Source organism: Heteronotia binoei, chromosome 2 (assembly GCF_032191835.1).
Source record: "Heteronotia binoei isolate CCM8104 ecotype False Entrance Well chromosome 2, APGP_CSIRO_Hbin_v1, whole genome shotgun sequence".
NCBI lineage: Eukaryota > Metazoa > Chordata > Lepidosauria > Squamata > Gekkonidae > Heteronotia > Heteronotia binoei.
The window spans coordinates 103,205,895-103,350,073 of NC_083224.1; the positions used below are offsets into that span (position 1 = coordinate 103,205,895).

The 144,179-nt window shown below is 43.7% G+C and overlaps 4 protein-coding genes across 5 annotated transcripts; 2 read left to right on the forward strand and 2 right to left on the reverse strand.

Annotated features, from left to right (window-relative positions):
- Nucleotides 1-3,092: 3,092 nt before the first annotated feature.
- On the reverse strand, nucleotides 3,093-15,462 carry TAL1 (TAL bHLH transcription factor 1, erythroid differentiation factor). The gene is made up of 3 exons (XM_060231782.1): nucleotides 14,918-15,462; nucleotides 13,414-13,505; nucleotides 3,093-4,119 (listed from the first exon to the last, which is right to left on the reverse strand). Exons 1-3 carry the CDS (start codon nucleotides 15,460-15,462, stop codon nucleotides 3,701-3,703), a joined length of 1,056 nt encoding a protein of 351 aa, XP_060087765.1. The 3' UTR covers nucleotides 3,093-3,700.
- Nucleotides 15,463-27,264: 11,802 nt separating this feature from the next.
- STIL (STIL centriolar assembly protein) lies at nucleotides 27,265-60,152 on the reverse strand. Of its 2 annotated transcripts, none has more exons than XM_060231784.1 (18): nucleotides 59,981-60,152; nucleotides 59,740-59,881; nucleotides 59,061-59,150; nucleotides 58,377-58,484; nucleotides 57,552-57,667; nucleotides 52,982-53,169; nucleotides 52,228-52,475; nucleotides 50,391-50,474; nucleotides 50,169-50,255; nucleotides 48,434-48,578; nucleotides 47,482-47,591; nucleotides 46,445-46,556; nucleotides 44,668-45,696; nucleotides 43,945-44,107; nucleotides 42,921-43,143; nucleotides 37,616-37,805; nucleotides 29,695-29,948; nucleotides 27,265-28,746 (listed from the first exon to the last, which is right to left on the reverse strand). In XM_060231784.1, the coding sequence occupies exons 3-18, from the start codon at nucleotides 59,069-59,071 to the stop codon at nucleotides 27,921-27,923; spliced, it is 3,894 nt and encodes a 1,297-aa protein (XP_060087767.1). In that variant the 5' UTR covers nucleotides 59,072-59,150; nucleotides 59,740-59,881; nucleotides 59,981-60,152; the 3' UTR covers nucleotides 27,265-27,920. The 2 variants fall into 2 exon arrangements, with proteins under 2 accessions (XP_060087767.1, XP_060087766.1); XM_060231783.1 differs by having other exon boundaries at nucleotides 37,616-37,808.
- Nucleotides 60,153-66,335: 6,183 nt separating this feature from the next.
- Nucleotides 66,336-75,413, forward strand: CMPK1 (cytidine/uridine monophosphate kinase 1). Its single transcript, XM_060231785.1, has 6 exons — nucleotides 66,336-66,763; nucleotides 69,520-69,666; nucleotides 70,168-70,320; nucleotides 72,175-72,251; nucleotides 72,337-72,433; nucleotides 73,762-75,413. Exons 1-6 carry the CDS (start codon nucleotides 66,575-66,577, stop codon nucleotides 73,801-73,803), a joined length of 705 nt encoding a protein of 234 aa, XP_060087768.1. The 5' UTR covers nucleotides 66,336-66,574; the 3' UTR covers nucleotides 73,804-75,413.
- A 51,929-nt stretch (nucleotides 75,414-127,342) lies between these two features.
- On the forward strand, nucleotides 127,343-128,647 carry FOXE3 (forkhead box E3). Its single transcript, XM_060233310.1, has one exon. The coding sequence runs from the start codon at nucleotides 127,384-127,386 to the stop codon at nucleotides 128,635-128,637; it is 1,254 nt and encodes a 417-aa protein (XP_060089293.1). The 5' UTR covers nucleotides 127,343-127,383; the 3' UTR covers nucleotides 128,638-128,647.
- The last annotated feature ends 15,532 nt before the right edge of the window (nucleotides 128,648-144,179 follow it).

Genomic DNA, 144,179 nt, shown 5'->3' on the forward strand with positions numbered 1-144,179 from the left:
CTGCTTCTTTGCCCACCATACCCAATTTAGGGGGCTGTATGGCATGACGGTGACATAGATTAAATATAAGTTATTTATCTTTGTGTCATGAAGAACATTATTTCTCTTGTGATTCTTTGGGGGATATTTAAAAGAGAACTAAATAGTTTTACAGATAGGTCCTAAGCATATTTACTCAATTCCAAGATATATTCAATTCTATTGTGTTTACAACTTAAGTAAGCATGCTAAAGATTACAAAAATTTGGTATGCTGCTATACCAAATACCACTTTGTTCTGAAGCAAATCAACATCACCCAAGATGTCTTATTGGTAATTTCAAAATGTCACATTTTTTCATGATTAAAATGAAAAACCATGTTCTAGGAAAAGCAGACAAATGCACACTTAGTTTACTAAGAATTGGGCAATTTGGAAAGGTTTTTTCTTATGTAATAACTTTAGAGATAACCCTGTAGGGAAATAACATTAATGTCACACATCTTGATTGGGCATTGATGTTGTCTATAATAATTATCTCTGCCTCAGAGTGCCTTTAGCAGGGCTTTTTTTGGAGCAGGAACTCCTTTGCATATTAGGCCACACCCCTGGTATAGCCAATCCTGGAACTTACAGTAGGCCCTGTACAATCTTGGAGGATTGGCTACATCAGGGGTGTGGGGCCTAATACGCAAAGGAGTTCCTGCTACAAAAAAAGCCCTGCTTGTATGTGATCTTTACCACTATGGCAATATGTGAAATAGCACCCTTAACAGTTTACTAATATCAGTCTGGCTGGCCATGCAAAGGCCGAAGGCAGTTTATTAAAATTACAGTCATTATCGCTGCTAAGTCAAAGCATCAGAGGAAATCACATAGAGCATTGTTTCCTCTCTAGTTGTCTTGTCATCTCAGTCCCATGGGAGGTTTTCAGTTATGTTAGATTCACCCTTAAAAAAAAAAAGCAGTATTGTTATGAAAGCCTCACAGAAATACTCTGTTCTCCCTATAAAAATGCTGTAAAGGCCACCTGTATCCTTCAGTTAGGGATGGACAGCTGTGAGCAAGGGGGACTTTGATTGGTGGAAATATAAGCCAAAGCTATGGCAGAAAAGAGACTGAACTACACAATCAGGAAGTCCTTGGTTGGATTCTTGCCTTTGCCTTGAATTCACTGGATGGCCTTGCTCAGCCACACTTTCTCAGTCCACCCCCCTTTTATGACATAGGAATAGTAATACCGACCAACCATACAGAGGTAGGGGAAGATATTAATGAATATAAAGCAATCTAAACACTTGAAAGCAACATGCATACAGTAAGTTTTATTCTTATTTCATTCTCAGGTACACCACCACCACCCCAAAAAAAGAGCTGTTAACAACTGGAATAAAAGAGACCAAGGAGCACTCAGTCTAGTAAGGATATCTAAGATTTAATTGAGCTATGATGATTTTGCAGACCCACAAGGCCAGTGAAAGGGTGACAAGCTCTAAACATCAGGATTCATTCCTTTCTAATCATTTCAGCGGATTTCCAAAAGCTAATTTCTAATATATGGATTTCTATCATTGCTTCCAGTTAATATAACATTTGCAGTCCACAAGCCATTGATTCCACTACCACCCCTTCAAATGCCCTCAAAGGTTTATGGACTACAAGGAAGCTGAAATGTAGTTTCCCCAAAACCTACTTAATTATTTTAATTTTTAATATGTTCAGCCCAAGTCCTCAAAGCTCTACTGGTGTTCAAAATATTATTTTTCTTTTAAAAAGATATTTTAAAAGAGAAGCTCCATGTATGCAAGTAAAGATTCTTGACTAACAGTTAAAGAAAAGTTTCACATGTGCTTTTCAAAGCTCCATCCTCCACAAGCAGTTATGTGGATATGCACAGCATTGCAAATGGCATTACAATCCTGTAAATAAGCTGCAGCTATTCATCAGGACCTGGGGAAGGCAATGGCAAACCACCCTGTAAAAAGTCTGCCATGAAACGTCGTGATGCGATGTCACCCCAAATTCGGAAATGACTGGTGCTTGCACAGGGGAATACCTTTACCTTTTATTCATCAGAACCACTTTAAATACTACTTACAGGAAAAGCAGGATTTGTCACAAAATGTGCACTTGGCAGAGATCTTCAGCCAGTGATGTTTCCCCAAAACTGTACTATATAATACATGAGTTTGCAAACATGTTGCTTGTTGCAGTCACGTTTTTATATTTTTAGGTGTACACTTAAAACATCTTAAAAGCAAACTATTTTTTAAAGTGCAATATATAAAGTGGCCCTGAGAATGGAAATGATTTCCTGATTCTGCAGTCCTTGGATAAACAAACTTTGGTTATGATCCCCAAAATTTGTACTCTGAAGTAATGCTGAAATAGTCTCAAAATTGTCAGTGGTTCTTCTTCAAGACCATGTAAAATCAAATGATTTGTGAACTGCAGCCTTGTGAAGACAAAGAAGTTGCACTAAGTGAACAGAACAACTGGGCTAAGGGAAATGACCCCTGTAGAGTACATTGTGATCACTAGGCTATTGTACAACATAATACAAATTAGATATGAATTCATGCAACTTCTGAGAAGAGCACCTCATTAGCACTGTCCTTGGAAAATTCTCCTGAACAAGATTCAGTACTGTGGACCATTTACCAGTCTCTGGATCCCAGCAAATACCCTGTTTGCTGACTGATAGCATCATCCATGAACAGAGAGGTGCTCTTGCACAATTCCATGCTACTTGTGTGGGAGAAGTTGTAGCAGATTGTGCCTTGTGACTTTTATGCAAGTCAGTCCAAAATAATCAAAGTGCATAGCTGAAAATTGTTTGTATCAGTTTTTCACACACACACACACTCACTCACTCACACACACACACACACACACATAGGTCTTAGTAAAAATAAAATAGGGAGGCCCCAAGATAACAACTCCAAGGAAATGCCATTGCTCACCCATGTCAGAAGAAATCATCATTATGATGAGGTGTTAGAAGCTGGGAATCCAATTCCCACTGATGTACCTTTTCAGTTCAGCAGATACTGCATATTGGAATTAAACAGAGAGAATTCCACATCATAAATACAAGACCTCAAACAATCCAAAACTGGGCTAGATTTATTTTAAAAAGAAGAAGGACCAAACAAACCCACAAAACAAAGTCTCAACTGTTCCTTCATGAGAGGATTTCTTTTCTTCCTTAAAAGAAAGAAAAATTCATGGGAGAAAATACTCTGCACAGAGAAGTTGCATCAATTTCCCCAGAGTGGCTGGGAGGGGAAAAAAACCACACAACATATTGCCACATAACACATATCATGGAAAATGCCTGGGTCTGCACAGCTGAGAAAGGGGGGAAGTAATATAGTACAGAAGGGTAGATATTCTGCATAAAACCGATCACCAGTCCAGTCATTTATGACCCTTCTTTGAATACAAGATGTGCTGCCCACACATTTCACTCATTCTTTCAAAAACAACACAGATAGCAAAATGACTTCTTGGGCCTGAGCTTCATCTGCAGCACAGGCAACAAAAATACACTTGATTTGATCCAACAATTTGTTAATAATCCTGTTGTCTTATTCCAGCTGAAAGAAAGAAAAGTCAGGAGGTCCCCATCTATTGGCTGAGCTAACAATGGGGGAAGGGCATGCATAACTTCCAAATGCCAGGTTCTCAGTGGCTTGCCTGTGCCTCTTTGTCATTTCATCATCGCTGTGCATTGTTTTCAATTGGAAGAATAGAGTGGTGGATGCCTCTTGAGTGCTTAGAATCTAACATGTCATGCTCCTCTGTGAAACTGTCTGGGCTTCCTGCTCCATCTAATGAACTTCCACAGCTTGAATTTGGGGACAACATGTCCTGAAGGAGATCCTCTTGCACTATACCAGTGTCTTTGCTGACTTTACCCCTTTGGTTTCCTTCTTCTTCCTGGTCATTCAGCAGTTTAGCCAAGAAGTTGATGTATTTCATGGCCAGCCGTAAGATTTCATTCTTGCTGAGTTTTTTGTCAGGTGGGTGAGTTGGGATGAGCTTGCGAAGCTCAGCAAAGGCCCCATTGACATTCTGCTGCCTCCACCTCTCCCGGCTATTGGTAAATATTCGACGGACCACTTTTGTATGAGGACCTAAAAATGGCAAGAAATACAGGGTTAGCAGCAACAGAAAAATTTAAGTGTATACATCAAATCTGTTCATTTTAAAGACCAAGGATGGCTTTCAAGCTACTGACATCTTAATAAAGTTAGTTTCACATTCAAAGTTACTTGGCACCTCTATATCACATGGCTGCATCCATACAGAGGTTTTGCTCTGGTTTGGCATCCAAACCAAAACAGGGTTTTGGGGAGAGGATGTACATGACATCTTCTGCATAACCACCTACTTTGTGGATTTCTCCCATTTTGTCAGGATCTGTCCCAAACTTGGTGCAGACAAGAAGATGCACATTTTTGAAGGTCCTGCTTATATCAGCACAATTTTCGTTGCCTTTGCCACTACAGATGCCATTTCCTTTTCTGCCACCAGAGGGCCTTCTTAGCCTTTAAAAAAATGGTAATTACTATATCACTATATTATAATGTTGTTACAATTTATGTGTTAAGAACTACTAGTTTTTCTGAATCTCTAGCTTTATTTTTTCTCCCTCTAACCCTTTTTGTTGTGGAGAAATAAAGGGGAAGCTCCCATGGAGGTATAAAGGGAAAATTAAATTAGCTGTTAAAACATTATGACCGCTTAGCAATTGTTCCACATAGATAGATCTCTATGCATGTCCCAGAGGGAAACCAAGTTAATTGTGACCAATAATGAAACCATTGCTAAGAAATTTTTAGCTCAGGTCAAAAATGAAATGATCCTGGAAACTCTGTTGTTTTATCAGATGTTTCCCTTGACCAGCATCCTTGACCTGTAATTGACTTCACTGAATTAGGGTGCTATGGTTTATGCTCATGAGCTACATGAGCTACATGAGCTACATAGATATGTAGGCATTTATCAGGAGGCTAACAGAACAGAAACCAGCTAGGGAAACAAAGGATGGATGGAAGGAATGGGGACAAGTAATTACATTTTCTTGAAGGGAAGCATTGAGAAAAACCTAATATAAACCTAACCTAAATATAACCTATATGCTTATATTTATATTGCCACACCCAGTATATTATTTCAACCTGTGTTAATGTGAAGAAGCAACATGACAGGAAGGAAGGGAAAGACCCTCCATGATGTACCGAGGTAGTACATAGTCTGTATAGCAGTGCTGGGAGGCAGCATCAGGGGAAGGCCTCTGTGCCCAGTTTATTAGCCCTCCAGGCAACTGGTTGGCTGCTGTATGAAACAGGTTGCTGGAATAGATGGTCAACTGCTCTGATCCAGCAGGCTCTACTTATTGTGTTCTTAAGGGAACAGGGAATTTTCAGTTATATTGTTTTATTAAAATCAAATAAACTGAAACACAAGGAGGGACAATGGCCACTCAAATATACCAGAAATCATCCTTGTAAATTAATTTAAATTTAAAGTACTACCATTAATTTAAAGTACTGCCATGCAGAAGAGGCAGGTCTGGGACTGACCTTCATGCATCCTAAGTAAGATGCAAACTCCTGCCTTCTGTAGTTACTAATTAACATTACATCATAATAGAAATAATTTGTCATTTTATTTGTTTTCTGTTAGTCCTGGATTTACCTAATTACGGTAAAATATCCCAGATACAGAGCAGATACTGTGCTTCATTAAAACCCTTTAGGAGGGCAGCAATAAGAATATAGTTATTGAACTATAAGAGCACAGAGAGTATTGAAATTTGGATTGTTAAATTATGGCAACTAGCAAAATAGCTGGAATTAATGGAATTCATTCAATTGATAGATAGTTGTGTTAAGAAGCCTTACTTTGCAGACAGCTTGCAACCATTTTAGTCATTTTGGCATTAAGAATTATATTTTTATAGATTTATTTAATGGTGCCTGCATTTTTATGATTTTTTACTTTTAATGAATAAAGGTATATATGTGTTTAAATTATTGAGAACAAGTATTTGAAGTATAAATAAATCAGTTTAATTGATGTTGAGCTTCTGATGTGAAGCAAATTGGTTGCTTATGAATTAATATTATACAATAGTGGCAATTCAGAAAGATACATAGTTTTATTGAAGATTCTTTATTATTTATTTTTATAATCTTTTTATCTCACTGACTCTTAATAATACATTTGTGTATTAAGAGTGTGTGTGTTTCAGTTAATATATTACATAACGTACAATCTTGTATAATTTATGAAGTCCTGTAAATGACATGTAATAGAAAAAGATTTCAAACAGACAGACAATAGAATGGATCTTGTGAACCACAAAAGGAAGGAGTTCCCAGGACAGCTGTTTTCCTTTCTGTCTTGCCATTGTGTCCCACAATAACTGCTCCCTGATTACCAATAGGCTGGGGGGTTCTCAAAGAGAGAATACAGTATGGTGGGCTGCAGCTTGAGGGGAAATCACAGATGCTATCTGCCCTCCCCCATTTTGTAAGATCTTCTGCAGAGAGAGCAACTGTTCATGCAAGGGTGGAAGATGACTTTACAGATATCTCCTCCTTGCTGATGCCCCCTGCCCACAACCCCCTCTCCAAAAGTCACCAGCCCTGGAAGGACTTTGTAGAAAATAGAGGGGCATGCAGGGAGCTGCAAGGGAAATGAAGATAGATTTGTGTTGTGAATTTTTTTTGTTCCTGATTCATGAGGTCCAACCCAGTTTACTCAATCAATGTGTTATTGTACCCCAAAGGATCTTTTGATACCTTTTTATCAGTTCAAAATGTGACTCTGCCTTGGAACTCACCAGGCAGCATACTCAAACTACTATTCTTTCAGACTCATCTTGCATCTGTAATACAGGAATAATCATACCAGCCTACCCTGCAGGGCTCTTATAAAGATTAGTGTGATGTACATGAAATGCCTTAATCATGTAAGGAAAGTAAAATCTAAATACTGTTAGTTTTATCAACTTAAGAAAAGGTCTCCTGTGGTTAAATTAAAGCAGGGATTACAAAATTATATGGCCTATTATGTACATTATAATTTATTTGATCTTTGTTATATCATATCTAACTCCTAGATATAAAAATATTCTTGACAATTGAGACCAGGGTTTGAAAAAGGAACAGGAATGCATTTGTTTGCAGACTATGACTATACTCTACAAATGTTTTCCAGCTACTTGCACACTTTGCACATACCCAACCTTAGTAGGATGTGTGTGTGTTGATAGTTTTATGGATTGTAGTGTCCGGCTGCAATCCCCACCCTCTGTGTAACACACAAGAGCATTTAAAAACCTGAGATCCACCAATGTCCAACCAATTAACCCACCCTAAATCAAAGCAGGAAGCTGATCATGTGGGATACGCCCACCTGATCCTAACAGATGATCCCTGAGGAAAGCGAAAAAGCCTCGGTGTCTGCCAATGTGCCGTGAGGGAAATTTCCTTCCTGATGCCAACCCAGACGACCAGCTCAACCCTGTGCATAAGAGCAAGAACCACCACATGTTAAAGCAGAAGGCAATAGCAAGCTTCACGTCCTTTTTCCTTCTGCAACCAAATTGACCCATATTCTCTGTGAACTACATAGTGTGCGAGTTAAGAAATCTACACAATTGATTTAACTAGCATAATTCACAACTACTTTGATGTGAAATTGCCATCCTTTTTCAGTACCTAGGCACTGAAGGGAGAGTAGAAGTGAGAAGGCAAAGGTGTATCTCACAAAGCTGGGAATGCTAGGACAGAATGAGGAATTTGGGAGAATGTTGAACCTACTGATTCTCAAAAATGGGCATGCTCTGAACTTAGACTTGAATTTCTGTTTGCAAAATAAAAAGCTTACCCTTTGACCCTGAAGCCCTAGTCATACAAATACATGGGAACTGGCTGAAGTTTTTCTCTATAGGAGTCATCTCTGTTACCCCCATAGGAAAATCCATCACATTTCCCCTTTGCAGTTCAGAAGCAGTGGAAACAGAAGCATGAGTCCTGTTTCCTCAGGCATTAGTTCATAAACAAGATGGGAACCCAATCTCATAGATTCAAATCTAATGCTGGAATCTTTCTCAAAACAACAGAGGTAATTTCAAATCTAATGCATCAAAAAGACAATTAATTGACACAGGATCTGCTCAGCATCTGCCAGGAGTGAGCATTTATTCTGCCACTTGTACGTGTGAATTACAATGCCTCACGAAACCAGTATGGCTTTCATAGTAGTTCTTAGCATATATGTAGTATTTTTATGTAATAAAAGTGTTTTTGAATGCTTTCTTCTAATAGCTCTTACAAGGTCACTGCAGAATCCATATTGTTATCTCTGTACTTGCAGAGTTGATGCTTAAAGACTGAGATTGGCCCAAATCACCCAGTGAGTTCAAAGTTTAGAAGAGGATTAACTTTTTCATGTTCATTGCCACTATACTATACTGCACTAGCTCTTTTGCTATTGCTGACCCATGAGGTCTGCAGGCCTCCCTTCCTTGTCAAATAGGGAGTTCATTATTATATTGCTGGCTTCTGCTGTGAATAAACTTGACTTATATTTCCATTCAATTGCACCAAAGAACTTTATATGCATATTTTGTAATCCATTCCAAATGTTTGCAATTAAATTGATTCAAAGAGGAAAAACCACAATTACAAAATTCAATTCTGTTGGCTTGGGGAAGGTCCCTATTCCATAAAATGTCTGTCAAATCAATACATTTGTATGTACTAATGATCCCTATTTAATGCAAACTCTGTTTAATTTAGCAGATTTCCCAGCATTCCCCACTTTTTCCTATTGCCCAGATTCAAACATCTTAAAGATATGCTACTGCTGTCCTATAATTAGCTACCATGCTACAAAGACCCACATTTGTGTAATGAACAGTGTTGTTAGTCATATGTCTCAATGGACTAGATCCATAGAACAGGGCTTAGCCTTCAAAATATGACTGACCAATCCTTAAAAGGCTTCCATTAAGATTGTGGTCTTTATTATTTATTTATTTATGTGTTAAGCATCATGCTCAAGAATAGTCCCAGTAGAGAGTCTGATCTATAAACCACTCTAGATGGCAGGTCCCAATTTGACAAAGTGGAAATTTAGGAAGCAAATAATAGCTGGTACCTTAATACTAGTGTTATTTAGTGCTGCTTGAACAATCTCACAGAATTTCAATAGCATTTAATTTCAGATAATTGCCTGATCTCATGGTTTCATTGGAGATGTTATAATGTACTTATGGAGCTCTCCAAATCTCAAAGGCTCACCTTTCACATTGATTGAGGGGACTGCACACTCTCAATGTACAAAGGGGCATACATGCCATATTGCCCCCTTCATTGAACTGAATGGGGAAAGTTATTTGCACAGGAGTTCCATTGCACCATTAAAGTACACATGGAGCTCTGGAGTAAAGGCAATGCCATTAAGGTCAAGTTATTAGTGTGACACTATAGTCTCTTCACCCTGTTTCTTTTGAAGGCCTTTAAATTAGAATCTTATCCCTGCTTTTAAATTCTGGTTTTATATCTATCTAGGAGTAAGACCTGTTGTGAATAAAAATACAACAGTATTCAGAAGGAGGCTCTGGATGAATGTTTCCCTGCTGTCTTCTCATTCACCCAAGTGAAGGCATTCAGTCCCCCTTGCATCTCAAGGGGAGCTGATCTGTGCCATCTGGAGATCAGCTGTAATTTTGAGTGATCTCCATTTCTCATCTGGAGATTGGCAACAATGGTTCCCCAGGAGGAAATGGCATTGTATCTGTCTGAGGTCCCATCCTTCCTCAAACCCCACCCTCTCCAGGCCCGACCCCTTAAGTCTCCAGGAATTTCCCAACCAGTAGTTGGCAACCCTATCTCCTTCCCTTTACCTGCCCCTCTGACTTTAGCTTTCCATCGCCACCCCCCTCCTTGCAGCCTTTACCTAGAAAAAGGACAGCATTTCTCTACAGTGGGGGGACCAAAGCATTCTCCTCTTCCCCCTTCGATCTGCACAACAACCCTGTGAGGTAGGTTAGGCTGAAAGTCTGTGAATGGTTTGAAATCACCCAGTCAGCTTCCACAACAAGAACTCGGGTCTGGCAGACCCCACTTTGAAGCTCTAATTCCTATGCCCTCCTCAAACTCCACCACAAAATCTGCAGGAATTTCCCACCAAACTGGAACTGGCAGCCCTAATCACGACTGGCTTCAATGAGTTCTCCCTCAGAGGTCTTTAGTGATACCTTTCAGACCAACATCAAAAAACCCTCAGAGGTCTTTAGTGATACCTTTCAGACCAAAGTTACCTCTCTGATAACTTTGTTGATCTTAAGCACAGGACTTCAGTGTCTGTCTCTTGCTTTCCCTCCTTATCTCTCTGTATCTGGTCTGCTGCTACGGAACACCATTTTCCTCCCTTTCTTTGGCTTTTTCCCTTCCAGAGGAGTATAGGGAGGAGCCCTCTGCCAATCAAGGGAAGGCTGTCTCTGGCTCTTTCCTTCCTCTTTCCTCAGCCAATCAAGGAGAGGCTTTCTCTTGCTCTTTCCCTCCTCCTCCCTCCCTCAGCCAATTGAGAGAAGGGTTTCTTTCTCTCCTCTGCAAAGCAGAGCACCTCAGCCAATGGAAGAGTAGGGAGAGTCAGAAACTGCCAGAATCAAGGTTGGTTGACTTTTATTGACAGAATCAACTTGGCTGGCTAGCAACAGCCACTTGGGCAGGAGAGAAGAGTAGACTCAACCAATGGCACACAAATACTCTTGATTGATGGTTTGATGGGCCAAAGGGTTCTTTTTAATGGGCCAAAGGTTGATGCAACACACCCCCAACCAATGGGAGAGCTCTGTTTTGCCAAGACAAAAGGGCTTTTATATCTATAGGATGTCCTTAGTGTTTCATGGATTATAATTTATTATTTGTGATGTTATGTTTTATAGCAAGGTGAAATGTAACTGTACTAAACAAATGGATGCCATAGGTGCAGTAAGGTTTGGCTGCCTTCAACATATAAAATGTGAGTGAGATGTATGCATCCACAAACAAATGAATTATCATGAGCAGGCTCTATGGAACCACAGCCAATTATAGTATGCTTCTGTCAGTCCCCAAATGTCTTGAGATGGTACACATCTCTCTCTCACACTTTATGCATTTATCCAGCAGATGCTGTTTAAGAACCAAAGCCACTGCACTGCTATGTGAAGTATGGATCTGCTCTAAAATGTATTTACAATTGTTTAAAAAACTTCAGCTGGATTGGTCCATCAGGATGAGGTGATAGACCATAATATAAATATAACACTAACTGGTGTTTTAAATTTATAATACTATCTTGCTACCATAGGATAACACGCATGTTTGAAACATTGGTTTTTGCTAAGCTGTGATGTGATGATTTGCCTTACAGTGCTGCGTTGAACAACTTAGCCTCTTTTTTTTTAAAGTGGAATATACACTTTGTTTCAACTGAAATGCCCAATCTGTATATGAATGATAGGAGTTAGTGACCCAGTGAATTAGCCTTCCCACTTCTCTCCAAAATCAGAAATTTAATCAAAAGTTAACAAGCCTTATTTATTAACAGATGCTTTGGTACATATACAAGCTTAGTTAATCAGAATATGTGAATCAAGTGTTTATAAATGAATATAAAGAACAAAAGGAACACTGCCATCAAGTTTTTAAAAAGCAGATGAAGCAAATTTGAAATGTCATTGTAAAATTTTAAAACTAAGGGGGATTTTTTAAAAAAATATATTTTATTTTTAGCTTTATCCCTATTTAAACATGAATCAATATGCATGGGGGGAAAACAGCAAGATGACAAATAAATCACAAAATATTATATACAATGCAAATACTGGCTATCCTCCTTAAGTGGTGATCTCATGCTAGGAAATGGCAATGACTTCTGTATGGTACTTAGCATTTAATTATCCCTGGGTAATTAAGTTACCATGGTCACAAGAACCTGATTTCTCCATGGCAGTTACTGACTGAATTGCTCTACAGTTGAGCAAATGAGGCATAGATGGCAGCCAGTGCCATGCCATGCTTCCCAAGATCCTTAACAAAATTGCTAATTGGTATTGTTCATACCATCTACTTCTTGTCTTGGCTTTGCTTGCCCAAGGCAGTTATACTCTGCAGCTCTTATTTTGTTGCTTGTCTGAAACTGGAAAAATGGAAGTGTTCTCAAGAGCACCTGGTGCTCTGTGTGGTGAGTCACACTGTGCATGCCTGGGTTCAAATTCCAAAGGAATAATTGCCAGTGCCCTGTGTGGGACATAGGATCAGTCCATATTTGTATGATATCATTTCCACAGTCAGGTAACCCAGCACAACCACACAAACAGGAGTCTTGTGGCACCTTCAGGTTTAGCAAGTTTTTAACATAACTTAGTCAAGGCTCTTGCCTTCTATCTGGCCTCATTCAAATATACCCTTAATTGTATTAGCCCAAGACAGGTAGAGTTATTTTGTGCAAATTTCACACTCCAAGCAACCCTTCATTAATCTTCTGTGCCCATTTGTCTACATTGAATGAATGGATATGTATTTATTTATTTCAAATGTACACCCATTCCCACCCTGAAGGAACAGCAAGAAAGAAACCTACAACATTGGATGAGATCTTTTTTCCAATAAATGGGTATCCCCCTACCATTTGCTGACTGAAGCCTAACCCCTACCCATTCAGAAAGGCCATACACATTTCTGAAAGATACTGAGGCTTGGGTTCAGGCAAGTCTGCAATAGAAGGAGGGAGGGATTGTCATAACTGAGGAGCAGCCACCCAGCATTAGAGGCTGGAACTCACAGCAGATCTAGTTGCATGTGCTGCACTTGTTCAGTTTGTTTGTCTCTCCCCTGCCCCTCTGCCTTTAAGCTTGTTGCTGATTAGAGAGATGATGACACAGACACAGCTTTTCTAGCCCATCTTCTCCAGATACACACAAACACCACTTCTGTTGTGTAGCTCTTCTGGAGCTCAATACAGTGCTCATTACAACAGGCAGGAGAAAAAGGATGGATGACAGGATTAGATAAAACTGAGCTAGAGAGGAGACAGCTACCTTGCCTAGCAGTCAGCCACAGACTGAAACGGAAAACGGAGTGTCTGGGTTGGACATTTTAAGCCCAAGCTGGAGATCTGAAATCTTCCTCCCATGACCATTTCTGCAGTGGATATTGCATGCTGGCTAAACAGGCAATCAGGACCAATACCAATCAGCCACAAAGCAAAACATATGCATTGTTTTTCATCACAGCACCATGGCCATCTTTAGTCTACAGATCATAAACAAGTTTCCCATCAACCCTTCAGAATAAGCAACAGCAATAGTAATTGGGACTCCAATTGCCCCATCTAGGGAGGCTAACAAAGGGTTTCCTCACCATCAGAGAGCTCCACTTCATAAGGGGATGGTCTTCTTTTCACTCGGCTATTGTTGTACATTGAGAAGGTGTCTGGCTCCCCAAAAAATCCACTGCAAGGTAAGAGGCAGAGAACACAATGAGATAAAGAAAACCAGGCACTGTAGATCACCAGACTTTTGTTGAAGCCAAGGAGAAAGGATTTAATACAAATTCAGCTGAGAATTCTAATTCTATATGCCCGTATGCACACTATGTGATGAGCATTTATAATATGTGTACATGCTAAAAATACTCAGCAAACATCCACCCACACAGAGTGTTTCTTGGATCACAATTTCAAGTAAATTTATTTGGATGTAACTTCTATGAAATTCAATTGGCTTCTAGAAGTGCCGTTGTAAGCAGTTTGTTTTGGGAACTGAAATGCCTGCTTTAAGCACTTTTTGTGTGCTTCTAATAAAAGAAGCCAGATATAATTTGCAGCACCACCTTTTTATAGCCAACTGCAACCTGATTGAAGCATTGGCTCCAGTAAATCATTGTCCAAACAGCTACCACTACCAATCTCTAAGAAGCCAGGCTGGACATAGTTTTGGCTTGCAATTGACACGAGTCATGATTATCAGGCACTGCATCTTCACATCAAATGATAAAACAGTTCCCTGACTAACTGTGATAACACCTATGAACCCATCTGTAAAACCAGCATCCTTCCATTCTGATGGCACAGTGTCTCTGTGCATTGGAATTATGATCAAAGCACAATAATTGCTTTTGCTACTTTTTATGCTGGTTCCCACTATTACAGCAGTAAATCCTAACCACTCTGTGTTTTTCTTAGTGTACAGGGGCTTTACCATTTTTCTCTTAGATAAACGCCTCCTTGATAATAGTTACAGGTTAAAGAACTCCTCTGAAATGAATTCACAAAGGCTACATTTGAAGAAATAATTTACATCTTTCACTTAAACCAGTAATTCGGCACACAATGGTATCTACCTGCTGTTGCTTTCGGAAAGTTGTCTACACAAAGGGTAGGTACAAACAAGGGAGGAGTCTTTGCTCATTCTCCTCTCTATGGAAATCTGGCCCATTAACGAAACGTGCTCTTAGTAAACAAAGCAACATTCACATCTGTCCATTAAAATTAGACTCAGACAATATAACAAAACGAAAAATACCGAAGATATCGAAAGCAAGGCAAAGAACAGCTATTTCGAGAAAGGGAAGGGAAGGTAGCAAAGCAAAGCAAAGCAAAGCAAAGCAAAGCAAAGCAAGCAAAGCAAAGCAAAGCAAATTTTATTTTTATATCCCGCCCTCCCCCACCAGAAGGCGGGCTCAGGGCGGCTCACTGACATGACAGGGACAGGGAAGTAAACCTTTTTTTTTGGGGGGGGGGGGGAGGAATCGAGTAAGCTGCAAGGCAAAGCGGCGCGAGGGCAGGGGCCAGCGGCGGCGAGGAGAGGAGAGGAACCGAGAGCCTCGGAGCGCAGAGGCCGGCTGGCGAGCGGGAGCGACGGACCTGCTGGCGGCGCTGAGCGGGGCGCCGAGGCCGTAGAGCATGGCTCTGGCGGGCGGCTGGAGCGGGAGGGCGGGCGCTGCGGCGGGGCTGAGCTGCACCATGCGGGCGTCGTGGCTGCTGCTGCCGCCAGCGGGGGGCGTGCCGGGGCCCGTGGCGAGGGCGAGGGCGAGGGCTGCGGGCGCTCTGCTGCTGCTGCTGCTGCCGCCGCCGCCGTCTCCCGGCTGGCTCTGCATGGCTCCAGCCGGCGTCTCCCTGCCTTTTATAGGGCGGCCGCCGCGCACCAGCTCGATCACCGGCACCGGCGCGGCAGGGGGTGGCGGGCCGGGGGAGGGGGGTGGCCGGCCGGTCTCCTTGGCAACCCCATTGAGCAAGGCCGGCTCCCCCGGGAGCGCCATCCCCCCGCGCCGCCCAGCCTGGCCGCCGCGGCTGCTGCTGCTGCTGCCCGAGCCCAAGCCCAAATCCGGCTCGCCCACGCCCTCTGCTCCGGCTCCAGCGCCGCGCGCTGCATCCCGCGGCGGGTCACTGGGGGACCTCTCCGTCAGCATCGTGGCGAGAAAGCGGCCAGAGGAGACGGCTGAAAGAGGCGGCGGCGCACCCAGCCAGCCAGACACGCGCCGCCGAGGGGAGGGGAGGGGAGGGGGAGCCAAAGAGGAAGGGAAGGAGGCGCGCAGAGAGGAGGGGGCGGCAGGGAGAACCAGCGGAGAAATGCCCAATCGAGACGCGCAGCCGGCAAGGGCTGGGCGAGCCTCCTCCCGCTGCGAAACTCCTGGCCGGCTGGGCTGCCCTTCGGCCCGGGGGAAGCGGGGGAGGATCTGGCGCAAGGATTTCCCGGCCCCTCGACCTGCGGCACCCTCGCAGCCCGGGAGCTTCACCTGGGCGCCTCCTCCGCGGCCGGCTCCTGGCCGATGCCCCCCGGACGCCCCGGAGGGAGGAGGCCCTCGGGTGGGACCAGGCGGGACAGGAGGGCAGAGCCCCAGGATCCAGGTGGCTACCCTTCGGGGCCTGACAGTCTCCCACCGAGGGCTCAAGGCAGGGGAGCCGGCGGGTGAGGGGGCAGGGAGGCTGAAGCCCGCTTTAGGGCTCGAGCAGATCGTCAGCTCCCACGCCGCCCGCCCCCATAAGGGGAGCTTTCCCATGCCACTGAGAATGGGGGGGGGGAGGGGGGAGAAGAAATCGTATCACCAGTGGGGTGGGGCGTGAGGGACGGAAATTTGGTGAGATCGACTTCGCATGCTGTCTCTTGAACTGGTTCTACCGACACAGAAAAGAACGACGGCAATGCGGGGGACATTGGGTAAACCTAGGGCAGAGGACAGAACGGCACCTTGATCGTGCCGCCGGGGAAATGCCTTAGAGTGACCCGAATGGGGAGCCTTCTGCGGGATCTGCTTCCCTCTCCGCACAGCCGCGCTGACAAAAGGGCCTCCTCTGGCTGCCTGGCTAGAGAAGGTGGGGGGGGGGGGCATGGGGCGTTGATCGGTTTCCACACCCAGCTGGGTAACCGGGTTACAGGGCCACGTAGGCTGAATTGTCCTCGGAAAGCCTTTTACCTTCGTTCCCATTGAGAGCGACCGGTTAAATTCTGTTTCTTGGAGTTCAGTGGAGGCATGAATGGGGCTTGTCTCAAACCGAATGAAGCCTATCATTGAGGCGGGTTTAAATCCAAGGAGTGGGCCCGGGACTGGCGGCCCTTGCACTTCATGAGAATGTGAGGCGCTGCTGGAAACCGGATTCCGCCGCCCTACAGACAGTGTTGGGGAGCCGGGCGGATTCTGAGGCAGGGACTGCTTGAAATGGTCTATCGGTTTGTCGAAAAATGCCAAAGCCCAGAACGCGATCGGAGGCCCAATTCCTCATCCAAATTCCACCTCTGATATTTGCAAACACTTTCCCTGTCCATAATTAACCCATGGGCTGAATTATTGCAGGCGGCAATCCTATGCTCGTTTACTCGAGAGTAAACTGATCGTGTGGTTTATTTCTGAATAAATAGCCATAGGACCGGGTGTACCGCCCAATCATGAGCATGCTTGCTCAAAAGCAAATGCCTCAAAAAATAATGTGATTTATTCAGCAGCAATTCTCTTTAGGACTATAGTCTTCCCCCCCACCCCTGCCCAAATATTTCGTGTTAGTGCATTGGGGTTCTCGTTGTTTTTAAGCATGTAAGAACCACGAGCATCTGAAACAAACGAAAATTAGAGATGATTGACGATGAGCTTTAAGGAAATGGATATTAAATTCTTTTTTAACGCTTAACTGCAACATAATTATTTACAGTGAATTTTCTCTCCTGAATTGCGCGTTGTTAATTTCACGCCTCAGGCCAGTCGGCCAGTCTCGCTCTGCCGTGCTGAGAAAGAGCTGGTTGCCCGCGGTCCGAAGAGGCGATTCCCAAAGGAGCCTTTTCGACGGACTTTGAAGTAAGGAACTTGACGCCCTAAATCCGCCCCCCCCCCCGGTCTTAACACTCGCACTGAAAGTCAAAGTTTGGAACTGGGAAACCCAAGTTGGATCCCCACTTGGTTTCCGAGTTGCAATAGAAACGCCCTTAATAAACACCTTCCTTAAGCAAACCAAGTTATGTTCGAGACCTTTGCTAAAATAGATTGTTAGCCCGTATGGTTCGCAGAGTGATTTGTAAACAACACAAATAAAGCCACATCAGGTCCGGAATTCTGTATCTGATATCTTGTGGGACAGTTCGCAGCCTCGGTGATTCCGAAATAGGTAGTTTAGCAGCGAACGCCCTATGACCCAGGGATGAGATAGGATTGAAATCGATTTCGATCCCATTTAACTGACCACCTTGCCTTTCTAATACAATGGAAATGTTCCATTGTTTACTCAACCGACCAGCATGCCGCCTACATATTCTGCACTCCAACGGGATTTGCCTTTTGGGAAACTGCCTTTGAGGGTACCGGCATTTCTCTGGTAGCCTCTGCCAGTGCACAATTGAGGCATGTCTTTTTTGGGGGGAGCTGCCTCGAATATTACAGAGACTCAGCCTCAGAATACCGTTGCTCGCCCTTTAGCAGCCTCCCCACGCTCCCTCCCTTTTATTGGGCTTTCTTATTTTGTAGCGGAAATACCGCTCACATCTGTCAAATTTAGGTAGAAAGGTCAGCCCTCCTCCTCCTGCAACAAAGCCTCTGCCCTTGTTGTCCAGGCCGCCTCCCACCTCTCCTTTCCTCCCACCCCTGCGGTCTTAGAGCAGCCTCCCATCTCAGCAGCGTAGCTTCAGTTTGGTATAAAAGGGCTTCATCTGCCAAACCATGGAAAAATCCACATCCAGACCCTCGGGGAGGGGGGTGGCGGGAGGAGAGGAGTTGAGAGACCTCACACCCGTCGCACACCGATCTGTTCGAATGTACAAAGCATGTCAGTTTCTTTCTCTTGAAATGCCTCTAAACAATTTTCTCGGCCCCCCTCGCCCCAGGCTATTCTGTTCCCTTTACAGACCACCGCCCCCTTCAAGTTATTGTTTGGTTTTAGTTGGGGGGAGGGGGCGATCGATGCCCTTTCATTTTCAGTTTCAGAGAGATTCCCGTGTAACTCCGAATTCTTGCTTCTGTAGCCTGCTTTTGAGGAATGCAATCTTTCTGCCATTTCGGTGCTTCCTTCCTGTCCTAATGAAGACAAAGCAATGCGGTTCTCTAGTGAGGCAGCCGCGATCCTCAAGGCAGTTGGATTGTTGTCTTCAAATGTTCTCTCCACTGGCTCTTGAGGAAGCCTGAGTCAATCAACCAAGGAAGCAGTCTGCAAATGGCAGATAAGCTTGGGGTGCGAGCCAGTCAGGCGTCTTCTTAAGGGGGATCTGGCGGACTAAATTGCATTTGAGGTGGGTTGTATATCCAAGGGCAGCAGGGAGCCTCTCTCTCCCCACCCTCAAACTCTCACGCGCTTTCAAATAATACTCCAGCTAGACAGAGCATCCGAAAGCTGAATTAACTGTTGCGGAATTGATTTATTCAGATGTGACTATGGCTCCAACAGAGCACTAGAACAGACACATTTCATAGTCTATCAATGACTATTAGGCATCGAACCTCCATGTTTAGAGGCAGTATATCTTTGAATGGCAAGACCAGGCCGAAGTTGTAGTGAATTTCTTATTTATTTTATACTAGTTTATTTTTACATCTATAGGCTTTCCCCTGCACCTCCCGGACCTTCAAACCGGCTTGCAAAATGTGTCTATTAAAAATAATATCCATAAGGCACCCTTAATCAATTCAATTACGGCACATTCATAAATTTAAAAAGCAAAACAAAACCCAAGAGCATGAGCCTCTCTCTGTCGCCACGTCCGCCCCGTGAGCTGCCCAGAGGGCATCTGCCGGCTGCCCATTGCGGCAGGAGCGCTCGCCGGGTAGACCCAGCAAGGGGTCGCTGCTGCTGCTGAGTGCCAAAGTCGTGGGCATTTCCAAGGGATGTGGCACGAAGGTCAGGAGGAGCGGGCCGCCCGACTGGGGCGAGGGGTGCAGCCTATTCTGCCTCAAGCCTGAGACACCGCCAGGCCGCCGACCGGCCTCGCGCAGACTGGACCGCCGAGAGCAGCAGCTGCCCCGCCGTCCCCGGCCCGCGGCAGCGAGCGAAGGGCGCGGGTGGCTCAGCGACCCGGCCCGGAGACAAGCAGCGTTTTTATCAGACGAAAAACGGGCGTTGCCCCCTCGTCGTCTCCCTGTCCCCGGAGCGCCTTCCCCGGGCGGGCCGAGAGCGCGTCCTTGTCCCTCGCGCGCCTTTGGGGAGGGGGCACCCACCTTCCTCGGGCATTTCCCTCCCCCCCCCCTTCGGCGGCGGCTTCTCTCGGCGGGGCGGGCTGCCGCGTGACGTGGAGCAGAAGGGAGCCTCGGTCGTTCTGCGGGGCCGTCTCGGCCGAGGGGTCAAGGCTGGCCAAAGACTCTTCCGGCAAAAGGGACCCCGGGCGGGGGCTTCTCTGGTCGTTGTCGCGATTTTTGCTAGGCGAGTCACCTGGGTGTCGGGCAGTGGAAAATCAAGCCACTGCAAGGAAAAGACAATGCTCACCCTTCAGGAAGGTGTACTGAGTCAAAAGAGCATTTTAAACTCCCTTACGGATATAAACTCGATCAAGCGCAGAAGGGGAGATTTGAGGGCAGGAACGGAGCAGGTATGGTTATTGTTTGTAATGGCCAGCCTTTGTCATGTCACTTCACGCAGTTCACCTTCGCCTTTTGCCCCCTCCCTCTCCTCCCCACCCCCCGGTTATTTCCTCGGCAATATTTCCCTGCCGGAGGCTGCAAGAGCTCTGCGCAGCCGAGAAAGCCTCTCTTTTTACTCACCGTTCGCTTTTCTTTGCTGACAATGACTGGAGCCATTTTGGGGCTGAATATATTTATTTATATAGCTCTATTTCCCGTCTCCCTTTACTGTAAAAAGAAGAAGAAGAAAGAAAGAAGTAGCAGTGTTGGGTGGCTTCACAGCGCCCGGATCTCATTCCCACATCACGTCCAGTTTCCTATTTAGTATGGAGAGCGGAACACTGGAGCAATGTGGCCGAGAGAGATAAGGCGCCAGCAATGGCCCGCCTGCCCTGATAAGCCCCTAAACCCATTATTTATGAAATGATTCATTATTATTTGGCAATTTTATCGAAGGAAAGCGGAAAATTATTGCTGGGATCTGCAGAGAGGGGGGGGGGGACTTTGGAATGCACGCCTTACAGCTGTGTGTGTGTGTGTGTGTGTGTGTGCGCGTGCCCGCCCGCTTTACAGAGAAGACTGACTAGGGAGTTAGAAAGGAGGAATAAACTATTCGCCAGGACCGCCCACATTTGAATAACGAGCATTTCTTTTGGCTTTCTTGGAGATTATTATCCTCCCCTGTGTGCCCCCCCCCCATTAAATATGGAACACCAACTCAGCTCTTAATTAAATTTAATGAGGCAAAATAAAACGGATCGAGATATCGGAAAGGGGGAGGAAAGTCCGCGGCTGGAAAGTAGCCGGGGAAAGGAAGAGGCCTGCCCGGGCCAATGCAGTAAACAAAAGAAATGGGATTTATTATTACCTACTCCACTTCCCCAAAACACAGTTCTTCACGGGAGGCACAACGCTTGAGCACAAGATTTACTGGCTGAGTTGGAGCTGGCAAAAACAGAGCAAGTCAGAGAAGTTATTTTAGTTTACCGACGGCCATTGGCGTCAATGCAAAATTTCTCTGATGTACTTCAGATCAGCTACTGCGATGTAGGTGCCTTTCCCCTGGTTTAATGCAAATTAGGTCTATGCGTAGTGGAGAAATGGAAAATCTGGATCCCTGGGAGAATATTTCCCTCCAGTTAATATCTCCCTGCAATCAAAGGGACGCAGTTACACAGAAGGGCAGTGGAAGAAGAAGATGATTATGATATTGGATTTATATCTCGCCCTCCACTCCGAAGAGTCTCAGAGCGGCTCACAATCTCCTTTACCTTCCACCCCCATAACGGACACCCTGTGAGGTGGGTGGGGCTGGAGAGGGCTCTCACAGCAGCTGCCCTTTCAAGGACAACTCCTGCCAGAGCTATGGCTGACCCAAGGCCATTCCAGCAGCTGCAAGTGGAGGAGTGGGGAATCAAACCCGGTTCTCCCAGATAAGAGTCTGCACATTTAACCACTACAGCAAACTGGCTCTCAAACTGGAGACAGAAAGACACGTCGATTGTCTCAATAGCTCTTCGACCTGAGCTTTATCGCCTGGCGATGGAGGATGCCCCCCTGCCCCCCCCCCCCCCCGCAGCTTAGATCTGTTTTTTCCCCACCAGTAGGCAGGGCCAGATTAGGACATGTTGAGGCCCACTATATAACATAACATTTTAGGCCCCTAAACTGTAGCTTAATTTTTTGTGCCTAAATCCAGCACTGCCAATGGACCTCAAATCTTCCTAGCCCTGTATCTTCCTCCATTGCATTTCCCTTTCATTTCCTTGCGCCCTAAATATAGCTTCCTATCCAAGAAATTTAGCCCGCTAAGAAAAGGTTATAAAATGCCTTTGCGATTAATTTGGCTGTGTTTCTGCGTTTTCCAACGGGCTAATGGCACATAACCAAATAACTCCAATGTGTTCCGAATTAACATCTGGGTGTAGTTTGATGAGAATCAGAATTCTTACTCCGTTTATACTGAAAGTCTGGTAAGAACAGGCGAGAAATCCTAGTGAACCTCACTGTACATTTGAAAGGGGTACTGAAGAGGTGTTGACGAATCCGCGGTTGATATTACAGGGGCGTTTCAAACCTGTTATTTTATCTCTGCGATCCTAAAACACACTGCCAGAGTAAATGATGAATTTGAAGAAGTGTGCTTGCATACCAACATTTGCACCCAGAATTAAACTTTGGTGATGTTAAAGGTGCCACTGGACTGTTCTATTGCTTCAGACCAACACGGCTACTCACCTGGGTCTACGTTAAGAACAATTCAGAGAGTGGGAACAAACAGGGAAAAGGCACCCTGCTCGACAGGTATGCGGCCGTCCGCGATGAAAAGCAGCAGTATAGGGACCCTTGACATGACCCCTGGAGACACTTCCACGGGTCGTATTTGGAGACCGCAGGGTATGAACCATTCCAGCCCGAGTTGACCGGCTGCAGATCAAGTGCTGCATTTATTCCGCCGTCGTACTGAAAGCCGGGTTAATACCCAGATCTTCTAAACAAACAAACACACATACAAAAGGGAGGCGAAATGCCATCACCTAGAGATGTGCTACTCATTTCAAAGACAGGCACTCTGGCACGAATTCAACTAGATTTATTTACATCAGCTCTGCGGATCGAGGTGTAGCCTGTGAAAACTGAAGGAAAGAACGAAGACTGTATAAAATGCTGTTGAAGATAGGATTATCACCCTTGTTATCAGTTCTGCTGTGGATCAAGATATGCTTTTGCTTTTCTCTTGATCATCCGCCTTCTTTCTTAGTGTTCCATACTATCAATTTTCAGGCTCCCTTTTAAATTATTTGTTCTCACAACCGCCCTTAGCGACAGTTGAGCGGGTGGGGTGGGCTCTTTCACAGAAGAGGACCGGCTAATTGTGGTGGGAGTTAAAATAAATTAAGGAGCAACTGGTTGGTCCTGAATGACGCCCAGGACACAAACGGTAAGGAACTGCCCCATACATACAGAACCTGCAAATACAGGCAGATTCCCCCCACGGCAGACCTGTTGCTGCGGCTATCTCACCATTTCAGACCACTCCTAGGAAGATGTACGGCTTGCCTTTCAACACAACGATTCTCAAGGAAGGCTGCAACAACTACAAAGCAAACAAATTGGTATAACTGCAGCTCATCAGACTCAAAATCATGAATCACTGATAACCCTTCTAAACCCCCCGCCTTTTACGCCTATGCCGCCTAGTCTCCAGCGTCCTGCTCCAGGAGCCTTAATAGCTAAAATAAAATTTCTTCCTTAGACTCAGTGAGTCGTTCACTGGAGAAAGGCAGACAAGTCTTTTTAAAGAGAAAGCTCGGAAGTTTGCTGTTAGTCTTAATAAAAGTTATTTACAACATTTGGTAAATGTGACATTCGTTTTAGAATTTTTGCTTTGACCCAATGCAGCTTTGTTTGTTTTTGGATGCAGTCTTAAGAACGATTGAATAAAATGCGACTGACATCCGAGTAGATTTGCTTAGGATTGCTTACTTCGACTCCAGATTTTGACATACCTGGGCAGCATCTGACTCTACAGGGACCACCACAATGCAGGCCTCTTCTGCAGTGCCCCCCAGGCGACTACCTGATGACGAAGCGTTTCTGTGCTAGATGGAAATACCTGCCGGGCCCTCTTACTGCTGGGACTTCTTTCGGATGATTGGTGCAGTCTTGACTACTGACCTCAGCTGTACAGGCCTAGTCCTCTTCCTTCCTTCCGCGTTACCTACACCAGGGGAATAAGGGACCCCGCTTCCCGCCCTTATGTCCACAGCCTGATGTTGACGCTCTTTGTTCTAAATGAAGCGGCGGCCACAGCACTGGACGCCCAGAACAGGCCTCGGGAAGGTACCATATCACTTTCATTTGCTACCCTCAGCTCCTAAGCAGGCCCTGCGGAGTAGAACTCACCGGGGGCTCTCTGAAAGGTAGTGCTTTGTGATGCACTCATGAATATTCTCACTGTGAAACAACTGCTGGCAACGTGCTTTTCTCCCATGTATACGATCAGGATGCCAGTTGTAGATTTACTATAGTAGTAGGTTGAAATGAATGAGCTTGTTTCTAAATCTAATTAAAGAGCTTGTTGAGGTGGGTTGAATGTAACCCCAGAGCAATTTCCGAAACCACTCCAGTGATCGCTCCGAAACTCTCTTCTCAAACGATTTTAGGAGATGAGTTTAGAGCGCAAAGCACAGAAGGCTAAACAAGTACAAACCCATGCATCCGACAGCGAGGGGGAAACTCATGACTCGATGGTCTGGCATTGGGTAGATCAAGCTATAGCCCAAGCCCTTTCTTTAACCAGGCAGAGTTTAGGTCTTCCCTGGTAAGGAATCATATTTCCATCCATAGATTGCTTGATGTTTCCAAGCACATCCATCTTTCCCCAGTTATCAAGATCTGAGGAAGGGGAGGGAGGAGTGCCAGCCACCGGTAATCCTTGATCTTTCCGGAGGCGACAAGAGCCTCTCACGACGCTGAGGTAAAGCTGGAACCAGCAGTCACGACTGCTCATTAGGCCCACACATCCAGGAAGCAGGCACACGACTTCCTCTAGTCAGAGCCAGGAAATGGGAAAGACAGAACTAAGCTGTGTGTGTTTGCTGGAGCAGTGGGGGGATCAGAAGCTGGCTGAAGCGTGAGAAAAGGCATTTCCTCAACCCATATACAGCTTCCTTTGTCCAGGAAATAAAAAGAAAGCATTTTTAAGACCAATGAGTGGTAACATTTTAAGCATGTTTTTTTTTAAAAAAAAATTGTGTTCCATATAAAATTTCTATCTCCGCTACCTAATCTTAAACAGGAACATGTATGGCCCAGCCCAGCATGGTTCAGCCCAACCTGACATGGCCCGGCCTGGCCCAAGGTCTCATTTATGTCAGATCCAGCCCTCATAACAAATGAGTTCGACACAGCTGGACTAGATTGCTTTTCATCACTTTCACCATTCTGAAAAGTCTCCGATACTTTGCAGAACTGCCATAATTACATTTCTACATAACACCCTTGCAAATTCAATCCAGCACCACATAATTCTAGGATAAGAAAAGGCCTGTGGGAAATTGACACAGGGTGGTGGGGACAACTGCAAAATGGCTGCTGCAGGAAACAGAGACAACTGCAAAACGTCAAGGAGTGAGGTCATGAAGCATAACTCTCCTTGTAACTTTTCAGCACTTCACATAGAATATCTGCTTAAGAGGATACCTTTTAAAATGAATTTTAAAAAAATTCTTCCACAGTAACACAAATGAAGATCCTTATGCTGTACTGGCAACTTAAAAAAACTGCACAATCAGATCCCCAATGGTCTTCCTGGACAGAACCCCCATCTGGCCCACTTTCTGAAAACACTTGGGGGGCACCAGGAAAAGTGTCAGCAGGCACTTGTGCCCATACTGCCATCCAAGCTCTGCTCACAACCTGAGTTTGATCCCAGCAGAAGCTGGGTTCAGGTAGCTGGCTCAAGGATGTCTCAGCCTTCCATCCTTCCAAGGTTGGTAAAATGAGTACCCAGCTTTGCTGGGGGTAAAGTGTAGATGACTGGGGAAGGCAATGGCAAACCACCCTTTAAAAAGCCATAATGTGTTACGTCACCCGAGTAAAAAATGACTGGTGCTTGCACAGGGGACATGTCTAGAATATTGGGTGCCACTAGCACATTATAAATTATCATTATTTCCTGTCATAAAGTTTATTTAAAATATTTTAAGCCACTTTTCATCCATACAGCAAGATTCAGTTTGAAAGTGATGAATTTCAAGATTGGTAGCCTTTGGTGTAATGGTTAAGCCAGCATGGTGTAGTAGTTAAGAATGGCAGACTCTAATCTGGAGAACCAGATTTGATTCCCTACTTTTCCACATGAAGCCTGCTGGGTGACCTTGGGCCAGCCACAGTTCTTGCAGCCCCACCTACTTCAAAGGATGTCTGCTGTTGGGAGAGGAAGGGAAGGTGATTGTAAGCCACTCCAAGAATCCTTTAGGTAGGGAAGGTTGGGTATAAAACTAACTCTTCTTCTATGACCTCAGAAGTTTATAGTATTTAAGTACAAATTCCTGTATGCAATTTTTTTAAAAAACCCTGTCAACTTTCAGCATAGAGGTCTCAGTGTTTTTTTGGGTACAATTTGGATTTCACCATTTTTCCTTAATGTATGCTCTCTGGTATTTCTTTGAAGCACAGATGTATATCATTGGTAACATTGTTGGTACAAATCACTATTGTACTTAGTTACAATTATTTTAGTCCATAATTAATGTAAACATGCTTTAAATGCACTGACTTATGCTACAGCTAACATTTTAGAGAATTCTCATTTTCTGCACTTATATACCCTGTCCTGGATCATGCAGGCCAACCAAATCTCATCAGATCTTGGGAACTAAACCAGATGAGTTCTGGTTAGTATTTGGATGGGAGACAACAAAGGAAGCTTAAGGTTACTACACAGAGAAGGCAGTGGCAAACCATCTTGGAACATCTCTTGCTTTGAAAACCCTTAAAAAAAATCAACTACGGTACTACTTTGTCTGTTGCTCCTCTGCCATGGAGCACATGCCCCTCTGGTGGTAGGCACTTCTGCTGAAGGAACATCAGTCTTTCATGAAGCCCAAATATACCTCACACAAGAGGAATATGCATCACAGCAAAGGAGCAGCTTTGCAGCGGTTGAAGAGGAATGAGAGTGGAAAGAAGATATAGGATCTAAGCCAAGAATTAGATACAGCTTTTCAACGCACTTCTCGCACTCATGTTAGGGTTGCAAATTCTAATAAAGAATTGATACAATGGTTTGTCAAAATCCCTGATTCCAGATTTTTCTGTTAGCCTTAATTCATTACATTCACTAAAATTTTATTTAACTTCATTTTTATATACCTTGCCTTTATCATCAATGGGGTTCCAAATCAGCTTACACCATTCTCCTCTCCTATATTTTACTATTATAATGGTAAAAAGATACAAACTTGCCTGGTTTCTCAAAGCCAAACAAATGTGTAAGGGAAATCATTTTTTCTTTTCTTTCAGGCATTTAAGCTGCTTTAGACTAACTCATTTTAAGCAACTATGAGCTTAAGTACAAGATGTAAGCTATACTACAAAATCACGAACACAGTATTTAACAGTACAGTGCTCAAAGAACAGATCAGTTTTGACACAGAAATAAGGCAAAAACTTAAGTTTAAGAAAAACCTTGTATTTCACATGTTTATTAGGAGGCAAGAAGAGCCTGGCACATTTTATTAATTTATACATACAAAATGGTAAAGAGTTTAAACACACAAAACAGAAAAAAATACAATTAGCAGTTTATGGAATGTTTTCCTTTTATCATAATCAGAAACATAACAGGTAGAGTTCCTCAACTGTGCTTCATGATCAAATCTGTAACAAAGAATTTTATTTGAAATGCATATAAGAAGCAGAACTGTAAACTGAAGTGCATTGTTCTAATGCTTGATTAGATGCAAGTTTTTAAAAACATGTCTTAACCCCTCAGACAGGGGCAAGCATGGACATTTCATCTGTCTCACTTTAATAAATGCAAAAGTAAACACTAAAAAGTATGGACCAGTTTCATATTTTATGCCTATATTAAACTGATTGGCCACATAAGAACACATAAAATGTGACACAGGTGCATAATAGCTAGATTTAATGTGATAACCAAGCTGTACTAAGCAACTGAGTCACCTGAGTTGAAACTAAACTCTTCCTAAATTTATTTCACTGCCAAATCAGTTTTAAAAAATAGTTACTGGCTTCTCTTGATTTTACTGAACCATAAGAAAGTTTTAAGTTCTAGTATGAGCTGGTTCTCTATAAAATCACAGAGATCACAATAACTTTGGTAGCTGTCTGAGCTGCTGAACATCCAGAAATGTACCTACTGAATTCATGGTGTCAGCACAGCTTAAATGATCAAGAATGGGAGTTTGCAGAGTTTCAGGTACAACTGGGACATCTAGATTCTCTTTGTCAGAATGCTGTGTAAACTTTGCTTTGCCAGGTAGAAGTTTAGTTTTTGGCTTTAACTCTTTCAGAAATGGAAGTGAACTTTCATTGGATCGCTGCAGGATTCTGAGTGGAAGGACTGCATTTGTAACATGTTTTAACACAAGTCCCTCTGAATTTGACAGATGACTGCTAGGCAGCTCAGTCTCACACTGCACAGGATTAGGAGGAAAATGCCTTTCACTAGCTCTTTTGGATGGTTGCTTCCAGTGGGAACAATTCTCCAAGAAAGGATTGATACCTTGCTGTAGAACATGCTCTAAGCTGTCTCTTCTCCTATGACAGTCAGCCTGCTGTTCCTCTTCATCATCACTACTATCAGTGCTTTGGATGAGTCCATACCTCTTCATATACTTCTTGGTTGCAAAAGACATATTACTTGGTGATATTAAGTTAAAGCCAACTAAACTCTTGTCTGTATTATTATGTAGAAGGGTCTGTAGCGACAAATCCATAGAATTCTTTTGACTTGAATGACTCAGAGAAAGCTGGGACAGTTGACTTTCATTCAAGTACTTGAGGGCAATAGCATTTGCCTCCATACTCAAATCTACTCCATTGGGAGATAAGCCACTCATACTAACATTAGCAAAAGAAATGTAGTTGAGGCCAGGGACTACTGCTTCAGGGTTAATGCAGGCCAATATACTGAAAGAGAACAAAAAATTACTTAAGTTTTTGTATATACATCACAGGGGTAATTTTTCCACCTAACAAAAAGAACAAAAAAATTCTGCATACACTACATAGTACAGGCTGCTGCTGGCTGCTTTGATCTTTACACACCATCTCTTAAGTCTATCCTGGTATAGAATCACAGGAAGAAATTAAGAGTATGATGTACTACTATGGGATGCATTTTCTGCTGTGCGAAAGTAGAACAAAGCAAAGCCTGTGCTTTTTGGTGCTGCCAAAATCACAGATATAGCAACAGACTGCATGGTTAGTTTGTTGCAAGCTCAAACATTACATTTTTCTCTGTGACCCTACAAAAGAGATGGCATGCAGTATAGTAGTGCTGTCTTACATTTTCCTCCTGATGCTCAGGAAAAAAAGCAGATAAATATTTTAAATAAACTGTTCCCATCTAAAGTTGAAGCAAGCCGCTAACCCTGGTCTAAGAATGTATTATTGAGTTGAATGCGTGTACAGAACTGGTTCATAAATGTACTAGTTAGCTGAAAAGTTCTGCAAGATACCACCCATAATTTTATATGCCTTCTGTTCTTTCCTATGTCCTTAACTATTCTGTAAATTCATCTTCTTGGCCTTTCTCCACAAGGAACTCCAACTCCAGAATCCCTTTTCACTGCTCTGTTCAGAAATCTTCTCTAGTACCATGACAATTGTAAGTAAGAGAGGGAAGCAGAACCAGACCTGTATACAGTTCTGAATGAGGCTAGCAACCATACCTCAAATTTCTGGACTCTTGGGCACAAATCAAATAGTCTATCAGCCTCTAAATTTTGCTCTTTTAGTCCGATTACCTGAGCCAACGCTATTCATTATATTTTATCATATTTTACTTCGTAAGCCACTTCAAGCGGGTTTTTAGAGAGGCAGCATAGCAATTTTCTTTCAATCAATCCTCTTTACCTGGCATTCTCTACTTTGTGTACATTTTTCATCATCTTGTCAGAAGAGTCAAAATTCACTCCAAGGTTCCTTAACTGCTTCAAGGTGGCACTCAGAACACTGTCGTCTCTCAGGTCTGGGTCAAGTGCTGAGCTCCTTCTCTTTGTCTCACTTGTTTTTGAGGGTGCAGTACTTTCATTGCTAATCTGATCTTCCTTTGTAACGTAGGAAGTAAGTTCTTCAGAAGATTCCTTCAAGAAGTGTTTTACTTGACCCTAAGAAATCACAAGGAAAAATCCAGAACAAAACCTTCTAATTTACTTAATACAGAGTAAACAACTGAAGTCTTATTTATACCTAGGATAGACTGAAAGGACTCTTATGAGTTATCTACTTATGTTTGCTACAAGTTACTTCAAGATCAGACATTCTAATTTTTGTAACAAGTGGCAAAATATAATTAAGCTATGGAACTTCTAAGAATGGCAGGCAATTTTCACAATCTTGTACTGCATCTGCCATAAGTAGCAAAAGTTTGTGCAAATATCTAACAGAAGAATCAGAATCAAGTGCCTGAGATACAATGCTAGTGTAACTGTTGTAATGCAAGCCTCTACCAGCCCCACAGTAACTCTGGTGGCATCTGCTTAAAATAAGCTACCTAGTCTACAGATCAGGCAGAGGAAATGTCAAAGTATCATCTATGCCTCAACAAGTTTGTTTTTTAAAAAAATGTTCAAAGCAAACTTTATAATAGTTAAGACATTACATTTTGAGAAAAAACCCAAATGTACAAAGGATCAATATGTTTTAGAATGAATTATCTACAGCTTATAAAGAGTTTGGGGAAAGCAGAGTATAACATTGGAGGATATAACAAAGGAGAGATAGATTATGAAGAAAGTAAAATCTTGTCAACCAAATGGCGTCCCAACAGTATGCCAGTTCAAAGTGTTATATTATAAGTGGAGGTATTATAAGTGGAGCCATGTATGATAATTTGGATTGGAAAGGAGATCAGCATCCGCCATAAATTGTAAAGTGGGATCCTGGTGAGAACAAATTTAAGAGTAAATCTTGTGGGAACCAGTCTGAGCTTGGTTTAAAGACTCAGGGATCGTGGACATGACAAACTGATCCCATATTTTATCATAACAGCCTTTCAAGGTCGGAGGTGTACGGGTTTTCCATACAGCGGCAACTGTCAGTTGGGCAGCAACTAGAATAATTTAGGCAAATTCCTTTGGAGTGTCATCTCATATTGGAAAAATCCCAGAAATTAGGAGTAAGAGGTCCAGTCTGGTCAGAAGCAACAGTGATGGTTTTTTTTAATGTAAAGTTTATTTAGAATCTGTCACTGCATTATCTTATTAATATGTGCTAGAGCCTCCTGCCAGAAGGACTGAATAACCAGGCATTCCCACCAGCAGTGGATGTAATTGCCAATGGAGCTGCAATTTTTCCAGCAAGGTGGACTGTGCATGGTCTTTATCTGATGAAGGTATTTCGGACTGTAATACCAAGCAAGATGTGATTTTTAAAAATTGCATGTGGATGTTGAAGACCTTAGAAGCATGTGCAGGAGATTGCTTTGAAGGTCAGTTTGCCAAGATTTCTGATATTTTAGCTCAAACTTGCAGTCAAATGTCAGAAGAATTTTATAAATTCTGGAGAGCAGCCCCTTCAGGGAATCAGGGTATGCAGGGTATGTAATGAGAATATGTAGTGAAAATACGCTCAAGGTCAGTTCTTGGTCTCTGAAAAGTTCTGGAAGTGGCAAGAACTTCTGTTATATTTTTAAGTTGTAGACTGTAGAATCACAGAGTGTTCTATAATCTTTTGAAGTAGAGGTTATCCCTCATCTTGCCATGTTTTACCAAGTTTAGAGGATGTGAAAATCCTGTTAAAGTCCATTCCGTGAAGGCTCCAGACTCCATGGCTGGTGTAAACCATGATTGGTTTGTACAGGTGAGAAGTGAGGATATTTCAGGAGCCAGCAGATTTCTTCTGTGGCCCAGATGTTCATTTTGGCAGCTAGGAGACAACGGTCATAAAGTTTAGATTGTTATGAGGGGGCAACCAGAATGCTTCTTGCAAAGTAAATGGGGAAAGATGAGACTGTTGAATAGACATCCATTTTGATGGAGAGTCAGCATGTAGCATTCAAACCATGTTGGAAAGAGCAGAGGCATGATAATATGTAATATTGGTAAATCAAGACCATCCATTGAAAGTTCTTCATATTTTTGCTATTTGATGATATGTCAATCACTGAAAATTCTCTCCTTCACTTTGTATATCATGCCAAGATTGTTCCAATTGCAAAGATTTAGTTGAATGTTTTTTTGAAGTTGGTAGAAGTTACATCAGGGATGACAAACTTCTTTGCTACAAATGGAGATTTTTTTAAAAAATAAAACAAACTTTATTTAATCAGAAAGCATCATAACAACAAATGGGACTTTGAGAGGCCAGGCCATGCGTATCATAAAATGTAATGCCAGGTAGTGGAGATATATAGGACACTTTATAAAGGATAATAAAATATATTATTTTAAACTTAAAACACAAACATGCTCTTGTGATGTTTTGTTTAAAATGGAAAGGTGGGGGATAGTGGGATTTGGCAATACAGTTTTAAAAATAAAAACATCAAGAAAAAGCACAGCAGCAATTAAAAATATAAACCAAAAATATAAAATACTCTGGGCTTAGGAAAACAGAAAATGGTTGGGCATTACAAGCTTCTCCCCTTGCCTCCAGGTCTGCTCAAATTGGCAACAGCTCTTCAGTGCAATATTCCCCTTTGGCTGCAGGTTCCCCGGTTAGAGTACTCACTAGGCACCAGTTCTAAGGTTCATTCAGCAGATACATGATGGCTCAAAGCATCAACCTTTTATTGGCAAGGTCACACAACTCCTGCAAGGAACAGCTTCTAACTGGCCATATAAATGCTGAAAAGTGAAACTGAGCTCCACTCCATTAAAATACACTGCAGCAAAGACAAACCTGCAAAGAAAATGTAAAATGGACTTTCCATTAAGGTCTCTGTGCCCAGATATCTATCTATCTAGCCACAGAGACCTTAATGGAAAGTCCATTCTACATTTTCTTTGTAGCTTTGTGAGCCCAGAATTGCTTCCTGCTGCAGCCTGCAAAGACAAGGAAGAAGCTGGGAACTTTTGCAGTCTTGGAGTTTCAAAGGGTGAGGACAGGAGGGGGGAGGGGGGAGAAAAGAGTCCCAAAGATCTGATTAAAGCCCTGGGCAGGCCGGACAATTGACACCCCTGAGTTACATAATACCATTTTTTAAAAAATCAAGAGTAATTTGTACCCTGAGATGCCTCCAGGAATCAGCAATCCATCTGAAATGGATGTTGTAATGCAGTAACTGCATTGGAAGAGAGAAAGATCGGGTATATTTCCAATTTCCATGGACTGATTCAAGGGCCAGAAATGCTTCCAAATTTGGAGAGAATTTCTTGAAGAACTGGAAGAGACTGTAAAAGGTCAGAAATAGAGGGTCAGATAGTCCAAATAAAGGTTCACTTTATGTTCCGTGTCTCGAATGGTGATGCCAATAAATTCAGTGTTTGTATAGCTCTTCTGCCAACTGCTTGATAGCAAGTGCACAGATTGGGGGGGAGGCAACTTTGCCTGGTGACTCTTACCTTGGTAGTAGTTGATGAATAGAGTGACTGTAAAGCTCTCAGGGAGTTGTTGCTAAATCCCATTTGTCTTAGGAGCGAGAACTTGTAAGGAACTTCGAGAAAGTCAAATGCTTTTCTGAAGTCAAGCACAAATATCAGAGTGAGGAGCGTTTGCCATGTATGATGACATTAAGAGTATGTTGGATGTTGTCAGCAATTTGCCATTTTGGAATGAATCCAGTCTGGTCTGAGTCAATGTAAACTGGTATGATTGTTTTGAGTCTATGAGCAAGTATGATGGTAAAGATCTTCACATCATTGAGAAGAGTTATCAGATGATAGGATGCAGGATTGGATGGGTCTTTGTTACTTTTCAGAATGACCACAATAAAAGGTGGTAGGACTCTGGTTTGATTAACGTTATTACAAACAGAAAAAAGATTCCACGAGTGATAATGAAAAGGTTTTATAAAATTCAGCTGGCAGACAGTCAACACCTGGTGCTTTTTGATGGTGTCCTGCAGTTCTTTCAACATGATGGAGCTATCCATAAGTGCTTTATGAGATGAGGAGAGATGGTGCTGATAATGTGTTGAGGTGAGGTAAGATTCAATGGAGGATGGTTCAGGTTAAGTTAAACTGTAGAGTTACTCATAAAAAGTTGCAGAAGTGTTGGCTATTTCTTTAGAAAAAAGAATGGAGCCTCTTTGATCCTGGGTTTGTACAAAAGAAGACTTTTTCTACTCCTTTACCCTCCGTACAAGAAGTTGGATTTTTTGGAGGGGAAGGGGGGGACTTTTGCCAAAAACACAGTCACAAAAATATCATTTTTTTCTGGATCTGTGCTAAGTTCCATGGTTTTAAGGATCTTCTGTTCAGCCATCAAGTTTGGCATAAATATGTTTTCTGCCTTTAGGCTTGTGTTAGAGTTCTAAAGATATGATGCAATCCAGTTTCTGCCAAGTCCGTCCTTTTCTTTTTTCAGGTGTGATATTACAGAAATGATAGATCCCCGTAAGAGTGCCTTCATTGCATCCCAGGTAGCTGAAGGAGGTGTTTATGTCCCTTTCCAATGTCTCTGATTGCTTCAATAAAATGTTTTTGTCCATTGTTCAGTGTCTGTCAGCATATTCAGTTGCACCGAAAGTTAACTGACAATCCAGCCAGACATCTGATGGATCATGTCATCAGATCGGACTGCCATTTTGAAACGACAGCAGTTTAAAGAATGGCACCCAGAAAGGCAATTTGATCTTAGTTTGGAGCACACAGGGAGGCTAAAGTGATTTCCATCCATTTTACCTTTGAAAAAAGAATCCCAGAGGATCAGCAAGTATTATATCCTATGCAAAGTTAACATTTCTAGATATTAGGGTCACAACCACCCTGGCTTTGGAAGAGCCAGGAGCCTGGAACTGTACTGGGAAAAGGGGAATTTTAAGCAACAGGTATTTAGTGGAGCGAATATGAGGTTCCTATATAAACAAAATATCAGGTTGCTGTCATTTTATATGCTGTAACACCTTTTTTCCTGGATCAAACTACCGCGATCCCCTGATGCTGACAGAGCTTACTTTAAGAAAGCTACCATCTCTGCAATGGAAGGTTTAAGTTATCATAATTATGAATCTAATGTGACCAGTCTATGGGCTTACACCAGGAAAATACAAAAGTTAAACAGACAGTAATAATAATGCAAGGCTTCAAATATCATAAGTGTCTTAAGTGGCAACTGGAATATCTTACCACAAAGACAAATACCAAATACCTTGCAACGGTCAATTAAAAATTCTTATCAGAACTATATAAAAAGTGCAAAAGAAAATCATATTGTAAACACTATAAATTGAAAAGGAGCCCTTACCCCATGCTATGCAAAAGAGAGCTAGTTAGATGATCAACAGAAGTAATGAGCTATAAAATGAAGCTAGAAGTAAAAATGTTTTTAAAAGTAGTTAATTAACTAATCCCCCCAGGCACTTCAATAACAGCAATTAATTCAAAATTGATCAAAGCACAAAGGTTAATCAGTTACAGTGCAGGTAAAACAAGAAAGGAACAAACCATAGGGATATGTACAATATAACTAGACGAATTGATTAAACAGTAATGAGATGGACTTACAGGATGACACTGGATTGTCAGCACTCACTCTGTGCCTTTAAGCACAGGCAGGGCCGGTGCCAGGGTTTTTTGCATCCTAGGCAAAGCTAAGTACTTGGCCCCACCCCCCACACTCCTAATCAATTTTCAAAAAAATATTCTGGAAGCACCCCTCTTGCTTTGCTTGCTCCTTAGCCGTTTCTGCCTTTCATTTGTGGAACTGAGCTCCAGATGGCCATTTTTAAAAATCAGCCATAGCTCCGTAGAAAAATAACCGTATTTTCTAAATAAGTTTCGGATCAGTTCAGAGATAAACTAGCAGTGTAGTTAGCATAAACCCACTTAATCCAAGCCAAGCAAGACCAGGAGACAGCTGGGTTTAGGATGGAGCATGTTGCATGGGAGTGAAGCTAGCCAATCATGGGCCGAGCAATAGTGAAGTTATATAGTTTATCAACCTTGTTATGTTGATATACTATATTACGGGGCAAACTGTTTCAAGAACACAAACAGCCCCCCAATCTCAAAAAACTCAACCACAATAATACAACATCTAATTTGAACATGGACGCTGGTGCCAGAGCTTGCAATGAACCCTTGCTGCAATACACACCCAGACAACACAATCACTGGACCTAACAGCATCAACTACACCATCTCAAACTTATTAACATGCTCATCTTCTAACACTGCATATGCCATTAAATGTCAACAGTGCCCTTCAGTTCTCTGCACAGCACAAACAGGTCAAACCCTATTCCAAAGGATAAATGCACACAAATCTGACATCAAGAATCATAAAACTGAGAAACCTGTAGGAGAACATCTTGGACTTTTTTTCTATTTCCAGTTTATAAATTGTACAGGCATATCTCTAAGACCTTTCTATCTTGGATTTATTGGGGGGCTAGTCCATAAGCTTTCAAAATGGACAGCACCACACCATGATCTAGCTTTAGAACGGAAGAAAGCCAGTTTGAAAACAAAACATATAGTGTCTTTATATTCATCTTCTCCATCAGGAAGACCTCTAAATTATAGGTTTAATTGTTTAGCTTGAGTTTCAAGGGTGGTTATATAATCATGAGTTTGCTCTTCATAAGTCTGCAAGTCCCTCACTATGTCTTTCAAGGCCTGCCCCATATTAAGTGCTTGGATCCCACTTAGTTGGATCTCTTACTGGTTGAATGATTTGTAGCATCTGTTCTTTTAGGCCCTTCTCCATCTTTTTTGATAAGTCCTGTTTGCTAAGTACTATCTCCAGGAGTTGTGTGATGGAAGTCTTAACCACCATTATGGCTTTCTCAGCACTGAAGACCTTTGGTTCCACTTGAGTTTCTTTTGGGGTAAAGAATGCTGGTGGCATTTTGGGTGATGGTTTTGGGAGAGATGACATAGCCCTGTTATTTTTGCCGATAATTCAAAACACTGTAGGGGTGGTTATTGCTCTAAAATAGTACAGGAGAAGGGAAAGTTGAGAAGCCAAAGAATTAGATGACCACCATTTTGGATGGTATCACCACACCCTCAACAAATTTGCTTTTGAAATGACGTGTGCTCATTAGCACAGTTCTTTTTGCACAAGCTTTGTTGAAATGAATGAGGTCTATTTAAATCTGTGCTATCAGAATTTCATAACAATGTGGTCATTTTAAGATTTAGAGATCAATGAAATCCTAGATTACTGCTATGGCACATGCTACTGAAAAGGACGCATAATGTGAGATGTGAAAAACTATTATGAAATTATAGACATAAGCAGATAACAACTCAGGAACTTTAAGGTAAATATAGGACTCACGAATCTGCTGTGCAATAGGACAGAGTGGCTACTGAACAAGGTATTGTCTTTGACAGAAAAAAATCCTGAGCGCCAGTTTGGTGTAGTGGTTAAGTGCATGGACTCTTATCTGGGAGAACCGGGTTTGATCCCCACTCCTCCACTTGCTCCTGCTGGAATGGCCTTGGGTTAACCATAGCTATTGCAGAGGTTGTCCTTGAAAGGGCAGCTGCTGTGAGAGCCCTCTGAGCCCCACCCACCTCACAGGGTTTCTTGTGGGGAGAGAAGATAAAGGAGTTTGTAAGCCGTGCTAAGTCTCTGATTCAGAGAAGGGTGGGGTTATAAATCTGCAATACGTCTTCTTTTCCGTAAGAGCAGTGTGAAATAAGATTATGCTATGAAACCTTACCAGTATGTCCTGGTAAAACTTCTGATCCTCTGGAGGAACACTTGGTAGGGATGAAATGGCCTGCTCAACATTTTGTTCATTATTTGCTACCGAAAGGTCATCAGTTCCCTCCAACGACTTTGCTTGCAAATACATGGTAATGTTTTCACTAAGTACAGAGCCTGGGGTAATTCCTGTGGCAACTGCCATGCTGCTAGAAGCACAAGAGAAAATAACATGCAATGAGTAAACACAGGATTGATATTTTATCTATCTGCATCAATGACATTTTTATTATCTTTGTGGCAAAAAAGAAATGCTACATTTTTAAAATTAGGTACTTCTTGATTTTTCTGTTACTCAACACGCATCATTAGTTGAGTTCATTTTTAAAGGCAAAGGAAGATTTTTGTAAAACCATTCATCTTCTAGGAATGTGCTTTAATGTACATGTTAAGCATATTGCTTTAATAATTTCAAGTGACAGGAATTCTTTAAGTCAAACAGGACAAGGATCTCTGCACCATGTATATATTAATTTTTATACAATTAAAAAATTAGTTATAAATTGTGTTACAAAAGCCAAGACTTTGTAATATACACCTGAGATATTCAGTACATTGATCAAGTACATAGTGGTTTTTTAAAAACTTTATTAAAAATACTTCCCATCACCTAAAAATCTTGAAGACAGAGTTGTACCCATGCTCATTTTACACCAGCAAAAAGGGCTAGCAGCAGAGTTGGCAATTTTTGCCAATTTATCTTACTTGAAAGACAACCACTGAAGTGCCAAGCGCTGCCCTCGGATGCCCCTGAAGAAGCAGATAGGGTTGCCATTTGCCTGGAGAGAAAATGTCCTGTCCCTTTAACAGAAGCTTAATGGAATACTATTTATCCTGTAGTATTATTTACCTCTGTGCCAAAAGCTTCAACTCTGCCCATTTCCACAAAGTCATCATTAAAGGGGCAGGACATTTTACTATCCAGTTTGTTGGCAACTGTAGAGCTACAAATGTACATTCAACATGTGCAACTTTGCTTGCTTATTATTGGATACGACCCATAGTATTTTCCATCTACCTATACAGATGAAAGTACTGTATAGAGCTGCACACTGAATACAGTCCACCAAAACTTTAAAATTTGGTAAACTTCCTCCAGTACACATGTAAAGTTACATGAAATATCAATACAGTAGAATAATGTCCAGAAGCTCCAATTCAAAATTAATACAATATCTAGTCCAGGGGTGTAAAATTAATTTGTTAGGAAGGCCAGACCTTGTCAGGCTGGATCATGTGTGTCATAACATGTAATGCCAGGGAGTGGAGATATAAACTTTATAAAGGACACAGACAAACTAAAGATTTTTTAAGAAATTAAAAGAAAACATGCTTAAAACATTAGCACTCTTGCAATATTTAACAGTCTGATAACCGACAACTCTTTCTCTGAGAGGCCTCGGCCAATAGTAGGAAGAGAGGCTTGGCTCAGTTGCTCTGCTGTGCAATTGAAAGAGCCTAGCAAGCTATCTCTCCCCCTTCCTCCTCAAGGGAGGAAATTTAGCCAATGGAGAAAACAGAGGTGTTGCTCCATAGCTCCTGTGTGATTGAGTAAGCCTGGCAATGCAAGCTGTGATTCTGGGGGGGGGAGAGAAGGAAGATGACAGCTGGTTGCTTGCAGCCCTGATAGGACTCCTCAGGGCACCTGATCCAGCCTTTGGGCTTCATGTTTGACACCCCTGATCTAGTCTATACATAACTGAAACTGCTGTTTCTCTTCACTACTGCTGGATGACCCTTCTAGTCCATTAGGAGACATGCCAGAGAAAGATATTAATGACTAGTCTCAAGAAAAACCTGAAGTCTCTAGCTAGCTTCATTTCCATGTCTGAAGACTGGCTATCAAGGTTGAAGCTAGTTGTAAAACACCGTCTCCAGCATTTCAGAGATAGGACTCAACCTGAATCTCCAAGCAGCAGCATAGGATCCACCGAGATATGAGTATACACAGACTTGTGACAGCACTGCATAATTAGAAGAGCAAGAATCTGCCCAAGGTAAAAGGAATCCTCTTCACCACCTTGCTGTTTTGCTGCTCCTCTCAATTAATTATCATATGGCAGTGTGTTTGGTATAGCCAGGAGGTAAACAGGCTGCTTACCTGTAACTGAATCTTTGAGCAGTCATCTGTGCACTGGGTACTGCACCTGTTCTAGATGCTCATCAGGAAAATTCTTGAGCTCACTTCTTTTGGCGGGCTTTCTTTCAGCTCTGGGGACCAGGCATCAACTACACATGTCTGGAGCTGAAACCTCGCCCCAACCTCAGTTCCTTCTACATACTGCCATCAAGTCCAGCCAAGACAAGGTAAGTGAAAGGAGATGCCAGCAATGGGGAAGGCAAGTGTGACTACACAGATGACAACTCAAAGATCATCAGTTACAGGTAGACAACCTGTTTATCTTCTTCGTGGTCTCTGTGTAGACCTTACACTGAGTGATTAGCAACCTGACAGGCAATGGATGGTGGGTGCTAGCAGAAAAAGAATTATAAGACAGACAGGTGTAAGTAAACAAAAAACTGTTATGCATTGTCATTGAAACCCATTTTGGTTCCCTCCCCCCCCCCCCCCGAGAAATAAACAGGGGGTCTCAACACTGGGAGATGGATTATAAGACTGCCTGCTGCAAGGCAGTGTTCTTTTGAGCTTTAATGTCAAGTGCATCGTGAGCCACAAAAGTCAATGGAGATGATCATGTAGCAGCAGCGCAGATGTCATCCAGTGAGGCTCCAAGCCAAGACTGCAGACGATGTGGACATCACCCTTGTAGAATGGGCTCTAGGTAAGGATGGTAAAGGCTTGCTTGCCAGTTCAAAGCAGAGTCCAATTGCAGAAAAAATTTATTTCAACAGCCTCTGAGATGCTATAGGTTTGCCATTGGATAGAAAATGAAAAGGCAACAGTCTTGTCAGAACAGTTGAGATCTCAGTAAGTAGACAGGTAAGGCCATCATCTATTAGGTAAGGAAAGAAACATGGTAAAACTACAGGTTGAGATAAATGGAACAAGGAAACAACCTTTAGCAAAAAAGAGGGGTCAGGTCTCAGGCCCACCTTGTCAACATGAAACATCATGTATGGCGGATCAAAAAGCAAAAAGTTCACTGGCTCTTTGAGCAGATGTTAAGGCAACTAACAGCAGTCTTCCAAGTAAGAAGCAGGGAAGTCATAGCCATGGGTTCAAATGGTTTACCCATGAGCTGGAACAAAACAAGGAAAGGATCCAAGTAGGTGTCAGCCATTTTAAAGGAAGTTGAAGGTTCAGGAAGCTCTTCAAACATGCCATCATTGTGGGGCAAGAAAAAATAGTGGTATTTACAATGTTAATATGGAAAGCTGAAACGGCAGACAAATGAACTCTGATGAAAAACAAAGACTGTATTGCTGAAGTGTAGTAATGTACTTCAGGGCAAGGGTGGGGTGTCAGACCAAAAACCCTTAGATGTGGTGTAGACAATCTGGAATCCATTTGGAATACATGAGATCTCCTAGTCAATGGTGTGCTTGCGTTTAACAAGAAGTCAACATCTTGAGGAAAAAGGATCATTGTAGAATTTGCAACACTGTTAATTTGAAGAAGCCTGGGTGAAGGACCCTGCCGGATTATTGAGAGAGAAGGTTGTGGGCATGAGGTAGTCAGAGATATCAGCCCTTGGACAAATGTAGCAGAGTTTGAAACCAGGGTTGCCTGGGCCACCATCGTGTCACTAGAATACAAGAAGTCCAATTATTCTGGACTTTCTGTAGAACTCAGAAGATTAGAGGAAAGGGAGGAAACATGTAAAATAGATGGTAAATCCACTGATGAAGAAGATGATATTGGATCCTGTCGTTCTCCATGTCAGGAAGATCCAGAAAAATAGTAAAGTTTTCTGTCTTTTAACCAAAGAGCAGAGCTTGGCTCTAATGTCCTGGTAGACCTGCAGGGCTACCAAAACAGGAAGGGCAGCCTTGCTCTGTGCCAGGAGGCATGACCTAAAGGCCAGCTGTGGTATAGAAGAAGAAGAGACTGGATTTATACCCTACACTTCTCTACCCAAAGGAGTCTCAGAAAGGTTAACAATCTCCTTTCCCTTCTCATCCCCACAACAGAAACCTTGTGAACTGGGTGGGGCTGAGAGCTTTCCCATAACTGCTCTTGAGCAGAACAGCTCTGAGAGAACTTGTGGATGACTTTAATCTTGAGAACCAGGTTTGATTCCCTACTCCTCCACATGCAGTGCTGTTCCTATTGGGCTGCAGCAGGGGGAAGGGGCTTTGTTCCATGAATGGTCCTCAACTCGTTGACATTTTCAGTCCTATACAAATCACTTAACCAGTTACCATAGTGCAACGGGGGTGGAGGGACTTAAGATGTTCCTGTAAACTATTCTTTCCTTCAGAATGAATGAAACTTTTTTCAAGACAAAGTTATACATTTTAAATAAGTAAAAAGATATATATGTAAGACAAAATGCAGCAATAAATAATACTAATTCTTTTGTACACATCGTAAAGGTTTTTAAACATAACTAATTTGGGCCACAATTACTCTATTAATATGTATAGTTATTTAAAACATTTTATGCTGTCTTTCCACCCAATCAGGGACTACTAGGTAGTATACATAATACACTACTGAACACTTCAGAGTTTTAAATATAAAATTTAACTTGATAATCAAATATGATAGTCCTACTGTAATTGAATGAGTATCATTCCGTCCATGTAATATACTTTGTGTTTTCTATTTTCTGCTTTTCCCCTTCCATTTTTCAGAAGACAAGAACTAAGGTTCTCATGTTATAGTTGCATAAGGTCTATCAGTTTATTGCTTTGGTATTGAGCATCTTTACGATTTTACTTCTAGAAAACTAAAGTACTTATACTTCCAAAGTTCAATAAAATACACCAAATACAATTTTGTAGAACAGTTAAATTATTAATTATGCATTGTATGTTGTCCCAACAGTAAAGTAAGTTTAGGTTAGATGAGAAAAAGTACAGCATATATTTCAATTTTCCATTCCTCCCCCACACCTAGTTAGCACTGATATATCTGGAGCAACTTGCTTCAGGCTGCCAATGGCAGTTACCTTTCACAACACACATACACTGTTGAAAATATTGGGGGAGGGGTTTAAGCAAACAAAGATGGAGTTATAAACGATCAGTTAAATCATATATAAGTCTAAATGTTGCAAAATTCAGTTTTGACATGATGGAACAAGAGATTACTTTTTTCAAAGAAATGAAGAACATGCTCCAATCTAAAGACTTACCTGACTCCACCAGTGGATTCATCAGATCCTTCTTCAACAACATGAATACTGTCTATAAAGCTTGGTATGTCAACAGCTTTTAATGATGAGGCAATACTTGTTTGACTCCTATCTTTCCCAGTGTTCATAGAGATATTGATGTCTTCATTAGAAATTTCACCATCATCCTGTTTTGTAGACTGTTTGTTTCCATCCAAGGGGGCATTCAAGAACAAGCTAGCACCTAAACAAGGAAGTTAAACAGAAGGTAATTTTATTTTGACTTCCAGCAGGTACTTAACCACCATGTGTGTTTATGCGCCCTTCCTTTGAAGCTGCCCACCATCTTCAAATACTGCAGCTAACCAATGGTACAGACTTCTGTAATCTGAAGCAAATCATTATTGTTATTTTTACAAATGAAAGTGTAATGAAAGCGACAATACTAAGGTGGCATTCTCTTGGACAGTTACAAAGCTTGATTTCACAATGCATTATGCACAGCTTTTCCCTTGCAACACCAACTTTAAGCCTTAGCTAGAGATACTGGAATGTAGAATAAACAAATGCAGAATAAATAACTTAAATAATGGTTTTCGACTACTGTGATTGTTATAGGTAAGAGCAGGTAAGAGCTGTTGCACAGGTGGGATATGTACAGACAATTCAGCTTTAAGAAGAAAGCCATTTTGTTTTTGAAAATCTATTCTTTGTTTTCCAATGAACAAAGCAACTCAGCACGCTAATTTCTCTACAGACTTGCAGCATTCAAATAATTAATATTCTGTCCTCTTCTGCAGAATTTCCAAAACAAAAATTTATCTTGAGACAGAGAACTACCAAAGAGTTTGAGGATGTTACTGGTGAATATAGACCAGGCACAGGAACTAAGACTGATAGCAAAGCTTTTAGCGGGCCATAGCCCAAATTGGAAACAGTATAGCAGACTGCATAAATAGCTAAACCAAAATGCCTGGCTCTATTGTCTGGTGTTTTTCCACTGCCAAGCTCTGTCAATCACAGAAGATGTACAATAAACCATTACCTGTGCTCACTGCAATACTGACACTTTTTTTCATGTGTAATCCTGGGGAAGACCGAGTTTCCATGGTAACAAATTCTAACTGCTTCTCAGACTGTATACTGTTGTTGGCTATAGTCTTAATGGAACAGGGCTGAAGAGTTTGTGCTTCTAAAAGCCGCTGGATCTGTAACCATGTAAGATCACTGTTAATTATACTGCAGAGATAATAAAAGTGAAAGAAGCAATTAGTGCAATAAATATCACCTGTCAACAATTTGTCTTATGTATGCAGGACTATTCTTTCCTTGAAATGTGCAAAAAAGGGGCTTCTTTTAAGTCCCCTTTAAGAATGTAATAAGGAAACTGCAGAACACTGAAACAGCACACAGATATTGCTATTACAGCTGTAAGTCTAATTAATTAAAATTTAGCAGGCTTTCATTCAGCACTGATGCTCATTTAAAGCAAGTTAAAGGCTCATTAAATTGACCAATAAACATACAAACTTTAGCAATTCAGAAAGCATAGCTATTTGCCACGTAAACATATTTGGAAAGATAGCATTAATTACTACATATTTCTACACTTTCTACTTGCTTTCAGACTAAACATTAGCAAAAATACATAGAATCACCAAACTCTGGTTCAAAAGCATCATACATTCAATAAAAAGGTTATATTTATTCTATTTAACCACACTATAAACTCTAAAATTATTTGTAAGAGATCAAATAGAAAACAAACCTGAGCTTGCAGGAGTTTGAGCTGCTGATCTTGTTCAGTAAGAATTCTGTAAACATCGGGAGATAATCCCATCATTCCATTATCTGAGCCTATGGATGGAGTTTGCATACAAGTGGAATACACTGCATGGTCTCCAGGAGGTGAAATCCTTCCTGTATCTCCATCAAGAGAACGATTTCCAGTTATTCCATAATGGCCAAGGTTTATAGGACTACTTGTGGCACATGTTGGATTGCAACTCCCATTTACACATTCTGCATTTTGATGGAACATCAGTTGTGTACTTTCCTGGGCAACACTTGTCTGGATTTCAGATGTCTGATTGCGGCCCAGTTTAGATATCCCTTGCAATATATTTGTTGGACTGTACTGCACATGGCTGCATAACTGACAGTTGCAAACGCAGGAAGAGCAGAAAGGTGGACCCTGAACTGGGATCTGAAAATCTACTGGCCTTAGGTTTGGGGGTGACCAAGCACAATTGCACCATAGCGGCTGGGTATGTATAGGAGACTGCTTAGAATTAAGTACCAAAGGTCCACTTAAAGAAAGTTCCTCCTTCCTTTGAAGAGCATCACATTTTGCATACAGTTTTTCAGAACCTATTCCAAGTTCATGTTCAGATGCAATGGGAGGTGATCCACTACAAGGTGTTGAAGGAGAAGAGGAAGGTGAAGAACCAACACTCTTCCTTGCTTGATATCCAGTTATACTACAGCTGGATTGCTGTTGTAATGGAGCTTGCACTCTATTGCAAGGTTTGAGCACTGGAATTCTCTGTTTTAATTGGCCTGGTAACTGCTTTGGAGAAGACTCTCTGGCATATGAGCTGATGATCTGCTTCCTGAAATCAGAGCTCTGAATTTGGTGGCATGAATGATGTAAAGGACATACTTTCTTAGCTGGTTGATATACATGTAGATTTGTTTTATCCACAGTTGAGTCATGTTTGGATGTTGGTACAGCTTTTGTGAAGTTGCCATCAAATACAATAGACAGTTCAGGAACTGAAGGCTGGATCTCTGTAACCTATAAACAAGGACACTTTACATCAAAAGCATTTTGATGTATTCACTTTTATCCCTCCCATTCTCCAAGAAGCTCAGTATACTACACATTATTTCCCTCGTTGTATCTTAACAACCACTTCAGGACGCAGGTCAGACAGAGTACTGGTCCAAGGTCATCCAGTGAGCTGGACGGCAAAGTGGGGATGTAAACCTCAAAATACTGCAGGAAACATTGCACTATGGTCTTTCTAAAGAAACCTCAACCAACATAGCTATTAACTACAACTAGAAATAGTTATTGATTTTATATTTAGTTTAGGTTTATGAGGAATGGGGTAAACCAGAATCAATCTCAGCATGGTTTCACTGAGCACTAGCTATTTAAAAAAGCTTTAAAAGAGGCATGACAGTACACAGCTCATCTGCTATTTCTGCTACCTCCTGTATTTAGCTATACATTTTAATAACAATCTGCTAAAATTAATAGTTGAGCTTTGGTCCAGCTGACTGAACTGTTCTACTTGTGTTTCCATGGCAGACTTTGCAGCCTTCTAAAACACTTGTTTTAAAAAGCTGAGCTTCAAAAATATGTTTGTAGTGAAAAAGGGTTAATATGACTGTGGTACAACCTAGTGGTAAAACTGTGAAATAACACTAGCCTTGTATCGGTGCTGAACATGGGCTTTTAAGATTTCTACTGGCCAAAAATATGGCAGCGCAAGACACATTTTATCTGAAAAACTGAAATAGGAGGCATAGAAGATAACCTGTTGACATGTTGGGTGAGGACGGGGAAATGGTCTTGGAGATGCATCATCTTCCACACCAGAGTCATGATCACTGACAGACAACTTGCTCGGTGAGGAACCCTGAGAAAGGCTAAAATACAATTTTTATTGCATGTAAATCTACAATTCATTAGGATGCACTTTCACAACTGCATTTAACAGGAAACTTGTGGATTTATTCAATTTGCTATATCTGTTCTGGTATTTCCTGCCACATTCAGAGGTAGACATTATTGGTTCTTACCTCATTATATGTTTTTTACTACAAACATGCACTTCTGCTATTCATGAGGGGCCTTTGACTTCCAGAAATATAATTTCAGGGGAAAGCTCCATAGGATACAAACCACGGCAACCATGCAAAATATTCAATTTAATAAACATTGTATTTTATAATGTATTTCCAACTTAATGAAACAAAGCTTCAATTGATGCTTTATAGTATGCACTATTTCTAAATAAGTTTTCCAGTGCATTTAGTTAAGGTACCTTAACTTCTCACCTTAAAAAAAGGTAAAGGTTGTCCCCTGTGCAAGCACCAGTTGTAGATTTAACTTTCCGAGAGCATATTACATATTGTTTCATTCTGCATATCAGAAGAAAAACTTGTTCTCCTATGTTATCTTTGTGAACTGATATGGTAAACATTATGATTCTGTTTATTTCTTTGGAAATGAATACATAAACGTAATTGTCCATACATTTAATGACATGGCCAGAGAGTTCCTGCCTTGATATTCTGAAGAAACTAAAAAGTTTTCATTTGCTTGCCTCCTATTATGTTTTACACCTACATTTAACACACTAGTAATATCACCCTCAGCAGAGTTACACCTGCTGAAGGGTGTGGCTGTACTTAGGATTGTACTGCAAGAACACTTTTTCCAGTATAGTAGCTACTAGCAATTCCTGCTGAAAGCATGTACTTATTGCAGAAGGTATAATATTTTCTGGAAGATACATGACAGGAGACAAAAGGGGTACACTGCATGCCCAAATGCATGAAAAATACTTACCACTTAATGGAAACATCCTTGGAAATTTTGCTAAAGAATTCCATTTCTGCATTTTTATTTTCAGAACTCAAATCAAATTGAACAGGACGCTTATCAGAAGGATCAGCATTCTGAAATGAAATGCAAGCATTCACTGAAGGTCAGTAATTAGCACACAGACCTAACCCTGATTCCTACCTCTAAATGCTAGTACGTGCTGCTCATGTATCAAACTGGAGATGCCCCCTCTTTAGATGGATTTCGAGGCTATTACAAAGACTGCTACCAAACAAGTAACTACTCAGAATACAAGAGCTTTAAAGTCTAGTAGATGCTGCAAACTGCCAGCACCGGTACTGTATATGATGCAGAAATATGCAATATAATCTCTGAATCTCTCAGATCTGGAAATCACTGAAATCTGCTTTTCCCCTTTTCAGCAGAGCCCTGAAAGAGGCTTTGAAATATAACCCTTTTCTAAAAGTCAACTTAGGTAGAATATGAATAACCTGTATGCTTACATAGTGTTAGTTTCTACAGGGTATGCCAGTGTTCTCTGTATTTATTTAATATTTTGTTTAACCAGATATGGAGTGATCAGATTTTTAAATAAAAGTTTTAATTAGTATATTGATGGTTTATTGGATGGGAAATACAGGGTTTCACTCTGAACCTGGAACAAACCTCAATGTCTTCCTTCCTTGCAAAGATTGAACATTGTAAGAGAGCATTCAGTCATTAATCACCACAATAATTTAGCAGTTAATGGACTAGTTTAATTCAGTTTTAATCTCCATGTGACTGTTTAAAGTAACACCCTCTTACGTATGGGTCCCATTGATTGCCACAATCTTAGATCTGTGTGTTTCAACTATATTAATGTTTTCTTCTGAAAGAATGCCATTAATCAACATGACTGCAACATTACAATCATATCCAACATAAGCTAGGGCAAAATAATCAAGCCACTTACTTTGAATAGATGCAATGTTTCCTTGCTTGTAAGTAACTGGAAACCTAATTCAGTAAGTCCACAAGGAAGACATTCATAAAATTCTGGATCTCTATGTATCACAGAATAAAGAACTATAAGAAAACTTCCTGATTCTGAAAGCACCCTAAATAGGAAAGACAACTCATTAAACAAATTATTTCTGAAAACAAAAGAAGTAAACAGACTAAAGCATACATTCAAAAGCAGCATAGTTCTATTTCATGATAAATAAAATAAATGAATTTTGGTCTATTCATAACATTCAAAAGCCCATCTTTCTCCCAGATAACTGGAACACCTGGGTGGGCAACAATAATAAAATTAGAACAAAATAGCATAATTCTAAAAACAGCCACAGTGTCATTTAACAAAATCAAATTAAAAAATCACTACCTTTCAAAAGTCTTCCAGAGCAATCATCTTGTAAAATAAAAGTCTTTTTAGAAGAGCCTTTGGCTCCTCAAGTTACTTGAAACTTCAAGAGTTTTTTTAACTTCCTTCAAAGGATTATTTCATAACATGAGAACTAGAGAAAAAGCCCATGAATGGGAAGCTGCAGAATATACTTGTAGGGGTTGAAACAATAGAAAAACACTGGTGTGCAGAGCAAAGCTGCCACACAGGCTCACACTAGGAGAGAAAGCCCTTCAAAGAAGTGGGCCACAGGTTGTAAAGGACTTTAAGGTAACCACCAGCATCTTGAGTCTGACTGAGAAACCAATAGGCAACCAGTGCAAGCATTCTAAAATGGGGGGTAATATAATCTATGCAGCCTTCTCCTGTTAACAGAGGCAGCCACACTGTGCAGCAATCACACTTATTTGTGAGTCTTCAAAAGGCAGCATCATGTATAACATGTTACAGCAGTCAAGCACTGAAGCTAATGTACCATGGAACAGCATGGCTAGATCAGCAGCCTCCAAAAGGCAGGACAGCTTACATACACGTGACATGGTAAAAGGCATTTTTGGCCACATTTCTTAAATAGAGCTGGGTCCAGCAGGACTTCATCATGTCCGCCAAAAGAAGGTGAAACTCATGTGGGATGTCGAACCCTTCAAAACAGAAGCCACACCTACTGACCAGCATTACACCAGTTTTGTCAGATTTAAATTTCAGTTTATTCTTAGCCACTTGCCCTCAGCAAGTAAAAAACAACTCCTTGAAACAATGCTTTGTTGCTGCTGGCACTGCTGGTAACAGCTTTCATATAAGTCACTAGTGCTCCAAAATTAATAAAATGGCCTTCAGATCAGGCACCAGGGGTTGCATAAAAGCTATCACATTTGTGCCTCTCCAGAACTGTACAAGTATACTCTTTAGCATACAGCATCAGCAGCAAGTGTACTCATGCAGATAGGAGTACTATAACTCCTTATAACTTATGGGTTTTTCTGTTTAGTTCACTTTATTATATTTTTGTATTTCTGTACTCTTGAAGGACTACTGCTATTGTTATGGCAAGGTATAATGCTGGTTAAAATAAATAAAAATGTTTTGAAAAACACACACCTGAGCTCATATTAAATTAATACATACACAAAATGGCTGCTAATTGAGTGTACTCTGTTCAATAGCAAGGATAGTTTCATATACACAACCCCACAGCATTTCATATTTAATTGTATATACAGGCTCTAGAGTGACCACTGATTACTAAGACACTTTTTAAAATAAATATTTACTCAAGATACTTTTAAAAATAAATATTTACCTTTCATGAATTGAGGGACTGTATAAATAGCGCAGGCTGTAGGCCCAGACTTGTGGACTGTAGATATGAGTGATCCCACTCAACCAACTAAAGACAGGAAAATAAGATTGAGGGAATTTAGAAGATATTTTCTCAAATAGAACTGATAGATGAAACACGAACATTTGCATCTTAATTCCTTGTGATGCTAACTTAAACCAAGAATATAAGAAAAATACTTACATGCCAATCAATGGCAATGTGTAAGCTTTGGGGTCAGATTCCAGAACAAGAAGTAATTTCCTGGTCTGGTCCATTGTAAGGTATCTGTAAGCAAGAATGTACATATTGTATGCTGACCTACAACAGTTGATTCTTAACCTACTAAGTGCTATAACAAGTTAAATACTTAAGGCAGTATTACAACTATCCCAAAGCCATTAATTAATAAAAAAAAATAAAAAAATGCCTCCAATTTCTCCTTTTATTAGCATCATGAAAAATACAGAAACAATTTCAAACCATGCGAGGATTAAACATCATTGCAGGATGAGTTACTGGAATGATAGTTAAATGGCTGGGGGAGGGGGGAAGTGCAATGATACCTTGGAAATACAGAAATAATGTTGGTTGGGAAGGCAGAGGTCATGAAAGACATTATGCTCCCCACTATTGATGGGGTCCAGTTAATCCTTGACTCAGTTAAGAGCCTTGGGTTTATACTGGATCCAACAATACTGTTAGGGAAAAAAATTAATTTAAGTTGCAAAAAAACACCTTCCTAGCCCAGAAGACAGCCCCCTACCTTGATAGGATCACTGGCAGCCTGGATCCACATCATGGTAACATTGTTTAGATTACTGTAGTGCACCTTAGATATATTTCCCCTCACAGTCATTCTGGAGACTTCAGTTGGTATAGAATATCACAGCTTGGTTATTATCAGGAGACGGACTATGCACGTTACTCTTATTCTAGTCACTCCATGGGCTGCCCACCAGTTACTGGGTTCGATTTAAAGTACTGGCAATCATATACAAAGCCCTCAATGGCTATGGTCTCCCATATCCCCAGAACTGCCTCTCCATCTTCATCCCTCATCTGAACAGATCTTTCTATGGGTTCCACCTTACAAATGGGCAAAATCAACTGCTGCCTAAGCATGTGCATTCTCCGTTGTGCCCCTGAGGTCAGGAAGGCTTCCATCCTCCTAACTTTCTGCAAGCTATGCAAAGCTGAATTATGCTAGAGAATAACAGGGCTACACTGTACAGGTAACAAGACTACACTGTAACAATATAGCCTGGAAACTGTGGACTATACCACTCCATGTAGTTTGTACTGCCTGTTGCTGTAATTTGTTTTTGTTTAACAGGTCATGTTAATACTTATTGTGTGCATTACCTCTGGTTGGCTTTCCAGAAGTCTATGTCAAATGCCTATAGCAGTCTTTTGGATGTTCCACTCTGCTAATTGTACTGATTTATTCTACGTAATCCACCTTGAGTCCCAGTGAGAAAAGTGGATTACAGATAACATGAATAAAATAAATATATAGTACTTCTAAGGTTAAAAACATTTTAACTGTGAACAGAAGTACATGAACTTTTAACATTTGACATCTCTCAGGAACACCTAAAGATTTTAGATAGCACTCCTCCTCACATGCACATAATTGAAAAAAATATTTCTGGTAATTAATTGAGAATGTTGCAATTCATTCATATAAAAATTGATGGAGATACCTACAAAGGCATTGGTTTTCGTATAAGTAATTCCATTAAAAGTTAAGAACTTCCAGTCTTTAATCATTTATGCAGAAAAATCAGGAAAGATTAACTTTTCATATAGTTATGACTTTAAAAAAAAACACAGAGCGAGAGAGACAAAGAATTTACTCAGTGTAATGGGGTTTCTTCCATTCTGGAAGTGTCCTTAGAATGCATACACTGATATATTGGACTAGATGACCCCAGAGGTCCCTTCCAACTCTATGATTCTATGATAGTCTCCTGCAGTGCAAATAAGCAGAAGCTAAGTAAAAGCAGCTGAATTTTCTAAATACAGTCCCTTAACTTACCCACATTTGCAGGTACCCTGAACTTGTGCAATGCTCATATGGCTGTTCAGATTTCTGGCAAGTGCGGTAGGAATTATTGGAACAGAATTTACAGGAGTATATTTTAAAGTATTAGCCAACGTAACAGCTGCCCAGTGAAAGTCAAAATTTAGATTGTCCATATGCTCTGCAGAAGATACATAAACTCTTAACATCAGCAATCTGGAAGGATCCAGAGAGTCATGGCCATTCAAATTCTGTTGAAGTATCTACAAATAAACATATAATTAAGATCAGTCACATCCACAACATTACTAGTATTTAGATTCGGGTGGTAGCTATGTTGGTCTGATGCAATACAACAAAGTATGAGTCAATTTTGGAAAGCTTCCATGTGCATGTACACTCATCAGATACCTACACTTCTGATAAAGTGTGCATGCACACAAAAGCTTATAACGAGAATTAAACTTTATTGATCTTAAAGGTGCCACTGGACTCAATGTTCAAGGCTTAGGTTAAACTGTTTCTAGGCAAGGCTTCTATACCTGGAAAATAAAGGAGCCTCAACTAAAAATAAAAGAAAGAACATTCAATAATCCAGAGACTGCAGTATCTGAAAGAAAAACCGAAAAAGACAGAGCTAATTTTTCTTTCTATATTTGTATGGAATATAAATGCTAGCATTACATACTGTTTCACAGTACTGCTTCGAGTTGACTGAAAATTGCAGCTGAATATTAACAATGCAAAAAATGTGATCATCAACTTTTACCTTAAAAGCCAAGCTGAAACTTTCAGAATTATGTACTATAATGTCACTTGGTGAAGATCCCCAAGTGTTTACAGTACATGGAATTAAAAAATCTCCAGGAAGAGGTGTAGTGGGTATTTTCTCCAAGCCACCAGTCACTTCACGACCTGGATCAAAACGGTCTATTGTTATAGAAACACCTTTGCAATCTGTACCAGGAAAAAAGCCAAAGACAATCCAAGTCAATATGGACTACATCCTACGATCATTCTGATTTTATAGAGACAAGTAAAAACAATAATTCAACAATTTGTCAGGCTTATGGTCCTAGGGTATGCTTTTTTCTTAAAGTCTGAAAGGTCATGTATTCATTCAAGCCATGCCCAGAATTATCAGATAGTTGTATCTTTGGGGATGCGCACAGCTCAATGGATGATGTGCTTGCTTCCATGAAACAGGTGCCTGGGGGCAATCTGTGAGCTCTTTCATTTCATCATAGAATCTCTGGTTGTAGGACAGAGAAAGACCAAAGGAGTTGTTTACTTAAATGGTTACTTAGAAGCCATCTGAACCTCATCTCAGATGCAGCTACTTACATGTGCAGTGGTTCTTTGCCAGCACTCAAGGAACTGAAGGCCTATGCTGCACTGATATGAAAGGGGAACAGCATAAACACAGCACCCAATCAGGATGGATAAAAATGATGCTCTTAAAATATTGCATGTTATACACAAAAGCACCATCACGTGATTTAAAAATGCAAAATAAATCAGAAAAGAATTCAAATGATTGTATCTATGCTTATCTCAAAATCATAACCAATCAAAATAAGTTAAAACAGTGATATTCACTCAGTGGTTCAGGAACCATTTGTGGCTCTTCTGAGCACTGTTCCTCAATGCGGTACTGGTCTCATATTTCAGAAACAAGGGCCATGGCCCTTGCCCAATGAGGAGGGTTGTGGGCAAGTGAAACAGCTGCTGCTAAAGAACAGGAAAGCTGCAAGGTGCCTTGAGGTACAGGCTTCATGCCAGGGATGGGAAGTAGATGAGATTCTTTTGGTTGAGGATATTTCTGAATGTGGCTTTCTGTGAACCTAGGATGAACACCACCGAGTTAAAGGCTGTTTTTCCAATATAAAAGAACCATAGGGAAAGACTTCAATGTAGAAATGTTATGACCCAATAAGTCAAGTACTGTATTCACTGCCATGCATATCTCATTGGGCCCTGAAGCCAGAAAGTCCCTCAAAATCATTACCATAAACCTGAATTTATCCAACAGGTTTACTGGTAGTTAAATGTACATAGAAAAACTGCCTTAGCCTTCAGTTTGATTAATCTCTCTGCATATGTATCAAATCAAAAACAAAAGTCTCTAAGGACCATCAGATCTGTATTATCAAGTCATTAAGACCACCCTGATTTAATGTCAATTAAAATGAACCAAATTATAATAGAAAAAGAAATCATGTTTTTCTTTTTAAAAAAAAGGCTAGAAAGAAGGAATCAGAGACCCTATCCGTCCCACGGCAAAAGGCCTGGGCTTGGCAAACAAAATATTAAGAATTAAAGTAAGCAAATGCAAGCAGCAAGAAGCAAGAAGCACAGTTACTGCCTAGATGCATGACTGAATTATATCTCAGCACCTACAAAGCAGGGACATAATTCAGTGCAGTACTATGGTTAGAGTGACAGAATCAGACCACCAAGAAGCTTGGTAGGTAACCTCTGGCCAGTTACCCTCTTGGTGTAGCCTACTTTACAAGGATGTTGTGATATAAAATGAAAGAAGCAAGAATCACATATAATAACTTGAACCAAGTCCAGTATACTCTAAAGGCCAATAAGATTTCCAGGACATGAGCTTCTAAATGTCAGCTCTCTTCCATCATATTCCAGGATCTGACAAAGGGAGCTTTAACTCTCAAAACCTTATACCCTGAAAATGTTGTGGTCTTTACGGTGCTACTGGACTCAAATCTTGCTCTTCTACTGCAGACTAACACAGCTATCTACCTGAAACTAAACATAATACTTGAGCTTCTTAACGATGTGGTAGATACAACATACAATATTTGAAATAGGGGGAAACTTTAAAAGGGTTGGCACTAAATTTTTAATTTCCCTGACCAACATTCAAATATAATCACAAGTTAAATAAATAAATAGGTTGTGTTGCATTAATGCAAGGCTTAATGAAATGTTCCACTCTACAACTACACAAGTTGACATATTTGTCAAAGTAAGAGATTTCATGTCAGCTTCTTTCAAAATTAACTGCAGCAACATGTTTTACAATTGCACCAAAAATTATACCAAGATACAAACTTCAATTCAAGTAAACTACGAATGCTTACACAAGTAGGAACTTTCCAAAGCTGGAAAATGAGATCAGCAGCAAGAAAGGAGGTAAAGTTTCTGCAATCTAGAGAAGCAGACAACTCTCATTTGCAATCTTTATGCATGGAATAAGTCAGGAAAGAGGGTGTGAAAGCTGGTACTCTGTAAACTCCAGAAGGACCAAGCAATCATATTCGCAAAATTTACTTTGCATGGTGCAGAGTAGAAAGTGCTATTTGTCTGTGAAATCCAACAGCGGCAACTTATTTGCAACTCTGAGCTGGATTTAGCAGGAGACAAAATGTCCATTCCATACACAGGAAAGGAAAGGTCCCCTGTGCAACCACCAGTCGTTTCTGACTCTGGGGTGACATTGCTTTCACAACCTTTTCATAGCAGACTTTTTACGGGATGGTTTGCCATTGATTTCCCCAGTCTTTTTACACTTTCCCCCCAGCATTTTACCGACCTCAGAAAGATGGAAGGCTGAGTCAACCTTGGGCCACCTACCTGAATCCAACTTCTGCCGGAATCGAACTCTGGCCTGAACTCTCTGCTCATGACCTCAGTACTGCAGTGTTGCTGCTTTACCACTCTGCGCCATGGGGCCTCTATTCCAGGGGTGGCTAACGGTAGCTCTCCAGATGTTTTTTACCTACAACTCCCATCAGCCCCAGCCACTGGCCATGCTGACTGGGGCTGATGGAAGTTGTAGGCAAAAAACATCTGGAGAGCTACCCTTGGCCACCCCTGCTCTATTCCATACACAAGCATGACCCAAAAGCATGCTTATCTTTATATGTAAGTTAAATGCAGTACTAGCAGGTAGGGATGAAAACAGTTAATGTTTAAAGTTTGTATATTGCTTAATGTTTAAACTAGCCTTGCAACTGCTACAGGCAGACCTTGGAAATCATGCAGGGACAGAGCTCAACAGGCTGGTTGCTGGGGGTGGAGCTGAGAAAAAGGTGGAGCTGGGAAAGGGCATCATTATGTTTTACTTTTATTCTGCTACTTCTCTATTTCAGTTGCCACAAGAACAGATCATGCTCTTGCAACAGCAGGTCAAAAATCCACTGCTTGAATATATTTTAATCATAATTTCCCTGACCAACTTCCATTTCCCTGACTTTCCAGAAAGTGGCAACCCTGTTTAATCTCTGTAGGCGGCTCATAATTCTAGAAACTTAATAGTAATAGCAAGTAGGAGACACTGTATGCTTCTGACAAGCAGAGGTGGGTAGACAAGGGATCCTGGGAAACTATAGCTAAGGTGACAGGAGGCCAAAGAGGCTTCTGCTGAATTTCATTCAATTCAACAACCAATTAAATCTTTTGCTACAGGCCTCTAGTTGCTCTAAACCTTGGAGAAATGGTTCGTTTCAGAGAATGCTCACATAAAGAACAGTTAAAGTCTAGTTCTCAGTGCTTATGCTGAAATGCTGTACTCTAAAGGCACCAGGTTTTATGGAAGCCCTGGAGTATGTCCCACTGTACCATCAGCATATGCTATAGGAGAGCTTCTAGATGCATAAGGACTAACAATAGAAAATATAGTTCAGTACTACTGAAGCACGTACATTAGATTCCAGATTCAACTACTTTCTCTGCCTGAGAGGATTTCAAATGGCAGGGCTAGAAAGACCCAACTAAGATTTTGAAAAGCTACTGCCAGACCAATACTGGACTATATCAGAACTACTGCCAGACCAATACTGGACCAGAGCAGAACTCTGCAACAGACAGCTTGTGCACTTTTTAAAAGAAAGCAGAAAAAGACTGCAAAAAGATCTGCTCTATACTTTTAAAAAAGAATTTTGAAAGATTTTCTGTTCTCTTTAGCCAATAAATTTATTTCTGGTACTGTTGCTAGCCCATATTGTGTTTCAAGGACAGAACAAAATTTCATAACATGCTGGGAGAAGTAGTTTATGAGATCTTTCATTACAAAAAGTAGCTTTGATGAAAGAAAAGGCAGTCATCTATGGGCTGTATCAGTCAGTGCTCTGCCAATATACAACGCATCTGTATGTTCACTTTCTTTTTGTACTACTAACAAGGCAATAATGTTATAAATACAAGACTGGGAGACTATTTTGCTTTATTTATTTAATTACTTTATAAACCAATCTCTAAGGGCTCAGGGCAGTGTACATAATTGTTAGAAGCATATAATAAGTTAGATACACAAGATACACAATCAGTTACAAATAAAATTGTTAAAACCACTTGAAAACAAAATGAAATACCTTCATCTACGGCAAGTGTTCCGACTAGAAAACAGGTGAAGAGTTTTTTTCTACTTTGCTTAGCATGACGATGAGCAAGTCGCACAGTTTTTTCAGTCACAAGTAACTTAGGGTTCCTGAAAAGAGCAAGAGGAAAAGAAGGGAAACTTTAAGAAAAAACAAGAAACAATTATCCTTTGATCACCTTCATGTACATATTTCTTAGCTCATAGCCTAATCATCACTGAAAATAAACTTGCCTGACTTCACTACACAGAAAGTGTCTGCATGAACAGTGAATGGCTGATGCCAGAAGGGTGGTTTAAGCTGCCCCAGGGACGGCAGGCAAGCAGATTAAAAAAGCGCATCCAAACATGCACATCTGCCTGCCGTCCCGCTCCAACCCTCAACCCATCCCTACCTGACCCGCAGACGGCTCAAAAAGGTACCACGTCCAAAGTGGTACCTAATCACTGCGGTACCTCTGCGGTGCCTCCCCATCTGTCTGGATGGCCAGGAAGCGCCCTGGGAGCCAGAGACAGGTGCATGAATAATCTGGAAGCTCCTCTAGGGCGCCCGCAGCCTACCCTTGTTCCACAGGTGGGCCCTGTGCCATCTGGATGCTCCAAGGCACTCCTTTTTCCTCTGGCTCACTTCTGGGTCGGAACAGTGCCACCCTGAGCCGGCAGTGTGGAACCAGCCAATGTTTTCCACATTACATTCACCTCAGCAGCCCTTCTTGAGCCTGGTTTATTCCTGTGATGACAGAAGCCATGCAGAGTGCATGGGAAGAATGCCAGAGAAAAACTTTAACCAACAGCATTGTCCTAAATTTTAGTCTCATACCTATGACAACTTAGGTGGGCAATAGTGCTTTCTCCAATAGGTGCTGGATTCCAGAGCGCACATTTTGATGGAGGAAAGCTGAAGGGTACCATTTTTCCTGAAACAATTCTGAAAGAAAAAAACAATCATATGTTTATTCATTTTATTTGTGAGATGAAGGTTACCAGTTTCCAAGATAAATCATACCATGTTTTCTCAAAGACGACCAGAATTTCCCCCCTGTAGGATAGAAAAGGCAGATTGTTATTTATTTCTGTATTATAGTTATATGTGCCCTTCACACTATTTTAAAAATCAACAAAACATACATTTTTCACTCTTTTAGGAACAGTCACCTCCAAAAAAAAAATCACAACTTTGAAACTAACAAATTTTTCTAAATTTGTACTGACAACAGCATTCATTATTTCTATTAATTTTATGAAACACTGAACATTTAAAAATGACAAGTTTTCCACGGAAGAATAAAGTCCTAGAAAATTCTTTCTCTACCTTTCTAGTAACCCTGAAAATAAACATTACAGAGCAACAAGATTTTTTCCCCAACAGTTATCTGTTGAAACTTTTCTTCTTATCTAATATGTTCTTAGGGCAATAATAATACTATTAAAGATGGTATTTCCAAGGATTCAGTAATGTGATGCAAAATTTAGCTGATGTGAAAAAACCAAGAAACAATAGTACCTTTTAAGCATGTCAGATCCACCAGTTGTTGATTTAAAAGGGCATCATAACAATGTCTACCACTAGCTCCAGGATCTTCTTTCAAAGTATCTTAATAAAAACAAAAGATATACATAAAATCCAACAAAAATTATACTGCAAATGATATATATAGTTTAAAATAAATGTATAAGCACTAACAAATATGTATAACCCTACTTCTTCAGGTGAACACAAGTTACCTTTCTCCAAATTCATGATTTCCACAATTCCAATTTCCTTATACTTGTAACTGAATAGATTTGTATTTCAAATATATGCATATTTTTGATAGAGGATTCACCACATTCTAATTTTATTATCAGGACAAAAGTGGTCTATTTTTCTAAGCACATCCAAAAACTTATCAACACATAATTCAAATCTGCAAATCCTCATTAAGTAAACTCGTACCACAGAGAAACAGAGCAAAGAAACTGATGTCATTGACTATACAATGTGAAAAATCTTAACTTAATTTACAGCAGAATGCAGCTCTGGCCCTGGCTTTCCTATACCCAAAATCAACACAGTAACGACTACTACATTTTGCATTAGAGAAAACTATAGGGATGTAAAATTACTTACTACCTGCTGAATATCTGCCTTAAATGCAGTTGTCATAGGAGATAAACCCTGATAGAAAGAAGGGAATACTTACATAGTTTAGCGAATGCGTATCTCTTTGAACTTTTTTAGTTGGGGTAAGGGAGAAATCTTCCTTCTTCTCTGCAATAAGAAGTCGCTAATATCGATTAAGAACCTATTAATGAGCGACAGAAGAGGACACCCGCGATAGTGTCCTGTCAGAGTGATACAAAGGAGCAAAGTTTAACCATATGGACAGAAACTCACGAGAGAAAAAACGCGGGTGGGGGGAAGCAGAAGCTCCCAAAATTTACCTCACTACTTCCCTTCAGAAGCCTATTTCCTTTAACCGGTCGAGACCGCGCAGGCTGTGCGCACTCATAACTGAATTCCTACCACTCCTTATATTGGCGGCTGCAATGGCGGTACCATCGACCAATAAAGACTCTACCCGACCACTGGCCTGCCGGCCAGCCAACCACAAGCACAATACTGTCTTCCGCCTATCGTCATCTCTCAATGCCTTACATCAAGCCAATCACTACGGCCCTACACGACCAGAGGTCTTCCCTTAACCAATCATCTTTCCTGTGAAATAATAGGCCCTGAGCGCGAAGCTGTTGTGGGAGGGATATTTGAAAACATGGATTATTTTAAACGGTCATAGGACAAAATTTATTGCGCAAACGCCAAGGGGATGGAGCGAGAACTCTGTGTTGCCACAGTAACGATTATGTTGCGGCTGTAACTATGAATACCCAAGCTAGTACAGACATGGTTAGTATCGTGCTGCTAAAGGTCGATTCAAATTTGTATTACAGTCCCATCCATACTCTAGAGTTCCCCCAAATTTTATGGGACGCTCCCAATAAGAGTGTCCTATGGACCTAATTCTGCAAAAGGTCACACTAATCTAACTAGCCATACACCACATTCCAATGCAGAATCACAAGGGTTACATTTCAAATTAACAATCCATGTGCATTCTTCATTTATGGCAGGGGTGGGGAACCTTTTTTCTGCCAAGGGCCATTTGGATATTTATAACATCATTCAGGGGTCATACAAAACTAGCAACTTAAAAAACAGTGCTTTGCTGAGGGAGAACGATTCAGGCCAGCAAAATAAATGCAAGTAATTGTTTTTCTATTTGAAGTCATGTGGGAAGAGCCTGATCTGGCACACACACACTGCTGCCCTAGGCAAATGCATAGGTCCAGGGGGTTTTTTTGTAGAAAAAGCCCAGCAGGAACTCAGAAGCATATTAGACCACATCCCCTAATATTAGCATATTAGGCCACACCATCTGGGATAATCAAGTGCAAACTGAACTGGTAGTAGTTGGCTCCCACCCCCCATTCCTGCCACCTAGGGTTGCCAATCCCCAGGTGGGGGCAGGCGATCCCCCGGTTTGGAGGCCCTCCCCCTGCTTCAGGGTCATCAGAAAGCAGGGGGAGGGGAGGGAAATATCTGCTGGGAACTCTATTATTCCCTATGGAGATTTATTCCCATAGAAAATAATGGAGAATTGATCCGCGGGTATCTGGGGCTCTGGGAAGGCTGTTTTTTGAGGTAGAGGTGCCAAAGTTTCAGTATAGCATCTAGTGCCTCTCCCCAAAATACCCCCCAAGTTTCAAAAGATTGGACCAGGGGGTCCAATTCTATGAGCCCCAAAAGAAGGTGCCCGTATCCTTCATTATTTCCTATGGAAGGAAGGCATTGAAAAGGTGTGCCGTCCCTTGAAATGTGATGGCCAGAACTCCCTTTGATCTTGGCTCCACCCCCAAAGTCCCCAGATATTTCTTAAATTGAACTTGGCAACCCTACTGCCACCCCTCCCTCCATGTGGAAACTGCAGCTGCTCCCAGCAGACCTTTAAAGGCACCCACATACCCCAGCAGCAGTCCTTCATAATGCCCACCACACAGGCTCCACAGAGAGAGAGAGAGAGAGAGACAGAGAGGAAGGAAGGGGGGGGGGAAAGGGAAATAAAGAAATGGGGGAAGAAAGAGTAATAAAGGTAAACAAAGGGGGGGGAAGAAATGGAAAGAAAGAAAAATAAAGAAATGAGGGAAGAAATGGAAAGAAAAGAGAAATAAAGGGGAGAAGAAAGGCAAATAAAGAAATGGAAATAAAGAAAGAGGAATAAAGGGAAATAAAGAAATGGAAAGAAAGGGAAATAAAGAAATTAGGGGGAAACTTACCTGAACTGTAACTGTAACTTTTCCAGGCCCAGCAACAATTCTGGCCGGCCAGCCAGGCCCCAGGGAGGCTGCCACATAGTACATCTGGGCCCTGTAATCCCTGCCGGGCCCCAGGGAGGCTGCTGCACAGTGTGGCTGGGCCCCATGATCCTTGCTGGCTGGCCAGACCCCAGGGAGGCTGCCACGTGGCTCAGTTAGGCCCAGCAATCCCTGAGGGCCACATTAAGTGATCTCGAGGGCCGTAAACAGCCCTCGGAATGGAGGTTCCCTACCCCTGATTTATGGTGTAGCTCTGATGCTTGTTGGAGATGGTAAAATACAAATGCCTTTAGAAAACATCATGTACAAATATGACAAAAAGGACGGAGCTGCTGTAGCTCAACAGTAGAGCCTCATTTTTGTATGCAGATGATTCCAGGTATGTAGATGCTCCAGCATCTCCAGCTAACAACATCAAATACTAGGAGCTCATTTTGGGAAGGGCAGGATATAAATTTAAATAATACATAACAACAATAATAGGTTATGTGAAACAACTTGAGAGTCTGGATGGAATACTACTGCCAGTCTGAGTAGACAACACTGATCTTGTTGATTGGAATGACGCAGTATAAGGCAGCTTTGTGTGTTTCTGGAAAGATAGCAAAGCCCAGAGTGAGAGGCTGACAGTCTGATGCTCACTCCAGTAGGCTTCTGGCTGTTCTAGGCCATGGAATGCAAGCAACATTGCTTGATATTCCTATGTGAAGTTTAAATGTACTGTTTGCCATCGCTAATTATATAAAGAGAGAATATGAGATCTGCCACCTGGGAATACACTCATGCATCCGATTAAGTCCACAAAGCGCCCCAGAAGACACATTTTCATTTTTGTTTCTATGTGGATAGATCACTAGCCAACATTTAGGAATCCATATAAGAGAGATTATAGTGGCTGTCCCTTTCACTCTTTAATTTATTTATGCTATTTATCATCCACTTTTCTCACTGGGACACAGAGTAAAGCAATACTATAAACAAGATGGGACATTATATAAATAATTAAGTAGGATTTGGGTTGTAGAAGAAACCTTAAGTTTAACAATGCCAAACAGTTACTCCAGTATAAACTCATTGAAATTAATGCATTTAGACTGGCGTAATTTCTTTAGGATTGCACTGTAAAAACCAGAACTGAAGCAAAGCGTAACGGTTAACATGATGCATCAAATGATGCAAAAGTTTTCAATAGGATCCAATTCACAGTAAAGATTACAGTCCCCAATAATTCATCCAAGTAACTTTGTGAAACTTTTTGTACAGTGCTACCCTATTGCCTATGTAGAAAGGCTCTCTTGAATAGTTCAGTTTTGCATAGTTTGTGGAAAGTCAGGATAGTGGGAACCTTCCTGACCTTTGCAGGCAAACAATTCCAAAAGGTAGAGAAGGCACTTGTAGAAAATCAAAATTGTTGATTTTGCCTGTTTGCAGGCTGGCATCTGAAGAAGGCCGTTCGGATAAGCAAAGCTGTTATGGCAAAGCATGGGGGAGAGATGGTCTTGCAGTAGGCTTCCCAAATCCCCTGCCTGGGCGGGGGATCCCCGATTTGGCACCTCCTTCCCCCGCTCGGCAAAAATCCAGAAAGCGGGGGGAATGGCGGCCCTTCCCACGCAGCCTAGATCCCAGCAGCTTCTCCTCTCCCCTTCCCACTGATCCCTGATGCTTCTCCTCCTCCCTTCCCTTCTCACCTCGGATCGCAACAGCTTCTCCTTGCCCCTCCCCTTCCCACCCAGCTCCATTGCAGCAGCCAGAGCTTTCCCAGGCTGCTTCCTGCCCCGCCCCAAAGGACCATGTGCCTTTGCACCTCCAGAGGTGGTGAAAGGCTTCAACTTTCTGTGTCTGTGTTGCTGTGAAGAAGCTGGCTGATGAGTAGAGAGGCCAATCCCCTACATCAGATTTGCGAGAAGGGGGTGTGTGTGGAGGAGAGGGAAACGTCTTCATTATTCCCTATGTGGAATATTTCTCATAGGGTATAATGGGGAATTGATCTGGAGGTTTCGGGAGCTCTGGGGGAGCTATTTTTTGAGGTAGAGGCACCAAATTTTCAGTATAGTATCTAGTGCATCTCCCCAAAATACCCTCCAAGTTTCAAAACGATTGGACCAGGGGGTCCAGTTCTATGAGCCCCAAAAGAAGGTGCTCCTATCCTTCATTATTTCCTATGGAAGAAAGACATTTTAAAAGGTGTGCTGTCCCTTTAAATGTGATGACCAAAACTCCCTTGGAGTTCAATTATGCTTGTCACACCCTTGTTCCTGGCTCCGCCCCCAATGTCTCCTGGCTCCACCCCCAAAATCCCCAGATATTTCTTGAATTGGACTTGGCAACCCTATCTTGCAGACATGAGGTTCAAAGCCATGAAGGGCTTTGTATGTAATAGCCGGTAGTTTAAATCAAGCTTGGTAACTAATGGATAGCCAGGAGTAATATGCATGCTCCATCTAGCTCCTGATAATAGCCAAGCTGTGCACATTCTGCACCAACTAGTTTCTGAAAAGATTTTGAGGGGAGACCAATATACAGTGCATTATTTATTTAATTAATTAATTTATACCCAACCTAGCTATCTACCTACCCAGTGGGAACCCAATATGGCTTACATGATTCTCCTCTTCTATTTTATCCTCACAACAACCCTGAGGTAGGTTACACTTAGAGTTTGTGACTGGCCCCAGGGTCACCCAGCAAGCTACCATGACAGGAGTGGGGCTTTGAACCCAGTCTCCCAGATACTAGTCTGACGTTCTTAGCCCCCACACTTGAGTAGTCTAGTCCCCATGTCAACATGGCATGGATCCAGGTGGCCAGAACAGACTTCTCAAGGTAAGGAGCCATTTTTTGAGCTAGGCTGAATTGGAAGAAAGCTTTTTTTTTTTTTTGCAACAACATTAACTTGTTTCTTCAGCAATAATGCTGGGTCTGGTCTAAGGAGGCTCTTAACTGAGTCACAAGGGTCAGCTGAACCCCACTGAACGTGGGGAGTATGTCATTCAAGACCTTTGCCTTCCCAACCACCATTACTTCCGCCTTTCCAGAGTTTAGATATGGTTTCTGAATTTAAATGAGAATAGTCATCACTAGTATACAGAGGTTGCAGATAGCTGCGTTAGTCAAAAACATCTCAAAACAAAAGTAATGCAATGCCTTGGGTGTTGTTGTTGTTCAGTCGCACAGTCGAGTTCGACTCTTTGCGACCCCATGGACAAAGTCACACCAGACCCTCCTGTCTTTCACCATCCTCCGAAGTCTGCTCAAATTTGTGTTTGATACATCAGTAACACTGTCCAGCCATCTCATCTTTTGCTGCCCCCTTCTTTTGCCTTCTGTCTTTCCTAGCATCAGGATCTTCTCCAGGGAGTGCTCCCTTCTCATTTGGTGGCCAAAGTATTTGAGCTTCAATTTCAGCATCTGACCTTCCAGTGAACAGGCTGGGTTGATTTCCCTTAGGACTGACTGATTGGATCTTCTTGTAGTCCAAGGGACTCTTAAGAGTCTTCTCCAGCACCACATCTCAAAAGCATCTATTCTTCTGCGCTCAGCCTTCCTTATGATTCAGCATTCACAGCCATACATTACTACAGCCAGTCATTACTACATCGCTTTGACTATACGGACTTTTGTTGGCAGGGTGATGTCTCTACTTTTTATTATACTGCCTAGGTTCGCCATAGCTGTCCTCCCAAGGAGCAAACGTCTTTTAATTTCATGTCTACAGTCACCATCTGCAGTGATCTTGGATCCCAGAAATGTGAAGTCTGTCACTACTTCCATGTCTTCCCCTTCTTTTTGCCAAGGTGTGATGGGGCCAGATGCCATGACCTTAGTTTTTTTGATGTTGAGTTTCAAGCCTACTTTTGTGCTCTCCTTTCATCCTCAACAAGAGGTTCTTTAGGTCCTCCTCACTTTCTGCCATTAGAGTAGTGTCATCTGCATATCTGAGGTTGTTGATGTTTTCCCCAGGCAATCTTAATTCCGGCTTGTGTTTCATCCAGGCCAGCATTCTGCATGATGTACTCCGCATATAAATTAAATAAGCAGGGTGTTAGGATCAACCAAAATGACACAGAGCAATCTGTGGACTTTCGAATTTTCCACAACTTAGGTAATCAGAACGCATGAATTAAAAGTAAATCACTAGTTTAGTCGCAGAAAGTTGTGGAGTTATACCTAACCGCAGGGGTCGTTTTGTAGAAAAATAGGTGGTGGAGCTCATTCAGGGATTGTTATGCTGCACATACTACTCAATTGACAAGGAGATGGAACTCTCAGAAAGGTTCAGGAGCTGTGCTCCTGTGAGCTCCCACTGAATCTGAGGCCTGCCTAACCGATCTCTTAATTCTGTAGACGCAGCTCTTATCGCAAGAGAACCTCCCTCCTACTACTTCATGTATCTGTATATTTTCCCCTCCGCAATTCCTGGCGCGACCCAGATGACTGTAGGGCTTAGCTCCGCCCACTCCTCTTTGGGCCTGGTTCCCCTCCCTCTCGCTCATCTTCTCCCCGCCCGCCATCTCTCTGTTCCTTTCCTAGTCACTAAGAGTGACTGCGTGGCAGGCGGGAACCCGGAAACGCTTTCTCTTCCTGGTGACGCTTCAGTCGCTACCTCAGCCGGAGAAGTGAAGTGGCGGCGGACTGTGGTTGAGCTCTGTTCTTTCGTCTCGGCGCATGTTCTGTCGCTGTTTCTCCTTGGCTACCGCGATTCGGCTTCAACCACCGTTTGTTCGTCTTGGACCTCTTATCAGCGCTTCTCTCCCTTCTCTTCGCTACCAGCTGTTCCTCATGAAGCCGGTGGTTGTGTTCGTTCTTGGCGGGCCCGGTGCCGGCAAGGGGACCCAGTGTGCTCGCATTGTGGCGGTAAGAACTAGACGAGGCACCTCCGCTGGGTTCCCCCAACACCACTCGGGCCAGCGGGACTACAACTTCTAGCAAGCTGTGCACCTATAAAAATATTTCGAAGTTCCTCAGTTGGCGCTCAAAAATTCAAGGGGGGGGGGTGTCGATCTCATTTGTTATGAGGACCGAATCTGACATAAATGAGACTTTGTCGGGCCTAGCATGTCGGGTTGGGCCGGGCCATGTGTGTACCTATTTAAGATTAGGTAGTAGAGATATAAACTTTATAAAAGACACAGACAAATACAACGGGTTTTTTTTTAAAAAAAAACAAACCCTTAAAACATTAACACTTAGTTTTAAAGGTGCTTTCTTTGTATTTCTCCCATGGGTTTGAGGGAACTGGGCAAACGAAGTTCTGGCGCTTTCCTTCCTTCCCCCGGGACTAGGAGGTGGAAGAGCCTCAGCCAATAGAAGGAAGGGAGTTGATTCGGTAGCTCTGTTGCGCTATTGAGAGAGCCTTGGCAAAGCAAGCTGTTATGCAGAAGGATGCAAGAAAGAAGGAGAAGGAAACAGATGACAGTCAGTTACTTGGGGGCCTGATAAGAGTCCTCTGGGGGCCTGATTCGGGCCTCGGGCTGCATGTTTGACACCCCTCATATAGACCATCGTTAAACCACTTAAATTGGCTTGCGGTTGGTAGAGTTAGTGGGACAATAATGCTTCTTTATGTATGGTTCGAAATCCAAATATTCATTTAGGTAGCCCTTTGCAAGATTTCAAATCAGAATAAAACATTTAGGGAGCAAGCAAAACTGCATTGGAATTGGGTAGGCATGGTGTTTGGATAGATTTTTCTATTGAAGCACAGCTGTAAAATTCATTTTATGTTACTAGCTCTTTAAAATTTCTCAAAATATGAGCTGTTAGCCAGTTATTACTAGAGTTCCAAATCATTTAGAAAGCAAGTTACGTATATATAAAATCTTATTTCTATTATCCCTTTCAGTATTACTAAGGTAGCTGAAAAATGATGCTCATTAGCTTTGTGCCAGCAAAACACACACTTTTGAGTAAAGCACAGAGAATGAAGATGAAATCTGTAGATTTTGTTTGAGTTAGATTTCACACATTGTCTGAAACCTGCAACAGTGGTGATATTCTTGGTGGTATTTTCTCCATAGATTAAATTTGTTTTTGTGTAAAAAAGGACTTCTAAAATAAGAATAACTTATTTATGTGATCTGATCTAGACTCAGTTTTTAAAAATGTTACACCTTTCCTGTAAATCTGTATGCAGGCATATCTACTGCTATAATACCTGCCTAACACATGTTTTCCTATACAATGTTGCAGCATCCCAGCAAATGATCTTTACAAAGAGCTTTGTTTGTGTGTTTATTCCAGAATATGCATGTTGCAATGGCTTTTTGTAATTACAGATTAGATGTGGCTTTCATCAGTAAAACTGTCATGTTGCTGTGATGTATATTTGCACTGGCACATTGTCTTCCATAGTAGTGTGTGTTTTGTAGTCATAGGACATCTATACTGTAGGGAGAGGAACAGGCACAGTATACATCCTCTTTCTCACCCATTGCACCTTGTAGGATTCCTGTCAGTGAGGAATGGTACTTCCCTATGGCAGGATTCAGACATAATGGCAAACCATGGTTAGGTCTTTGTTCCTTAAGGAGCCTTGGATCAGTGCATGTCTGTTCTCCTAACATCAGATAGATATTTCCTGGTTCAGAGAAAACCATGGTTTGTCATTATGTTTAAATGGACAAATTATGTTTTGGGGCAGGGGTTGTTTGTTTTTTCTTTTGCTTGTCTTGCAAGTCAGGATTCCATACCATGGTTTATTCTCAGTGCTATTTTGATAAGTAAGGTATTTGGTTGCAATGACTGGTGCTTGCATAGGGGGACTACCTTTACCTTTTTATTTGGCTGCTTAGTAGTTTTTGGGCTTTTTAAATGTCATCCATCATCTTGTTTTACTAGAGTGTTTTTAAAAATGTGTCTGCAAAAGTTTGTAAAAGCAGACATCAGATATTTTAAATATATAGTTAATTAAAAATGATTTCTTTCCTGGGATTCTAGCAGAACAGAAATAGGGAATGGACCTTGGAGATGAGCAAAGAGACAAAATTAACAAATGATCCTGAATGCGTCCTGCTTTTACTTTAATATGGGATAGCTTGGACTCTATTCCAATTGTTTGAACCTATTGTTGTTGACTTAATGCAGTAATATACAGTGGCTTGGGAACCATCTGTGGCTCATATAAGCACTGCTGCATAATTCAGGTTCTCCATTTTTCAGAAAAGTGAGCAAGATCCTTGTCCCCAGTGGGACTTGTGATTGGCAAGTGATTCTTAGTTTAATACTGCCACTGCCAGAGGAACAGATGAGCTACCGTCCTCCTTGAATTATAAGCCTCATGCCATAGATGAACATAAATGTGGCTCTTTTGGATGATGATAATTGTGAATTGGCTGTCCATGAGCCACAGAGTAAGTCCAATGGATTTCATGTTTTAATTATTATTGTTTAATCTATATATCTGGAGGCCGCTTTGAGTGTTTGTCACAAAAGTTGAATGTAACATTTTAAAATAAAAAATAAAAACACCTGAATGGCCTGATGGAGTAGATTAATTTCTTGGTAGAGAGAATTTTATAATACTGAAGTGACAACTAAAGAAACTCTAATTTTAATCTTTCCAGTCTCGCATCCATAATTAAATAATTGTGTTATTGTTTTTTCCCCATCAGAAATATGGTTACACCCACCTTTCTGCAGGTGACCTCCTTCGGGATGAGAGGAAGAGGCCAGGCTCTCAGTATGGAGAACTCATTGAAAGTTATATTAAAGAGGGGAAAATTGTTCCTGTTGAAATAACTATCAGTTTGCTAAAAAGGGTAAGGTAAAAGTTAAGATGTTGAGTGTCCAGTTTTCCATGATAAACTGAAACAAGCTTGATGAAATGTTGTATTCCTTTTGTTAGTAATAAGGTAATACTCTTTCCCTTTAGGATGGTCGCAGTTCAGGGCACCAGACTGTGTAAGGGCCTTTCTATATTGAAACGTAATGTATTTAGTTCTACAAAATATTTAGCCCAAGTAAACTCTATCAAATATTTCTTTTAAGTCTTTTGGTACTGGGCTGTTCAGTGAGTTTACTGCCCCAGTTAAAATATTATTCTAATTTGGACACGCACACCCTATGGTCATTAAGTATACTGTTGCTAAGATTTCATTAAACTGTCTTGAAGACAGTGAAAAAAATCTATGTGTTGCATACAAACATGATAGATCACATGAAGAGATTTTAGTTCTTGAAACATTTCAGGGATTGGTACAATGATTCTCCGTATGATCAGTATGCAGTAATATTTTCATCTGAACTTTGTAATCCATCAGGCTATGGAAGAAACCATGGCAGGAAATGTACATAAGAATAAATTTTTAATTGACGGATTTCCCAGGAATGAAGATAACCTTCAGGGCTGGAACAAAACAATGGATGGAAAAGCAGATGTATCTTTTGTTCTTTTTTTTGACTGCAATAATGAGGTAAATTAAGTGTTAGTGCACTTTCAGCTTTCCAATGTACTATGTGAATGAACACATTGATTTCAGTTTCACTGTGTGCTGTGATTATGTAATAATCAGATTTACTCTGTTAGCTAAAATTGTAGAAAAATTATTTGTAATTCACAGCTCTTTGCAGGCCAAAGTACTTGTGGTCAGGATGTTCTGCTGTTTTTCAAAAGGTAAAGCCATGGAGAGGGGAACTGAGGCCACAGGAGGAAGAACAGCTTAAACCAGAGATGTCAAACTCATTTGTTATGAGGGCCAGATCTAACATAAATGTCACTTTGTCAGGCTGTGAGCTACCAGAGATATAAACTTTATAAAGGTGATTTCAGATTCCAAATGGCAATAACAGGCTTGATTGGGTTAGGTACGAAGGTGTGGAGATATCAGCATTGGTAATGAGACAGGAAATCTAAGTCTCAGTTCAGTCCAGGAGGATGCAAAGAATAAATGGACATAAATCTGACATTAGAAACCACAACATTCAGTTGCTGACCTAAGAGTAGCAGTGTTATTTCAAAGGAAGATTAGAGAGACTGCTGGATTGTAATCAGTAATGAAGCTGAAGGAAATACAACCTCTGGGACTGAATTGAGAACTAGTTTTCTTGATCTCATTACAGATGCCTAGTATTATCGTTGGCATCTGAAATCACTCCATTCTCCACGATATAATGACCAATCCAAATGTTCTAATTCCTAATCACGGTCTTTTTGAAAGAAATTATGCTAGCTACAGTGCCGCTGCAGCAGCAGCTCTGGAAAAGGAAGCAAAAGAAGGAAGTTGCTCGTGGGCCAGATTTGAGCCCTGTGGGGGCCAGATTCAGCCCACGAGCTGTATGTTTGACACTCCTGGCTTAACCCTTTCCCCTCTCATGTTATACTTGTTCTTTCCCAGTGCTTGAATAGCAGCACGTGGGGAAATCTATTTAAATTGTAGAAGGAAAAGCATGGGGAAGGAAGCGGTAAAAACTTCCTCCTTCCATGCTCTGGCCCCAGTTTGAGTCATGTATCTCCTCTGCACTGTGCTAGCTTTAGAAAAAGTGAGACCTTGATAGCAGCTCTACTGCATCATGTACAATTAGGCTCTGGAATCAAGAAATATGTGCTGACACCAAATTAATGAATAATTGTTATGTAAGGAGAGGCATTGGTAGCCAGAACAGAAATAGACGTGTGGCATCTTGGTGTCTATCACTGAATGAGCTAGTTCTTTAAGGAAATTACTGCAAATTTAAGCACTACAAAGCAGTTCAGGCAAAATGAATGCTCATAGCATAAAAGGGCAAGCAATTTTTATGTAACTTTTTTTCTCATCTAGCCAGTTCTGTCACCTAAGAATCATTAATCTTTTCATTAAAAATAAATACGGTGTTTGGGGAATTGATTCTATCTTTTTAAATATGCAGTTAAGACTTAATGTAGAAAATAGATTAAATGCTCATGCAGCGATCACTTAGTATGCCATGAAATAAAAAAATATTTTTGATTGAGTTACTAGAATGTGAGGACATTTCACCGTAACATTTCACCGCAGTACCCATTTTAGAAATGTTTCCTGGTTCAGCTCTGTTTTTCATAATGTTTTGATTTTGTAATTTAAGAGTTTAAACAGCCTTTTAGTTCAGTAAAAGCTTTAAAAAAAAATTCCTTGACAATTGGCTACCAGAGTTCATGTGCTGTGTACTTGAGTAGCCAATTAACTAAGATAGGGTAACTTTTTTATGTAACATGATCAGCATGATTTTTTTCTCTGGCAAGTAAGAAGACAAAAAAGATGTTTTGTCTGTTGTATTTATGCTTTGGTAAGCCTTTTGTCTTTTGTTTGAAGATCTGTATTAATCGCTGCCTTGAAAGAGGGAAGAGTAGTGGCAGAAGTGATGACAACAGAGAGAGTTTGGAAAAGAGGTACCATGTGCAAACAAAATGTCTTCATTGTGCTTTCTGATACTTTTAAATTATGTGACTTTCTTTTTTGTTGTTGTTCCATTAGAATTCATACATATCTAGAGTCTACAAAACCCATAATAGACTTATACGAAAAAATGGGCAAAGTCAGGAAAGTGGATGCCTCCAAATCTGTTGATCAAGTAAGTTCCCAAGGCAGAAGGTTTACTTCTGAATTTTCTTAAAAGTCACACATACAATTTTTTTGGGGGGGGGGTGTGTTCCAATTTCACATTTTATTTAGGCATTTCTGTCCTGCTTTTTTCTTCAAAGGGGCTTGCAGAAATTTCCAAATCAAACAATATAATATAGTCAAGTAAGATAACCAGCAATCACACACTTTCTGGGCAGGTCCTCATTTGCTAGGCTAGACTCCTAGGCAAAGCCTTGGGCAAAGACTTAAGAGCTCTTTTGCTTCCATCTCTGGCCACCCCCGGACTTGTATTACCTGAAGACAGGGAGGAGACAGTCATATGGGTAGGGGTGTGTGTGTACACACACACACACACACACACACATATATATATATGGAAATAGTGGGTGGGGGACATCTAGTTAATGATATGTTCAGCATTTAAGCAGAACAGAGAACTTGACACTCTGTAGACTTTCTTTTTAAAATGGCTTGACCTCCTAAGTCATAATGTCTGCTACATGCTTGAGACACATAATGCAGTTACAGGGCTGGCGGGTTGGGAGCCAGTCCTGCTTTCTGCACTACAGTAGCGTTGAATACTGATGTAAGAAAATGGGGACAAATTTTCAGAGGCCTTTTCAGGCCAGGGGTATGTAGGAAGAGGGCTGGAGGGGGAACCCTTATGACACTGTCTAACTAAAGATACCTTGGCAGCTGATGTGACAAAAGTTTCTGTTTATACCCGAGGCAGTAACTTCAACTCAAGGTAGGAATTTGGCTATGAATCTGATTGTAAGATGTGAGGAATCTCTTGGGTCCTTGGATTCCAATTCTCACTTTGTATTGCAGGTGGCAGTCATATTCCCATATCACTTCAATCAGCAAAGTAATACTGAAGAGACAATATATAGAATGAATATTGTTATATAAAAAGAGAATTCTCAGCAGGTTCCTTAGCAGTGTAGTGTATATATCATATCTGTCTATAGATAGGGAATATATTAATCTTACTAATAAACAAGGAACATAAACATTTTTGAAAGTGAAAAATTGCTCTACAAATTAGGGGTGGAGGGTCTTGCTGACATAAATACCAGCAAGTGTGAGTACTATCCACAAATAACTTATGTTTCCAATTAAATGGAATGGGGCATCTTCCAGATCAGTTCTGTTGCTATACATGTTAGAAAACTTGTACCCTGAATAGACCTAATGAGAGTAGCAATTGCATCTCTGAATTTAAAATTTTAATCTCTGAATATAGTCTACAATTTACATTGTATATACTTATTGGTGTAATGTACAATGCTTTCCATAATGTCCTTTCTCTTACAGGTTTTTGATAAAGTTGTGAATATCTTTGATAAAGAAGGCTAGTTCTCTACTTGAATCTTTTTCAACATGCTTGAATCTTGCTTTAAGAGCTGCTACTATGTTAATTTTGTAATGACTGTAAAATATTCCTTTTAAAATCATTTCTGTTAATGTTAATTATTCAGAAACATGGTTTAAACTTTATTTTGCAAGTGGCCTGTTATTAAAGATATGTAGATTCAAACTGAACTGAGCAAAAGAACCCATATTCCAAGACAAGGCTAATATTTTCAAAAAGCAACTGGTTATCTTTTCATAAGCAACAGTACACTAGTTTTTTTCTTATTATTATTATTGCTAAAAGCCATGTTGTTTTTAGAATCCCAAAAACACAGATATTGTAAATATAAGGGAAAGGGCCCATTAATTTGTTTTGTTTTTTAATTTTGGACCAAATGTAGAAAAATTGTTTTTGTGGGTTTTTTTACTTATTAAGATTCTTTTGAATGACTAGCAGTTTTTTGTAAGCAAAGCTTTAAGCATGCCATTTTATTGAGTATGTTTTGCATCTCTGGTTACTAGAATTTAAATTGGAAACAAGAGACATACAAAGTTACTTAAATTAAGCAACAAATCTTATGATATACTCCAACATTAAGCACTGTAGTTGTCCAACTGGTTTCTCATGTTGCCTTCTTCCCTCATACACATGAGGTCTCTGAAAATGGAGCCATTCACATGTTTGGTTTCCATGTAAATGTAGTATGACTCCTTTCCCAAAAAGGATGGGAAGCCTTTGGACATGAGGATTGTGGGCTGTGACCATTTTGTTCAGGACTGAGATTACATAGGCACCATATTTGCTAGAAATATAAACCTTTGTAATATTTGCAGTACCCAAATGGCTATCAGATTTCAAAATATTGCTATGCTTTTCTGAGAGCAACTAATACATCCCTTTTAGCTGCCATGGTTCTCTAGTAATGGTTTTTAAGTGAATTGTTTATTTATTTAGTGATTTAATGTGTTGAGGCAGGAAGGAGGGGAATATTTTCATGATTAAATCCCCCCTGAATTGTGTAACTTGAATTACAGTGATTTAATTATACTTCTGAGATGGTTTGACCAGTGTAAAAATGCTTCTTTTGTTAAAATGAATTAACCATATTAGATCTATATTGTGATGGTTTAAATATATTGTGGTGCTTGTGCAAGCAATAAATTCTAAATAAATGATGATTAGATGGAAAATGTGCTAACATGTGTTTGCACAGCCATCCTGATTGCACTTTTGAAGCAGAAAAACAGAGAAAAAAATCCGTGCAGAGAAAGGGGTTGATACACAGATGCATTTGAAGATTATTATTGCTTGTGCTTATAAATCCATTGGACAGGACCTGGAAAGTTGATGTATATTATCCATTAATGTTTTCAGTAGTGGCATTGTGTCATCTTCTGTTTGAACTGACGATGTTTACAAATATGAGTGGTTCTTATTTATGTCTACATTACATAAGATAGTAGCATCCTTGGCAAGTTATTTTATCTTTAAAATTAATCAAGAGTCTGCAGTTGTCTTTGCATGGGTGAATAATTGGCTTTAGTGATGCTTGCAAGCTCGCAAATGTATACATGAAAATGTAATTCCATAAATAAAATCTTTGTGCATAAAAGTAGTAAATATTGCAAAATTAGTACAAAACATACCAGGAGAAATTGTTGAAAGGTTCTGCAGCTTCATTTTTTAACTGTTGGGGTGGTGGGGGGGGAACATGTTAACTTTTTAGTGTGAATAAATCATCACACAATTTGGTTCTAGAGCAGTAGATTTCAGATTTTCTATCTGTCTGCCATGGAATTTCTATGCATTGTGCAGGATTCTAGGGCACGTTTCATGTCACACTTTCAACAGGGGAGGTCTGTTTGGGCCTAATTCCATGTAACCTTTGTTTAACTTTGTCCATGCTTCGTAAAACAGATTGCTGATGGCAGGTAAGTTGTCTTTCAGCTGTTGTCTTATTGAAGAACCCCTTTTAAATTTCCATAGAATTCCAAGTTTCCTAGAAATGCAGTTTGAAAGTCACTATTCTAGAAGAGGAGTTAGCATTCACCTATGGTTCTGTATTAACAATCAGCAAATACTAGTCCCAATTAGTACAGCCAGTTTATATGTGACTGTTTGAAAAACCCTTCACCCTTCCTTTTGTATGATGAGCAGGCTGTATAATCTGGTTATGCCTTAGGTTTCTTCTTACAGCCTGAAGAGATGCATTTAGAAGTAGGGCTTTTCAGGCTAACTGAGGGTTATCATGGCTAGTGAGTATTTCTGGAGATGCTGTGAGCTCAGTGCCTGTAGACATACCTCTAATAGGATTTCTCAGTAATCACCTTGATATCCTCTAATTTTTTTACTTGGCTGCTAGGGTGTTGTAGAATTTATTAATGTTTGGTGATCTCATAGCTATCTATTAATACAGAAAGCACCCCTTGTTTTGGTTTACTGTTTCCTTTATGGGAAATAGCATTTAACATATATGATCTGGATAATGCACTCCCAACTAAGTTCAGCAGCTGCATATTCTTCAAGGGGAGTCAGATCCTAGCTATCTGTCTGCCCCACATCCTGGTTGCATATCTGTGAAAATCAAATTTAGGCCCTAGTCTTTTTTATTTATTGTTGTGAACTATAGCTTTTTTCTTCCTTCAAGGTTGTGGTGAATCAGAACAAGGACTTTCCTACCATTTTACTGGGTTTCAGAAGGCTAGATATTCTCTCTTCCTCCAGATAGGCTACTGTCAACCTCAGTCATGTGAGGAACTGAACTAGTTTCTCCAGCATTGCTGACAGTGAAACCTGTTGATGAAAGAGAAGAACTGGCATTAATCAGTGGTCACGTTAGGCATAAGAGAAATAAAGGTATTAGGAGATCATGGAAGAAGAAAGGCAAGAAAATCAGTATTTACTTTCATTAATGAAAAGCCTTTTTGCCTTGTATAAAAAGTCACTGGCGAGTTCAAATTATTAATAATCTGCCCCCATGCACAGATACTGATGGTCTATTCTAATGTTACATGCAAATCTGTATAATGAACCCTGGTGGCTTGTTTTCCATTTTAACAATTATCATTCCACACGGGGATTGTCAGAGCTGGAGTACAATGGAAGTTTTTAAAACTCTTCTGCCACCTGATATTATACATCTACATTTAGATAGCTCCACCCACCCCACCAGGATTCTATATGCATTATTTGTAAGAGTAAACTCATTTGGAAGTAATGTTTCTGGAGTGGTGATGGTTTGGAGTGGGGAAGCAGAAGCAACAAAAAAGCTTAAGCACCTTGATAGTTCTTTGGTCTGACTCATCCCTTTTTGAAGCATCTCTGTCTCTCTCTCTCTGCCTGTCAGAGTTTTGTTGCACATTTCTGCATGAAGTGATTAATCAGGTCTTGAGGGTCACAAGTAAAATTATGTTTCTTCTCCCAAGCAGAGGACACAATCCAGCTGTAAAATCTAAAACCCAAAGCCATGTGATGCTTCTTATTATATTGCACATTGTGGTTTTTTGAATTGGCCTACACACACACACACACACCCCTCTCTTCTGTAAAAAGTATTACATTGTTTTGTGTTGTTTTGAATTGGCCTACACACACCCCTTCTGTAAAAAGTATTACATGGGTTTGGGATTTTTCAGTAAACCAACTTTTAAAAATCTAATTGTAGTGCGTATCTGTCATGGCAGCAAATGGCAAAAGAAATCCCTGGTACCATGTTCAGGCTTGGATCTATAGAGGCTCGTGTACATGCCTCATGGGGTTTTAAAACATTTAAGTACATGTCTTTGTACACACCTCTTTGGATCCTGGCCTTAGTCTTTCACAATTCTTCAGCTACCTTCTTAACATTGGACAATGATCCCATTTGTATGCTTCTAAATATGCTAACCTTGTAGCAAATGGAATGAAAGTATTATCATTTTTAAAATATCTTTTCATAAAGATAGCCATTAGACAAAAGTCTTCTTTGTAGTGATATTTGTATAATATTATTTGGCTTTAAAGCTATTAGAAGGAATAAATGTATACTATTTTTTTACCATGTACTGTTTACAGACTAAAACAAAGCAAGCAACTCATATAAAAATATGTTGCTGGTATTGAAACAGGGTTAATCATGCTCTGAATAATTTGAATAGATTAATATTTTTATCAGTGTCTTATTGATGCCACAAATGCTATGTCTTTCTCCTGACTTTCTTGTCCCCTCCACATTTTAAATAATCAAACCAATGTATAATTTTGTGTGTTCAAAATGTTCACTAATAAATGTTTGTTTTAAAACAACATACTAGTGAATTATTACCAATCAAACTGTGCCATATATAATTGTATGATGAAAATTCCTGAAGTTAAACAGTAGGCATATATGTCATTCTGTGCTTCTGTGGGGAAGGGTGAGATAAAAACAAAATAAGTGTAAAAGTTGTCATTGGTTACAATACTACATAGAGATGTTTAGTTTGTTTCTTCTACATTTGCAGTTGGCTGGACCTAAGCCTCAGGTCTTTTTCAGGTACTAGCAACACCCCTACCTCTTCTGTGTAGCGGTATGTATTGGGAAGCATATGCTGCTTCCTCCATGGCAGAGGAGAGAGTAGTTTCTCCCATGGACTACAGAAGGAGTGAAAAAGGACACAAACAATTTATATAAAAATTAAGTTGCTCTTAAACCTAGGGTTAATTGGCTTTTCTGCAGAAGTGAAGTGTTGGTGTTCTAAGCTCCTAGCAGATTTTCTTATTTACAGATGTGTAATCAGTGTTTGATTTTTAACTGAACGTTTTGGAAGAAACCCATGTGACAAATTTCTGAAGGCGATTGCACTCCTCTCCCGTGTTCCCATTTGCCACTAGGAGGAGTGCTTGCTTTGTAGCGCGCCTCCATAGTGGCAGTTGAGGAGCTTATATAATGCACCTGACTGTAATAAAAACTTTTCTTGACTTAATCACTGTCACCTCAAAATGACATGATTTAAAAGTCAAAAGGATAAGAAACGTCTTTATACCTCTGATATCTTATCAAGCCTTCTTAGGGAAGTTGCACTCAATAAACACATCAGAGATGAGATTCATGTTGGTCAGTTGTGCTTAAACAGTAGATTTGGTGTTTTAGAGGGCTGGGTGGCTCTGAGATTCCTTATGGTCCCTTCACACTGCTGCTTGAGAAGTTCTTCATAGTTGGTTGGATCATATGAAGTCTTATGCTAAGTGAGGAGCATTTCAGGAGGAAAATGCCTTGCTCTGTGAAGGAGAAGGCTTGCTGCATTGCATGAAGCCATCAGCAGGACTTAACGGATTCAACTTACTGTTTAAAATTGTGCTTATGATTATCATAACTTGAAGAATGTGCTAGCTGATAAAAATGATGGGGTAGTAAGAATTGAAATGTGGGTCTCAAAACTAGTATGCTACCCACTGCTCCACAGCATAAGCTCTTACTAGCCCTAGAGAGCTGTCTTTAACTACCAACATGCGAGATAAATATTGCCTTAAAACAATAGTATGCTAAATAGTATGCTGTTATTCTCTCAAGGTCATCTCTTTGGGGTCACTTGCAGAAAAGTGATGTTTGTTTATAGAGGGAAGAATGCAATCAGGTCTCACAAGGATCAGTATTTGGTCCAATGCTATTTAATTTATTCATAAATGATCTGAAATGAGGGATGAATAGTGTAGTGACCAAGTTTGTAGATAACACCAAATTATTCAGGATGGTGAAAACCAAGGATGACTGAAGAGCTCCAAGAGGACCTCTACAAGCTGAGTGAGTGGGTGACATTGTGGCAAATGAAGTGTTATGTTGGTAAGTCTGAGCTGAGAAACTCTAGCGAGAATTTTCCAGCATAAATAATTGTACTGGAGTCCCCATTGATTAAAATAGGATGCTTTAGGAGGAGCCGTCAAGCAGTAAAGTGCTAAGAAACGTGTGATTGACAAAGGTGTGCAGCCAAAACCGGTCTCCGTTCCGTCTGAGGCTTTTTCTCCGGTGACTGACGCACTGTGAGGACTACCTTGCAAGACTGTTTTTGGAAACTGCAATTAATGTCCGAGTATTTATAGAAGGACTATAGTGTGAGATTGTATTTTGATTACTTGTATAGTGGTTTCTGTTATCAGTTAATTTTGTGTCATTAATTAATGTTTACTGTACCTTTAATGAACACTGATAAAATATGTTTTCCTGAATGTAAATGAGTAGTTTCCATGTTTCACAGGCATTTTGACTTTTGTACCACTCTCCAGGTGAGGGCAGGAGATCACTCAGAATTACAGATGTTCTACAGAATGTTGTTACTGCTGCTGGGAAGGAGACAGGCTTGCCAACTCCAGTTTGGGAAATTCCTGAAGATTTGAGGGGTGAGGTTGAGGAGGTGTGGGACTTCAGACAGATACAATGCCATAGACTCTGCTTCCAAACCAGCCAATTCTTCCTGTGGAATTATTGTTGCCAACTCTCCAGGTGAGGGCTGAAAGTCACTAGAATTATAACTGATCTCCAGATGGCATAGATCAGCTCCCCTGGAGAAAATGGCTGCTTTGCAGGCTGGACTCTGTGTCATTATACCTGCTGGGATTGCTTCCCTCCTGCTTTGGTCCACACTGTGATTTCAGACCACTCAAAGACTTTCAGCCTAACCTACCTCACAGGGTTGTTGTGCAGACTAAAAGAGGAAGTCAGCTCTAAACCAGAATAGGCATTTTTCATAACAGTTGGTATGGCGATTTAGTTTATAAATCTTCCAAAAAGAAAACACCCTTCCTACCTAAAACAAACAATTTTTTTTAAAGATAGTTAAATGCCTTAGCAAAGCACAGGTTTCAGCAGGGCTTTCTTTCTAGAAAAAGCCCAGTAGGAACTCATTTGCATATTAGGCCATATCCCCAATGACACCATTGTTTCACGCAGGGATTTTTGGTAGAAAAGGCCTACCAGGAACTCATCTGCATATTAGGCTACATCCCTTGACACCAAGCCATGAGGAACTGCATTCCTGCTGAAAAAAAGCCCTGGGTTTCAGACTGGTTTTAAATAAATATGCATGTTCTTATGTGGATGTTTTTGTAGAAGAATAGTAAGGTGTGAAGGATCTGTGAAGAGCATCACTTATCGCTGAGTATCACATATCTCTCTGCCTTGTGTGATTTCTTAAAAGCACCCATTTAAATTTTCAGTGTGTTTCACTGACCAATACAGAATATGCCACCCCCCCCCCCCCCCGCAACCTACAAACATAGCCACATGTTGGTGCAAGTTAAATTCCATCAAGCAAGCAATAAAATCTCTCTAGGTCTGTCTCTGGACAGAAAGATGTCATAAAAGCCTAATAAAGTCAAAAGCTTTTTATCATTTTAAAATGAGCTTCTGTGTGTTCCTGACCTTTCAATACATAATGAAGATTTACCAGCTGTAAAGACTTTAGTCTGGGCCCAAATCCCATCACATCACTTCTTTCTTCTCTAGAATAGGAGCTGTCATCACATTACTGAATCTTTTAAGTCAGCCTCAATACTTTTCATCTCTCTTACTTAATAAAAAAGGACTATCAGGCATTTTACATGAGTTCATCCTCTTCTCTTCTGGTGGGCTCCTTCATTCACCGTTTCCCCACACCTCTTTCTTGTCCAGATTCTGTCAAACAGACTTTCTGAAGAAAACTTGGTAGAACAAACAAAAAAATCATTTTTATGTTTACAGCAATTGGAAAGTGTGTTAGATGCCTTCCTTTCTAATAGCATAGATGTGTCAGACTTCTGTGATTGTAGTTTAAATTTCTTATTTGCTTGGTTTTATTGTTGGTTAGTTTGAATTTTTAATAGTTTTATAATAGTTCACAAGGATGGGCACAGACTGGGAGAAACTGTTTCGGTTTGTGAACTGGTTTGTAAACCAAACCTGAACTGGTTTAAATAAAAATGCCCCCAGGGGTCTAGAGGCCCCATAATCACAGGTGATTTCCAGCTGCTTCTCCTTTATGTGCCCACCAGGTTTGGAGAAGATTGGACTTTGGGGGTCCAAATTATGGACCCCCCCAACAAGGTGCCCTAGACAATGCTTTTCCATGAGAAGGTCACATGACAGTCTAGGAGTGCACAAAATGGACCCTGAGTGAGCTAGAGGCATCCACCTTGTTGAGTGCCTTCTGGGGATGTCCCTCCATAAGCCCAATAAGTTAAGTGTGGGTTGGATTTGAGGGGATCTGAGCTAAGGACCCCCAAGGAAAGTGCTTTTTGGAGCCATGTTGGGTGTGGGTTCATGAATGCATAGACCAGACCAACCTCCATCTGACTGAAAATGTATTCACTGGTCAGGCAGGGCTGACGTGTGGGAGTCAGCGAAGTAGACAGCCGCCTGGAGCGCCATTTTGCCGCTAGGGTGAGTACCCCCTCCCCGCTCATGCTGTCCCTTGCCTGGCCCTCTCCAGCTTCAGAGGGAGCCAGGAAGAGTCAAGAAAGAAGGAGGTGGCCTATTCTCAGCTTCCTTTGAAGTGGGGGAGGGCCAGGCAAGGAGCAGGCATGGACCGCACGTTCTTTCTTTGAGAACGTGTGGCTTGGTGCACTCCTGCCCCTTACCTACCCCTCTCCCACTTCAAAGGAAGCCGGGAAGAGGCCACACCCTTTCCTGTGAAGAAAGAAGGATGCGGACTCTTCCCACCTCTCTGAAGCAGGAGAGGGGCAGGCTGAGCAGTCACATTAAGAGTGCGCAGCCCAATGACGTCATTTCCAGTGATGTCATCAGGCCATGCGTACGAAAGTAACACTGAAGAGGGGCCGGGGTGGGGAGTTTGGCCTGGGGGGCTAGAACCCCTAGCACCAGGCCTGTGGTCAAGACCACACAAGCCACCCATTCCACCCACACACCAACTATCCATCAACCAGAGGCCAGATCTTGAAGCTGCTTGTGGTGCAATTCAGCACCAGGTGATGAGCTTTCCTGGTCTCAAGAAAATGTCTGCCAGTGGTTATCTGACGGATAATGTTTTGGAGAGTTGGAAATGGTCTCCAGTGGCCCAGGGGCATCTGTCACTACCTTGTGCATCCTCACTGCCAAAATATGGCAGGAGGATTTTTCTACTGACCAGTATTCACTTTGCCATGGTAGCAGTTGCTCCAAAGGTCTGACATCAGGTGGATGGTTCACCCTCATGCCTTGGTAAGCTCAGTCCTGACCTAATGCATTGCAGAATGGTACATGGGGAGCAACACTCACTGGCCCATAGTCCTCCAGGAGGGGATGGTATAATAGAGCCAAGTGGCACATCAGCCTACAAAAGCCCATGTCCTCCACAAGGAAGAACAGCTTGCCATCCATGGCAATCATCCACCTGATATGCTGAGTGACCACCTCATGAGCCATGCTCCTCCCCAGCACTGCACCAGCCTTCACAAACAAGATCTCTTTTAAGGTGGCTTGCCTGGAGTAGCCAGCAGCTGGAGAACCCATTGGAGTGGCATGCTCCTCCTGCCCACTTCCTCTGCCAAGTGGGAGTGTGCCTCCTGCACCTGGTGACAAACCCAGGTTCTCCTTCCTACAGTGGTGGCTAACTGGGGATGTGACTGCAGCAAATGCCTCCATAGAATGGTGGAGGTCAACTGCTACGGGTCCTGCCCCCTCTGAACACAAACCTGGCACACTTGGCACTCCAACATACACAGATCACTGGAGAAGATGCAGAAGTACTTCCATGCAGCAGAGTGAAGCTGTGTCCCCATAACCATGATTTGGGTACCTTGTGAGCCGAACTGCCTGCCAGAGTCTGGCCTTGCAGTGATCGAGCGGTGTGTGCCAATGGAAGGGGTGCCAGAGGGGCATCATAAGTGAGAATCTTCAAATGTGGTTATGCATCACGACCAACACCTTCAGAATCCCCAGCATCAGTGGCTTCCTCCCCAAACAGATTTCAGCACCGCAGCTTGGAAAGCATGGGAGAGAGCTCTCAAGTGGCAGTCAAGACCAGCCCTGTGGACATCAATGTGGAAACCACTGATGATATACTAGGGAAGGAGGCCACTGGTGTGGAAGACTGCAATTGTGGCCCACAACCAGTGTTCATGGTGAGAACCATTGTGATCTATCTGTGGCCATGAACATGATTCATCCTGTCAATGGCTTCCCATGGCAAACCCAGTTAGTAATAGCAGAATGGTGGGTGTTAGTGTTGCAAAGAAAGGAAGTAGCCTCAATGCAATGACTGTGGAATTATTCAGGAGAAAGTGGGATGTATGGGACCAGAGCAGAGAGGAAACTCCAGTCAGCCAAAGGCCAGAAAATGGTGGAGTGGGTATTAGAGATTCACAGGAAGCGGGGGGGGGGGGGAGTACCCCAAAGGCAATGACTGTGGAACAATTCAGGAAGGAGCCTCAGAAAACAGGTGTATTGGAAGAGACCAGCAAGGAAGACCCAGGCAGCAACTATGGAACAGTGCATGCAGCAGGACCCCAAAAAGTGGGTGGGTGTTAGAGAATGAATAAGGAGGCAAAGCCAAGGCAATGACTGTGCAACAATTCTGGCTGAAAACTCAGGACAAAAAGGATTTGAGATGCAGAAGAGTGAGAGAACTCAAAGTAGTCACTCTGAAGCAATCCAGGCACAGACAACCCAAGGAGAAGGGGGTGGGGAGAACTGCAGAATGGAAACCCATGGAAGGCAATTTCCCTGGGCCCCTGATGGACTAATCTCATGTGTATCATAACCAGGAGATCAGCAATCCTCCCTCCTCCAGCCCACCAGCAATGCTATTTCATGAGTGAAAGGACACCCAGAACTCCCAAAGACCTGATGCGAACAAAGACAATATGTGCAGCTCCATTGCTTATATATACACACACGCCTGCCCACCACAAAGAGTGGAGATGGACTTTTCTGATTAGCAAGCAGTGCTGCCTATCAAGCTTGGGAAGGTCCAAATTTCTGGGTGAGATTTCTTCTCTGAGTGCTTCTGATAGGGCAAACAATGTCAGTGGAAATTGTGTTCTGTTTTGACTGGGAAGGAAAATAGGAAAGTTATTGCAATGGGCAGACTAGAGAGGGGGCCAGCTTATCAGAGGCCAGGAGATGCTTCTTGTGAGGAAAGCCCTGAAGCATGGCTGGGGTTAAAAGTGTACACCAGCAATTCTGAGAAGCCTGCTCAGAAAAGACAAGACACCTCAGCTGAAGGCTAACAGTTCTGGGGACAGACTGAGCTAGAAGCCATTATCAGCAGCTGGGAGTAGGTGGCACAGCAGATCAGCCAAGCCAGGGTGCTTCTTAAGGCAAGGCTTAAAAAGCAGCAGGGAGTGGCTTGGGGGATGGCAGATGGTGTAGCAAGGAGAACTTCTGAGCCATGAGAGAGAGTGTGCTGTCAAATACTTCCTTGCACTGTATGTCTGAAGGACTGAATAAATGAGTAGCTGAACGGGCTAAAGAGGCCTGCATTTGGGAAAACTAGACCAATGGACTCTAGACCCTTACCCAGCTGGCTGCATGCGGCTGGGAGACACCCAGTCCTGCCCCAGATAAGAAAAGGAGGAGGTTGAATTTTATATATAGTAAATATAACTAGATAATAAACAAAAGAAGATAAATCTCATTCTGTAATTTTATTTTATTTATTTATTTAGTAGGCTTATATTCCACCTTTTCCCATAAACGGTCTCAAGGCGAATCGCAACATATAAAAATAACAATAAAAACCTACATATCAAAGTTAAAACACCAAATTAAAATTAACAGTAAAAACAAATAAACCGCACTACCAGCAGACAGGGCACAGCATATCAATAACCAGTTATAGGCCCACCATAAACAATGGTAATAACAATAGAATAGCACTGTAATAAAGCATGATGTCTCCACAAGCCCCGTGGCACAGAGTGTTAAAGCTGCAGTACCGCAGTCCTAAGCTCTGCTCATGACCTAAGTTCGATCCCTGGCGGAAGCTGGGTTTTCAGGTAGCCGGCTCGAGGTTGACTCAGCCTTCCATCCTTCCGAGGTCAGTAAAATGAGTACCCAGCTTGCTGGGGGGAAAGTGTAGATGACTGGGGAAGGCAATGGCAAACCACCCCGTAAAAAGTCTGCCGTGAAAACATGGTGAAAGCAATGTCATCCCAGGGTCGGAAATGACTGGTGCTTGCACAGGGGACCTTTCCTTTCCACCACAAGGGAGGTCAAATGATGGAATAATAGGACGCCCGCTGCCTCAACCATAGGCCCAGGGGAACAGCTCCTCTGTCTTGCAGGCCCTACAAAATGGTGGTAATTAAGGTAGGGCCCGGATCTCCACAGGGAGCTGATTCCACCAGGAAGGGGCCAGGGCTGAAATTGGGATAGCAGAATTATTAGGACATTTCTATTTGATGTAGAAAGATGAACTTTTAGTACATACCTAGTCCAAGGGACTCTGAACTAAAAAAAAAAATCTAAAAATTGGATTTGGGGAAATCAACACACAGATCTAAAATGTAAAAATGCATTGACTGATTAGGGTTTTATTACCAACAAAACTGGATTTGGTATACTTTTGTTTTTAGTAATGTCTGGGAGTGGAACCTAAAAATACATATAATGCTCAAAATTTGGAACACTTAGAATTACTTCATAACTGAGGCTAGCACTCAAGCAGTGAGCATTTATATAAGACAAGCTTTACTTGGGCTGAATGGATTCTTCATTTATATAGGAGAAGGGTGTGTGTTGACGCATGACTTTGAATGAGAGAGATCTGAGTTACATCCTTCTAAGCCCAGTGATTTGAATTGTAGTTAGTCTTTTGAGCTCTGTGATACTTCCTCAGGTAAAAACCTCTTCTGGGCTTCTTTTAATTCTGATGGAAGTGAGGAAAATACTGGCATCTGGTATAGTGACTGTCTTCTATAAAAACAACACGGGGAAGCCATTTTTGTTCATGGCACATGTAAAACGAAGAACTAAAAATTCCCTTCCACAGTAACACAGCCATAATCCATGTCTTCTTCCCCCTGTTCTCTGCCTAGGTTTTTTTTTTGGTGGGGGAGGGAACATGCGAGGTGTTCCAGTTGTTGAATTTTAGTGTTACATGTAATTTTCTCCATGAAGCTGACTAGGGAGCAGAGATCATTGCTTTGTGATAGGATGAATTATACATCTAACTAATGTATTTCTATATATATTTTATATTTATAAATATCCATTTCAGGTAAGGTTGCCAGGTCCAACTCAAGAAATATCTGAGGACTTTAAGGGTGGAGCCAGGAACAAGATTACAACAAGCACAATTGAACTCTGAAGGGAGTTCTTGCAATCACATTTAAAGGGACTGCACACTTTTTAAATGCCTTCCCTCCATTTGGAAGTAATGAAGGCTAGGGGCACCTTCTTTTGGGCTCATAGAATTGGACTCCCTGGCCCAATCTTTTTGAAACTTGGGGGTGTTTTGAGGTAGAGGCACTAGGAACCAGTCTCCATAGGGTGTAATGGAGTGCCCAGCAGACATTTCCCCCCCACCAGCTTTCTGATAGCCCTGAAGCAGGGGGAGGGCCTCCAAACCAGGGGATCCCCTGCTCCCACCTGAAGATTGGCAACCCTAAGTCCCAGGAAATATAAAAAATGCACACTTTTCCATCCTGTTTTGTCTTCCTGAGCTAAGACCCTACATTCAAAACATGTTATTGGGTTCTTTTTTTGTTTTGCTGTGGAAACAATGTGCATTATAAGTACTCCCAAGTGGAGAGATGACATTAGCTGCAGCTTTGCTGTCTAGTCACATCATACTATTTGAAGTATTACATTATTTGGTGTGGATGCACTGTAATGCTTGTTGTGTGTTGTGTATGCACATTTCTGTTTAAAATGATGATAAGAATAATAATAATGTCTAAAAGTGACTTGTCTCAAGGAAAGTTGCACTGGATAGAAAAATGAAGGAATGCAAAATTTTGATATCCTGTTTTTGATACACAAATCTCTGTAAAATAAAACATTGCTAAAATGGGAAGAAAAACGGGTTCGCTTCCATGGAAGATTTTCTTGCATAATTCTTATGCATGCCAAAGTGTTCAGACAATCGCAGTGATTGGGGGAACAAAGTGCTTTTTAATACATTAGGGTTTTAAAGTGTTGTATGGGTGGTATCTTGTTCCTAGAAAATATAAAAAAGAGAATAAAGCTAACAGATTTCTGCTGAGGATATAATGACAATAATGCATGTACCGGTAATTTATACATGTAGTGTGATTGTCCAATAATTAAACAATACCAGTGGAAAAGAAATTAGGTGACGGGTTGTGTTAGCTCCTGAAGAAGACTACTAAACTTTTTTTCTTTGCCTATCTGATAGTTCTCAACATGAGCACATTTGTGCATACTTAGATCGAGAGAGCAGAGCCATGAACTGACAAGATAGATCTTTCTACAGACATGAGAAAAGTCTCAGGTTTGCAGAAAAATCTGAGTCTGTCTGTCTATCCATCTATTTACCCACCCACCCATCCAACACATAGACATTGGGAGTATTAAAATGTACCCAAATATGAGCAGCAGTTTCTGTATCTTTAAAACATTAATGTCTTCTGAGATCTCAGTGGCTGTTGTTTGGGGGGTGTTAGTCAACCACATCAATATTGCCAGCTTTCAAAACTTGCTTCCTGTCAGTCAAAATACAAGGGAAGGACTCTTTCCAGGGCTGTTTTTGCTTCCTAGTCCATCCCTACTTCCTGCCCTGGAGGGGAGCACTTATTGATGCCAGGCCCAGCAGCTACCACCTGGAACTTCCTACCATGTAATTTGCATGACTCACCTAGACACAGCACTGGCTACCAGATGACATAATTCCCCACTACTCACCTGCACATCGTTCTGCAGCACTGGCTATGGGATGATTTAATGCCACACAAGTTGCTTGAGCCTAGCAGCAGCCTCTACACAACTGGGCTAGGCTTGGCAGTGGCCACCACACAACTCACCCGATAGACTTGTTACCACATAACTTTTGCAACTTGGTGAGACTTTCCCATTCACTTCCAGAGTATGTAGTGATGGCCATAGGAATAAAAAAGCTTTAAAGGGGATTAGATTAATGGAGGATAAGTCTATCAATGGCTACTAAGCATAGTGACTAAGGAGAACTTCCACGTCCACAGGCACTAAGCCTCTAGATCCCAGAACCAGGAAACAATGGCCCTTTCTGCTTTTGTGTTTACTACGGCTCTCGCCTCCCACCTCTGTCGTTTCAAAAACCTGCTTCCATATTCACTCACACTCTCCCCACTCTCCCATTGAATTTTGAAATTCCTTCCACATCCTTTCCCCAGAATTCTGCTGTCACTCCACTGTATCTCCATAGTTTCCAAGAGCGGTTTTTCAGAGCAGTATTTCCCTATCCTCCTCTTAATTTGCTTCTAAGCCTTTAAAAGTAGAAACATTTCCTTGGGTTCCCCCCCCCCCTTCCTTGGCAGACTAATTGGTCTGTTCTTCTTGGTCAGTTTCACACTAGGCATGTTTTTTTAAAAAAACAGAAGATTAGTAAACGTGAAAATAATGCTGCAGAATCTACTTTGTGGCAGCAGCAGCAGCCTCTTCCCCTTTTATCTTATTTGTAAATAACAATGGGGGGAACTCAGTCTCCACCTCCCCCCTTTCTCACTAAATTCTTAAAGCAGTGTCTGCCAGTGTGTGTTTTTCTCCAGCAAACTCCTTTGCTGATGGGGGGAGGGGGGGAAACAGTAATGGTGATTCGACAGTAAATTCAGCTGGAAGAATCTCCTATTTCAAAAGGCACGCCCAGTGTGAAACTAACCAATCAGGAGATACCAATCCCAGAACATTACCCAGGTTTTCTCATTGGTATGTAGAATATATACACAGCAATTCTCAATAGAAATTGGAGAGAGAGAAAAAGATGTAGAATGCAGGCACAGCATTCAAAGTAAACCCCAACTGACTCGACTTCAGTGAAAATCAGAAGTAAGCTGTGTTTGCAGAATGGACCAACATCAGGAAAAGACCTTGACCTCTATACTTTGTTGTTGGTCATCCAGAGGAACTGGTTGGCCACCGTGTGAGATAGGATGCTAGACTAGATGGACCATTGGTCTGATCCAGAAGGGCTCCTCTGATTGTCTCCAAGACCTTATTTATAGATATGACAACTGGGGAGGACCTAAGACTGGTGACTGATGAAACAAGTATGAAACACAACTGCTAATAGGGAGGGCCAGCCCTAGACTGTCTGGTGCCCTAGGCAAGGCTAACTTCTGATGCCCCCTCCCACTGACAACATCACCGAGTCACATGGGAGTGCCCAATTCAGCACCCCCAGAAGGCTAGGCAATTGCCTAGTTTGTCTAATGGCAGGGCTGACCGTGCTAACAGGTCAGTCCTAAACTGAGTTATACCATTCTGAGTCCATTCAAGTTAATAAGCTTAGAAAGGTGTAACTGTTAGGGCTATTAAGGGCTGAACTGGGAATTTGCTTTCATAGTTTGTTTAATAACTATCACGCTCAGAGGCATCTTAGATATAATGTGCCCCACACAGCATAATAAAACAATTCTAAATAATTTCATTAAAAAAATTAAATGTAAGCAGTGCCACTAAAGAAAATCACTCTGTTACCGTATACATTTTAAAGGCCAGTTAAAAGCAAAACTAAAGTGTTTTTAACAGCATCATAATCAAAGTAGTATTGATACAAAATCCTTTTCTGTTTCTGGAATGAAGGAAATAAGTTCTTAATCCTCTGTTTCTATTCATAAATACTGAAATTGATGTCATCGAAACATATCACCTGCAGTTCCTCATTTGTAATAATCCCCTTGCTTACTGTGTAATGAACATTACTTAAAACAAATAATATGACCTTGTTTATGTTCCTACTTTATTGTCAAATGAAAAATATGTTAATGAAAATATTATGGTGTAGGCAACTAATCCCTCAATGCTAGCTGACACTGACAGGAGAAAACAATGTTTGGCTACATGTCAAGAAACTGGCATGTCAAACCCTGCCTTGAAAGCTTTTAGAACACAGTTAACCCTGTAATGAGACCTCCTGGGTTGACTGACAGACTTTACCTTCAGCATTAGAGATTAGCTGACCTTGTTTATCCAAGATCCACCTAGGAGACAGCAGACATGCCCACATCTATTAAGTCTCATGCTGTAGATGTTTGTTCAGGTAATAGGGACTGAGTTGAGTTGGCAGGATAATAATATCCATTTGGTCTCACTTATGGTCCTTAAGAACAAAGCTCAGATGAACTAGCATGGTAACATGCCAATGTAACAATGAGAAGATTGATTGAAACGATAAAGATATTCCCAATTACACTTTTGCTCTCAAATGTTAATGAAGATTCAGGAGCATATTCAAATTTGTGTCAAGATTATTGATATAGCGAGACCACATGTGAGTCTCGAAGTCTGTGACAAGATCTCAAGATTTGTTATTTGGTTGTATAAGCAGTTGTGAAAAGGGGAGGGGGAATCACCTCTATACAATCTCCTTGTTAAAATACCTTCCTCTCTGACTGCATTATGCCCTGGTGCGTGTGTGGGGGTGGGGGTGGTCAGGGTGGGAATAAGTACTTACATTTAATTTCTATCATGCTCAGAGGCATCTTAGATATAATGTGCCCCACACAGCCTTCTTTTTATATAGAAATAGTTAATACAAAGGTGGCTTAAATCAAGCTCCAATATTATATAAAAGACTGTTAACAAAGTTTGTGTATATTTATTGATATTGGTGACAGTGCAAACCTGCTGGCATGTTTTTTCCCTTCCATTGGATTGTTTGCAGATTTGTTGTCTGCCTGGCAGACCTAACAAAGGATAAGTGGTATCACTAGAATAATTATAAAAAATCCTGTGTAATAAATAAAGAACATTATCTTTTTTGCAAAATGTGTAAAAGTATTATTTTTTAATAACCTTCCTATTGACACACTACAAGAGACACCAAGTTGTACAGTAAAATTCATTCAGCAAGGAACCAGAAATCCACATCAATGGTTAGCACAGTTCTTCATAATGAATTCATATGAAAATTAATGTTCCATTGTCTCCTGTGGAATCCAGTTCTCTCAGTGTTGTCTGGCTCAAAGGATAGAAGTTCCTTCTCCTTACTTAAGTGAACATATGAACATATGAAGCTGCCTTCTACTGAATCAGACCCTTGGTCCATCAAAGTCAGTATTGTCTTCTCAGACTGGCAGCGGCTCTCCAGGGTCTCAAGCTGAGGATTTTCACACCTATTTGCCTGGACCCTTTTTTGGAGATGCCAGGGATTGAACCTGGGACCTTCTGCTTCCCAAGCAGATGCTCTACCACTGAGCCACCATCCCTCCCCAAGTGCAGGGGTCATTTTGTAGAAAAATAGGTGGTGGAGCTCATCCAGGGATTGTTATGCAGCTGCACATACTATTCAATGGACAAGGAGGTGGAACTCTCAGAAAGGTTCAGGAGCTGCACTCCTGCGAGCTCCCACTGAATCCGAGGCCTGTTTACGTGTTTGCTGACTGAAGCTTTTTCTGAAGCCAGTATTTCTATACATGAATCAATTTGACATCAACAAATACTGCAACTTCAGTGCAGCATACAGGCAGCTGGGATAGTTTGATGTCCATATCCATAATTAAATTTGTCTCAAAGCTGAGGCACTTTGGAATCTTTGAGAATATGCACCCAATTCTGTATGCTTCCAGCCCTGAAGATGAAGCTGAACTGGAAATAATGCTATTTCCAAGAAACTAACTACAGCATAATATGAGGTTTGAATAGCCATTGAGCCTCAAGCCTGCTATTGGTGTCCATGACTGATTGTTAACTACCGAACAGAAGACAGCAGAAGGGAGGCACTTACTATAATGTGAATGATCATCCAGGCTAATATAGTTTTTATAGTCATATTACGAAGTAATTTAAGTCTCATTTGAAAATGTATTACAGAAATTAGTACCTTGCTGTATAGCAGATCTTCAAGATGGCAAAGGGTTAGGTACAGGCATTCTGCCATGCTGGCAGAGTGGCATAAGGCAAAGAAGACCCTGTACCTGCAAATCTGTAATCTGAAGTGTTTGAGACATTTCAGAATGTGGCATGAACCTGAGGCCAGGAGTTCAATCGATGTGTGACTAAATCCCACATTGTATTACACCAGTAAATAATGGAATGAGCCTCAATAAGAGGAAAGAATAGCACAAGATAAATGATCAGTGAACAATTTATAAATCTGGAGAGAGTGTGCATTGTGCCTGTGAGACAATAAAGGCAGGCTAACCAAGTGACTTTCACATGCCGCAAACCAAACCAAGTGAGCTAACCATAAATATATCTGCTTATACTTTGATTGCTTTTAAAAGCAGTTCGGGAAGGGGAGATTTAGAAAACCCTTTTCCCTCCCATCATTTCCTTGATAAAAATTCCCATGTCCTAAACTTTTAAAAAAGCGGTTTCCAAGCTCTGTTTCCAGCAGAGCCTGCTGCTAGATTGCTATAGCGAGTAGGAAGGTACTGCAATACTTTCAATTACTAAAGTTTCAGGTAGTCAGCATTGTAGGACCCTTATACTAGGAAAAAGTATAAAGAGACTTTTAAATGAGAGACCTGAGTTCCAATTCTGCACTGGCAGATTCATGGCAACACTCTTTCTGCTTCTCACTTATAGAAATACTGTTGATCTGTCTCAAAGCAGAGAATGATATATGCTGAAAAGCAGTTAGTAACTTCATATGGTCAATCAAATTAGTAGTACTTGTGTTGTTCATTATACAGTGGAGTGCAGCAGTGTTAGACTGGGATCTGAGAGACCTAAGTTTGAATCTCTATTCGACCAAAGAAACTCACTGATTTACCTTGGAACAGTCACTTTCTCTCACCTTGACCTACTACCCAAATTTGGTGTTTGAAGATAAAATAAAGGAGGGAAGAACAATGTTGTAAGCTGCTTTTGGTCCCCATTGGGGAGAAAAGCAGTGTATAAATACCTCAATGAATAACTAAATGGGTATTCACCACAAAGGCTAGCTGTTTGAACAATGCTTCCCAAATGTTTGCTTGGACAATTTTAGATGGCTTCATGTCAGAAAACAAAAAATCCTGACTGGGGAAGGGTCATCTATGAAATCTCAGGCACAATTGCTACATTCCCCAAATGTCTCTCCCTGCCCCTTTTTTATTTTTTTGTAATTGCGTGTCAGACCAAGAGCACTCTAAATGCAAGCACTGTTGGCTCCAAGGAGAGTGCACTGAGATAATCCATGTTTTCATCATTCACAGGCTGCTCTTTTCACAGGCCATGGGCCGTACTTTATTAGGTTGAGCAGCTCTGGGTCTGCAAGAAAGGCCCATGTCTTTCTCATCAGTATGAGAATGGCCCAATGAATGGTTTCCAAGTGTTTACTCAGCATTTGTCTCGTGGCTCATCAGAGGAATGGGGAGGGGGGTGCCGACAGCTCTTTTGTCCGACTGAACTGCCTGATGTGTTATGACAATGTTCCATGAATATGCAGAATGGCAGAAGGGATTAGGACCAGCACAATTCCCCCAGGCCCGTTTCTCTCTCCCTCTCCCTCTCCCTCTTCCTCTCTCTTTTGCCTGGGATGTTCAGAGGTTTAAGGATGACCTGTTCACGATTAGGGCACCAAACATCAGATTTTCCTGCAGATAGGGGTGTAAAAATCCCACACTTGTCCAAAGCTGTTAACATCTGACTTGAAGGTCAGTCAGTCTTATGCTGTGCCCTCTCTTTATAAATTTCCAGCTGGCAGTGGCAGCCTCATAGACAGCATTGTTTTGCCAGAGACATGGAAATGCCCATGTATAATGAATGGCTGAGTCAGTCAGTGACACATGAAATCCAAGGCAAAGATGGTGAGATTGACTTGCTCTGTGTGGATAAAATTCTTCTGGTCTTGCCAGTCTGTTAGTTTTTTCCAGCTGCTGCCTGGTCTTTCTCCCCTCTTGGTTTCTGCATTCAAGGACCTAGGAATTGAAATGTCCACGATAAACTATATAATTGGGAGCCTACATGTTTAAACAAGCAGTGAACGGTATCATGAGAATGTAATTTTTCATTCACAGTAAGATTGTGTTTCTAGTCCTAAAGATCAACCTTCCTTTCCTTTTATTTGTTAGCTTCTTTGACAGATGGTCTTAAGCTCAAGGTAAAACTAGACATACAGACAACCTTGAAAATGTGGATGGTGCCCCTAGGTTAGCCATATGTATTTGATACTCTAACCAAAATATTTAAAGCCTCCTTCCTTCTCCTTCCCCAGATTCTTCCAAATTCATGTCTCAAGTATCTTCTGCTGAAGTATGTCATTGTGCCACCTTTCTGAACAAGCTGCCTGGATTCCATTGGGTTTCTATTGCTCGCTAATCTTTGTCTAACTCCCATCACTGTCCTTCTGTAAATCAAAGTAGCTAGTACTGATAGAAAGGAAGGTAGATATCAGTCTGATGGCTTGCTTCTATGGGCCACATACTGAGGGAGTGGAGTAGGGTTGCCAGGTCCCCCAGCCACCAGCAGGGGGTGGGAAGGGTTGTGTTGCCAGCTGCAAACTGGGAAACTCCTAGAGATTTGGGAATGGAGCCTGGGGAGGACAGGGACTTCAGTGGGTGTACAATGCCATAGACCATAGCTATTGTGTCTTGCTTTACTTCTTAGCAGTGTGCTTTATGTCAGAATGTTTCATGCTAGCACTACTGAATAAGTTGTTTTACAGAGGTTTTGTAATACTGTGAATTAGTCCTAGTATGTATGACACATTAAGCAATACTGCAGTTCTCAGGCAGAGTTGAATGTGGCTTTCATATAAAGGACAACAGAGGAGTTAGACTCAAAGACAGGATAGAGTAAGATCAAGAAAAAGCTGAGGCACAGAAACACTCCTACCTACAGGGCAATTTGTCCAGTGCCCCACATCAGATCCCAGAAAGATTCCTATGACCTGAAGGTGTTTCAACCAGCTCTCAGCAAAATTTCCAGATTAAGGACAACCTCAAGAGGCAAGATGAGAATGCTGAGGAACTACTCCTGAGGAAGCGCCACTCAGTGAAACACTATTCTTAGCCGGTGGAAGTGTTGAGCGACAGTTTCTCTTGGAGCAGTTTATAAAATTTAATTTTTTGAGATTCCACTTGATTTACACATATAAGGCCTCTTGAAGTTATCTTGTTTTAAAACATGGTGGTATCTCTGGAAAAAGCTAGCAGATTGAGAATACAGTGTCTTCAACATTATTCTGTGACTCCTGTATTTATGAGTTGTATGTAGCACTTTATGATGTGAAGTGTTTGTCACTTATATTTATAATACAGAGCTTATTCAATTTATAATAGAGAGTTTATATTGCTACATTGTGTTTGCACAGTTGATTTGTTTAGGTTCCATTGCAGCCAGTTTGGTGTAGTGGTTAAGTGCACGGACTCTTATCTGGGAGAACCAGGTTTGATTCCCCACTCCTCCACTTGCAGCTGCTGGAATGGCCTTGGGTCAGCCATAGCTCTTGTAGATGTAGCCCTTCAAAGGGTAGCTGCTGTAAGAGCTCTCTCAGCCTCGCCTATCTCACAGGGTGTCTGTTGTGGAGGGGAGGGGGGAAGGTAAAAGAGATTATGATCTCTCTGAGACTCTGAGATTCAGAGTATAGGGCGGGATATAAATCCAATATCATCATCATCATCATCATCATCATCATCATCATCATCATCAATCATCGTCCTCCTGTGTGTTCCTTTGTTTGTAGTGTACTTTCAGGGATTGCAGCTGTGCTAATATACAGCAATTAAATTTATATCAGACCCCTTAATCTGTTCATTAGCCTTGTTCTATTCTTACAAGCAGTCTTAGCACCTTTTCCTTGGACAACAGAGCAGGTCCACATTACTTTGACAACAGTAGGACCAACTATTAGAAATGTGTGTAATTGGTTTATTTGGGGGTTTTAAAATAATTATTTTTGTTCACTATACACTTTATTAAAACTACTAGCTTTTCAATGCAATCCTAAGGAGAATTACTCCACTCTAAATCCACAAGGGAAGAGCCCCATAGCACAGAGTGGTAAAGCTGCAGTACTGCAGTCAGAGCCCTCTGCTCATGACCTGAGTTCGATCCCAGTGGAAGATGGTTCAGGTAGCTGGCTCCAGGTTGATTCAGCCTTCCATCCTTCCGAGGTCGGTAAAATGAGTACCCAGCTTGCTGGGGGAAAATTGTAGATGACTGGCGAAGACAATGGCAAACTACCCCGTAAAAAGTCTGCCGTGAAAATATTGTGAAAGCAAAGTCACCCCAGAGTCAAAAACAACTGGGACTACCCTTATCTTTTACCTTTTTAAATCCACAGAAATCAGTGTGCTTAGACTGGAGTAATTTTGCATTAGATCACACCATTACAGCATAGTTCTAAGCAGAACTACAACCTTCTGAGTCCATTGAAGCCAATGGGGTTAGAAGGGTATAACCTTCATTATGATTGTTCTGTTAGTCAGGGCTTTTTTCTTAGGAAAAAGCCCAGCAGGAACTTGTTTGCATATTAGGTCACACCCCCTGATGTCACCATTATTTCACACAAGGCGTTTTTGTAACCCCCCCAGCAGAAACTCATTTGCATATTAGGCCACACCCCCTGGTGCCAAGCCAGCCAGAACTGAATTCCTGTGTGTTATTGCTTTAAAAAAGTCCTGCTGTTAGTTATGCAAAATATTTTACTTGCCATCAGTTTCTAAGGCAAGCAGCTTTCTGCATGCAGCTTCTTTCCCTTCCCCGACTGTTATGAAATATTCAGAAACGCTGCCTATCACTCAAGAGATCTTTTCTGTCAAATGGTAAGGTGAATGGAAGGTATCCCATTAAACAAGCAAAGAGGAAGATGTCTGGAGATGTCCCTAGACTCAAGACCAGACTCTCCACCAATGGTGTAGGGAGGGGGGGGTGGGTCGCCCCAGGTCTGGGGGGTCTGGGGCGCCCCTTGGCAATGCCAAGGGGCCCCTCAGAAGCCGGCTGCCTGGCGTCCCCACCGCCGCCACTCACGTTGCTACCGAGATCCTGGAGCGCCACGTTCATGCTGGCGATCATAGGCGAGGAGAGGAGCTGGGCACCGCCGCCGCCTAGCGCCGGAGGCAGCCGGGGCCGAGGCGGGCGGCTGCCGGGGCCATGCTGCGCCGCTCCAACAGGGGGGCTCTCTCTGCCCACCTGCAAGCCCAAGGGCCTCCCTGCCCTGCCCTGCGCGCCATGAGGAGGCATCGCCAGTTGCTAGGGCGAGCTGGTCCTTGCCTCTGGCGAGGCAGCCCGGGGAGCGCGCTGCTGCGCTCCACGCGGCGCGCAAGGGGCCTGCGCTGCTGCTGGCCGCGGAGGTCATAGAGCGGGAGCCGGGGCGGGGGTGGCCATGGCGCCGGTGCCTCCCGACTGCGGAGCTGGTCTCTCTAGCCCCGCTGGCGAACTTGATGTAGAACCATATTCACTGCAGCAAGTCAGGGTTTGCTTTATGGAATTTACAGGATCAGTCAGCATACAGACTATCTTAAATTCTTTATCTGGCACTCCTTTTATTTCTTGGTTTTCTGTAATCATGTAAGCTAAAATTGCTAATAATTTTTATCCTTGTTCTTTAAAGATGATATAAAAGATTGAGGTAATTGACCATTACTTTGAAGTATTGCTCTTAGTTGAGTGTAAATTTTTGCAACAATTTCTAAAAAGTTACGTAAGATAGTATGCGTCTTTAATATTTGGAAAATAAATTCCAGGGAATCAAAACTCTTTTCAGCATCAAGGCAGATTAATTAAGGGCCAAACTACATGTCTGGGTTTTTAACAGGGTTCCCCAGAATCAGCTTGAGTTCTCCACAGCTACAAAACAGCTGTAGAGAAAGGCCTTTTAAAAATAATGGACTCAGAATGCGCTCAAGCAAAATGAAGAAATTTTGGGTTGAAACACTGTACAAAGATGCTCTGAATGCCACCATGGGAGTGGAGTGGGGGGGAGGAAGGGCTCCCCAAGCAGTGTGGGATTTCCCTGTTTTTGCTGCTCAATTTGGAGACACAAAAATAGGGAAATAAACCCCTCCAATCCTGTTTGGGTGCTGGAAATGGATTTTGGGGAAGGCAGTGTTCTGAGCTTATCTGCATGGCATTCCAGCCCAGAATTTCCTTTTTTTGTGTGCTTTGAGAAATAATAGCTATTTGGCTAATTTTAGGATAATGAGTCCACTGGTGAAGAGGAACACATGAAGTATTCCCTCCAGTTAAATGTCCTCTGGCACCACACCCCCTGATTAAATCCCCTGCTAGGCAGGCTTGCTATCACCTGTCCGGTAGATCTGAGCCAGCCGCTAGATCTGCCATTGCGCAAGTCTGCCGGGATTTTGGACTGGAACCTTCATCGTTGCAGGTGTTTAAAACATATATATGATATGTTGGCTCTTTCGCACACATTGCGTGGCTCTTAAAGCCCCCCCCCCCTCGGCCAGCTCGGAGAACACATTTAAAGTTGAAGTTGCTTTCTTTCCACCTCCACCTCCATCACTTCCTGTTTCCAGCAGGGCTCCCTCGCAAGTGGTGGCCATCCTGCAGAAGTGACATCACCGGAAGTGACATCATATCCTGTTTCTGGCGGCGTGCACACACATAGGGGGGCCCACATAAATCTTGGGCCCCAGGCCCCCAAAGCCCTAGCTACGCCCCTGCTCTCCACTGCCACTATAGGAGACACAGCACCCAGCAGCCCCAATGCCCCTGACAAAGAACCTGGAAGCTTTCAGGGCAATAACACAGGGACCTTACTTGGCACCCCAACAGCAAGTGGAGGAACCAGCTGGGGCCCAACACTGAAGTGGCCCAGAGAAGGTGGTAGCCTCAGCAGAAGCCAGTGCACTAAGGCAAGCTGGGATAGAGGCCAGGGTGGGACTAGAGAAGTCTGCTCTGGGAAACGTATACTCAACAGTAGCCCAGGTCCAGAGGCCTAAGCTTGAAAGGGCCAGGAAAAAGCAGGAGAATTGAGGGCTGGCAGCCTATCTCACCCAAGCCCTGACATAACCAATAGAGCAGAAGGAGGGCAGCTGGGCAGAGGAGCCATCCAGCAGCCCAGTAGGAAGGTCGGGAAGGAGAGAATCACTACATTCCCTCAAAGAGAGGCCTGGCATGCCCAGGGAAGGGAGTAGAACTATTTGGATCTTTAAAGGCAAGTTCCTGGAAAAGGCCAAGGAGAAAAAGAGAACATCGCTCTAATATAGCAAGAGCTGTGGTCTTGGGGAAAGGAGAAGGAATAAGGTGGTGCAATCCCCTTCCCTTCCCCATTTTGAGACCTGGGAAGACCTTGTAAAAAGTACCGGATTCAATGCATGAGGAGACTTGGGTAGAGTTGATCACAGCTCCTTATTTGTGATTACAGCATGGCAATGGTTAAACTAAGACTAGAGACTGGGCCAACGGAGCCAACTTTATACACTCAAAGTTCCCATGCTTGAACGTCATTGGATCATTTGAACCAGCAGGGGGCTATCAATTGGTCCGGGGAAGCAAAGATTTGGATCCTGCTTCCCATTGTTTCAGTGCCGCTCAAACTCACTACTGAAAGGCTCCAATGAGCCAGGCAGGAACTAGCAACCCATATTAGCCACAGTATCACATACACAGCACCTTGCAAGATGGTTGAGGCTCCTCTCACTCCAATTTCACCTTGCAAGCCAGAGAAATTGGAGTGAGAGGAGCCTCACAGAAGATCTGAAGCATCCCAAGAAAGCAGGTAATGTGTGTTAAATAGTGAGTTCAGCCAGCATAGTGATTCAGCATCTTTATTAAGTGATTATAAACTATAACCAAGCACTCAGAACATGCAGCAATATGCCCCCATGAAGCAGAAAACATCCTGTGATTGTACTCTTCATTAGAATATGCATACTCATTGGCAGATCCTAGGATCCTCTGATACTACCTCCCAATTGGCCAGTTTGAATTATGCAGCCAATCGGGATGCAGATCTTTGGATCCTCTCAGTCTAATGTGTTGTACCTCAAGCTCAGGACACAGCACCCAACATGTCAAGGCATTCCTTCACATACATACAGGGCCGGTGCATGGGAGTAGGTGGGGTAGGTGGTGGCCTTGGGAGCTACCCCGCCTGGGGGTGCCACAAGACACCCATGCAGAGTGCTCCTCCAACCTTGTCTTGAAGGCAGCGCTTTCCCACTGCAGTAAGCTTAGCATGCTGTTTTAGCGGCATCCGTTGCTTTCAGGTTGAAAGTGGCTGAGTGGCACCTTTCAAAGGCGCTGTTAGGCCACTTTCAACCCAAAAGTGACCGGTGCCACTAAACCAGCATACTGAGCAAACAAAGTAATGGAAGCTGTAAAAGGTAAGAAGGACTCCTTTAAGCGGTGGAAAACCAGTCCAAGTGAGATTAATAAAAGGGAACACAGGCAGTGGCAAATCAAATGCAAGACTGTGATCAGGCAGGCAAAAAGGGACTATGAGGAGCATATTGCAAAAAACATAAAGACCAACAATAAAAATTTCTTCAAATATATTAGAAGTAGGAAACCAGCCAGGGAAGCAGTGGGGCCCTTGGATGACCATGGGGTAAAAGGATTACTGAAGGAGGATGGGGAAATGGCTGAGAAGCTGAATGCATTTTTTGCCTCCGTCTTCACCGTGGAAGATGAGAAGTGTTTGCCCGCCCCAGAACCACTAATATTGGAAGGGGTGTTGAAAGACCTGAGTCAGATTGAGGTGACAAAAGAGGAGGTCCTACAACTGATAGACAAATTAAAAACTAATAAGTCACCGGGTCCGGATGGCATACATCCGAGAGTTCTGAAAGAACTCAAAGTTGAACTTGTGGATCTTCTAACAAAAATCTGTAATCTTTCATTGAAATCTGCCTCCGTTCCTGAGGACTGGAAGGTAGCAAATGTCACCCCCATCTTTAAAAAGGGTTCCAGAGGAGATCCGGGAAATTACAGGCCAGTCAGTCTGACTTCAATACCGGGAAAGTTGGTAGAAACCATTATCAAGGACAGAATGAGTAGGCACATTGATGAACACGGGTTATTGAGGAAGACTCAGCATGGGTTCTGCAAGGGAAGATCTTGCCTCACTAACCTGTTACATTTCTTTGAGGGGGTGAACAAACATGTGGACAAAGGAGACCCGATAGATGTTGTTTACCTTGACTTCCAGAAAGCTTTTGATAAAGTTCCTCATCAAAGGCTCCTTAGAAAGCTTGAGAGTCATGGAGTAAAAGGACAGGTCCTCTTGTGGATCAAAAACTGGCTGAGTAATAGGAAGCAGAGAGTGAGTATAAATGGGCAGTCTTCGCAGTGGAGGACGGTAAGCAGTGGGGTGCCGCAGGGCTCGGTACTGGGTCCCATCCTCTTTAACTTGTTCATAAATGATTTAGAGTTGGGAGTGAGCAGTGAAGTGGCCAAATTTGCGGCTGACACTAAATTGTTCAGGGTGGTGAGAACCAGAGAGGATTGTGAGGAACTCCAAAGGGATCTGTTGAGGCTGGGTGAGTGGGCGTCAACGTGGCAGATGCGGTTCAATGTGGCCAAGTGCAAAGTAATGCACATTGGGGCCAAGAATCCCAGCTACAAATACAAGTTGATGGGGTGTGAACTGGCAGAGACAGACCAAGAGAGAGATCTTGGGGTCATGGTAGATAATTCACTGAAAATGTCAAGACAGTGTGCGTTTGCAATAAAAAAGGCCAACGCCATGCTGGGAATTATTAGGAAGGGAATTGAAAACAAATCAGCCAGTATCATAATGCCTCTGTATAAATCGATGGTGCGGTCTCATTTGGAGTACTGTGTGCAGTTCTGGTCGCCGCACCTCAAAAAGGATATTATAGCATTGGAGAAAGTTCAGAAAAGGGCAACTAAAATGATTAAAGGGCTGGAACACCTTCCCTATGAAGAAAGGTTGAAACGCTTAGGGCTCTTTAGCTTGGAGAAACGTCGACTGAGGGGTGACATGATAGAAGTTTACAAGATAATGCATGGGATGGAGAAAGTAGAGAAAGAAGTACTTTTCTCCCTTTCTCACAATACAAGAACTCGTGGGCATTCGATGAAATTGCTGAGCAGACAGGTTAAAACGGATAAAAGGAAGTACTTCTTCACCCAAAGGGTGATTAACATGTGGAATTCACTGCCACAGGAGGTGGTGGCGTCCACAAGCATAGCCACCTTCAAGAAGGGGTTAGATAAAAATATGGAGCAGAGGTCCATCAGTGGCTATTAGCCACAGTGTGTGTGTGTGTGTATATATATATATATATATTTGGCCGCTGTGTGACACAGAATGTTGGACTGGATGGGCCATTGGCCTGATCTAACATGGCTTCTCTTATGTTCTTATGTTCTTATGAGCTTACTGCAGGGGGAAAGCGGTGGCATGACAGCACTGTTGTAGGCTGCCCATCGCTCTCTCCTCCCTGCCGCCCTGCACGATGATGTCACTTTTGGTGACATCATCGTGCTGTGCACACACTTTGTGCGCAATATCAGCTCCATAGAGGGAGCTTGGGGGGGAGGGTGTGGCGCAGGGGGCTGCCTCTAGCTGCAGAACCGCCAGCACTGCCCCTGAATACATTATACCATGGAAAAGCAGACACCGAAAATAGAGTACAACTTTTGTCAGTACAAGGGTTTTTTTTCATTGTTGGTCATGACCTTATGTAGTACTTATGCACTATTTTTTAAAAAAAATCATGTTAGTTCTGATTAATGATTGTGGCCAGAAGAAGATTTTCCAACAGAAACATGCTTTAGTACCTGGGGCACATGTTGCTGTGCATTGTGAGTGAAAGAAACTGACTGCTGCTGCACATTGTGAATGAAGGAAATTAACTACTTTTGTTTTCATCACCTGCAACCTGGGATTGTCAGCGGTAGCTACAATCAACGTTAAATATTGAGTGGGTTGGTGACTAGATTGACACACAACATATTGAGAGTATATGGACTGTGAATTTAGATACATATATGGATTCACGTGGCAGCTCAAGGTTGACTCAGCCTTCCATCCTTCTGAGGTTGGTAAAATGAGTACTGAGCTTGCTGGGGGTAAAGTATAGATGACTGGGGAAGGCAACAGCAAACCACCTCATAAAAAGTCTGTCAAGAAAACGTCATGATGTGACATCAACCCCTGGGTTGGTAACGACTCAATGCTTGCACAGGAGGACTACCTTTGCCTTTTTTTATATGTATATGACTGGAAGTGATTCTGTAAAGTTTAATTTGTGACTTTAAGAAGATAATACATTATAAGGGACAAGAGACTGGAATTGATTTTGTAAAGTTTAATTTGTTAGAGTTTGTTGTAACACAGTGTTCCTTCATTTTGCCAAACTTTCACACTGTGGTTTCCTTTGTTTGTATGTTTGCCCAACTGGGGATTGGCAACCCTACCAGTATATGAAGGGAACGGCATACTGAGATGTGTATGACAGCAAAGAAATCCTTTACAGAAGGGAAAGTGATAGAAGTGAACAGTAGCCAGTAATCCATTTGCAGATTTATACTGCTGCAGCAAAACAGTTGTGCAGGATGTTCTGTTGTAGTCTCTCTCTGCACTGATTGGCAGTGCAAACACATTATAGCTCCCCTGGAGAAAATGGCTGCTTTGAAGGGTGGACTCTATGGCATTGAAACATGCTGAGGCCCCTCCCCTCCCCAAACCCCACCCTCTCCTGGCTCCACCCCCAAAGTCTCAAGGTATTTTTCAACTTAGACCTGGCAACCAGGGCTGGCCCTAGACTGTCTGGCACCCTAGGCAAGGTTAACTTCTGGCAGCCCTTCCACACACTGATAACATCACTGAGTCACATGGGGGCAGACACCCTAGACAACCACCTAGTTTGCCTAGTGGCAGGGCCAGCCCTGCTGGCAACCCTACTGAAAGAATATAGCAGATGCTTCCAACAGGAGGGGCATTTCCCCTTCATCTTCCTCTCCCAGTCTGCAGTATTGCCTCTAGTCCCAATTGTACAATCAAAATGTTTGCATCTGATTGTCTATCTCGATGGCAAATTTGCAAGGAGGAGGAGATTGGATTTATACCCTGCCCTTCACTCAGAGTGGCTTACAATCTCCTTCTCTTCCTCTCCCGACAATAGACACTCTGTGAGGTAGGTGGAGCTGAGAGAGCTCTCAGAGAGCTGCTCTTGAGAGAACAGCTCTGAGAAAACTGTGACTTACCCAAGGTCACCTAGCTTGCTTCATGTGGAGGAGTGGGGAATAAAACCTGGTTCTCTCAGATTAGAGTCTGCACACTCAGGACTGGCTCACCCACTAGGCAAACTAGGAAGGAGGGGTTGCCGAATTCGGCTCTTACCCCCTCCCGGTACCCAAGACAAATGCCTAATTTCCTTCCTCCCTGCTGCCACTGCAGTTGCCATTTGCCGGCCTATTTTATTTTATTTTATTTTAATTTATTTATTTATTTATTTATTTATTTATTTATATTTCGATTTATATCCCGCCCTTCCCACCGAGGTGGCTCAGGGCGGCTTACAACATATAAAACTTACATAGGTTTGGCTTAAAAACAGTTAAATAACAACAGTTTAAACAATAATTTAGTAAAACGTAAAACATAAAAAAGCAGCGGTCTTTCAAAATGCATTCTAACTCCATCCAAAGATTCTCAGTGTCAGTTAGTTGTTGTAGGCCAGCCGGAAGAGGACTGTCTTGCAGGCCCTGTGGAACTGCCCTAGGTCCCGCAGGGCCCTTACCTCTTCCGGCAGCTGGTTCCACCAGTAAGGCGCCATTACCGAGAAGGCCCGATCCCTGGTGGATTTCAGACGGGCCTCCTTTGGCCCGGGGATTACTAGCAGATTTTGCGAGCCCGATCTTAGTACTCTCTGGGGAACGTGTGGGGAGAGACGGTCCCTAAGGTAGGCAGGTCCTAGGCCATATAGGGCTTTAAAGGTAATGACCAGCACCTTGTTCCGGACTCGGAATATTATTGACAGCCAGTGCAGATCCCGAAGCCCCGGCCGAACGTGCTCCCATCTAGGGAGCCCTAATAGCAGCCGGGCGGCGGCATTCTGCACTAACTGCAGTTTCCGAGTTCAGCACAAGGGCAGTCCCATGTAGAGGGCATTACAGTAGTCTAACCTCGAGGTGACCGTAGCATGAATCACCGTTGCTAGGTCATCGTGCTCCAGGAAAGGAGCCAGCTGCCTCGCCCGCCTAAGATGAAAAAATGCAGACTTGGCAGTGGCTGCTATCTGAGCCTCCATTGACAATGAAGGTTCCAATAGTACCCCCAGACTTTTGACCCTGTGCGTCGCTGTCAACGACGCCCCGTCAAAGACTGGTAGGGGGATTTCCCTTCCCGGGCCACAACGACCCAAGCAAAGGACCTCTGTCTTCGCCGGATTCAGTTTCAGCCCACTCAGCCTAAGCCACCTAGCCACCGCCTGTAGCGCCCGGTCCAAATTTTCTGGGGCGCAGGCAGGCCGTCCGTCCATAAGTAGATAGAGCTGGGTGTCATCAGCATACTGATGACAACCCAACCCATACCTTCGGGCAATCTGGGCAAGGGGGCGCATATAGATGTTAAACAACATCGGGGAAAATACCGTCCCTTGAGGCACTCCGCAATCAAGTGTGTGTCTCCGGGACAGTTCGTCCCCAATCACCACCCTTTGTCCCCGACCATCAAGGAAGGAGGAAAGCCATTGTAAGGCCAGCCCCTGAATCCCCGCGTCGGCAAGGCGGCAAGCCAGCAACCGATGGTCGACCGTATCGAACGCTGCTGATAGGTCTAACAACATCAGCACCGCTGAGCTGCCTTGATCCAGATGCCATTGAAGGTCATTCACCAGGGTGACCAGCACTGTCTCCGTCCCATGGCCCGGGCGAAAACCAGACTGGCAGGAGTCAAGGACAGAAGCATCCTCCAGGAAACTCTGTAGCTGCAACGCCACTGCCCTCTCAATAAGTTTGCCCAAAAAGGGCAAATTCGAGACCGGCCGATAATGTGCCAATTCGGCCGGGTCTAACGTTGTTTTTTTCAAGAGGGGATGGACCACCTCCTCTTTAAGCGCTGATGGAAAATGCCCCTCCAATAGGGATCTATTTATGATATCCCGCACAGGATATCTCAGCTCCCTCTGGCAGGTCTTAATAAGCCAGGAGGGGCACGGGTCCACTTTGCAAGTTGTTGGGCGTGCAGATAGGAGGATCCTGTCAACTTCTTCCAGGCTGAGGGCACTGAAGCCATCCAGAACATGATCCGAAGACAGGCACAGGGCCTCAGGTTCGCTAACTGTATCTAATATGGCAGGGAAGTCGGAGCGGAGCGACGCGATTTTATCCGCAAAGAAATTCGCAAAAACCTCACAGCCAATTTCCAATTCATTAGAATTTGGTCTGCCCTGTGGCAGTGTTGTAAGAGTCCGAATTATATTGAACAGTTGTACCGGGCGCGAAGTTGCAGACACAATCTCGGCCGCAAAGTATGTTTTCTTTGCAGCCTTGACTGCCATCTCATAGGACTTCATAAACTCTCGAGTACACCGCCATTGCCTCTCTAGTCATCTGAGTCCCCATTTTAAACGCTGCAACTCCTGGTTACTCCTGGTTATACCAAGGTGTCGGCTTTAAATAAGGGCGCAGAGGACGCCTAGGTGCGATCTCATCGATGGCCCTGGAGAGCCTGTCGTTCCAAGACTCCACCAGGTCATCTAGGGAATTGCCAGGGGGCCAGGGTTCCCGCAGAGCCATCAGGAACCGTTCTGGGTCCATCAGGCTCCGCGGGCGAGCTAAAATGTGCTTGCCTCCTAAACGGGCTTGGGGTGGGACGTCCACACGAGCCTTGAGGGCATAGTGATCCGACCATGGCACTGCTATAGAAGCAAGATCGTTCACTAAAACTCCTGCCGCGAAGACCAAGTCTAACATGTGCCCCGCCTGGTGGGTGGACGTTGTAACTAATTGGGAGAGTCCTAGTGTCGCCATGGAAGACACCAGGTCCATCGCCTGATTGGAGGTTGCGTCATCGGCATGAACATTGAAGTCACCCAGGATCAGAAGCCTCGGGTGCTCCAATGCCCATCCTGCTGCGGCCTCCATCAGGGATAGTAAGGCGCTGGCCGGTGCGTTAGGCGGTCGGTACACCAGCCAGATCGCCAAACCCTCCCCAACATCCCACGCCAGACTGGCACATTCAATGCCCTTGATCTCCGGGGCTGGGAGGGCCCGGAAGGAGTAAGCCTCTCGTATGAACAATGCCACCCCTCCCCCCCGCCCGCTAGTCCGCGACTGGTGAAAGACCAAGTATTCTGGGGGGGCCGTCTGGGAGAGAGCTACGGTCTCCCCATCACGCACCCAGGTCTCGGTCACGCATGCCAGGTCCATGTCCTGCTCAAGCAGGAATTCTCGAAGGATGGAGGTCTTATTATTAGTGGACCTGGCATTACATAACACCAGTGACGGAGGCGAGTAATTTCGCCTTGCCCCACTACTTGTCACCATCGGGATGGGACGCAGGCTGGAAGGTGGTCGAGCACTATCTTGTCTCAATCCCCTTCCCTTACATTTCCGCCTGTTCCCACCGTCATACTTTCCCCTCCCCAGGAGTACCGAAATCCCCAGACCAGTCATCTCTTACTGGTAACCACCAGCCCTTCAACTGACAGGATGTTTAAGCTTGTCCCTTCTCAACCCTCCCAGCTCCGATCGACCTATCAATAAGTTACCCACTAATATTCTAATAGTTATTTAATATAAAACCCTTCCCAACACAATCCTAATTCATTAGCTAACAATGATAAATTATTAAGTCTATTGGCTCCTTAAATAAAACCTTCAATCAATGTCCCTCTTCCAATTAATTTGCCATAAATAAATCCTTTAAATTAGCTAATCAATGAGCAATCAATTTAAATAACCAATACATTTGTCCAATCCTAGTAATTTAGGAGATAAGGTCCGGTGGATAGGAGGGTTAAAAATTTATACTAACTAAAGTGCTGTTGTTTTTAAATAACAATTATTTCAAAGTGCGGATGACAGTAAGTGCAATTAGTCTTAATATTTAAGGTGCGCCAGTGTCCGTAAAGTGCAAGTGTCTTAGTCTTGAGCGCTGATCTTACTTAGGGATGCTGCGTGCCACCACGTCGTCCAGGAGACCCGGAGCCTTCAGTCACAACAGTGGCAGCAGTGGAGGGGGGAGGGGAGGAGGAGAAGACAGGGCCGTCGTCCCGCCGGCAGCCAAGCTGCCTCGGTGCCTCGCCCCATCCTGCAGTTCATCAGCGCCGCCGCCGCTACCTCCAACCTCTCGCCAGCGTCCTCCAACTCCCCAACTTCCTAGTCCACGGCCTCTGGTCACCGTAGTGGAAGGAGGGAGGGGGGAGGAGGAGGAAATAGGGCCGTCGTCCCGCCGGCAGCTAAGCCGCCTCGGTACCTCGCCTCGTCCCGCAGCTCACCAAGCGCCACTGCCGCTGCCTCCAGCCTCTCAGCGTCCTCCAGCTCCCCAACTTTCACCTCACACACTTCACCCCCTCATTCGACTCCACTCCTCCAGTTCCGCTCTCTGCCTTCTGCTCTCGACCCAGCACTCCACACTCCACGCCCAACTCCGCTCACACCCGGCGCTTCCCAGCCACAGCTGCGGCCCTCGCCGTCCTCGGCGTCGTCCTGGCTGGCGGGCACTTTTACTTTGTTTCTCAAGGGAAGGACGTTCTAAAATCGCCTTTGCCTTCCCCAACAGCTATTTAGTCAGCACAATGTCCAGCATAATATCTGAAGAGGATATTTTAGACGGTATGAGCATTAGAATGCTGTTGTGCCGGGAGCCTCAGCGTCTCGCACATGGTGGAAGCAGGCCACCTTCCATGCCTCCCTGCCCAAGGACACGCTCAAAGGAATGCCATTATCCTTGGCCCTACTTGCTTTGATGTGGGCATCTCAGCATTCTTTTAAGAGAGCACCCAACAAGGCTTTGCTACCCTCCTTTCAGGAACCGGAAGTGAGAGGAAGCGAAGTCTCAATGGACGCTGTCTTAAGAGAGAATACTGAGATGCTCACATCAAAGTGGATGTCCAGGGTCCGAGGCCCCATCCTCCCTTCCGGACCTTCTGGATGGGAGGCCTGGACCACCAGCAGTTGCAAAGCAGGAGCCCCCCACCACTGCCCCTTGGAAAAATGCAAGTTCCAGCAACACGGCCCCGCCCCCCCCCCCCCGTGGGTGCCTCAGGCATAGCCCGCCACCGGGCCACCAAACGGCCACACCTGGGATCCACGGAGATTGGCCGGGGTGAGGGAGGTGGGGATGGGGATATAGGAATCCTGCTGAGGACCTGCTAGGGAGGAAGAGCCCGTGGCTTACTCCGAGAAAGGTACACAGTGAAAGCGACAGGATACGAGGGGAGTATGACGTGGAAGGAGCCGGGTGGAGTATAAGGGTGACGTTAACCCTTTCCCTGGTCTCCATTCTGAGGCAGTGTTCTGGTAGAAGCCAGACCCTAGACCTGGATCCACCTGACACGCCCCCAGCCAATGCTTCTGCCCTGTGACTGGACAACTTGGTAGCCTGTACGGGGAGCGTGCAAATCTGTACCCACTTGCCTACACCCAGCGGCTGGGTCGCCCTCCGCCCTCCGGTAGCCCCAGCTCATTTCCAACCACAAAAGCCAACGTCAGCTACAACAATGTTGGATCCAGCAGCAGGGCCACCTGCCTTTGATGTGGCCCAGTTTACCCAATGGTTGGCTGAGCTGCAAGATATGATGATGCAGGACTGGATGATGCAGCAGCAGGAGGCCCAGGCGTGCCTCATCCGTGACATGGCTAAAGCCTGGGCTGACAGCCATACAAAGCCGGAACCTGTGCTCGCGGTGCGGCCGCCAGCCCCCTCTGGCTAAGCTGGTGCCGGAGGACGATATAGAAATATAACTCGAAACCTTCGAGCGTACGGCCAAGATGGCACAGTAGCCAAAAGACCAGTGGTATTCTGGGCCCCTACCTTACTGGAGGGACCCAGGCTGCCATCCTGGGTGTGGTCAGCCAAAAACACGACCCCAAGGCCCTCCGGCAGAAGGACATGGTGGCCAGTGGCTCTCCTCTCCAAAGAAAGTAGCGGAAGGGACAGAGGTAACAACTCTACACCACCTCACATGCTGGGCCCTTCCCCCTCGATGGTAGGCCTTTGTTACACATGCTGCCAAATGAGCCACCTCCAACAGGACTGCCCCACTATGGAATGCGACCTCGACTATGAGGTAGCCCTACCCGTCGTGGATGCCCAAGAGGCACCCCTGCTCCTCCTTACGCTGGTTACAATCGCCAGACAGGCCGTCATGGTGCTTCTTATTCCCAGAGTACCATGTCCATGGTGCAGGGAGACCTCTTGCCTAACCCAATGATGGTGAGAAGGTGGATGCGGGTAGCCTGTGCTTCGCAGCATCCCCACATCTGGCCCATTGTGGTCCTACCGATGGAGGTCGGCGGCGACACCTTGTTGCTTGAAGTTGCCCGCGTCCCTTCCCTGCCATGCCCTGTGCTGATAGGGTGAGAGGTCCCCAGCTTTAGGCAGCCGTTACAAGAGGCCCTTGACGCCCTGGTATATGTGTGGGTTCAGAGTGAGGATGAGGGAGCTGGGCCCTAGCACGAACCCTCAACTGGGGAGTCCATGGATGAAGCTGGAACGGAGGAAGAGAATTCAGAGGCCACAGACCCTGGCGATCCAGTGGCGGAAGATGAGGCGATTCATCAGGAGCTGCAACGCTGGTGGGTGGCTGCACCCATGTATCAGAGGGCCCAATAGATTGGCCCCTCACTACAGGCCACCTGGGATGCCACTGTGGTGAGTGATGGGGCCCTGCAGGGTAGGAGACAAGTCGGCTACGGGTTGAGCAAAGGGAGAGGGTTTGGTATCAGGTCACCCGGGCCCCCCTGGCGGGCGGAAGACATGTGGCAAGTACTGGTACCAGAGCCGTATCAAAGGGAGGTATTGGTTTGGGCCCATGAACACCCCTGGGCGGTGCACCAAGGCCCGACCTGCACCTTGGCCCGGATCCTGCAGCGCTTTTACTGGCCGTCCATATATCCAGATACGAAGGCCTACTTCTCTTCATGCAATGTGTGCCAACGGGCCCCTCTCCAACCCCTGTCAATCCAGTACCACCCCTTCCAACGTATAGCTATGGACTTTGTGGGACTGCTAGAGCCGAGCGGACGCTGGGGGCACCGGTTTATCCTCGTTATCATTGATTATGCCACCAGGTACCCCGAGGCAGTTCCTTTACGCACCCTGTGTGCTTCAGGAGTAGCTCATACCTTACTCCAAGTGTTTGTCCCATTTGGGTTGCCCAAGGAGATCCTGACAGACCAGGGGTCCTCCTTCCACTCTGGCTTGATGCGGCAACTATGTAACACCCTGGGAATAAAACAGTTCTTCACCTTCCTTTACCATTCCCAAATGGACAGTCTCGTGGAACGCTTTAATCAGATCCTCAAGGAGGGGCTTTTCAAGCTAACCCGAGAGCACTCCTATAAGTGGGACCTTTATCTGGACCCCCTTTTATTCACCCTGCGCAAAACCCCGCAGGCTTCCCTGAGTTACAGCCCCTTTGAACTACTCTTTAGGTGACAGCCTCGCGGCATCATGGGCCTGGTAGAAGGAGAGTGGGTACCAGGAGGGCCTCTGCCAGAGCGGGCCCCTCAAGAGTATGTCCAACAGTTGCAGGACCACTTATGGTGGACCCACGAGGAGGCCCGTCAGAACTTGACGCATGCCCAACAAGGCCAGAGCCGCTATTATGAGCAACACGCCCATATGCGAGATTTCCAAATAGGGGACCAGGTCCTGGTGCATCGGCAAGCAATGCCAGGTCAGGGATGAGACGCCTGGGAGGGTCCCTTCAGGGTCATATGGGTGAGCGGCCCCATGACCTATGAAGTGCAGTACGGGGCGCAGGCCTGAGACACCCAGGTATACCACATTAATCAACTGAAAAAGTGGCACCCCCGGGATGAAGAGGAAGCAGCTTTGGTTGAAGTGCCAGGCAAATTGACAACTCCGGTCCTGCCGTGGCAGGCCAAGGATCCCAACCCAGATGAGCCCAACATTGATACGGTTCTAAGCGAAGCACAGCGACAGGTTATGAAGTCCTTAATAACCGCCCTGCCAAAGACATTCTCCTGGGTCCCTGGAACCATGGCCCACATCTCACAGGTCATTGAAACGAGGCCTGGGCAAGTGGCCCAGGTGTCGTGGAGGCTGCTGCCCTGCAAGTGGTGGCAAGATGTACAGTGGGAAATAGAAGAGATACCTCATTTAAAGGTGATCGAACCCTCTCACAGCGAGAGGCAGAGCCCAATCGTGCTTGTTCTGAAGCCAGAAGGGTCCACCCGCTTCTGTATATATTTGCATGAGCTTAACGAAGTGTCATGCTTCGACGTGTACCCAACCCACCACCAAGCGGCAACTTAAACGATTCTTAGGCCTGGTGGGCTACTACAGTCAGTTCATCCCCCAAACTGGCTCTGGGGAGTGGGGAGCAGAACATTTCTACCCACATTTTCACAGGGCTACATTGTTAACAGATGCCTTATGAAAACAAAGCCCCAACCAGATCAATTGGATGCCCACCCATCTTGAGGCCTTCCACCGGCTACAGCGAGCGCTCTCCAACACCACCAAACTCCACACCCCCGACTTCGAGCAGCCCTTCTGGGTCCATACGGATGTCTCCGATATGGGCCTCGGAGCCATCCTAGCCCAGGTGGTAAACGAGCAAGAAGTCCTCATTATGTTCCTTAGACAGAAGCTCGACCCCACCGAGAGAAACTATTCCATCTTGGAGAAGCAAGCCCTGGCTGTAAATGGGCCATGGGGGCCTTGCAGTATTACCTAAGCAACAACCTCTTCTACCTAATCACTGACCATGCCCCCTTGCTCTGGATGCATCGGATGAAGGACCACAACACTCGAGTACTTTGCTGGTATTCCTACCTCATGCCTTTTAGGTTCACGATCCAACACCAAGCCGGCAAGTAGCACCTCCATGCCGACTGTCTCTCCAGGTTCTTCGAAGATAAGGAAAACCCCAAGGGGACACCAAGGGGGAGGGGATGTCCGGGGTCCAAGGCCCTGCCTCCCTCCCGGACCTTCTGGATGGGAGACCCAAACCACCAGCAGTTGCAGAGCAGGAGACCCCCGCCGCTGCCCCTTGGGAAGATGCAAGTTCCAGCAACATGCCCACCCCCCATGGGTGCCTCGGGGGTAGCCTGCCAACGGGCCTCCAAAACAGCCGCACCTGGGATTCACGGAGATTGGCTGAGGACGAGGGAGGCAGGGGCGGGAATGGGGATATAGGAATCCTGCTGAGGACCTGCCAGGGAGGAAGAGCCCGTGGCTTACTCTGAGAAAGGTACACAGCGAGAACGACAGGAGATGAGGGGAGTAAGACGCGGGAGGAGCCGGGTGGAGTATAAGGGTGACGCTAACCCTTTCCCCGGTCTCCATTCTGAGGCAGAGTTCTGGTGGAAGCCAGACCCTAGACTTGGGTCCACCTGATGCTCCCCCAGCCAATGCTTCCGCCCCGCGACTAGACGGTGAGTAGGGCTGAAAACAGCGGCGCTCCTCTGAACGCACCAGGGGACAGCAGAGTGCTGCAGAAGGGAAGGGAGGGGGAGGAGAGACGGCAGGGGCAGTAGGGGGTGGGCAGCAGCCCGGCCTGGGGGGGTGTGTGCACGTGCACCTAGAGCCCCCAGGGGCTTGGGCCAGCGGGGTGGTGGGCAATGAGACTGCCTAGGATGACATGCACCCTAGGGCCGGCCTGTGCACACTTAACTACTACACCAAACTGGCTCTGGGGAGTGGGAAGCAGAACATTTCTACCCACGTTTTCACAGTCTGCAGTGCTTTCTTTCTGCTAGAATGTCCACAAAAATTTGCCCCTCTACGTAGCAGGTACAGCAGTAGAAAACAGAATCACACCTAAAAGGGAGCACAGAGGAGAAGGAGGAGGAGATTGGGTTTATACCCCATCCTTCACTTGTAGTCTCAGAGGAGCTTACAATCTCCTTCCTTTCCTCTCTTCCTTATATGGAATCAGAGGCCTTCCTAAACCAGTGGGTTAGCAATGTGATTAAAGACATGCAATCCTTTTTCCTGATAAGGTCAGTATAATTTGCTGTCTCTCATTCTCTTTCTTGAACTCCAAGTCAGACAACCAGATACCATAACAACACACATATCCAAAGATTTCCAAGTTATAGTTTTAAAATTCTCAGTTCAGATGGGTAATAATATTAATTAATATTGTCAACTTGCAGATGTTAAGTAGGTCTGGGCCTGATCAGTGCCTAGATGGGAGATCTCCTGGGAATTCTACATACTCCACCTAGAATTTCCCAATGGGAAAAAAGCACATGAATACAGTAAATAAATTAATATTTATTTGATTTAATCAGTCAAAAGAAGCTGATTGAAATCTTGGTGTCAGTTTTCAATTCTGAAATTTGACTACCCATTTGTGAGCTTTCAGTTTTGAAGGAAGTAGCCTGTTATTCCATGTAGTTACATACACAATCACTAGTTGCCAATCACAATTTTAAGGTTTAGTGACTAAAACTGAAGGTATTCCCTCTCCCCTTTCATGTTGCATCCTTTCATTATTTTAACAGATCCAACCATCTCTCAAGATGGGAAGCAAGCCTAAGCCTTTCCTATGGGACTTTGTGTGGCTGAACTTTCCCATGCAGTTCTTGCTTGTGCACAATTTGAAAGACAGTCAAAGAGACACCTAGCCACATAGGTGGGCTTTGGAATCTTGGTTTTCAAACCATTGAGCAATCTTAGTGAGAGCCTCTGAATACTTGCTGCAGGCTTACTACATTTAAGTTTTGAGACAGGGAAGGAAATGTGCTGTGACAAATGGATTTTCACAGCCTTGGGGGCAGGAAGAGCTTGTCTTGTTACAAATAAACTATATTGCTACTGTCAAGAACATTAGATGGGAAGATGATAAGTGGGAGCACAGGTACAATGCATTTGGTTGACATGTTTTGGGCTTGTGGGTGGATTGCGGGGGGGGGCTGGTAACCCTTCCTGGTCTCTACTCTGTTGGTAACCTGGTTTGGTGGTCCCTTGGCAAAGGCCACTTATCTGTGGCCTGAGGATTTTTTTTGGGGGTGGGGGTGGGGTGGGCTTGGTTTGCCTGCTGTTTTTTGGTCTTCTGGTACTCTTGGAGTTTTGGAGGGTTTTGGCAGGGCATTTAAATAGGATCGACATCTGTTAGACTAGTGTTAGGAGGGAATGGCTGATATGTTTTTTTTCCTTTGACATAACTTAGTGTAGGGCTGCAGTTTGGCATTTTAATAGGAAGTGTCAGGAATCTGAAAAGAGCAAAGGTTTTACCTTAAAGGCCTAGGCAAGGGGGAGGGGTTGCACTAACCCCCCCCCTCCCACCCACATAGAAAAACTGTGCACTTTGCCTTCAGTGACTGAAGGTCGGTGCCAGCCTACTGGATTTAGTCAGGGTTACACCAGATTTTCCTTCATTTAAGGGACACTTGTATTTCTTATTTTAGCGGAAATCAGGTTTGTCCCAGTAGATTCCAATTAGGGGAAGCTTTAAAGTCCCACAAAAAGGTTTACTTGCCCGCTGGTACAAAGTTTCTTGCCGCACCATGATGAGCGGGAGCATTGTGCCAAAATATTTCAGGGCAATGAAGTCTGTGGTGAGGAAGCATTTGTCCCATGCTGCTGGGGCAACTGTTCAGTTCACCTCAGATCTGTGGATTCCCCACAGTTTGCATGAAGGGTATCTGTCCCTGACTGCACACTGGTGGCAAGCCAGGGAGGTGGGTGGGGGTGGTGGAAGCGACAGGCAGGGTCAGGGCCCCCAGGCCAGCTATTGCAAGGCCTTGCTGCATGCCGAACCAATTGACAGGCAGCAGACAGGGAACAACATCAGTGCCATCATCAATGGGTCGATAGAAGATTGGGTAGGCAGTGGGATCACCATGGGCTACATGGTGACGCAAACATGATCGCGATGACCAAGCATGTGGGCATTACACGCATCCCCTGTGTAGCCCACCTAATCCACAGCGTGGTGACGGATGCCTTGGGTCAGTCATCCTGAAAGTGTTTTCTGTTCCAGAAATTCCATGAGTGTCGGCTTTTGCTCCAGAAATGCCAACACATCGTGAGTCACTTCTCCCACAGCAATACTGACACTCGTTTGCTGGAGGAGAAACAGGTGCTGATCGGCTTGCCAGATCACCACCTGATGGGGGATGTTAGCACTCACTGGAACTCCACCTGTGCCATGCTGGAGTGCTTGGTGGAGCTGAGAGCAGCCCTGGATGCCCTGATCTATGAGAGCGGGGTCATTTTAGAGGAGAGCCGGCTCAACCAGGAGGACTGGTTGACTACCTCTCAGACTGTGGAGGTTCTTGAGCCCTTCAAGACCTTCACGGAGATGCTCTCATCTGACACAGTGAGCATCGCACTGGTTGTTCCCATGGTCCACATGGCCCATGAGATACTGGCCCAGTTTATGGTGCGATGCGAAGATCGTTCAGACTACCTTCCAGTGGTGTGCGCACTCGTGAGATGTCTGCAAAGCAGGCTTGAGCAACTTTTGGGGGCAATCATGAAGCAGAAGGTCTACATGCTGGTGGCCATGTGTGACCCACGTGGTAAGGGCAAGGTCGCTGAGCAGGTCAGCAAGCTCAATCGATGGCGAGACGAGCTCTCCCAGGAGGTCAAGCAGAGGCGGTCCAAGAGGGCAAGGTCGGCAGGAGCTGAGGAAGCGAGGGGAGAAAGCAGCTCCTCTGCTTTGGCAGCTGCTGCTCATCCCTCATATCCCCCACTAGGTGGCATTTCCCACAAGGCTCCCACCCTGATAACTGCGGAGATGGCACTCTACGGGTGGTTCGTTGGCCCCTCTAGGAGCATTGGGCGCGTGAGAGAGGACATGGGTGCAGCGCAGGTCAGGGTGTACCTCAAGGAGCCCTGCGAGCCACAGGACACTTGTCCATTGGACTACTGGGTCTCGAAGGAGAAGGTCTGGCCGGACCTCTCCACTATTGCCCAGGCGTTCCTCTTGTGCCCACTGACGAGCATTGAGAGCGAGCGCGTTTTTTCCCATGCGAGCGACATTGTCAGCCCACATCGTGCAAGCCTCAGTCTCACCACAGTGGCGATGCTGGTCTTCTTGAAGGTCAACATGCCACTGTTCGACTGCCCAGACACAGACTCTGAGGGTGTATGAAGTGAGCACCTTGTTGTCTGAGAAGTCAGTCTGGTCTGAGAAGTCAGGGAAAAGCTCCTCCCTAAATTAAAATTAGAGAGAGCTCAGAAAGAGCCCCAGACCAGAGTCCAGTAATTGGTCAATTGATTGGCAGCCCAACCCCAATATTTCTGCCATCATGCTGCCTGCCTGACCCAGAAGGAATCCTGCATGAAGTCAGCAGAGCAGTAAAAGAAAATTTTCCCAATCCCCAACTCATCATAGCCAATAGAGTTTTTGAAAGGGCTAAGAAAAAACAGCAGCTCCAGCCAGAGTGTCATATTGTATTTGTGGGTTTCCTAGCTGTAATGGTTTAGTATATGGACTGTTATCTTTTTTTAACCTGGTGTGATTCCCCACTCCTCTGCTTGCTGAGCAGCTGCTGGAGTGGCCTTGGGTCAGGCATGGCTCTCAGAGTCTTCTTTGAAAGGGTGGCTTCTGTGAGAGCTCTCTCAGGCCGCACCCAGGGTGTCTGATGTGGGGGAGGGAGGGAAAGGTAAGAGAGACTGTGTGACTTGTTGTAAGGTGATCTGAGACTCAGAGTGAAGGGCAGGAGGGAAATTCAATGTGCTGTTTTTCTCTCTTCAATTTCTTCTTCTCATTCTGATTCTTCTTCATTGGAAGTGAAAGATGGGGGGGGGCTGTGATGAGGAGGGCAGCCACACCTTGGCTAAAGTTCCCCTAATGGGACAGTGATGGCTGGTGCGTGTTGCTGCTGAGAGAGAGGGAATGGTTCCCTCCCTCTCACTCTCTGAGGCCCTCTCAGGCATCTCCCTCATTTGGGGTGCAACTCTGGCTCGTCTCCTCATGGTGCACCCTGAGTAACGCCAAAGAGCCTAGGCCAGCCAACCGTCCATCACTCACGGTAAGTCTAAATGCTTCTTGCCTTGTGTCAGATACAGATATGGAGCTAGGTGTGGTCCAGTGCTTCTGTTGTGTGAGAGTTGTGTTGTTTGGGGCAGGGCTGGAAAGCTGGCATCTGTAGATTGCATGTTCTGTGGCAGGGAAGCTGGCATCTGGGTAAGAGACCCAGAACCAGCATGGTTGGTGTGCTTGGCCAGCTCTCCCTGTGTTGTTTGGGGCAGGGCTGGAGAGCTGGCATCTGTAGATTGTGTGTTGCATGGCAGGGAAGCTGGCATCTGGGTGAGAGACCCGGAACCAGCATGGTTGGTGTGCTTGGCCAGCTCTCCCCGTGTTGTTTGGGGCAAGGCTGGAGAGCTGGCATCTGGGCTTGCTACAGCCCGGTCTGCAGAGCAGATCTTGACCAGATTGTGTTTTGTGTGGCACTGAAGTTGGCAGCTGGGTTTATATTGGTGCCAGGGTGCATATAGAGAAGATAGATGAATGTAGTCCATTGGGGTCCTATAGAAATTCTCTGATTTGAAGTTAGGTTTGGCTTTGGGTACCCCAGGAATTGGACCCCCTGGTCCAATTTTTTTTGGCCCTGTGGGTTTTGTGTGGGACAGTGCTCTGAAGCTGTACAGCAGTTTTGGGGGCTCTCTCCAAAACCCCCTGCTCCTAGAGCCATTTTCCCCCACGATAATTACAGTGGGGGAAGTGGCTAATTGTTTTTTTCTCACCATTGGGAGCAGTGTACCTTTTGGGGTGTCACAGACAGGTGCAGTCTTTTTGGGCCATGGGGGTTGCATGTGGGAGAGTCCCCTGCAGGTTTCCTGCAGTTTTGGGGGCTCTCCCTCAAACCCTCTTCTGGCCAGAGCCACTTTTCCCACAGCAATTATAGTGGAGGAAGTGGCAATTATAGTGGAGGAAGTGGCTAATAGGACTTTCCCCAGCAAAATGGGCCTTTTGGGGAGTCCACAGACAGGGACCCCCTGGCCCAATCTTTTTGGGACTTGGGGGTTTTGTAGGAGTGAGTTCCCTGCAGGTTTGAGGGCTCTCCCTCAACACCCTGCCCCTCAGCAGCCTTTGATTATACCCTGTGTTGCCATTGAGTTCAATGGCCCATAGGGTATAATGGTGAGATAGGGGCACCCTCTTTGTGTGCCCCTGGAATGGGACCCCCTAGCCCAATCTTTTTGGGACATGGAGATTTTGTAGGGGAGAGTTCCCTGCATGTTCCCTCCAAATTTTGGGGCTCTCCCTCAAACTCCCTTCCCTCCAGGTGGCTTCCAATATACCCTATTTTGCTATTTACTTCAATGGCCCATAGGGTATAATGGGAGCTGAATACCGTATATATCCAAATACCACTATTCGGTAATATCAAAATATTTCCGAATCTGGATATTACCAAAATTTTTTTTCTGTTGACAGCCATAGACTCAATCATTGTTCTACAGCTTTCATACAGTAAAAAAATGTTGTACTGTGTATCTCTGAGCATACATGGGCCCAGCCCCTGTGAAGAAATGGATTTCCACACATTGCTATCCCCTCCCTCCTGAAACCCCATATATTCTAGGGGAGAGTTCTTTGTGTTCTGCACCTAAGGCACCGTACACATAGAGCTTGCAAGGGGAAAGAATTTGTGCACTTTTGAACTTATCTGCTATCTGTACACACCTGGGCTACAGATCTCAGGTATACTAGCTAAGCAGAGCATAACCAGCTAATTTGTACCTCATCCTGTATCCTTTCCTAATTTCAGGCACCACAAACCTATTCCAAATAAAGTGTTTGTAAGACTTCCTGGCCATCCTAAGCATATCTACTCAGATGTGTTCTATTTATTTTAGTGGGATTTTGAAAACAGCCTGATATGGACTGAAAATGTTTTAGAAGGTCAGAATGTTGAGAGTAGCTAAGCGTCAGCTGAGGGGTTGGGAATGGGAAGGGAAGAGAAATTGGCTTGCTCAAGGGTGTAAGAGTTCAGAGGATCTGGAGCAGGAGATCTGGGGTATGTGGCAGGATTTCCAAATTATTTATCTCTCCTGCAGCTCCTTGTAGAATCTAATCTTGAATTTGTACAAATCAGACTGTAAGGCAAAAGCTCTGTTGAAAGAAAGAACACTGACATGTCTCAACACTGAACTTATTTAGATATCTAATGGGACTCAAACTAGCTTCTAACATCTTTCTTCCTTTCCCCATTTTTGTTCTCTCCACAATTGCAATCATAGGTGGTAGGTTACACCAACAGAGACTGGCCCAAGGTCACTTGGGGAATTTCCATGGCACAATGGGGATTCAGACTTGAGTCTCTCAGATCTCAGTCCAACACTCTAAGCCAGGGGTGTTTTTCTGTTGACAGCCCTAGGGTGAGGTCAGACGTTCAGAAAATCTCACTACGGGCATGAGTGGAGTCTGGAAGCATGTCGGATTTTAAGCGGTTGTCCAAATGTCAGCATCTGCGAATGGTGGTTAGCTCAAGTCCCGCGTTGAGACGACTGGGTCTCAACGCAGGACTTGAGTCATCTGTGGTCTTCTTCATCTAAGCTGTTCACATTGTGGTCTTCTTCATCTAAGCTGTTCACATTGCTTTCCTACTGAGAAAAACTGCATCATGAGGGCATGAACAGAGTGAAAAGGATGTGGGAACTCAGTTGCACTCAGGGAACCCCTGGCAAAACCAGTTTAATAACAGAGAGAGACAGAGAAGCAAGCAGCCCCATAACCAGTGTTTTAAAAGTTGGGGGGGCATGTAAAAAAGTCAGGGGACACTTAATGGCTTCCTTCTCCTGGCCACTGCGGCGGGCACGGGGGGAGGCGGGCGGCAGCAGGTGCTGGAAGGCAGCAACGAGCTCAGGGAGGAGGGCGGGGGTGGGGAGGCGGCCGTCTACTTGGCCTACTTCCACATGCCAGCCCTGATTGTGAGGTCCCAGTAGCCTATTACTTCAGGACTCTGCAACCCCCAGAGTGCAACTTTGCACAAATTGCCAAGGGGGGCCTGGCTATTGTTGTTGGGTTCAAGAAATTCCATGATTTTCTGTACAGGCGGCCCTTTACCATCCTGACCAACCACAAGTCGATGCTGGGCCTTTTCGCCCTGGGCCGCCAAACCCCACAGTTGCTATCGCCCCAAGTCTTGCACTGGTCTATCTTCCTGGCCAGGTATCAATACGCACTGACGTACCAGCCTGGAAAGGCGATGGGTCATGCGGATGCTCTGAGTTGTTTGCCACTTCTATCCACCGATCCGGATCCTGCCCCGGCGCATCAGATTCTACTGATTGAGGACCTCCTGGACAGGCCCATTCACACAAAGGACATCCCTGTCTCTCTGCAAAAGACCCATCCTCTACCGCATTCTGGACTGGGTGTGGAGGGGATGGCCCACCAGTTGTGCGGGCCTGGAGTTTACAGTTTTCGTATCTCACCAAGATGCTCTCTTGGCCCACGAAAGATATCTGTTGTGGGGGAGCCAAGTGGTGGTGCTGCCGCCTCTGCACCAGTGAGCCCTGACAGCCCTGCACAAGACCCACTCAGGAATCACCCAGCTGAAGGCGCTGGTTCAGAGTATGATGGCCCAGGATAGATGGGGATATCAAGGCCTGGGTAAAGAGATGCCAACCCTGTCAGGAGTCTCGACTGGCATCTGCACGTGCTTCGGTGCAAACCTGAGAGTCCACCAACAACCCATAGTCCCGCCTCCACTTGGATTTTGAGAGGCCCTTCCAGGGACAGCTTTTTTTCATAGCTGTGGACTCCCACTCTAAGCGGCTAGAGGTGGTCCCATTGCCTCGATCTCCTCCTGAGCAACTTAAGGGCACTCTGCAGAATGTTTGCCACACATGGCCTGCTGGACACATTAGTAACAGACAATGGAACTGCCTTCACCTCTGTGGAGCTCCAGGAGTAAGTCTCCCAGAACCTGATCCAGCACATTAGGTCTGCACCTTTCCATCCCGCCACCAATGGCCAGGTGGAGCAGATGGTTCGGACTACCAAGGACTCACTTCGCCACATTGTCCAAGGGTACTGGGAAGCCCTTTTTTTGGAGTTACTTTTGGGCTAGAGGGCCATCCCTTGTGCCTCTACAGGCTGCAGCCCAGCTGAACTCCTAATGGGCTCTCCACTCTCCTTGACTGACTCCATCCAGATAGAGCCTTGGACTTCCTGTCTGCTACAGAGGTCCACTGGGATCTCAGAGGTTTCACTCCTGGGGACCTGGTCTATGCGAGAAACTTCACAAGTGGCCCAGCCGGGGTTCCCGCCTGGATTACAAGGGTGACAGGCCCCATGTCCTACAAGGTTGCGACAGAGGGCAGCCTCTACCTCAAATGCCATCTCAGCCAATTGCATTCCCACACAGACCTGGATGTAGTCAATGCTGGTCGGGCCCCTGACAGCACGTTGGAAGCAATCCCACTACTGCCAGCAGAGCCGATCCCATCGAAGGAACCAGGTTGCACACCACCAGTTGAACTGACAGCCCCAGAGGCTCTCCCTCTGTCAACGGAACCTCCAGCATCCCCCACCTGCTTGCATCTACAGGAGCTGCTGTTGCTAGCCAGGCACCGGCTCCCACTTCACCACAGCATGTACCCCAGCGCTTGACATGGGAGCGACGCTGGCCAGCTCATCTGGAAGGCTATGTATGTTAGGCTTGCAGACTGGGGAGAGAGGGATGTCATGGCTGGACATGTTGGGTATAGCGTCCTGAGCTTGAGGCACAACACAATAGACTGAGAGGATTCAAAGATCTGCATCCTGATTGGCTGCATAATTCAAACTGGCCAATCGGGAGGCAGTATCAGAGGATCCTAGGATCTACCAATGAGGATGCATATTCTAATGAAGAATCCAAAAAGGGCACAATCACAGAAGAGTTTCTGCTTCTTGGGGGCTGGGTTTCTGCTTCTTGGAGGCCCCAACTGTATATATCGCTGTCAGTGGTTCATGTGCAGAGTGCAAAACAGAACTGCCACCAGGTCGACGCGAGGAAAGAAATTGAGCCTCACACCAGCACCTAGTATAAAAGTAGTGTATTTACAACTATATACAAATAACTCGGTGCGGTGAATAACATATATTAAACTGAGTGACAAAGTGCTACGCCAGGAACTCACTCTCACCAGAGAGAAATACTGTCTGGCACTGTAGTCCATATATACAATGGTCAGCCAATCACGGCAGTCCACACAAATGCTGACTCCAGCAGGTGCTTTCCCCAGATACAGTCCAGCTTCAACCGGCCTTCTTCCAAGGTTTATCTGACCTGAACTGTCAGATGCTGTCACTGTAGATCCACCTGCTGCTCCATGCTGTGGACGGAGGACTCATACACTAACAATCGCCACATGTTCTGGTGCTTAGCAGTAGTTTGTAGTCAGTAGACATGCTGAATCACTAATAAAGAGCTTTAATCAATTTGCAAGAGCCTCCTCATGCATTGAACTCAGTATTTAACAGCTCTACAGATGAAAAAACAATAGATAATAATAATAATAATAATAATAATAATAATAATAATAATAATAATAATAATAATAATAGATTTTATTTGTATCCCGCCCTCCCCGCCTAGGCGGCTCAGGGCGGCTAACAACATTCTATACATTTACAATTAATAGATAAAAACTTTGAATTTAACAATTAAAATTAAACATATAAAAACCAGTTAATAGATTTAAAATACATCATTTAAGTTAATTTAAATTTATCTGGCGGTAGTAATGGTTAGTTCTGTGACGCTGATTCTGCCAGTTTAAATAGTTCGATAGTAATGTAGATGGCGGATCCTTTATTCACAGCAGTTCAGCAGTCGATGTCGATATACGCTTGTTTGAAAAGGACGGTCTTGCAGGCCCTGCGGAACTGGTCAAGGTTCCGCAGGGCCCGCACTTCCTCCGGAAGCTGATTCCACAGAGCAGGGGCCGCAGCTGAAAAGGCCCGAGCTCTGGTCTCTGTGTGTATATGGGCGTGCCTGTGCGCGTGCTGTGGGTGGGGGAAGAATAGCCTCATCATCAAAAGCTCCCGAGAAACAAGGTGCCAGAGGACGTCATATCCTCGAGATCACCACACTTGGTGACACACTTGTTTCCTGAGACTTGGGCTTTCAAGCCATCTGAGGCGGAGGCTGCGCTCCGGTCCAAGACCGGACTGAACAGCATCCACAGTGGGTCCCTCGATAGCTCCAAGGGGAGGTGGAGAGATGAGCGAGACGTTTCAAGACACAATCCGGCAGGGCTGGATCTGGGGGGGGGGGGCAGAGGGGGGTGCTTGCCCTGGGCGCCAATGGAGGGGGGGCGCTAAATTGAGTATGGAGTTCATTGTAGTCTATGGGATCATAAGATAGAATGGCCCATAACGGGGCATCATTTTTTAATTTTTTGCCCCCCCTCAAAAAACATGTAGACCCGGTCCTGCAGTCGGGAATAATGTGAGGGAGGCGGACCCATCCAGTAGGAGGAAGTGCTTCCCAGGAGCTGAGCTGCTTTTGGCCTTTTGGACAGAAACATTCCTCGGCTTCCACGCCCAGAGGAAGAGACAGACACTCTCACCACATGCTGAGCCTGCTTTATCTGCACGCTGAAATTCGTTCCCCTTGTGATACAGAACGACAGACTTGTGGCAAATGACACTGTTCGCTCGGTAAAGCCAGCCCAACGCAGAATGATGGTCAGAGAGTCAGGCTAAGATCTGGGAGACCCGGCTGGACTCCCCCCTCCCCACAGAAGGCTGCTGGGTGACCCCACAGGGCTGCTGGCAGGATAAAATGGAGAGGAGGCCCTTGTAACCCCACCCACTGAGAAAAAAAGGGGATGGATAAACAAACAAAAGCCAAAGCTGCGCCCGGGATGGTAAAAAACTCGGATTGTCCCCAGCTTTTCAGTTTCAGGGAAAGAGAAGGTTTGTAGCCCTCATAAAATTGCCCTGCTTTTTCTACTAAAGCCCTAGAAATTAGGAAATATTAGGTCGGGAATTTCGAGCGTGAAACTGTCATCTCCGTCTTGAGCAGGTCTGGAGAGGAGGGGTACACATTTCTTGAAGAAATAGACTATCCCTTCAAGCCTCGTCCCGCTCGTTTTCATTCCAGTCCTCGGTTCTCTCTGATCCAGGGGCCGGAGGTAAAGAGATTTCCAAATTCTGCAAACACCTTCAACATGTTTTGTAAAGAAACGAACATACACATTAGGATTTATAATCCAATCCACTATAGATTTCCCCGATTTAGGATTGCCAGAGCAGAATTCTAGCCCGCTGACTACATCTGTTGAGGCACAGGGACTCTACTGGCCGCCAACCTCTCGCCTCTCCTGGGTTCACTCCAAGCAGGCGACTCCTCCGCGCCGGCTCTCTTAGAGTTGCTCGACCCCGGCGGCTCGGGAAAGACAGTAGGGCTGACGGGACTGCAGCCACTCGGACCAATGGGAGTCCGTCGAGCCAAGTCCCGTCACGTGCATATATAGATATTGGACAGCTGGACAATATTGCTAATAAACAATCTTGCCCGGTCGTTCATTATCAAAATCACCTTCTTGCCACCCACCATTCAACCCGACGTTTCTGATGTTTTTTTATTTATGTAGTCATTTTTTTTTTGTAAAAAAGAGGGGCGACTAGCTAAAGGATTGCTATGATGCCTCTATTACCAAAGCTGATAGACCTTTGGAGTCCAACCCAATTGCTCCATGATAACCTCTTCATAAACAGCAGTAGGTACAGTTCACTTTTTGACGCATAACGGGCCTTCTTCACTGAGATGTTCTCTTGCGCAAGCGCCACTGAAATGAAATGAATCTGCGCCAAAATATTGTTCCTGCACAGCACCATTCATTTCTGCGTACTGCACAGAAGGCTTTCCAGACAGAAGTAGCATATCCTAAACATCCGGGGCAACTGAGTTCGGATCGTACCCGCAGTGCCGAGTAGTGTGCGGTTTTCCTGACCCAGGTAACCCCTCCCCCCCAAGTAACCCCTCCCCCCCCAATGCTATTCGACCCTTGGCGTGGCTGGAAATCTACAGGCACCCGGGAGGCAGAAGAGTGCACTCTACTGTCCCTACAAGTCACCTGTTGCACCACGTCCCTTTTCCAAGCTCTGAGGTGTCGGGACTAGCGAGGCTTGCACCCCCCCCCCCCTCCAAGTGAGTGGGACTCTTCAGTAAACATACTTCGGATCAGGCTGCACTTCTGAAAGGCTGCTTCTTCGTGACTTTGTTTGGAAAACGAAAAACAGCCCTACCTCCCGTCTCCCTGGTTTTGGCTTCTTCTTTGGACGGGTACACAGTGTCAACCTAAGGGCTGCGTTTCTTGGGACAGTGGTGTGTTTGTGTGCATGTCGCCAGCGCATGAGATTGGTGGGGAGGGGGAGATTTTAGGTGGGTGGGCGGGCGGGCAAGCGCTGCACCAATTAGGAGGGTGGCGCCAGGCCTTGATCTATATAAGGCAAGTCGCCAGCTCAAGACCTGGTCCCCCGGGGAGCTGTCTTGTTTCATCCGCAGTTCCCTCCCGGGGCTTGCCTTGTATATGAATCTGACCGATTTCTCTTTTTTCTCGGGTATGTGCACCATGACAGCCGATTCTCTCCACTCGCCTAGCCAAGAGGCCAGCCCGGGCTCCCCCAACCTCCATGGGGCTTCCCCGACGGGCTGCAAGGTGGAGCCGCCGTTGATCAAAGCCGAGCCCAGGGGCAGTCCGGCAGAAGCAGGAGGAGAGCCGCTGGCTGAGGAGCAACTGCCTTGCTCCGGTGTAGGCGGCGGAGGAGGAGGAGGCGGCGGCCGTCGGAGGAAGCGGCCGGTGCAGCGGGGCAAGCCCCCGTACTCGTACATCGCGCTGATTGCCATGGCCATCGCCAACGCGCCGGAGCGCAGGCTGACGCTGGGGGGCATCTACAAGTTCATCACGGAGCGCTTCCCCTTCTACCGCGAAAACCCCAAGAAGTGGCAGAACTCCATCCGCCACAACCTGACCCTCAACGACTGCTTCGTCAAAATCCCCCGTGAGCCAGGCCACCCGGGCAAGGGCAACTACTGGACCCTGGACCCCGCCGCCGAGGACATGTTCGACAACGGCTCCTTCCTGCGCCGCAGAAAGCGCTTCAAGCGCACCGACCTCACCACCTATCCTGGCTACGTGCACAGCGCCAGCGCCTTCACCCCCAACCCGAGCCAGGTAGCCCGGGCGGGCCCTTGCAACGGCTCCGGAGGGGTAGCTTATCCGAGCGGCAGCGGTCCCCTATACTCGCCCAGCGGCACCTACGGAGCGCAACTGCACGGCCTGCCCCAGTACCCGGGGGCGCCCCCTGCGCTACAGCCACGCATGTTCAGTATCGACAGCCTGATCAGCTCGCAGCAGCAGCAGCAGCAAGCGGTTGCTCTTCAGGCCTCCCCGGTGGGGCCAGAGTTGGCCCATCATGCCTTGGGCCTCAATAGTGGCAGCTGTCCCGTGGGCAATCCCGAGGCCTGCTTCCAGACCCAGCAAATCAGTCCCAGCCTGTCGGGCCGTCAACCCCCTGCCTTGGCCTACCCGTACTCGGCTTCCCCACCAGGCCATCTGGAGGTGCCTCAAGGCCCCTATTCCTCTCCGAACCCGCAGCTCTATGGAGCTCCCAACAGGTTGGCCCTGCAGCCTGGCCGACCTCCCTCTTCCTGCGCCGACCACGCGGAGCAACTGCTGGGCCTCACAGCCTCCCAGCTCAACGGGCTCGGGCAGTTTGGAGCCGCCAATAATTCTTACATGAGGCAGCCCAACTTTCCCTCTGGCCTGGAAAGATACTTGTGAAGGAGTGGAGGCAACTTAGCTTTGTGCTGGCAGCGACAGGCAAAGCCAAATATGACTGAAGCTCTTTAAACTGTTTTTTTTTAAATAGGAAGTTCACCCCTAGTACTTGAATGGCGATCGTTTGGTAGTCCTGTACACATGTAGCGTTCTTTTTCAAAGGGATGCCTTGACCCTCGAGAATTGTCTGTGGAGTTTAGGGATGCCACCTTTTATGAACTGAGGCTTGGTGCCTTTAACAACGGTATGAGCATCTGGGCAAAAATTCATATTAATGACACACTTGCAGAGTACATTGGATGGAGGGTGTGCTACCCTATAAACACACACAGTGCCTTTGATTAAAGTGTTGTTTGGTTTCTTTCACAGAATGGGAGATGCAGAGCAGGTTTAAAAAATAATGCATTGAATTAACCCAGTTGTTTAAGAAGCATAAGCATTTCCTTTTTGAGGGTACACAATAGTGTGCAAAAGTGGGTCAGTTGGAAGCAAATTGTAGGCAGGAGATTTGGGGTGCAATTTAGAAACGGCAAGTGCTGTCTCTAAGGCCTCTTGCAGCCTGGGTGGGAGAGAGCCAATATAGCCTTAAAAAGCCTGGTACAGAGGCTGATCCTACATTTTTGTTATGTTTGTGCCTAAAGGGATTCTCCTTTAAGTAGCATGATCTTTACTGGGCTCCAACTGCCTTGAAGACACCAGGAAGGTGAGTGATGATACCTGGGTATGTGATACCTCTAGACTTTTAAAATTACATTCGTTGCTTGACTCTTGAAAGTGTTCTAAGTTTAATAAGTGGGCATGTTTTAACCAACTGGTAGGGCCAATAAGTGACACACATTTCTACTGACAACACATCTCTTGTTCTGCACATGCTTCATTGAATAGCCAAATGTAGAAAACACTTCAAATGTGCCACAGTATTCCTTTTTGGTATCATGCCTTATGTAAGATAGTGATTTGCATTATACAGAACAAAATGTCCATGTGTGAAGTAATGCACAATACACGTACTATGCAGTGTTGTTCACTGGGTTATTCTTACCATGTAACATAATATGTTGTTATAATTGTACAGTGTATATAGTGCAGATTGCATATATAGTACTTATACTGTTTGTAGTGCATAATGCACAATAGTGCTTTTTCAATAATTCACACTAGTGCATTGTCTAGATTAAGAGATATTCAGGATTTGGGATTCCTCGTTGGGTTGATAAATTGTAACAAAATCTGCCCACAATTTAGTTAAACCAAAGTACTTGGATTTAGGATGCAGTTTTAAATCTGCTTGAAAGTTAAGCATTGGAATTTAACTGATTCCATTGCTTTCCTGGTAATTGTTCCTCCACAGTTTGGGGATTATGTCTCACACTATCTTAATCCAAGTACTAAATTCTAACCAGTTTGGTGTAGTAGTTTAGTGTGTGGACTCTTATCTGGGAGAACCAGGTTTGATTCCCCACTCTTCCAGGTGTACCTGCTGATGTGACCTTGAGTCAGTCACAAGTTGTTCCTCTCAAGAGCAGTTTCTGTCAGAGCTCTCTCAGCTCCACCTACCTCACAGGCAATACTCCTGTTAAACTGTGGAGTCTTGTGAGCAAAAAATTCTACTTTGTGAGCTACTGGCATTAAAGTTGTGAGTTGCATAAATTATTGTGCTCCAGGGCCATCTTCCCGGAGCTAATACAAAAATTTGTGAGCTGGAGGCTAAAAAACGTGAGCTAGTTTACACTAACTCAGCTTAAGAGAGAACACTGCTCATAGGGTGTCTGTTATGGGGAGGGGAAGGGAAAGGAGATTGTAAACTGCTCTGAGACTCTTTCGAGTAGTGAAGGGTGGGGTATAAATCCAATCTCCTCCTCCTCCTTTTCCTTCTTTTCCTTATTATTCTTCAAATTAGGCTGTGATGTTTACAACCTATATTGTGAGAGAAATTTTGATGTTAACACACTAAGGGAACAATCTTTAAATGGTCTGTTTGGAAGACTGTCCTATTTTATTCAATGGCAACACATCTCCTGAGGAAAGCGTTTTTAGGATTGTCGCTTTATAGACTTGCTCTCACAGAGGTGGTAAACCTGTGTTTAGATTGTATCATTTCAGGCTGCAGGAAGGGATTTCACATGACTGAATGCTTCTTGGTGTACACACGTGCACATGCACACACACACTTTCTCTTGAAAGAAAAAATAGCATGTTGGGAGGCTAGATAGAGCCTTTCTGACTGTCTGACTGTCACAGCCTGAGCATATTTACTCAGGAGTAAGCCCCATTCAGTTCAGGCATTTTCAGTATTGGAACAGTGGTCAGTCATGTGATCCTCCAACTGCAGTCTAAAGTGGTACAAGGCGCAAGTTTCACACTTCTGTGAAAGTCCAAACTTTGCTCTATGTATTAAATGAACCAGTGTATTCTGTGTTTATTGGACAAATTATTTTTACTGTTTTTTCATTTAGAAAGAAAATTAATATTCCCATAAGACATTCTTAACTCTTCTAGTTTTGTTATGAAATACTGAATATACAATGTTTACTATTTGCTTTAGTATTAAAAAAGGAGGGAAATCAAGTAAAAGAAGACTCCTTAATTCATTCTATTGTTATTTGTAACAATGAGCAACACATTATCAAACATATCTCATAAATGGAAGCACATTATCAGACACATCTCATAAATGAAAGGTTAAGCATGTACTTTGCTTTCTTCATAGGAAATCAGTAGCCTTTAAAAGTGCCTTTTATGCCTTAGGTACTGTTCAGTATTTTCTGATGCCAAAAGCAAGGGAAATTTAAGTAACTGGGGAGGGGGGCGGGATTGTAATTTGCTGTTCCTTCTAAATCAAGATAAAATAAAAGGCAGCTCTGTCCAGCAACATATCACTGTATTCACAGTTCAGGAATCTGAGTGGTTTCTGAGTGCTAGGAAGACCTACTAGAAGACTGGCAACCAAATGAAATCTGATAAACTATCCTGCATTCCGTCTTGTTCTCTGATTTTTGATGGCGCTGTCAAGTTGCTGAAGTGACTAGCATCTTGATCCAGTGCATGTTTACATGGAAGGAAAAGCCACTGAGTTCAGGGGGACTTAAGCCACAGTACATGAGTCTTTATGCCCCTGTGGCACACTTATTTGAGATAGCGGCTCATTTTATATATACTCTGAATCATTCCAAATTTAGTATATGTGCTGCTGAAGTGAGGATGACATGCACATTCGTGAAGTGTTTAAAGATTATTTATGTATACAGCAAAGTGTGGTGGAAATTAATTGGTAGAGATCTGAGGTGATAGCTAGACTATATCAATATGGGCTGCAGGCTTCCTCTGTATGCATATCTCCCTATAAAAGTAGAAAATTATCACAGCAAGGAGTAGACTGGGTTGTTACTCTTCTCCCCAATATGCTAGTCTTGTTTGAGAGGATTGTTTAATGCATTCAAAAGAATCTGTAGCCCAAAGTTGAGTCTGCCATTCTACCAACTGAAACTTCTCCTACACAAGTTCCATTGAACTCAATGATAATGAACACTGAGGACAGGACTTAAAAGTTTTTTTCTTTAGTAGCTGAATTTAGAAAACACATGGGGAAAACAGAGTGTAGCCTTTGTCCTGAGGTGCCCAAAGTTTTGGAATGTGACACTCATTTGAAAACAAGAAACAATTGTGCAAGCTTTGTGTGACTGTTCCTCTAGACTGGATGTAAATCTTGATAGAAGAGCCCTCACTTCTCATTCTTTTTCAGATGTTGTTTTCATCAAGGTCTAAGAAGTAAACAGTAATCCTTTCCTTTTAAAATATCATTAGATCCAGCCCATGCATCCTTAAACTTTGTTGGTTTAAGGATATGAAAGGGGGAATGGCAGAATTAGTAAACTTTGGGGAGGGGAGCAGTAATTGATGGTAGATAAGATGGACATTTTTCTGAAGACAAAATACCTGAAAGATTCAGCAGCAAATGTTGCTTAGATTAAGGATTTTAGTCATGGTATTTTATGTCTCCTTTAGCCCCAACGCTATAGATGAATTGAGTACTGTTTTCAGAGAAAGAAATATCTGTCTGGGAGTTATCTATAGTGAAACCAGTGTGGCATATGCCTGTTTGGAAAATGGCGATTAGGTTATTCAATCCCTTCCCACTTTATTCATTGGAAAAAACCTTGGAACAGGGCCTGTCTGGGAACCTCTCACATGGCTCTTGAAGATCTTTCCAGTTTTTAGTTTCAGTTGAAGTGTGCCTGGAGCCAGATGGGCTCAGGTTGTCTGAAGAGCTGCCTTATCACTTTCTGGTGTCTTCTAGTTGGCTCTTCATTTGTGCACTTGAAGTTGTCTTTGAAAGCTCTTAGCTTTTAGTGGCTGAATTTTTCAGTGTTCTATAGATATCTATGTATACATGTAATTGTCATTTTCATTGCAGGGTGCTTGTTAAACATATTTAGCCAGCAAATTTCTTGATTCTCATGTAGGTCCTTCCATGGAGATAGCTTTGATTAAACAGTTAAATCATTATGGTTATGTTTATTTAATTTAGTCATGCAACTTCAGTAGGGTTAAGTTGATTTAAGGGCAAATACACTTGTGGATTGCAACCTTTGGCATTTTGCTCAATAAAAATGAGTTCTGGAAGCTGCTTTAGATGATTCAAGGTTTGGGGACTTAGGACTACTTAATCAGTGTGGTTTAGTCCTAGGAAAATGTTCTTAATATTACAGGCTCAGTGAAGCAGTAAATATACATAATATTTACTTGGTTCTACTCAGAATCTGACAATGTCAAAGTGTACACCCTGGGATTTGAGGTGATCCAAATTCATTTGAATGAATGGAGGAATGCATTGCTGATTTCAGATGAACTCTAGATAAGACCCCACAGTAGAAACTGAAGTGCGTAAAGCTGCAGGTTTTTTTCCTCTGAACCAGAAGACAAGAAAGGTCATAATACATTTTTAAATGGCTTTTCGCTGATGTAGGGGGCATCTTCATGATTAACTTAATGTATCACAGGTAGTCTTTTAAGCTTTCATTTCTAAAGCTTGTTTATAGCTGGGGTGAATCAAGCAAATGAGATGGATTAAAGTGTCATGAAGGGCATAAGCCTAGCAGGACCAAGGTGGATTTGGATTGCAAGGAAGTTTACATGTGCCTGGCAAATGCCATGTCACCCTAAGGCTGTGCTGCTTTGGGTAGATGAAACTCCAAGGAGCAAAAGTCATTATTGCCAACAAGCAAGAGCAAATTCTTAACTGTTACTTCTTCCTTTGTTTAGCTATCACTGGGCAGTGCTGCTCGTTTTAAGTGATTGCATATTGACTGAGCTTTATTTATTTTATTTTATCAAATTTGCATTCATTTCAGGCAATGACAGATTTCCCAAAGGTGTTTTGTACCTGTTCTATGATAGATATTAAAAGTGGTTTGGAGGAGTTCAGGGCCAGAGGCCATCACTGAGGACTGATTTAAATGCGATGCTGGTGATCTTGTTTAATGTGTGCTGCAACCCATGCAAAGTACTTGCATGTACTTAGTTAGAATGCCAGTGCAGTATCTGCAAGGGCTATGGGCCTCTGACATGCAGGCCAGACATGCATAATTGCTTTGGTGTAGTGGTTAAGTGTGAGGACTCTTATCTGGGAGAACCAGGTTTGATTCCCCACTCCTCCACTTGCACCTGCTAGCATGGCCTTGGGTCAGCCATAGCTCTGGCAGAGGTTGTCCTTGAAAGGGCAGCTGCTGTGAGAGCCCTCTCAGCCCCACCCACCTCACAGGGTGTCTGTTGTGGGGGAGGAAGGTAAAGGAGATTGTGAGCCGCTCTGAGACTCTTCGGAGTGGAGGGCGGGATATAAATCCAATATCATCATCATCATCATCATCATCATCTTCTTCTTCTTCTTCTTCTTCTTCTTCTTCTTCTTCTTCTTCTTCTTCTTCTTCTTCTTCTTCTTCTTCTTCTTCTTCTTCTTCTTCTTCTTCTTCTTCTTCTTCTTCGTGCTGGTTGGAATATATCTTAAATGAAAGATCATGCAGTTACACAGTAAAGTGCTTTGCTTCACATTGAAACTGGGTCTGGTATTTTGCAGTTATTTCTACACTGTAAATGCTGCAAGGAGATCTTCCCTACCAAAAGCAATGAGGGGTTTTAGAGAGATCCTATGTGGAACCCCTTAATGCAAATACATAATGGTGAGAACTGTGGATTGAGTACATGGGAAATGTGCTTTGAAAACCTTGAGAGTTAGTCTGTTTACCAAGACTTTGTGAAGATACACCCTTCAACTCTTTTCTTTGTGTTGGGAATTTTTGCCCCCTTCCCAGGGTTAAGAGCAGAATAACTCGGATTTGCTGGTTTAAGTGGGAATGCATGTTTTGATCTGTGTCACTCAAAGATTTGATTGTATCTGTTTTCCAAGCAATTTTCTTTTCAATAAAATAACAAAAATTCTTATGCTGCCTTAAAGCTTGACACATTTATTATTGCACAAGCTTTCCTGAGCCAGAACCCACTTCATCGGTTGAATGAAGTTTTGTTATTTTGGCTGCAGCAGACTAATACGGTTGCCCCTCCAGAATTCTTTGCTATTACTTTGCCTGTTTCAGTGCTGTATGTCTGTGATACTTGGGTTTCAATGGGAGTTTGTTATTCTGCTAATCAGACTCTTCAAAGAAGATGTGTGCAACAGCAAATTGCAAGGAGAAGTTGGTAGGAGAGGCAATTGATTGCTGATGAAAAGCTTAACTAAGATCGCTGTTATTGTTAAGGGATCTGGTTCAGTACTGGCAGACTGGGAAATCAGTTGTGAGGAGAGGTTGTAAGTATTGTGGGGGAGATTGATAAATGCAAACTAAGTATCATTTGCAGTTATATCAATGGTAAAGTAGAGAGAAATAATTTCCTAGTGTGAGTTTGTTCATGCGCTCCTAGTGGACATATGTTAACTGTCAACTATTAACTTGTTATATTTGCTTTAAGTGCCATCAAGTCATTCCCAACCTATGGTGACCTTATGAATTAGTGTCCTCCAAAACGTCCTATTATTAGCAGCCTGAGGGCCATGGTTTCTTAACTTAGTCAATCCAGTTGCTGCCTTCAGCATTTCTAGTATTGCCAGTGACTCTTGTCTTTTCATAATATGATCAAAGTACGATAACCTCAGTTTTGTAATTTTAGCTTCTAGGAAGAATTCAGGCTTGATTTGATCTAGAACCCACTTATGTCTTTTTAGTAGTCCACAGTATCTGTAAAATTCTCCTTCATCACCGCTTTCAAATTAATCAACTTTCTTTTGCTGTCTTTCTTCATTGTCCAACTTTTACTCCCATACATAATATACAGAACATTATAGCATCAGCTATCTTGATCTTGGCTGCCAGTGACACATCCTTACACTTAAGGATCTTCTGTAGCTCCTTGATGGCTGCTCTTCCCAATCTCAATTTTCTTTCTTTGTTACAATCTCTCTTTTGATTGATGATGGAGCCAAGGAATAAAAAATCTTGAACAATTTAAATTCCTTCACAAAGTAGTGTGATTTCCCAGTAGTTATTACTTTTGTCTTCTTGATGTTGATGTTATCCTACTTTGGCACTTTCCACTTTAATCTTCATTAGGATTCATTTCAAGTCTCCACTGTTTTCTGGCAGTAATGTGGTATTTGCCCATCTCAAACTGTTAAGGTTCCTTCTACCAATTTCCACTCCACATTCATCTAAATCTAATTGTTGTGTCTGGCGTTCATCCCGGAAAGTACAGCACAGCGCACCTGTGGGCGGTGCCTGGAAGGGACGAATGCAGCCCGCCTATGATAATCAACAACGGAAAGTTTAACTGGCCAGGATTGGACCTGACTAGGAAGAAGGTTGTTCTGGGAAATGTATATAACAGGGGACCCGGCCCCACCATGTTGTCTTTGTGATGTACTCGCTAATAAAACATGTTCCCATCTGAACATCTCCAGCTTCAGTACATTACACTGGCAACGAGGATGGGATTCTGGTAAGCAGAGAGCAGCCTACAGTGCTCCGAGCTCTAGTGCATCCGCGGCCGAGGCCATGGCTACTGCTCCCCGACAAACCCTACCAGCATTCGACATCATCCGGCCCGACTTATGGAAATTGTGGGTGGACCAAATCAACTACTATATAGAAGTGCACAAAATGGAGGCAGCGGCCGAGAAGAAGGCGCTTCTCCTGAGCTCGTGCGGGGTGGAGATCATCCAGTTGATGAAGCGACTCATTGTGCCGACCACCCTCGCAAGGGCCACCTACGACCAACTGGTCAAGGCAATGACGAACCATATGGCACCATAGCCGTCCCGTCTCACACACAGGCACGCGTTCTACATGAGACAGCAGAGACAAGCTTAGTCCACCACTGAGTATCTTGCAGAGCTCCGTGGATTAGCCCTAAGATGCGATTTCACGGGGGACCTGGAAGAGATCCTGCTGGATTGATTTGCGGTTGGTGTCTGGGAGGAGAAAATGCGCCGAAAGTTGCTAGCATACGAGGACAAAGGCAACAACCTCCCGAAAGCGCTCCGACAGGCAACTGCCTTCGAACAGACGCACACCAGCCCTTCTGTGCACCAGGCCACCACTGCCTCGATGTCGGACAGTTCCAATGAGGAAGGGGCACACCAGCTTTGCCGCTAGCCACACAGTGGGTTGAAAACACCAAACCAACCATGGGCAGCGGAGAAGCAAGCACCAAGTGCGCCAGCTGTGGGGACCCACACAAGCACCAAGACTGCCCCTACCGTAATGTGGACTGCAGAAGCTCCGGAAAAGTGGGACACATTGCCTGAGCTTGCAGGGTCAGAACCAACGGAGACCTCAGTCCGCACATCACAACATGACAGACGCACACACGACGGCCACAAACAGCATCCAGGTAATGAACTTGCCCCGAACACCCCCGACAAGGTCAAAGTGCAGGTCTTGATCGAGGGGGATCCCTGCCTGATGGAATTGGACATGGGATCCTCCATCTCTATTATTTTGGAGGAGACCCTCAGTAAACTCTGCCCCCACAAATAGCCGACCCTGCAGCCCATGTTCATATTGCAGGACTTTCAAAAGAATCCAGTGCAGATCATGGGGTGGGCCAGAGTTAGGGTGGAGTTCAAAAATTTTAAAGCGGCCCTGGACATACTTGTGGTGAAGCACTGACTCACCACCCTATTGGAATTGGCTTGGTTTAAGCCCCTGGGCATCAAAATTGTAGGGGCGGACCACATACAGGCCCACAATTTCGACCAAGTGTGTCGTGAGTTCCCGGAAGTATTCAATGGGGCTTTGGAAAGGTACAAGGGGCCACCTATCGCATTGCAGCTGGACCCCATGGTTAGATCCTTAAGACTGAAGGCTTGGTGGGTTCCATTTGCACTTAAGCCAAAAATTGAAGCCGAACTGGACCATCTTGTGGCCCAGTATGTGCTAGAGCCCTTCTCCCACTCCACTTGGGAAACCCCCATAGTCACCCCAGTCAAGCCGAATGGAGATGTCTGCATCTGTGCAGACTACAAATGCACAATTAACTCTTTTTCAAGAGCACCTGATGCTGATGAGTTTTGCCGCTGCTTTTGAGAGGTGCTCTGCTGTTTCCAGAATGCGGGTCTCAAGGTGAAGCGGGAGAAGTGCTCGCTTGGGGTGCCAAGGGTGGAATTCCTGGGGTTTGCGGTGGACGCCGCAGGAATTCACCCAATGGCCGACAAGACCAGGGCGATAGTACAGGCCCTGGCTCCCACGTGCAAGGCGGAGCTACAAAGTTTTTTGGGGCTCTTGAACTTTTACCACTCATTCTTTTACATTTATAATTTTTTATTGATTTAAACTACAAAAGAGAAAAGCAATGCAGAGAATACATAAAAAAGGGGGAAAGGGGCATTGACAGAATGGGGAAAACAGAAACAGAAAGCAGTACAAATATATCAATTATTCTACCTCCCAATATAATACTCAAATCATTCTACCTGCAAGTATAAAGATATCCATATATTTTACCTTCCTTTCTTTCATTACCAAATTTTTTTAAATAAAGTAGTAGTAGCAATATGAATCTAAACAATTCTTCTTAAACACAAATAAGTTAAATTTTTTTTTTTCAAAACTATCTCAACGCCAATTTTGTCTAATTTAACTTAACCCTAGGCACAAATTAGATTGTTGGTTTAACAAAATCCTTATTAAAAGAAGCACATAAAAATCATATCTTTATCCTTAACAAATTACATAAGATACAACTTAATAGTTTGTCTATCTCAGTCTAAACAGTTTCTCCAAAGGAGCGTGTTAGAAACAAATCTACCAAGTTACAAAACAATTATGCTATCTGCCTTTTCAACCGTTAATCCAGCTCTTACATCAGTATGAGCAATTTCACTAAATAAGCATACTGTAGATACATCTACTATATAAAGAAATATGTTATCTGCACTCTTTAGCATTAATCCAAATTGACTATATATTTAATTACAATTTTACCAACTCTCTTACTTCTTCAGAATCTCCCTTATTCTTTTAAAATCGGATATCTGTTCATTATTAATAGTTGCATGTTTGTTTACCCACAAAAAAAACAACCAAAATTCAGGAATCCTTCTTCCCAAAGATTAAAAGTTTTTAAGTTACTTTAATTTCTGCATCCATATTACATCAGAGACAGCACATTTAATCACAGTTTGCCTTTTAAAATCACATACCACTTCTTAATCAGAGTTCCATATCCAACCATTCACAAAAATGAAAAAAAAAAAATCAAGATCCTTCTTCCAGAAAGCTTTCCACATCTTAATTTGTTGATTGGAGTGTACCCTTTCTCTTCTCAATGTGGCCTGCCACCTCAACAGTGGGAGGAAGAATTCAACACCATTTTTCCCTCTCAGCATGACTTCACTGGATCTTAATTTCCGGTCTTGTTTTAATACTGCGACATAGGAGACCATTTTGATTTTCCTTTGTTTGTTTCGGAGCATATCACTTTCCCATTCCGATTCCACAGACGTCAGCAGACACTCTTTAGCACTCAACTTCTGTAGGTTTGCAATTTCGTTAGCTTTCAGCATAAAACAACTCATTTGGTTTTAATAAGCTGCATAAATGAGCCAAGATCCTGTTTCAGAGATATGATATTTAAAAAGATATCTTTTTTATAAGACATTTTGCAAGGCAGTGCCATTTTTCTCTGACAGCAAACTCAGTCTCTTAGTTCAAATTGTAAAGTAGCTTCAAGCTCCTGCTAATCCACATTCCACGACAGCTCCAGCTGAGATTTTAAATGTCATTCTTTCAAATACAGTCAGGCGATAGAGACAGCTTACTCTAGAATATATCTCCTTTATGTTCAGATCATATTGCAACCTAATAATAATCTCATTAGGGTTTGTAGAATCTTTCGGGCTCAAGTGCCGTGTTCTACTGGAGAAACGGCAGTAGAACACGGCACTTGAGCCGGAAAGATTCTACAAACCCTAATGATGTTACCAGCCGTGAAAACCTGAAATCTTTGATAATAATAATCTCTTTAGTATATGTCCAATTATAATCCGGGTCGATTTTAGTAGTTGTATTCAATCCAATTTAAATAGTTAAAACTGCTCGTAACTTTCTGAGGCCTCATTTCTCTTTTTTTGAGCTAGTCTCTTGTTGTTATGTAAAGTGACCCATTAGGTAGCAAAATTAGAAAAACACCTTCTTATCAAGTAGAATCGTCACATTAGGAGTAGAAAGACGCTACATCAAAGGCGTACTGGAGAAAATGAAAGCAAGAAAGCGGTCGGGCATTCTTCTTTTTCTGCTGGTGCGCCAGCTTTTCATGACTGCGTAGCCTCAGGACATACAGGAAGCACAGGGGCAGCCGCCACTGAACCCCGCTCTCCCCATAAAAGTCCCATGCCAAAGGAAAAGCCCCTTCAGGGCTTTTCTATGGGGGCATCATTTCTGTGACACCCCTCCAACAGCCAGACTCAGAGGTGCTGCAGGAGGACAATCTGTGGACACCTTGAGAGCCAGTTTGGTGTAGTGGTTAAGTGTGTGGACTCTTATCTGGGAGAACCGGGTTTGATTCCCCACTCCTCCACTTGTACCTGCTGGAATGGCCTTGGGTCAGCCATAGCTCTGGCAGAGGTTGTCCTTAAAAGGGCAGCTGCTGTGAGAGTCCTCTCAGCCCCACCCACCTCACAGGGTGTCTGTTGTGGGGGAGAAAGGTAAAGGAGATTGTGAGCCGCTCTGAGACTCTTCGGAGTGGAGGGCAGGATATAAATCCAATATCTTCTTCTTCAAGACGATGGAGCCCCGAAGTCCTTTACCACTCGTTTTGTCCCACAAAGCAGCCCTGGCTGAACCCCTACACAGACGCCTAGATAAGGGCGCCCCATGGGTCTACGGGAAAAAGCAGGCCGCAGCCTTCCAGGTGGTCAAGGACATCTTGGTTTCAAATTAGGTACGCCACCATTTTGACAAGTCCCTCCCTGTGATTTTAGCATGTGATGCTTTCCCTTACATAGTGGGTGCCACCCTGGGCCACCAACTCCCGGACGGGAGAGAGGTCCCCATGGCTTATTACTCTCGCACTTTGACCCATTCTGAGTGCAACTACGCCCAAATAGATAAGGAGGCATTGGCAATCGTGGCTGGCATATACAAATTCAACAACTACCTGTATGGTAGGCGCTTCACGATTGCCACAGACCACAAGCCATTGCTTGGCCTATTCGCCCCAGACCGCCAGACACTGCAGATCCTGTCACAGAGGGTCCTGCAATGGAATGCGTTCCTCAACTCATACACCTACAAGCTCGTCTACTGCCCTGGCAAGGCAATGGGCCATGCAGACACCCTCAGCCGCCTTCCTCTACTGGAGATGGACCCAGATCCGGCCCTGGCCCACCACGTGATGCTCCTGGAGTCTCTACCAGAGCAGCCCCTCCATGCAGCAGAGGTAGCAAGGTTCACGGGCAGAGACCACATCCTTGCACACATTTTGGACTGGGTGGGAAGGGGTTGGCCCACAGGCAAATTGGACACTGAATTCAGACCGTTTGTTTCCCACCAGGAAGAACTCTTCTTACACAAAGGGTGTATTCTTTGGGGCAGCAGGGTGGTGGTCCCTCCCCCACTCCAGAAGCAAGTGCTCGAAGCCTTGCACGAGACGCACCCAGGGATAGTGCTTATGAAAGCTCTGGTACGGAGCTATGTATGGTGGCTGGGAATGGATGAAGAGATAGAGGGGTGGGTTAGGAGGTGCCTGCCCTGCCAAGAGTCCTGGCCAAATCTGCCCGGTGCCCCCGTTCACTGCTGAGAATCCAATCGGGTGCTGTGGTCCTGGCTACACTTAGACTTTGCGGGGCCATACCAGGGGCAAATATTCTTTATCTTGGTGGATGCTTACATGAAGTGACTCGAGGTCATCCCAGTTGCTTCCACCTTCACCGCAACCACAGTCAGAGCCTTACAGAATCCTGGACACTGTAGTGACGGACAACGGCACCGCATTTACCTTCCAGAAGTTCCAAGAATTCCTGAATAGGTACCTCATCCACCACATACGGTCTGCTTCCTTTCACCCAGCTACTAATGGCCAAGCGGAGCGCATGGTTCGCACAACCAAGGAGGCTCTGGGTCGCATAGTCCAAGGGGATTGGGACCACTGACTGTCCACCTTCCTTTTTGGGAACGGGATAAACTCCAACCTGGCTACGGGCGTAAGCCCTGATGAGTTACTCATGGGCAGGCGGTTAACCACCCGGCTCAATAGGGCCCCGGACCGCTGCATCTCTCCCGAGACCAGGGAGGCCACTAGGGGGTTCTTTCCAGGGTATCCAGTCTATGCCAAGAACTTTGCGAGCAGGCTGGATACCAGCTTGGGTGCTGCGGCTCACTGGGTCCCGCTCATACGAGGTCTTGTTGGAAGGAGGGCAGCTCCTCCGCAGACACAGACCAATTCTGCTGCCACACCCTGCTGAAGGAACCGGCAGGGCTAGAGGGAGTGGGGAACAGGGAGAGCACGGGGCCGCTGCAAGAAGCAACCCTGTCGAGCTTGCTGGGTTTGCTGGCAGAGGAGCAGTACAAGGCGGGGGAGATACCTTTGCAGGCTCGAGACAACGCTCTGCCGACTGCAGCCCAAAGTGAGAAACCAGCGGTTACAGAACCCCAGGCAGCAGCCCTAGCTCCCCAGATCGAACCTCGGCGGTTGCTCAGAAAGCAGCAGCCACCTGCTCGTTTGAAAGACTATGTATCTTGAAGTAGGGGGGGAGGAGTGTTGTGTCTGGCATTCATCCCAGAAAGTACAGCACAATGCACCTGTGGGCGGTGCCTGGAAGGGACGAATGCAGCTGGCCTATGATGATCAGCGGCGGGAAGTTTAACTGGCCAGGATTGGACCTGATTAGGAAGAAGGTTGTTCTGGGAAATGTATATAACAGGGAACCAGGCCCCACCATGTTGTCTTTGTGATGTACTCACTGATAAAGCATGTTGCCATCTGAACGTCTCCGACTTCAGTACATTACACTAATCCAGTTTTTCTTATGATATGTCCCACATGTAGATTGAAGAGATAGGGATATGTAATAAAAAAACCTTCTCTGACCCCTTTGCCAATTGGAAGCCATTCTGTTTCTCCATATTCTGGCATTATATGGAGTAACAGCCCCTTGTCCAGAGTACAGATTACACATAAAAATTATCAGATGTTGTAGCATGCCCATTTCTTTTAAAAACCATAGTGTTCCATGACCCACACAGTCAAAAGCTTTGCTGTAATCTATGAAACACAAACTGATTTTCTTCTGAAATTCTCTCATATGCTCCAGTAACTCATGTAAATTTGCAATATGATCTCTAGTGCCTCTTCTTTTTCTGAACTGAGCTTGAACATCTGGCATATTAACATAAATTAATTCCTTGCCATTGAGTTGGAAGGAGAATTGCTTTGGCTTTTCCAGTGCACAAGATCAGTAATGAATTGCTTTATGTCAATCTGTGTCTCACTCAGTTCTGCCTCTTCCTTTACTAAAGTGCTAAAGTAAGTATGGACTGATATAAAAGTTCACCTTCTGTGTTCGTTGATATAGCTCAACTCTAGAGCAGCCCCTACTATTGTATAAAGGTACAGCAGCTATGATGCAGTTTTCTTTCTTTCTTTTGGTACTTTTTATATATTTATGTTGTGTGTGTGTGTGTGTATGAGTGTGTGCACCTGGAAGTCATGGCGACCTCTGGTGATTGACCCATACTGGGAACCTGGAAGATATTTAGGGAGGTGACTGAATGAAGCCTGCCCCTGCCTCCTGGTATTTTAAGGTCTTGACCCTGCTTAGCTTCTGAGATCTTATGAGATCGGACTTGCCTGGGCTACTCAGGTCAGAGATGCAAACACTGTTTCAATTTCTAAAAATTAAAAGGGAAATCTAGATTATTTCATGAATTTGAGAGCGGGAAAAGTCTATAAGACAACATTATTATTTCAAAATGCTGTGCATAAATAACTTCATGGGAATTTAATTTTTAATGTTTAAAGACTGTTCTCACCCAAGGTGGGGTAAATAGAAATATATC

Bases quoted from the DNA above. Each gene is read 5' to 3' on its own strand.
- FOXE3 (XM_060233310.1), top strand. From the start codon at position 127,384: ATGAATCTGACCGATTTCTCTTTTTTCTCGGGTATGTGCACCATGACA.
- STIL (XM_060231783.1), bottom strand. The intron at 53,170-57,551 runs GTATTTCATTTT...TTCCTGGTACAG, and splicing joins AACACTTGCCGTAGATGAAG to ATTGCAAAGGTGTTTCTATA. The intron at 46,557-47,481 runs GTAAGTATTTTT...ATTGTATTTTAG, and splicing joins AAGGATGTTTCCATTAAGTG to CCTTTCTCAGGGTTCCTCAC.
- CMPK1 (XM_060231785.1), top strand. From the start codon at position 66,575: ATGTTCTGTCGCTGTTTCTCCTTGGCTACCGCGATTCGGCTTCAACCA. The intron at 66,764-69,519 runs GTAAGAACTAGA...TTTCCCCATCAG, and splicing joins AGTGTGCTCGCATTGTGGCG to AAATATGGTTACACCCACCT. The intron at 72,434-73,761 runs GTAAGTTCCCAA...TTTCTCTTACAG, and splicing joins CCTCCAAATCTGTTGATCAA to GTTTTTGATAAAGTTGTGAA.
- TAL1 (XM_060231782.1), bottom strand. From the start codon at position 15,462: ATGCTGACGGAGAGGTCCCCCAGTGACCCGCCGCGGGATGCAGCGCGC. The intron at 13,506-14,917 runs GTCCGTCGCTCC...CTTACCTTGCAG, and splicing joins CCGCTCAGCGCCGCCAGCAG to TGGATTTTTTGGGGAGCCAG. The intron at 4,120-13,413 runs GTGAGGAAACCC...TGCCATTTTTAG, and splicing joins TGAAGTGGAGCTCTCTGATG to GTCCTCATACAAAAGTGGTC.